Raw genomic sequence first — 144,179 nt, 5'->3', positions numbered from 1 at the left:
CGAAGCTAATCGCTGGTTATGTTCCAAAAAATGAGCAGTAATACAGCACATTGTCGGTCAGCCGTTGGAGAACGGTATGCGTTAGAGAGGCATCGTCACAGTGGTATGTGTACATCATCATAACTTTCACACTGAAAATGGCAGCCATCTTTCTTTTCGAGAATAGTACCTATCTAATCCATGCAGCCGGGGTGTTACGAACTGAATTAGCCTGTAATTCTAGATGAAGCCCCCAAAACGAGCAGATGGGTCGTCTACGATGGAAGAGTTAAGTGAAGTGGGGTATCCCATTCTCCTTCACTGGAGAGTACCGAAGGACCACTGCTGTCTAAAATAAAACACTCCACTCTTATTTAGTAATAAATATAACAGTACAAAAGTTTATATAATAACATAGAAGATTTCTGCTCCGATTTGTCTGTCAGGTGTTCCGCCAATGGTAGGCTTCTTGTATGATCTTTGTAATGCTCGCCTCCCTATGTCTTTGTTTACTGTGTGCAAGGCGGCGTCCATCTTTGTACCCTTCTATAGTATTACACCATATTTAGTAACTCTGAGGAAGAACTATTATGTCCAAATATACCGGAACTGTTACATCAGGTGTTCCTGCGGGATGGGAAGCACTTAACACTATCATGTAAGCCGGCCGCGGTGGTCTAGCGGTTCTAGGCGCTCAGTCCGGAACTGCGCGACCGCTACGGTCGCAGGTTCGAATCCTGCCTCGGGCATGGATGTGTGTGATGTCCTTAGGTTAGTTAGGTTTAAGTAGTTCTAAGTTCTAGGGGACTTATGACCACAGATGTTGAGTCCCATAGTGCTCAGAGCCATTTGAGCCACTATCATGTCTCTCCGCCCAGCTCATGAATCGTTTGGCGTCAGTGAGCTCAGTATCGCGGTTAAGGCTGGACATTTCTTCTTCACTGACACGGAGAGGATATCTGTCACATTTTGAAGACCCTCCTTGAAACCCGTTATCGACCTTGCCACTGTTTTGTCAGGAATGCAGATTGTCTTCAAGCCTCTTGAAGACTTTGGCGACATTATCATGCTGTACATCCTGCGGCACACTCAGTTTTTATCCAACTTCGTTATTCTTGCTTCGAAAATATCGTAAGTAAGAAACCAAGAAACTTGTTTACTGTTGAGCTACAGTTTCCTTCCTATGCTTTCAAGACAAGTTCATCGAAAATACTTTCAGTCAACTGTGAAGATAATTTTCCCCCCGCACAACTCTCTTGTATTTCTCGGCAGTGGAGGTGCCTCGCGGACTATTCTAGAATAATAGCATTTCTCTTAGCTGAGAACGCCTCCGACTGCACTGCCGCTGCATTTCATTCTCATGTTAATGAGGATATCTACATCAGCGTTCTCTTCCCACGTGTTTTCCACACCGTGGGTGCAACAGCATCTGATACAAAAACAAAGGCTACCAAGAACGAAATGTTATCCGGCACCTACGTTCGCTGACTGCATCGATGTCTTTCACAACGACAGAGGATATAGCTCTTCCTTATCAGATTATCTTGTTGGCACTTGAACAGAAAAAGTACGATCTGTCATAGTCATCTAATTTCAGGGACGGAAAGAGTGCTGCTGTTTCGTATCATAGAGATTATTTCCTTTAGAAAAAAAACGATCAGTTTTAAACTAATCGTGAAATTATCGTTATTCCTTTACGTTGCTTTTCAAATCACGACTTTCAGTATATATTCCGATCACTTTCTTAAATCATACATTTGCATAATTAAACTTTAAAAGTGTCTCATTCATATCTATTGTCCCCGTATAAAAATTTTATCACCTACGTACGACCCATGCATTTACGAAAATCGTTTCTATCCTCATAGTTATTGGGATTCATGAATAAAAACGTGTTCAGTTTTTGAATTTATTATTACATAGGGTATATGATAATCGTGATCCTTGACTTTTTCCGGCGTAATGAGTGATCTCTGCGGTTTGTGATTTGCAGCCGGATGACGTCGACGTCTTGAGACGATATTTCCGCTGACAATTCATACCTCTTCAGATGAGTTTTACACTAGAGATAGTGATTCACATCGCTGGCCTTACACCGTAAACTGGCGCTATAACACAAGCACATAGGTTTTCGCTGCATGACTTCCCTCTGTCGAGTTTAGTGCCGTCTGTCGAATATTGCCCCATCTGAGCCTCGCAGACTCATGCACAATGGTGCTATTCCATGGCCCTCTATAGAATGCGGGCCAACGTAAGTAAGATGATAAAACTAACTGTTGCTGGTCGTGTCAGTAGGTGTAAAAATTTCGTCTCCCTCAGAATATAAAGGAAATTACAGTGTCCAAGCTTTATCAAGTTCAATGTTGTCATCACGATCAATAAGATCTTCCAACAACTGTGCTTGCATAGATTCTTTAGTAATTGAATCCCAGAAGGATTTCGTCATGCTCAAGACTTTCGTGATACCCCAGTGTTGTGGAGATACGATGCTCGGATATGATTCTCGTATTGCCTGTGAAAGGCGAGTGTAGCAAACATGTTCCACGGGCCTTTCATGAAATGCGCAACGAAGGCTTTTCCACATTGACATGTTGTTCTGTAGACTACTTGAGTAGGAGAGTAGTGGGCGTTACAGATAACCTTCAAATGACCTTTTCCAGGAAATCGTTAATGTCAACATCAGCATTCCTGGAATCACAAACACTGATGCTTAAATCGTTATAGGCACGGAAAGCTGGCTACAGCCGGATAGAAGCTCAGCCGAAATTTTTGCGAAGAACCTAACGGTGTTGCTATTAGAAGTAGTATAGCTTGTCGCAAAACTGAAGTAGATACTTCCTGTGAGTTAGTATGGGCAGAGGTGATTGTTGGTAACCGGTATAAAATAATGATTTGATCCATTTACCGACCTCCCAGTTCAGATGATACAGTTGCTGAAAGGTTCACAGAAAACTTGAGTTTGATTTCAAACACGTACCCGACTCATACGATAATAGTTGGTAATGACTTTAATTTATCCTCGATATGTTGCCGAAAATACATGTTTTAATTCCGGAGGTACGCATAAAATGTCATCCGAAATTGTGCTAAACGCATTCTCTGAAAATTATTTCGAGCAGTTAGTTCATGTGCCCACACGATAGTAAACGGTTGTGAAAACACACCTGACCTCTTAGCAGCAAATAATCATGAGTTAATAACCATATATATATATATATATATATATATATATATATATATATATATATATATATATATTGGTAGAGGTAGCACCTTTGCTTGGGGTTGACTCAGTACTGGTCCTCACCACCCCAGGGATGAGCTGAGGAGGTATGCAAGACCTTTGCCTCTGAGGAAGCTACGTCCAAGACCGTCCGTGCGTGGTGAAGAGCCACATCCTACACGAGGTGACCCTGTTAACGCAGAACACGGCGGATCTATAGGAGAAAACCTTGAAAAAAAAAATCTCACATTCCAAATCCTCAATGCGTCTGTACTCGAGTCGAGCGGCAGCGAGGTCAGCGTCTGTCCATCTAGAAGGTGCGGCTGCATTATATGCTCCAGGAACTGACAATCCCTGGTTCTAAACACCCAGTGGAAACACTGGACCAAAACTTACAAGCTATCATGATTCGTGAGAGTAATGACAGAATTACCCCAGGTGGTAACCAATCCACTCGTCGACAGACGACAACTGGGTTTTCGGATCCTGGGGAACCCGGGCCATCACGATCAGAGCTCTCAAGCAAACTTCGTCCCAAGGTTCCCATGTACATTGGTACCTTTAACATTCAGACCCTAATTCAACCTGGAAAATTACACAACTTAGTAACAGAGCTAGACCAACAAAAAATTAAGATCTTAGCGTTACAAGAAACTAGATTCACGGATGAAAATACAATAGACTATGGAAACTATCGCATCTTCAAGAGCAAGACTGACAAACGAATTGCCAATGGTACGCCACTCCTGGGCATGGCATTTGCGGTGCACAGAAATATATTAGGCTCAATTAGAGAGGTCTCTTCCATAAATAATCGCCTCATGACCATGCGTATCCAGTGCGCCAGCAAGAAATACACATTGATAAATGTTCATGCACCCACAAACATAGACAACAAAAAACGCCAACTACAAAGTGAAAAATTCTGGACTAAACTTGAAGATGTCATGGCCAAAATTCTCCGGGATGATATCAAAATCTTAATGGGAGATTTCAATGCACAAATTGGCAGAGAGAAAGAACACCAAAAAACTGTAGGAAAATATCCAGCACACAGATTCACCAACAGAAACGGACTGAGATTTATTGAACTATGCCAACAAAATAATCTAAAAATAATGTCTACATCTTTGAGAAAAAAACCTAGAAAACAAAAGACCTGGAGGTCCCCCATACAAGAGATTGGCGAATATCAGATTGACCACATTGCCATCTCCTATTTCGTACAGAAAGAGATCCATGATGTCCAAGTCCGCAGAGGGGCGAACATTGACTCAGACCACTACTTAACACGCATTAAAGTGAAATTCACCCCAAAAAAATTCTATCCGAAGAAAACACACATGATGAAATTTGACACACGAACAATCAAAGAAACCAATCTGAAGGAGGAGTGGGAAAAGGAACCAGCTGACTCTTGGGAAAAATTTCGAACAAAAATTACAAAGAAGGCAAAAGAACTGATCCCATTGAAAAAGAACACAAAACACCCCTGGTGGGACTCTGGATGTGAAAAAGCGCTGGAAGAAAGAAAGAAAGCCTTTCTGAAGTATAACAGTAAAAAATCCCCAGAAAATCTAGATCACTTCCACAACACCAGAAGACAAGTGGCAAAAACAATCAGACAAGTCAAGAGGAAGTACCTCAGGGAACAGTGTGAGTCTATTGAAGAAAATTTCCGTAACTATAATGTACGAGACTTCTATAAGACCTTTGCTGGGAGAATCAATGGATACGGCTCACGAAATCTATGTTTCAGAAAACCAGATGGAAAACTAGCGCTCACAAATCGGGAAAATTGTGAGGAGCTGGCGAGATACTTTTCCGGACTCCTCAATTGCCCTGAACCTTCTTCAAGATTCCCTCAAGAAACTGCTGTCTACACAAATCCAGAATCCTCACCACCTACACTAGAGGAGATCCAAAGACATATTCATAGACTGAAAAACAACAAGGCATCCGGAGAAGATAATATCACTGCAGAACTACTTAAAAATCTTGGACCAAATTCCCTCAAAGAACTCACTCAAATCGTCACAGACATTTGGCAGACAGAAAAACTACCAGAAGATTGGAAATGCGCCCTAATTCATCCACTGCATAAAAAGGGAGACATGGCAGATATAAACAACTATCGAGGTATCTCCCTTCTCCAAGTCACTTATAAAATCCTCTCAGCTTGTCTTCTTCAACGAACACAAGAACAACTCGAACACAGTATTGGTGAATACCAAGCTGGCTTTCGCCCTCACCGATCCTGTGCAGAACAAATTTTCAATTTGAAGACAACACTAAAATACAAAGCAGTCAGAAACAGTCCGATCATTTGTTCCTTTGTTGATTTCGCAAAGGCTTATGATTCAATCGATAGGCAATCTCTCTTTATTATCCTTGAGGAGCTAGGACTCGATCCGAAAACCCTAAACCTTATCAAAGAAACGCTCACAAACACAACTTCTAAGATAAAATTCCTGGGTGAAATATCAGAGCCCTTCCTGATCAAAACCGGCGTCAGACAAGGTGACGGCTTGTCTCCACTCCTCTTCAACCTTGTCCTAGACAAAGTCATCCGAGAATGGGAAAAAGAACTGAAGAATCAAAATTACTGGAAGCCTATACAACTAGGAAGATCGAAAGATGGTATTAAAATTTCATACTTGGCATTTGCAGATGACGTGGCCATTCTAGCAGAAAACGAGACCACAGCAATTAAACAGATAGACATTCTCAAAGAACGCGCCGAAAAAGTTGGGCTACAAATTTCCTTCCAAAAAACCAAATTCATCTGCTCAAAATTTGAAACTCAAAAACTGACTACAAAATATGGACAAATTGAGAGAGTTCCATTCTTTAAATACTTAGGCGAGATCCTAGAACCCACAGGGGGAGAGAAAACTGCACAAAAAGTTCGACTGCAAAAACTGAAAAGAGCATACTGGAAAACCCATAACATCTACAATAAAAAATGTCTCTCCATTCACTCAAAAATACGACACTACAATACAGTAATCAAGCCCGAAGCACTATATGCCAGCGAAACACTCACACTCCATAGAAAAGGCGACCTGGAAGGCATCCTGAAAGAGGAACGCAAAATTATCAGAAAGATTCTTGGCCCAAAAAGAACTGAAGATGGATACAGGTTACAGTCTCGGAAAACTACAGAAAAATTATCTAACCTCGCCCAGACATCCGGAAAAGAAGACTAAAACTTTACGGTCATATCCACAGACTCCCAACACCCAGACTCTCCCACAAAATTTTAATATACATTGAAAAATTGAAAACCATACCCTGGATAAAAGAAACCAAAACAGATCTAGCAAATGCACAAATAAATTCTTCAGAAGTTATAAACAGAAATGTATACAGGCAAAAAATCAATAGTTGGAAAGTACAACCCGAGAATGAAGTTTGCAAGAGACAGGGGACAAAATGGACAGAGGAAAGAAAGAGAATTCATGGAGAAAGAATGAGAGAAGTTTGAAGAATTAAAAAATTGAATCGGAAAAGATTTGCGTGAACCGTATGGGTCCAATCGCATATAATAATATATATATATATATATATATATTTGTGGTCTTCAGTCCTGAGACTGGTTTGATGCAGCTCTCCATGCTAATCTATCCTGTGCAAACTCCTTCACCTCCCAGTACCTACTGCAACCTACATCCTTCTGAATCTGCTTAGTGTATTCATCTCTTGGTCTCCCTCTACGCTTTTTACCCTCCACGCTGCCCTCCAATGCTAAATTTGTCATCCTTTGATGCCTCAGGACATGTCCTACCAATCGATCCCTTCTTCTAGTCAAGTTGTGCCACAAACTTCTCTTCTCCCCAATCCTATTCAATACCTCCTCATTAGTTACGTAATCTACCCACCTAATCTTCAACATTCTTCTGTAGCACCACATTTCGAAAGCTTCTATTCTCTTCTTGTCTAAACTATTTATTGTCCATGATTCGCTTTCTTACATGGTTACACTCCATACAAATATTCTAAGAAACGACTTCCTGACACTTAAATCTATACTCGATGTTAACAAATTTCTCTTCTTCGGAAACGCTTTCCTTGCCATTGCCAGTCTACATTTCATATCCTCTCTACTACGACTATCATCAGTTACACTCCTGGAAATTGAAATAAGAACACCGTGAATTCATTGTCCCAGGAAGGGGAAACTTTATTGACACATTCCTGGGGTCAGATACATCACATGATCACACTGACAGAACCACAGGCACATAGACACAGGCAACAGAGCATGCACAATGTCGGCACTAGTACAGTGTATATCCACCTTTCGCAGCAATGCAGGCTGCTATTCTCCCATGGAGACGATCGTAGAGATGCTGGATGTAGTCCTGTGGAGCGGCTTGCCATGCCATTTCCACCTGGCGCCTCAGTTGGACCAGCGTTCGTGCTGGACGTGCAGACCGCGTGAGACGACGCTTCATCCAGTCCCAAACATGCTCAATGGGGGACAGATCAGGAGATCTTGCTGGCCAGGGTAGTTGACTTACACCTTCTAGAGCACGTTGGGTGGCACGGGATACATGCGGACGTGCATTGTCCTGTTGGAACAGCAAGTTCCCTTGCCGGTCTAGGAATGGTAGAACGATGGGTTCGATGACGGTTTGGATGTACCGTGCACTATTCAGTGTCCCCTCGACGATCACCAGTGGTGTACGGCCAGTGTAGGAGATCGCTCCCCACACCATGATGCCGGGTGTTGGCCCTGTGTGCCTCGGTCGTATGCAGTCCTGATTGTGGCGCTCACCTGCAAGGAGCCAAACACGCATACGACCATCATTGGCACCGAGGCAGAAGCGACTCTCATCGCTGAAGACGACACGTCTCCATTCGTCCCTCCATTCACGCCTGTCGCGATACCACTGGAGGCGGGCTGCACGATGTTGGGGCGTGAGCGGAAGACGGCCTAACGGTGTGCGGGACCGTAGCCCAGCTTCATGGAGACGGTTGCGAATGGTCCTCGCCGATACCCCAGGAGCAACAGTGTCCCTAATTTGCTGGGAAGTGGCGGTGCGGTCCCCTACGGCACTGCGTAGGATCCTACGGTCTTGGCGTGCATCCGTGCGTCGCTTCGGTCCGGTCCCAGGTCGACGGGCACGTGCACCTTCCGCCGACCACTGGCGACAACATCGATGTACTGTGGAGACCTCACGCCGTACGTGTTGAGCAATTCGGCGGTACGTCCACCCGGCCTCCCGCATGCCCACTATACGCCCTCGCTCAAAGTCCGTCAACTGCACATACGGTTCACGTCCACGCTGTCGCGGCATGCTACCAGTGTTAAAGACTGCGATGGAGCTCCGTATGCCACGGCAAACTGGCTGACACTGACGGCGGCGGTGCACAAATGCTGCGCAGCTAGCGCCATTCGACGGCCAACACCGCGGTTCCTGGTGTGTCCGCTGTGCCGTGCGTGTGATCATTGCTTGTACAGCTCTCTCGCAGTGTCCGGAGCAAGTATGGTGGGTCTGACACCGGTGTCAATGTGTTCTTTTTTCCATTTCCAGGAGTGTATTTTGCTCCCCAAATCGCAAAACTCCTTTACTACTTTAAGTGACTCATTTCCTAATCTAATTCCCTCAGCATCACCCGACTTCATTAGACTATATTCCATTATCCTAGTTTTGCTTTTGTTGATGTTCATCTTATATCCTCCTTTCAAGACCCTGCCCATTCCGTTCAACTGCTCTTCCAAGTCCTTTGCTGTCTCTGACAGAATTACAATGTCATCATCGAACCTCAAAGTTTTTATTTCTTCTCCCTGGATTTTAACACCTAGTCCAAATTTTTCTTTGTTTCCTTTACTGCTTACTCAATATACAGATTGAATAACATCGGGGAGAGGCTACAACCCTGTCTCACTCCCTTCCCAACCACTGCTTCCCTTTCATACCCCTCGACTCTTATAACTGCCATCTGGTTTCTGTACAAATTGTAAATAGCCTTTCACTCTCTGTATTTTACCCCTGCCACCTTTATAATTTGAAAGAGAGTATTCCAGTCAACATTGTCAAAAGCATTCTATAAGTCTACAAACGCTAGAAACGTAGGTTTTCCTTTCCTTAATCTTTCATCTAAGATACGTCGTAGGGTCAGTATTGCCTCACGTGTTCCAACATTTCTACGGAATCCAAACTGATCTTCCCCGAGGTTGGCTTCTACCAGTTTTTCCATTCGTCTGTAAATAATTCGCGTTAGTATTTTGCAGCTGTGGCTTATTAAACTGATAGTTCGTTAATTTTCACATCTGTCAACACCTGCTTTCTTTGGGATTGGAATTATTATATTCTTCTTGAAGTCTGAGGGTATTTCGCCTGTCTCGTACATCTTGCTCACCAGATGGTAGAGTTTAGTCAGGACTGGCTCTCCCAAGGCCGTCAGTAGTTCCAATGGAATGTTGTCTAATCCCGGGGCCTTGTTTCGACTCAGGTTTTTCAGTGCTCTGTCAAACTCTTCACGCAGTATCGTATCTCCCATTTATTCTTCATCTACATCCTCTTACATTTCCATAATATTGTCCTCAAGTACATCGCCCTTGTATAGATCCACTATATACTCCTTCCGCCTTTCTGCTTTCCCCTCTTTGCTTAGAACTGGGTTTCCATCTGAGCTCTTGATATTCATACAAGTGGCTCTCTTTTCTCCAAAGGTCTCTTTAATTTTCCTGTAGGCTGTATCTATCTTACCCCTAGTGAGATAAGCCTCTACATCCTTACATTTGTCCTCTAGCCATGCCTGTTTAGCCATTTTGCGCTTCCTGTCGATCTCATTTTTGTGACGCAAAATCCCCAAGATTGGCAATCCTTTACAGAAGCTCGAAACTTAGTGCAGAGTTCAATGCGAGACGCCTATAATAGTTTCCACAACGGAACTTTGTCTCGAAACCTGGCAGAAAATCCAAAGAGATTCTGGTCCTATGTGAAGAAGGTTAGCGGCAAGAAGCTATCAATGCCTTCTCTGCGCGATAAAAATGGAGATACTATCGAAAACAGTGCTGCCAAAGCAGAAATACTAAACACAGCCTTCCGAAATGTCTTCACAAAAGAAAACGAAGTAAATATTCCAGAATTCGAATCGAGAACAGGTGCCAACATGAGTAACGTAGAAGTAAATAATAATAGTGAAGCAACTCAAATCACTTAATAAAAGCAAGACTTCTGGTCCAGAATGTATCCCAATTAGGTTCCTTTCGGAGTATGCTGATGCAGTAGCTCCATACTTAACAATCATATACAACCGTTCGGTGTACGAACAATCCGCACCCAAAGACTGGAAAGTTGCACAGGTCACACCAATATTCAAGAAAGGTAATAGGAGTAATCCACTAAATTACAGGCCCATATCGTTAACATCGATATGAAGCAGGATTTTAGAACATATATTGTGTTCAAACATTATGAATTACCTCGAAGGAAACGCTCTATTGACACACAGTCAACATGGGTTTAGAAAACATCGTTCCTCTGAACCACAACTAGCTCTTTATTCACATGAAGTGCTGAGTACTATTGACAAAAGATTTCAGATCGATTCCGTGTTCCTGGATTTCCGGAAGGCTTTTGACACTGTACCACACAAGCGGCTCGTAATAAAAGTGCGTGCTTATGGAACATCGTCTCAGTTAAGTGACTGGATTTGCGATTTGCTGTCAGAGAGGTTACAGATCGTAGTACCTGACAGAAAGTCATCGAGTAAAACAGAAGTGATTTCAGGCGTTCCCCAAGGTAGTGTTATAGGCCCTTGGCTGTTCCTTATCTATATAAACGATTTGGGAGACAATCTGAGCAGCCGTCTTCGGTTGTTTGCAGATGACGCTGTCGTTTATCGACTAATAAAATCAGCAGAAGATTAAAAAAACTGCAAAACCATTTAGAAAAAATATCTGAATGCTGCGAAAAGTGGCAGTTGACCCTAAATAACGAAAAGTGTGAGGTCATCCACATGAGTGCTAAAAGGAACTCGTTAAACTTCGGTTACACGATAAATCAGTCTAATCTAAAAGCCGTAAATTCAACTAAATACCTAGGTATTATAATTACGAACAACTTAAATTGGAAAGAACGCATAAAAAATGTTGCGGGGAAAGCTAACGAAAGACTGCGTTTTATTTGCAGGACACTTAGAAAATGTAACAGACCTACTAAGGAGACTACCTACACTACGCTTGTCCGTCCTCTTTTAGAATACAGCTGCGCGGTGTGGGATCCTTACCAGGTAGGACTGACGGAGCACATCGAAAAAGTTCAAAGAAAGGCAGCACGTTTTGTATTACCACGAAACATGGGAGAGAGTGTCACAGAAATGATACAGGATTTGGGCTGAAAATCATTAAAAGAAAGGCGTTTTTCGTTGGTTCGGAATCTTGTCGCGAAATTCCAATAACCAACATTCTCCTCCGAATGCGAAAATATTTTGTTGACACCGACCTACATAGGGCGGAACGATCACCACAATAAAATAACGGAAATCAGAGCTCGTACGGAAAGATATAGGTGTACATTCCTCTGCGCTCTATACGAGATTGGAATAATAGAGAATTGGGAAGGTGGTTCGATGAACCCTCTGCCAGGCACTTAAATGTGATTTGCAGAGTATCCATGTAGATGTATACAACGTAAGTGGACTTTTTTTTCGATGGAGTTCTTCTCCCTCTCCCCCCATTTTCCTGGAATTCCTTCCCCTCCAACCTTCTCCCACGGCAAATGGCGTCATGTATGGGCATCGACATCATCATACTCTCGGACGAACTCTGTGGGGCCTGTGGCACTGGACAATGGCGTGCAAGCTCAGGCCCCTATTCCTCGATTTTTATATTTCGACATCATGAGTGCCATCATTTGCTGTTTACACTTCATGTAGTTGAGAGAAAAAAGAAGCCCTTCTGATGTAGGACAATATGCTCCCCATTCTAGGTCGGTGCTCTGTCATGGGAGGATTTTTGTTGCCATTCAAGTTAAACAAGTTTTGTCATTTGCTATAGTGAGAAGACCAACAAAGTTAAAAAAATATTGAGGTAAGAGATTTTGACGCCATAGCCTGCAAAATAAGGGAAAATGTTTGTCGACTGGCACCAAATCTGGAAACTGGCATATTTGTAGTAAGTTGGGAGTACTGGGTGTACAACTGGCAAACTGGTAGGAAGCCAAATCCAGAAATTGGTAAAACTGGCAGTCAGATAAGATGCCAAATCCAGAAATTGGTAAAATTAATAGAATAAGCTAAATTGAAGATATACCAGCTGGAAAGAATTTAACACTTTATGAGGATGTGCTTCTACCTGCTTCATAAATGGGTCCATTCTTGCAGGAAAATATGCATGCAATGCAGATGAGAATTTATATTAACTCAGTGCTGTGATCTATACTATGCATTAATGATTACTACAGACCAACTGAACTACTGGAATCCACTTATTATAGTATGATTTTGTAAGGCATTTGTTTGTTATAATATGAAATACATGACAGTCAGTTAGCAGCATACCTGAACTCACATTTTTACAAGTCTCAGCCAGTCCTCAACACATGCACTTCGACTAAGTCAGTGACTGCTAGAAGTATTGACTTACTGACTAAGTGCATTTGCTGGTCCCAGCTTGTCAGCACTTGTTGATATGAAATTGCAGACAAACATTCTGTCTATTGAGTGAAATGTTTGTTGTATGCAAACCACTGCCTATACCACTGCATAAGTGCCTTTTTAAAGCAGGAAGATAAAGATATTTTTTCATCACAATACCATCAGACAAGGGTATTACCGAATTATGAGTGAGTCCTACAAACAATGTTATTTCATGGGTGTTAAGGAAAAGAACCAGTGTATCTAATACAGACTATTACCTACCTGTCTGCAGTTTTAATTATTTAATGAGGAAACCCATACACTATTATGTAGGAGGTGGTACATCTTGCAGAATATGTTTGGTCATAGTACACTCTGGGTGTATATCCGCTCTCAACTCTGGTTGGTTGGTTGGTTTGGGGAAGGAGACCAGACAGCGTGGTCATCGGTCTCATCGGATTAGGGAAGGATGGGGAAGGAAGTCGGCCGTGCCCTTTCATAGGAACCATCCCGGCATTTGCCCGGAGTGATTTAGGGAAATCACGGAAAACCTAAATCAGAATGGCCAGACGCGGGATTGAACCGTCGTCCTTCCGAATGCGAGTCCAGTGTCTCAACTCTGCCTGCAATGCAAGACAACCTCCTTGTGAGCGCTTAGAATGTAGTAATTGTTCTTCCTCTGGTCCTGTGAAGTGTGGGAGGTTAATTGCCATTGTTCTAGCAGCAGAGAGTACTCTGGCCAATCTAGTTTTGATTGCAGCTGGAGATGTGTGTGTTCTTACATCCAGGGTATCTACAAAGTATGTACTTCCCACACACGGATGTCTGACTTTTTCACATACTCACAAATGTATCATCGCAACATTGCTTGGAAGCTGCAAGTGTTCTCAAGCCACCCACTGGTCCGTTTCTGAGAGATGTACTGCGAGCCAGCATTGGGCAGTTGTGTATGGCTATAAGTGTGACCCAGTAGCCCGCACACATCTGGTGCACACTGTTTCTCAGTAAACAGACACAGTTCTGCGTTCTGCTGGATGTGAGGTCTGAAATCAGCAGGTAGCTGCACACAAGGGACCTAGAATTCCGAGAATAAGTTTCACTGACATTGCGTTTCCAGGAATGCTGTTGCTGACATAAGTGATTTTCTTTCCAGAACAGGCAGTGATACCCTACTTATTACACACACAAATAAAGTTGTCACTCGGCACAGTGGCTGATGGGAGCGACCGTAAAGGCATTTCCCATTTACAGTCACTCCCAACAGCCACTGCGCCGAGTGTCAACTTTATTTGCGCAAGTAATACTCGGACTCTGCAACACACCATAGGTATCCTTCTAAATCTGGTGGACTGGGCACTCATTGTATCTGACAGAGACACCCTAACCACGGGTCACACAACTGTTCATGAAAGGTGCATGGAATATGTTGTCATAATCTGAAAGCCTAGTAAGTCAGCCATACCCAAGTGTTGCCCCTCCACAGCATTGGATATTCTATGGATTAGCCTAATCTGCCACAAAAAACTTGGTCATGATGAGACCCTTTAGAGATTCAATTATTAAGGAATCTATGGAAATACGTTTGGTGGAAGAAATTAGTGAGCATGGTGGTGGCATTCAACTCAGTAAGGCTTAGGGAATGAATGAGGTGGCACAGTGGTTAGCTCACTGCACTCACATCCAGGGCGACGACTGTTCAAACCCACAACCGGTCATCCTGATTTAGGTTTTCTGTGACTTCCCTAAATCACTTCAGGATGGTTCCTTTGAAAGGGCATGGCCGACATTCTTCCACATCCTTCCCTAATCCAATGGAACCTATGACCCTGCTGTTTGTTCCCCTCTCCTGGATCAACCAACCACCAACTAAGACTTAGGACGAGGTGATTTCTTTTATATCTTCATAAAAATAAAATTTTTGTGCCTAATGACAAGTTCAACAACAGTTAATTTTGTTATTTTGACCACTCTGAGGACCTGTTGTTCAATAGGTACCACGGAATATCACCACTGCGAATTTGCCTGTGCACCTCAGATGGAGCAATGTTCAGCAGAGAGTGGTAAACATAACAGACAGTGAAACTTCCTGGCAGATTAAAACTGTGTGCCCGACCGAGACTCGAACTCGGGACCTTTGCCTTTCGCGAGCAAGTGCTCTACCAACTGAGCTACCGATGCACGACTCACGCCCTGTACTCACAGCCTTACTTCTGCCAGTATCTCGTCTCCTACCTTCCAGACTTTACAGAAGCTCTCCTGCGAACCTTGCAGAACTAGCACTCCTGAAAGAAAGGATATAGCGGAGACATGGCTTAGCCACAGCCTGGGGGATGTTTCCAGAATGAGAGTTTGAGTCTTGGTAGGGCACACAATTTTAATCTGCCAGGAAGTTTCATATCATCTCATTCTGATAACAGACAGTAACTAATGAGGCAAAGAAAATGTACATCCTTGCATCACCCCATCAAATTCTGGTATAAAGTCAGTGGTGTGCACCAGCAACCTTCAGTGTGAAACTCACTGGAAGGTAGCTGAATGGTTTTGAGCCAAAATATCATGGTGGCATGCCAATGTCATCTGGCTGCAAGTCCAAAACCACATGGAATATATGATAATTAATAGCAAAAACTGACAAGGATGTGAAAGTATTCAATAACGGAAGCAAACTTATTGCAGTAAACATGGGTCTGCAAATGAATGGTTTACAAGATAATTGTGACTGTGTGGCTATAATCTGCGTCTGAGATAGCGACATAAATAATACAGTACTGTATTTGAAACGAAAATGTTTCTATTAAGTCCCAGCTAATTTGACCCAAATTCTATCCACAGCCATTGGTTGGGGAATGTGGTACAAGTATGAAGGGGTACAAGACATCAGAAGCCAAGTAGTAAATAGGGAAAAAATAGGGAAAAGACAAGATGGCAGTCAGGAAGAGTATGCAGAATCGCCCAAGACAAGGTTAGGTAATAACATCGATTTCATAAATACAATGGTGCAATTAAATTTTCACTGGAAGAAAAGAAATTGGCATATAAAATCAAATAAATGAAATGAAAGAAATAAAATTGTCAAACAAAATAAAACCAAATGATACAAAAGAAATAAAATTCTCAAATAATAGTGATATAAAAGAAATAAAATTCTCAAATAATATGCTAGAAAGTTGCATAGAAGAAATGTAAGTGTGCAATGAAAGGCAAGAGATAAAAAACTGAAGAATTAAAAATAGAGGCGAAATCGGAACTTCAAGACATGAAGGATAGTCAGGAAAAACAAAGGCTGCGCTGTAAGGAAATATACAAAACCTCGAAAATAGGAATAGATGAGGAAATAAAATTGATAAAAAGAAGAATAATAGAAAACTAACAACAAAATAATGTCAAAGTTAGTGAAATGGGAAATGTAAACACAGAAAATCAGAGTTAAACAAGAAAGACAACATGAAACAATATTGAAGAGGGTAGACAATGTCAAACCACAAACAGAGGTAAATATGCATAAGCAAGACGAAGTCACATTATGCATAGTGCAGGTAAAACAAAAAGTAGACACTGTCAGTTAAGTGGTACAAGAAATACAACAGATAGTAGAAAGACATGTAAAGAATATTATAAATCGTTTATTATGTCTGGAAGGCGGATTGGTTGGCAGACATCTGGCAATAACTGATGAAAATGATGCTCAGGTGAGATTTTCGGAATATTCGTTCAATTTTGAAATGTGGCAAGAAAGAATGGACTGTAAATATTTTCTTGGGAAATGGTACAAAATAGACAACAATTTGGAGAATCAGTCTCATGGCCAGCTATGCTGTGAGATTTGTTTCGCTGAATGTGAAAGGGAATTATAATTATCTTCCATCTCTTATCCCAGAATGAATTCAAAAAACTCTACATGTCATTATTTATCACCATTTCGAGGAACTTGTAGCAACTGAAATCTGTATGGTGTGAAATGCAAATGTCATGCTTAGAAGGACCCTTTTGGTTCTCACAGTACCGCTCAGGAGGACCTCCAACAACACATCAATGCGAAGCCAAATAACTGCTTACAGAAGGAACAGAGGTGGACCAACGCGTTACTGACTTCTCAATTTGGGAAGCGCTTTCTCTTGAATAAACCATCCAATTTCTCTGAAACTGTAACCATTTCTGCGCCTGTACATGTACATAACATCTACCAATTTTCGTCCCTTGCCGATAATTCCTTCATAGTGAACTTTTTTTTGTCTTAGAGTGGAACAAGGAAACTGAACAATTGCCCAATGCATACCAGAGTTCATATTCCAGGTAAGTAAGTATTTCATATAAGCCACATAAATAGAGTCTGATGGTATGTTAAGCTGTTGCCTGTTAGGCAGATGAGAGCAGCGGCGTCTTTGGTCAAAAGCAAGTTGTTTCCTTCTTATACTGCCAGGAGGTACCTTCGCTCTCCATTCACTATGATTGGTCATTTTAAAGCTATTACGCACTGGATCGCTGGCTACATGGCGTCTCTGTGTAGTGTGTGTCTGTTGGCGAATGAGCAGAAATTGTTGAATTAGAAGCAGATGTCCTGAATATAGAAGATTCCACAGGACAGCGATGACCAACATTGAGCATGTTATAGTATTAAGGTAACGTCTTGTGTGTGCCACTCTTTTTAATTGTTTAGTGTATATATATTTTTGGGCAGCAGTCTTCACTAATTATGTCATTTATCAGAACTAACAAGTCATTGCGCCAATGATGGAATATGTTACTGGTCGTTCCAACGTCTCTCGTCATCCCACTTTATCGTCAGTTTTCATCCGTCTAGTAAACTTTATTAGATATCAACTTGGCACTTAGAAGAAACAACTCTGCATAGGTTCCCAGCTGTCATATACTTCTTATTCAGAAAACTTGGGGTGCATTCAGGACTAGACTTTTAAGTACAACTCTCAGTACTGCCAGCTATGATACCTACTCGCTAAAAGCAGTTTTAACAGGATAAGCAATTAACCAGACTGTCCTGAAATCTAGGGCGTCATGTCAATCAGCAGGTACTTTATCAAGAATGCAATATTGGTTTACGAAAATTTTATGTTCGCCTACTTCTAGAGCAGTATTTTGAAACGTGAGAACATTAACAGCTGTTATAAGAGGATGAAATGTTTTTTACCTGTCTTTGGATCCAGAAATGAGTGGGCATTGAAAAAGGAACTTCGGAGGGCATTGATTTTGTCGTTGCTTTCATGAACGATTTATCTATATACGCACATATATTCTGCAAACTGCAGTGGGATGTATGGAAGAGAGTAGTTCCCACTGTACTATGTATTATGATTAACACCTGTTCCATTTACATATGGAGTACAGTGATAATGACTGCTTAAATATCTCTGTGCACTTGCTAAATGGTCTAATCATATCATATACGGTATGCACAAGGCAGTAGCGTATATCTGCACTCCACACTGACTACTGGCTCTTGAAACTTTGTATGTTTTCATGGGATAGTTGGAGTCTATCTTCAAGTGGCAGCAAGTTCAGCTTTTCAGGATCTTTGTGACCTCTCCCATGAGTCAAACAACACCTGGGGCCATTTGTGTATAAATTTTGTATAAATTCGTTATCCCTTTTTAGGTTTGTTTGGTAAGGGTCCCAAACACTTAAGCAATGCCTAAGATGGGCCACGTGAGTTTTTGGTAAGGAATCTCCTTTGAAGACTTTTTTCAGATACTGTTTCATTAAACTTACTACTGTTGCTATTGTCTACCATGTCGTTAATACACAATATGAACAGCAAGGGTTCCAAAACACTTCCCTTGGGCAAGCCTCAAGCTACTTTAATTACTTCTGTTAATGATTCTCCATCCAATACAACATGCTGCGTCCTCTCTAACAAGAAATCATCAGTCTAGCCACAAATTTCAGTTGATACACCGGAAGTCTATATTTTCGTTAATATGTGTTGTTGTAGTTGGTGTCAAATATTTTTGGGGGGTAAAGAAATACAGTATTTACCTACTTTCTTTGATCCATGGGCTGTCACGTGAAAGAAGTGTGAGGCGGGTTTTACATGTTCGATTTTTTTGGAAGAAAGAAGGAAAGAAGATTAGAGTTTAACGACCTGTCAAATGTGCGGTCATTGGAGATGGAGCACAACTTTGGACTGCAAAAGGATGGGAAAGGAAATTGAAAGGGCCTTTTTCGAAGGAACCATCCTGGCATTTGCCTGGAGCGATTTAGGAGTGTCATGGAAAACCGAACTCTAGATGTCCAGATGGGGATTTGAAGTGTCTCCTTTCAAACATGAATCCAGTGTCTCCTTTCAAACATGAATCCAGTGTGCTAACAACTGCGCCATCTCGCTTGATCCTATTTTATCGGAAATCAAGCTAGATGCCATGGCAGAGGTCATTCTCTTCAAGATACCTCATTGTGTTTGAGCGAAGGATATGGACTTCAGTTCTAAAACAGATGGGTGCTAATGATTTTGGATAGTAGTTTTGTGGAACACTTTTGCACCCACTTAGAGAAGTATGCCCTTTGCTTTCTACTGGACACAGTCTTTTGTCTGAGAGGTATGTGGTGTATTATAGTTAAAAGAATCGCTAATGGCTGCTATGCCAAAAACAGGTCTGCCACAACAAGGAAAATTTGGCAGGAAATCTCACCATAATGTACGCTAACTCCATCGCAGCGTCTCTCACAAAAGTTGGATTGGCGTCTGTGTTGTTTTCATATTTACTAACCAAGCATCTGATGAAGCACACTGCTTTACTTTGGATGTTTCCTGTCTCCTCTAATAATTCCACCTGGCTACAGTCACAATCTCATAAGCAATATTTAAGAGGGTTTTGTAAGCTAATATTATGAAAATGCCATATAATGGAGATGTTGAGTCGCAGAGAAGCAGAACAAAAAGATTGGCTTTCTAAAGTAGACAACACATACACACACATTCACGCAAGCACAACTCACACACACATGACCACTGTCTCTGGCCACTGAGGGTTTAATATAAAACAGTCTTTTTGTTGTGCCTGTCTCTGACTCATCATCTTCCCTATATGGAGTGTAGCAATCCATCCCTTTCATAATACTGTCATTATTCCATTCTGGATTTTCCATTAGTTGGTTTTGTAAGCTACCTCTTTACAGAGTTTCCTTGTGCCTCTTCCAATGAATCTCAATCTTGCACAAGATTTTTAAACAATGTTTTCAAGTAATCATTTATAATTCAAAAATTACAAATAATTGATTATTTAATACTGGCTTAGTGTTATTGCCAATAATATTAGCACTGATTAATTGCCACAATGCTGAGATACAAACTTGGTAGTGGGTAAATGTAAGTATAAGCTAAATTTTTTAAAAATATTATTTATTGTCAGAAATGGTACAAAGCTGTATCACTTTTCCACATAATCTCCCCCACGCTCAATGCAAGTCCTCCAGCGCTTACAAAGTCCATAAATTCCTTTAGAAGAAAATTCTTTTGGTAGTCCGTGCAACCACTCATCCACCATGTGGCGTACCTCTTCATCAGAACGGAACTTCTTTCCTCCCATTGCGTCTTTGAGTGGTCCAAACATCTGGAAATCATTTGGGGCAAGGTCTGGTGAGTATGGTGGATGAGGGAGACACTCAAGATGCATGTCTGTGATTGTTGCAACTGTTGTATGGGCAGTGTGGGGCCTTGCATTGTCATGTTGCAAAAGGACACCTGCTGACAGCAATCCATGTCACTTTGATTTGATTGCAGGCCGTAGATGATTTTTGAGGAGATCTGTGTATGATCCACTGGTGACAGTGGTCCCTTTAGGCATGTAATGCTCCAAAATGAGGCCTTTTTCGTCCCAAAATAGTCAGCATAGCCTTCCCTGCTGATGGTTCTGTTCGAAACTTCTTTGGTTTTGGTGATGAGGAATGGCGCCATTCCTTGCTCGCTCTCTTCATTTCTGGTTGGTGGTGCTGAACCCAGGTTTCATCCCCAGTAACGATTCTTGCAAGGAAGCCATCACCTTCTCATTTAAAGCGCCGAAGGAGTTCTTCACAAGCATGAACAAGCCGTTCTCTCATTTCAGGAGTCCGTTAGGTTAGTGTTAGGTTAGTGTTTTTTAATGTCCCGTCGACAACGAGGTCATTAGAGACGGAGCACAAGCTCGGATTAGGGAAGGATGGGGAAGGAAATCGGCCGTGCCCTTTCAAAGGAACCATCCCGGAATTTGCCTGAAACGATTTAGGGAAATCACGGGAAACCTAAATCAGGATGGCTGGAGACAGGATTGAACCGTCGTCCTCCCGAATGCGACTCCAGTGTGCTAACCACTGCACCACCTCGCTCGGTTTCTGGAGTCAGCTGCCGTGGCACCCATCTTGCAGACACTTTGTGAAACTGGAGCACATCATACACAACGTGGTGTGCTGACCCATGACTAATCTGTAAACATGCTGCAATGTCATTCAGTATCACTCGGCAGTTTTCCTTCACTATGGTTTCAACTGCTGCAATGTTCTGTGGAGTCACAGCTCGTGCCTGACCTGGACAAGGAGCATCTTCCACTGACGTCACACCATTTGCGAACTTCCTAGTCCATTCGTAGACTTGCTGCTGTGACAAACATGCATAACCGTACTGAACCTTCATTCGTCGACGAATTTCAATAGGTTTCACACCTTCACTACAGGAAAACCGAATAACAGAATGCTGTTCTTTCCTGGGTCAATCGCAAGTGAGGTGGCCATCTTTATACCGATACTGCGACGTAGTGGTGGGCAGGAAATCGCGTATCCGTTAGAAATCACAGTGATTGAGAAGTCACAGATATCACAATAACAACTTTACAGAGTGTAACTGCGATTTCAGTCACAGTTAGCAGTCGCAAGTAGCATTTCAATGCCGTGAGCCATCTGTTGGCCGAATTTCGTACTGCTTTCTGCGATTTCAGTGACAAGTCGCGGCTAGAAGTCGCAAATAGCAACTAAAAAGCGCAGTTAACAGTGCCATCTGTTGGCCAACGTTCGTACTACGCTCCTTGCTTGCGATTCGCTATCGAGACCAGCTGCGATTTCTGTGACAAGTCGCAACTAAGAGTCGCAAGTTGCAACTAAAAAGCGCAGTTAACAGTGCCATCTGTTGACCGACGTACGTACTTCGTTATGAGAGCCTTTTGCCTCACGAGATCGATGTGCTGTGTGTGCATATTGGGAGGTACCCACATGCCTTGCTCATACTGTGGCATCAAGCAGTCAGGCCTGCAAGATGAGAGGTCTGCCAAGCGAGTGGATTCATTCTTATTTATCGAGTAACATGAACTCTCACACTCTCAATTAAGTTACAAATTATCCTCCTGTATGAATAATACGCAACGGAAACGCACATCTGACTATCAGTGATTTACAGAACTCAGACTGTTCACTACGCACTGGCAATACCACATTTTCTTTATGTCTTTTATTTAACGGCTTTTATCAACACGTGGCCACCGCACTGAATATGAATGGCGCACACATTATAATTTCGGGACATCATGACAACATACAATTCGAAGGGAAAGTCCACCAATCTTTTTCTTTTCACTATCTTATTTATTCCGATAAATTCTATAACCTAAACACACAAATTCTATAACCTAATACAATAACACATGAGAAATTCCGCCCAGTGGGCATGGCTTTACATTGGTGAATCTCTATATTATGGTCTCGTAATTATTTAACGCTACAGTGCACTTTCTGGATAGGATGGTGGATCTTTTATTATTTCTCACATTTCGACTCTCACAATCATCATCACGAAACTTTCCTCCAGACCGAGCGGTACAGAAGGAACAAGCATAACCCACTAATCTTTTGAAACTACCTCGCTACTCTCCCATCCAAACCACACATACCCAAATTACATGACATACACCACACTACAATATGAAATACTACACAGGTAATAGTCACAGCATTATCACTTTCAGCTTTCCCACTTCAATTAATATTTATCCCAGTTTCACACGACACTGCCCCACTTCGTAATTCTACTTTCCTACTATGAACTCTGGAGATATATGCACGTCTTCCTGTGCAATGCAAGTCAAGTGGCGTTGCTGGATAGACGGCCGACTCACCTTGCTTCTCTCTCAGAGTTTGAATCTAGCGTCACACGGAATCATATCATGCAAAGTAATATTAAGAACGTATTCATCACGCACGCGAGTCCTCAACTGATACCATGGACGAGTACTTCTCTTTATCCTTTGTCTCATACACAGTTTGAGACTCACACAGTACTCACCATGTGGAAGTATTCGTCTCTAATTTCAAGTCCTGCATACGCCATTTCTTCAATATTTCAACTTATGGTACACACACTATTTCTTAAATATTTCAACTTATCGTACACACGCTAGTAATTCAGCTTAACTTAAGCACACGGAAGTATTTCAACTTATTGCTACACGTGGTTTCATTGTGACAGTTGGTCACTTCCGAAGATTACTACAATCCCATTAATATTACCTGCCTGACATTTAATTCTCCCCACAAAAGTTCCTGAAATAGAGAAATTATTATTTCAAACTACTCTTAAATATTCCACATGCATACCATGTCTCCACTCTTTCGTCATTACGGAGCACAACTAAAACAGGTCATAACAGCACAAGATCCAGCGGCAGAGTGCTGAAACATGGCTGTTCTCGAGGTCCTCTCGCACCTCTGCTGAAGTGGGGGAGCACCTTGCTACCGTATTGGTCAGCCACATTTCAGGCGCTCAAAGCTCAGGTAAGTTTCATCTCTTTGGTCCCACCAAAGGATCGTCTCAAAGATGATCATATATTCACATTCACTATCTGCGGTTAGCAGACTGTAATGGTCGCCTGGTCGTAGATATTGCTAATTGCTATAATCACACTATTTCACTCCCATTTACGGAGCTTGTTAGCACTTAATGTTAGGTTGGCGCCATTAAAATGCATTGTGTTGTAGTAATCGCTGCTACTTGCTGGATCGCTGCTGTCTCTCGATGCTGATGCTGGCTCTACATCTGGTTGTCTAGGGTTAAAAACATGAGGTCCCGTGTTTTTTATGTGCTTTTGATGATAAAGAACGAGCGAAACCAACAAATATGTAAACTTCAAATATTTATTACTCTGGTGGCCATCTTAATTCCACTGTCCACCAAAGACCATGACTCAACACAAAGTAGTACTTCCGTTACATGTTCTTTGCATTGTTTATCCCCCTCAAACAATAACACACAAACACACTTTACCAAAGTGACATTCCGACTGCCTCCCGACCGTTCTTGCTGCTTGTATTTATAACATTGTCAAAGAACTACTAAAAAGAGATATAGTTTACAAGTCACATGTACATCTGTTATCATAATTTGTGCAGAAAAGTTATTAACTTGCATCGAGTGACATAATTTAACATGTTATTAAAATGACAGACAGATTTGTTGACTTGACAGAATAATTCTTTGTTACAAAAAGGCCGTTTTTTAGAAGTTTGTCAATTGACTTCTCTAATTTGCATAATTAAGTAAATAACATGAATTATTAAGAATTACATTGGTTTTCGCCTAAAATAGGATTGCTTACGTGAATACTGAGTGAAAACGCTCCTAGTGAACAAATAGGTTTCACTGGGTGATTTTTATTTAAGGAGATCCAAAATTCCTAAGTTGTCCACTATTTTTCGTACTTCATATTAATTATTTAATATGAACTCAGTGTTTTTACATGATGACATTTGCTGTATCAGTGATCAAGTGATATTAACTTTTGTGTGGGTCAGTTACTCAGTATAATTTAATGGGTTGACTGTTTATGGAGACATGTTATGCAATCATTGTTAACATACACAATACCTTTGCTATAATCATAAATACTCATTAAACTGGTTGAATTTGGAGGGTATCGCATACTTCGGTACAGTAAAGCCTTTAATATGTTCCGTTACAAGACGACCATACATTCATTCATTTCACAGATCTCACCAAACTGGATGTAGGGATTTACTTTGTGGGAGTGCACATGTGATCAATTAAATAAATAAATTGTCATTCTTTCCCACACTGGTATCCGGCTTCGCTGTATTAATTGAAATTGAGTTATTTTACAAAAAAATGTGTTGTTCTGACAAAAATAATGAAGTATGTTGTACCTATTTTCAATGTCAGGGGGGGGGGGGTACTGTACCCTTTCAATATGAAGGGCTTATTGCTTATTTCAATTGTGGTACAAGTCCATTTTTATTCATTTTGAGATACAGAGTAGTAAAGTTAAATGAGCACTGAAAAATCTGAAGTTGAGATACCAGCGATATTCAGTCATATGGCTTCTTGCTAGAGATGAACCTTTCTTTGTTTGGATAATTAATTTCAGAAGCATTATAGACAGAAAAGTGGAGGTAATGGACTTGTACCACTATTGAAATAAGCCCTTCATATTATATGAAGACATGTGCATTCAGCACCAGTTATGGTTGGTAAAACACAGCTGTGACTCTGAATGTATTATGTTAATAAGAAGAAACATTGCCTTTTTCTCCTGAAAATATCAAGTAACCTAAAAAAATGTGTTTCATTCTGCTTCCAATATGACAGTTTTGGTTAATACTCCACATGCCTACAGGACTTTGCAACGTGAACACAGCAGAACTCAAGACATCTGTATAAGTGTAATGAAATGAGAACAGTAGTACTGAGTCATATGAATGCCTCACTTTTGTTCCGATACAGTTGAAGATTCTGGAGAAGTTTTACACCGGGTGTTCTACATGGCAACTGCACACACAAGAACTTTTTGACGACGCTATTAGCACCTACATAAGTAAGCTTTTCCTGTGTTACTTTCAAATAATACACTTAAACTATTCCTGATTTAACTGGAAGATCTGTACTTCCCACTTTCATATCAACAGCCTCAAAATGCATATTCTAGACCTCGGGATATGTTGTAGGTCTGGGTCACACTAAGATTATGGAGAAAGGGGGGGGAGGGGGCGGCATGTCACTCTCCAACAAGTGCTTATGAATAAATAAGTGGCGGAAAATTTACGGGTATAGGACAGTTTGACATGTGACAAATGAGATGCTCATTATTCACTCACAGTATTTAACATCTATTATTCCTTTAAAAGTCCGCCCTCGTGGTCTCGCGGTAGCGTTCTCGCTTCCCGAGCACAGGGTCCCGGGTTCGATTCCCGGCGGGGTCAGGGATTTTTCCTGCCTCGAGATGACTGAGTGTTGTTGTGTCGTCTTCATCATCATCATTCATCCCCATTACGGTCGGAGGAAGGCAACGGCAAACCACTTCCATTAGGACCTTGCCTAGTAAGGCGGTGCGGGTCTCCCGCATCGTTCCCCTACGCTCTGTAAAGAAGCATGGGACTTCATTTCCATTTCCATTCCTTTAAAATCGTATAACAACTTCAATAAAACATAGTTTAATCACTCATTCTGAACACATATTTCATCATTATGGCACTTTTAATCTGCAAATCCTCTAAGAGCTGTCTTGAATCTTCACGATTCTCTCTCAAGAGCCTTGATGCTGATAGATACGTACAGCAACCAGTAACCAGAGTCAGAACTGGGTCTGCAAAATCACAAGGATTATTAAACATTTTTGCTCTCACCAATTACAAGCAATGTAATTGACGGTGTAGTATTTCTAATGTTTGCTGTAATGAAAGCCACTCAATGGGGTATGTTTCACATTTGCAAGAACGATCTCACTTAAGTAATTAAGTTCATCGAAACACTTAGAAACTAACCTCTCGTCTGACGAAGACAGTCTAAAGACGCAGTGGCAATTTCCTCAGATCTGCTGACAATGGTATTTTGAGTTATCACTTTACTCAGTGAATGAAATGTAGTTCGGGTACCTGTGAACATAACAATATGTTAGAATTTATTTTCTAGACACAAACTATTACGGTACTGTATGGCTACTTACATATTAATTACACTATTAATATTTTCATAGTTGTTTCTTTAATATAAAATTAAAGCTAACAGAAGAACAAACGTAAAACATACTTACTAATGACAGTTTTGTTGAGATGTAATTTTCTGTGTGGACAAATTTGACTTTTTCGTATGGTGGTAAGTCGCAGACACCGCAGAAGTAGCAGAAATTGCGGAAGTCGCAGAAATCGCGGAAATAGCAGAGGTAGAGTATGGAGGGATACACGACCTGGATTCAGTAACTGCGACTCTTAACTGCGACAAATCACAGTTAAGAATAACAGATACTGAAAAGCAGAATTCACAGAATTCACTGATATCTGAAAATTGCAGTTTAGCCCATCACTACGTGCGACGGTATGTGTGCATCTGCACTATGCTGCCACCTACAGGCCATTCTGAACACTGCTTGTAGCACGCTTACCAACTTACAGGATAACGGCGCGAAATTTCGATTTGTTATTACAAATTTAAGGTTTTCATTTGACCCATCCTCATATAAAACAAAGAGTGAATAGAAGTGTCTAGTGGTTGACAGCTTCTAGGAATATGGAGGTAGCCCACAGAAATGCTGGGTTCTGTTATGACTGGCAGGTGCAGTAGAAGTATATCAGACTACTTGATGAAAACCTGAACAGATGCAACTGGCAGGTGCAGTAGAAGTATATCAGACTACTTGATGAAAACCTGAAAAAATGGTTGTAAACCATGCTACACTACTACATATCATCAAATTAAGCAAATCGTGGATGGTTGAATCATATGAACATCAATTAACTAAGAACAAAGAAACAATGAAACAATGCAGAGGTTCTTGAATGAGAAGAAAAATAATTTAGGAGCAGTAATGGACGTAAAAGATAAATACATGTTAAGCTTCCAAGTGTAGTCACTTCTTCAGAAAGACATTCTTGCAATGAAAATCAGAATCAAAGTAGATATCAAGCTGTTTTTAGAGGAATGTGATATTTTACATTTGTCAGTGCAGTTCTTCTGCATTAACAGTATCTAACACAGTAACTAAAAACGGCCTGAGTGAGCTATAATATAAAGTTCAGTGTATGTAATATTTGCAGGTATTCTTAAAAATAGGTTGTACAGTTTCTTAATTTAGATGATTTCGAAATTCACTTAATTTATAGCACTACAGTGTTTATTTTCTCTATGCAGTGAAACTGTTTACAGCAGGAACCATGGACAAAAATGCCTTGTGTCCTAAATATTGTATTGTGCCATTCTCTGTGAAATGCATTGAAATGAGAATGGTAAAGATGCCAAAAAGAAAATAGGGCTCTTATGATGTGAAACACACTGCAATCTATACAGGTATAGTTGTGGAATTCATACCTGAGATGTTTACCTGTAATACGCAGGGATAATCAAGTCAATCTCTGTTATCCTCTTACACCTTAAAACTATTTCTTAATTGTTTCCTCTTTTGCTTCTCCCCTACTTGGTGAAAGACTCTACACCACTTTAATGTCTATAAATGAAGAGCGCTCCTGGAGTGTATTTCTTTTTATGATTATCAAGAAAAAGGACTATTACCCTTGACTTCAACAACCAAGTACAATGTTGTGATGGAACATTCGGTTTCTCATGTAGTTAATAACATTTATGTAGCACTTTCACATGATACAACAAATTGTTTAATGTTGGCACTCAAGTCTTTCTTCAAATATAATTAGTTAGCCCAACAAAATTAGTTCATTACTGTAGAAATACTATTCACTTATAAATTTATGAGCCTTTTCTCTGTGGCATCATCTGTGTATGTGCTTGAACAATAACAGAACATACCTCCTTCTCTCCCTCTGTGTCCACCTCTTCCTCACTCCCTCTCTGCACCTCATCCAGCCACCTCTGTCTGGCTATCTCCTCCTCCCCATTATGTCTCTTCACCTCCTCCTCCCCCTACCTTTTTCATTTCCTCCACCCCCCTTTCTGACCATATTTTCCTCTCTCTTATCATATGTTCCTCAAACTATGACAAAGTTCAACTGGGTGTGTATATGATGTCTTCTGCCCTGTGTCAAATGTTATCTCTCTAGCTAGAAGAGCTTATGCTGTAACTGTACACAAGTAGTTTTATTACTCAGCAGATTACAAGAATGACACTTGTCACTTTTATTTCACACACATATATCCAGCAAAACTAAAATAATTTTCATACGCAATGCACAATCAGATCCAACCAGTTGCACAATGTCCAGTACATAGCAAAAAGTCTACTGTTCTGAGATTGGTTCAGCTGAGATGACTTAAACTATTATTCCTAAAACTGGTCAGACTCTAGCGATTGACAATGACTTTAAGAGTCAATAACACCACATAGCTTCCATAGTTTACATGCAAATACAAGGTACCAGTATTATCACTTTCAAACCTACACATAACTTATACATAACTGCTTCAGTTATGTAATGTGTTATCAAATCTATTGCTTTAATGGCAATTCTGTTACTTGCAAGGACTCTCAAAAACTCTTTTAATTACTATAGTAAAGCTATTCTTAATAGAAAATCACTCTAATTAATCCAAGGTTGTAACTTCACATGAGATGACATAATTTGGTTTAATTAATCCTGCAAAATTTTAAAGAATTTTTGATTTATTCTCATATACTGTTATTGATTGCATAATATATTGACACTTTTTCTGAAATAAAATAATTCAAATTAAATTGCTTTAATACTTTTTGTATGTAATTATTCCTTGAGTCTTGTTATTTATTGTAAAAATGTATCTTTTCTTTTGTTGACTCAAACATATGATAAACTTACTCACTCAGGTGGTAGTACTACATAAATAGTGTTCTTGGTCTGGAATGCTTATTACTGAAATATTAACGATAATTTTACTTAACTTTATTTTTTATCTCCACTTTATAGTTGCTTATGTTAAATATTACCTCTTTTAATTAGTTTCAAGTTTTTATATTTTTAATTACTGCAATTCCATGTGACATAACACAAAGAATAACAAATACCTTTGGTTGAAAATACTGTTATATGTCAGACACACTCACAAACAGTTTATCATATGCAAACTTCTCTTTAGTAAACCTATCTCCCTGCTCAGTACATCTCCACCCTTGAGTTAATTTTAAATTTGCATTCCCATGTACTGTGGTGTCTGTCAGTAGAGTTTTAATTGATGATGTGGAAGCATGAAATTTTCTTTGCGTCTACTGTTATACATAAGTATGAAATAGTTTTCTTCCATTAGCTCAGAGGTACTATGTAAAAAGATGATAATTTCAAATATGTACAATGGAGGGATATGTAATGTTTTTAGGTTTCTCAATAATGGGTGGCAGGATGTTCTTGGAGGAGCAGCAAACATTTTTCTAACAATTCTGTTTTGAAGTAGCAGGATTCGTGACATGTAGCTTGAATTTCCCCAAAATATTAAACCATATCTAATTATGGATTTAAAGTAACTGTGGTACACCACTTTTCTACAGCTTGTGTCTGTTATTCCAGATAGTATCTCCACTGCAAAGCAAGGCTTTTTAATTTTGTAGCTAAATAATCTAAATGTGCTTGTTAGCTTAGATTTTTGTCCAAGTTTAGTCCCAAGAATTTAATGGACTGAGGTTCATCCATAACTTGACTTTTATGTACAATACTGGCGTCACTGATTTATGATTGTTTGGTTCTACACTGTGTAAACAAGGTCTTTGAATAGTTAAGTTTAAGGCCATTTTGTTGAAATAATATATCTAGGTTGTTTAATGTGTTTATAACACAATCCAGAATTTCTCCCATATTTTGTTTTTCAAGGAGTACTGAAGTATCATCAACAAATATGACTGTTTGGGCATTGATATTAAGAGGTAAATCATTTATGTACAAGAGAAACAGTATTACTGAGATGCATAATTTATGGTGTTACATGTTATGATTATCCTTTGTTTCCTGTTTGTCAGATAAGTTCTGAGCCACTGCAGAGCATTTTGTGTAATGCCATATCTGTGTAGGTTATGAAGTGATTCATAGGATCGAATCCCTTTATAAGGTAATGTAAGATACCTACTACATTGTTGCATTTGCCTAGTGGTGAGCAGATTTTTTCAATGAATTCATTAAAATCACTCATGGTGTTTTTGCCTTTCTGGAACCCATATTGGTTTTTAAGAATGACACCATGTTTCACAATAAAATTTGTTATCTGGACTGCAGCTATTTTTTCAAATACTTTGGATAGCACTGGGAGGATAGAGATGAGGTGATAATTTCCCATATCCTCTCTTGATCCTTTTTTGTGTAGTGCATACTTAAGCACACCAGGAAAGATTGACTGATTGATTATTAAGGATAGAGGGTGTGCTATTTTATCACATACAAATTTAATTACTTTGGTGGGTATTTGGTCCTGCCCTGCAGCGTTTTTGTTTTGTAAGGGCTAAATAACATTTTTTTGTATCTTTCGCAGAGACTTTACTAAATGTCACAAGGGGGTCACTATTCTGGTCCAGGCCAAAGAAATTCACACTGTTTTGATAAGTATTCACATTTACATCGATATTGTTTCATTTACGAGAAACTTATTAAAACATTGGGCTATTTGAGCAGGTGTTGAAATAGTTTTATTGTTTTGTTTTATTTTTGAAATTTTCTGGTATTATCTGTTGTAACTATTTCTGATTTAATAACAGACCATACTGCTGTAGACTTATTCTTATGTTCCTTTTAGGACTTCTCATTTGATATTCATCTGGTGGCTTTAACAGCACTTTTAAATACAACTTCATAACATCTCACATAGTTAACAAATTCAGGGTTTTTATTGCGTTTCATTTCTTTATCTAGCTCTTGTTTTCGAGCACTAGATATTTTTAAGCCTGGAGTAATCTAGTTTATTTTACTTTTAACTTTTTGAATACCTCTAAAACTTCTTAGAAAATTGTCAGAGATCTCAGTGCCTGACACGCTATTATTTATGGGCCATTTCACTGCATCCATCTTGTCATGGAATAGGTTCAAGTTACTTCTACTAAAGTCTCTTTTCATAAAACCTTTCTGAACATTTGGTTTACTTTTTTCTGACAGCTGAAGAACCAATGCAGAATGGTCAGAAATTCCTAAGTCTAAACAATACTTGTTTTCATTGTCACTCACATAATTTGTTAAGATGTTGTCTATACAAGTAGCTGAATTGGCATTTTTCTCTAGTGGATTCACAAAAATTTAGTTTAATGTCAACAAACTGTTTTGAGTCACTGTCTTGACTTTTACATTTACATGAAAATCAGCTATGATGATATTTTTGCTCTTTTCTTTCTTAAGTTTATCAAGAACACACTGGAGTTTGGACAAGACTGTTTTAGTTACTGCCCTTCCCAGAATTCTGTAAATTGATATGACTATTGTGTTCATGTCTTTTAGTTCAACACAACTACTTTCAAAGGAGCACTTCACATTTAAATAATCAAAAACTGTCTTCATTTCATATGTTATGCAGGTATCGAAAAGTATGCACGAACCCCCATGGGATCTTCCTTTTCTGCAAAACCTGCTTGGTACATTGAAATGTTTCAGTTTATTTCAAATTTTTGTAGAGACACTATTTAACCAGTGCTCATTTAAACAAAAATTTTTGATATTTTGGCTTTGATTGAGAGTAATCTGCAGTTCTTCAATTTTGATACTACCTGCCTTCAGACCATTTATATTCCAATGCATTAATAGTTTTTTTTTTTTACTTTTCTTTATCTGTCGAAATACAGATTTTCATAGCTTTCTTATCTCAGTGTTTTCTTCACATCACTTACTAATAAAGAATCCTTCAGATGGGCTGGTGGTGAGACTCTTCTCTTGTTAAGGAGACAGGTGTCTCCTGTTGCTTCTGCTGTTGTTGATGTGTTTCTGTTATTGGTGTTGCTTTTCTTCTTTGGCTCACTTCATTAGACACTACAACTGGTGCTGTTACTTCCTCACTTATTTCCACAGGAGAGGCTGGAACTGCTGCTGCTGTTTTCAGGGTGCTAGAATAACTTTTCCTCTGAAATATTCCTTGTGTGGTATTTGATGTTGACACTGTATATGTACTGTCAATCTCTGAGAGATCTTTCTTTTGTTCCGCTTCTAAGGTTTGGGATATGTCACTGGACTTTGTATGAAACCGCTTAGCATCTTGTGAAACTGTTATAATTTTCTGAGATAGAGGAATGGCAGTTCAACTAGATGTGTGGTGAATTGTCTCCATAATTGCCACGATTTTATTACAGATGGGTTTTTCCAATGGCCATGTCTGGTGAAGAGATCATGATGCATATCCCCTGTGTGGAGAAAGAATGTGTTCTGAAAGGTTTTGCTAATTTTATTGCACAGTCTGTTGACTTTCTCTATCTCTTTGTTTACACAGGAGAAATTTGGAGCGTCATATCTGTGCAGAATACCTACCACTATCGTTGTTTGCTTTTCCAGTAACATTAGTGTGTTTTAGGTATCTCGTAGCTCCCTTAAGATCATTTTTATAAATATCGTTTGCGCCTGCTATTAGAACTGGGCAACGTTTATTATTGGAGCAGTTCTTGACGATTTCACACATCGGAGCTCCTGATTTAACGAAACTAGTGGTATTTATTTGTTGATCAAATTTTAAGATGTTTGCGATTCCTCTGCCATGACTGTCGGAATATAAACAGATTTCACAGTTATTCGTCAGGTCTTCCCATAGTGTTGGATTGTCACTACTAATTGCTTTCGTCTTGTTTACTGCGTGTGGCATGAATAAAGGTTTATTTGCTGCATCTAGTGACGGGAGTGATTGTTCTGTGTTGCTCTTGCGTTTATTATTTACCTCCAATACTAATTTTCCGTTCTGAATAAACCTTGAATTAGTTATATTTGGTGTCAAACGATCGTATTTGTTAATTGGCACCACATGACGGTTCATCCATTTAGCAAGGTACATGAACTTTTTTTTTTACTCACTGATCTGAGACACATCATTTGTTGACTTCACAGGAGTTTGAGTAATATCCCTTAGCGAATCTTCAAGCATCTTTTTGTTGTATGTTTTCAGTGTTTTTCCTATTGTCAGCTCATCCCATTGCACATGTCTGGTACTTGGCGTTCGAAAAATCTACTGGTAAAACAACGATCTGAAAGGTGTATTTAATTGGGAGATGTCTTCGTAGTCTTCTTGCGAAAGGTCAAATGAGGAACTGAAACTGAGAATTATATTCCATTTTTTCGATTTTCGAGCTTTATGAAGCGCAGTTGTTTTGGTATTCTACAAGGATAAAGAACACATGTAAATCAAAAGCTTATGCTCTACAATTACAATTATAATAAAAATAAATTTTGTGAATTACTTGCAGCAAGACCACTCTCGAGGCCGCCCACCAGACTTGCTTACAAGGCAGTTACCTGCCGGCAACGATCATAGACAGGCGACGGTTTCGTCCATGGAGGTACCTCCATGGTTTCGTCTTTCGTGTATGAACTTTGGCAATGTTGTGGTGAAAGAATTGTTTACAAACCGGTATTATGTAATTGGTTAAATGTTAGAATATGCCAAATAAATGTGTTCGAAAAATAAAACATGGGAAGGTGAGGTTCTCATTTAGTTGTCCTTCTTTTCTATACGTAAATCTGTTCACATTTATTTTCCCATATCTAATGAAGAGGAATGATTATCATTGTTTTTGTGCTAAAACTCCCTGCATTTAAAGCAGTGTACGTAGTACTTGGATTAGAATGAACTACTACCTGTTTCATTTCACATATGAAAATAAATAAGTAAGCATTTAACTGACGACGAGTTTTATTTTCCCTTCTTCCTTGTTTTGTATAACTTCATAAATATGTCAAGTTAAATGGCGTTAAATATAGTACTCCCACATCGATACGACGTATTGTGTAAATGGATATAAACATGGACTTTACTGACATTATTATTTGTATGATTTTTCAGGAACTAGGAATAGAGAACAATCATTTGTACTCTGATTTTTGTTTCAGACATAAGCTGTGGAGAGCACATGCCAAAAAGATGAGAAGAAAACGAATACGGCAAAGAATAGCACAGGAGAGGGATGCTTTGCTACAGAAAGGTTTATAACCGGATGTTTTAAATTTTTGTTCTGCTGTTAGGTTCACAATTATGTTGTTTCTCTGATGTATTTGTCACTTGACACGAGTGTTAAAGTGAGCACCTGTTCTAAAGATTTCAGATATTCTCTTCAAATATTTTCCACCCCTTGAACAAATCAGCTTTCAAATTTCTGCTTTTCCACATGCTATATAACAGAATTAACACTTACAACTTTCGCAAAAGTTAGATTTTTATCTCTGTGCTCTTTTTATTTGGGCCTATATATATTTTTTATGTGTAGCCACAGCTGGTGAAAACTGTTATTTATTTCATAATTTCTTCTGTCCAACGTTTTTTCCCAGTTAATTGGCACTGGATGCTTCTCATCATCCTTATCATCATCATCTTTTTGACCTGCCCTGGTCCTAGTAAAATTGTTACAATCTTAATTCGAAGTTTTCCTTTCAACTCATCATGGGATGTTCCAAAATGCTTCTGCTGCAGGACTAGCTGTAATTCACAACTGTGTTTGGGATTCTTCAGTAAGGTATCAAGTTGACATATTGTAGCCTTTTTTTACTGATGTATGTGTACTACAATATTGTTTGAATTTAAAGTTCTTTTAAGCTTCCATTACTTTTTGTGTCCAGTTTTGTGTAGGTTGCAGTGCAGTACATAAACTTCTTATTGGTCATTATTCTGTTCTCCTTCCTTGCTATCATAACAAAGCATAGCTTTTGACAAAGTGTTTGTTTGCAAAATTTTGTTTCATTACCTTCTTATTTATGTAAACATGATTAATTGTGTAAGTGCCAGATTACAAACCCAGAGCCCCAGTGTTTGAATCCCAGTCACTCCAAGGCATCTACAGTAATACTTTCTTAATGTGGAAAATGCCAAGTGCCATTGTGTTTTGATTGATGGCCTCACTGTTTGGTCCCCTCCTCCAGATCAACCAACCAACCATTGTGCGTTAGAGTACACCAACAACTGGATGAGTAAGTCAGTTCAGTTCTCAGTAGTTACAAAGAGAGAGAGACAGAGAGAGGATACAACTTGCAGGCTACCTAAGCAGTCAACATAAAATATTCAGCTCTTCCAATCAAGATGTAGTGCACAAATAGGTTAAACTTAAAACCATTATACAATGTGCTTTAGAGATGTATTATCTGAGCAAGATTGTGAGTTAAGGGAAAGACCATCTATGGTTTAATAGATGTATTAGAAATTTGCTACAAAGCAAAGAGAGCTTAATCTCCTATTTAAGTGAGGCCAAAGCCTACTTGACTAACATAAGCTGAATAAAGCCACTTTGAGTGGAAAGAGAACAATGTGAGAATCATTTGTTGAATTTGAAAGTAAAATTCTGCCAAAAGATCTGACAAAAACCTTATAAAAGTTTTGGTTGTATGTAAAGTTGGTAACTGTAATGAAATTGTGTAGTCACTCACTCGGTACCGTGCTGACACTGAAACACATTGTGAAGGAGAGGCCGAAATACTAAATAAGGACTTTCAAAATTATTTCATTGTGGAAGATCATAATATAGTTCTGCTTTTCAATCATTGTGGGAGTGGCGAAATGGTAGATATTGCGGAAAGCAATCATCGAATAGAAAATCAGCTAAAATTGCTTATCAGTGGAAAGGAGGGGATGAGATACATGTGATGTCAGGAGATACAGAACAACTTGCACCTTTTCTAGCAATATTTTCTAGTAGATTGCTGGACAAACAAAGGTTACCTAATGATTGACAGAAAGCACATGTCATTGCCATGTTCAAAAATGATTGCTGAATTGAGGCACATAATTATAGGCCTATACTCCTGACTTCAGTCTGTCGTAGAATTATGAAACATGTTTTATACTCTTGCATCATCATGTTTTTGCAGAACGAAAATCTCGTACCTTACTCCATTCATCTGTGAAATGCCGAGTAACATAGACAAAGGCTCCCAGGTTCGTGTTCTGTGACTTCCGGAAGGCATTCAGTGCAGCAGACAAGACAAATGTTCATTAACAGTTGTCGGCTTTGACCAGTGTCATAATGTTAATGGCTGCTGTAACATCACCTTTTGATGACTATTTACGCAGTTTGGTTGTTAGTTGGTGAAGCCAATGATTGTAGAACAAACAACCTGGTTGTGGTGACAGACTGCTAAGTAGCTTAGCCCACTGTCTAGGTTAGTTGGGAGGGTGACAGTTTGTTTGAGAGTTGGTGAAGCTAACAAATGTGTAAAAAAGTGGGATTAAGCAAAAAAGCTGGTTGTTGTGGCACGCTGATCTGTAGCCTAGCCAGTTTCAAAAAACTCCCCACTGATATCACCTTATAGATGCCATATTGTTTATAATGTTTGATGCATGTTTCCATGATCAGTGGTTAAAGCTGATGACTAGCACTGAATGTTCCTCGTTGTCCTGATACAGTTCCACACTACCTTATAATGAATAAAATATTAACTTACTGAATATCGGACCAGATTTGTGATTGTATTCATGACTTCTTTGTAGAAAGAACTCAACGTGTTGTTCTTAATGGAGGAAAAATCATCAGCTGTAAAATTGATTTCTGGAGTACCACAAGGGAATGGGCTTTAGAGGACTGTTACTGTTTACACTTTATTTTAATGATCAGGTGGATAGCTGTGGAGTCTACATTAGGCTACATACAGATGATGATGATGTTTTTCGGAAAGCTGCAATGCCAGAAAATAGAAGCAAAGTAAAGGAAGATGGGCAGATGATCACCATGTTTGCAGAAAATTGAAGCAAAGTAAAGGAAAGATGGGCAGACTGTGTGAGTACTGTTATTTGTGACGACTGGAAATAATAACTGTCGCAGAATTCCTAGGAATAACTATCTGGAGTGTCCTAAAGTGAAATAACCACATAAAAATAATAGTAACGAAAGCAGATGCCAGGTCGAGATTCATTCAGATAACCTTAAATAAAAGTAATTCATTCACAAAAGAAGTGGTTTACAAATCACTTGTTCTGTGGATTCTTCGTTATAGCTCACAATTCAACCTAAGTTGAATTAATCAGAGAGATAGAGAAAATCCAATGAAGAGTGGCACATTGAATCACACGATCATTTAGTCTCTATGAGAACATTACCAGGAAGGGGAAGTGAGAAAAGATAGTCATACCAGAAATACCCTCCGCTTGCAGTTGCAGATGTAGAGGAAGACAAGGACACTGTAACTACAATAGCATCACTTTTAGTAAAGCACTGCTATGTTCAAACCAACTTTCTGATTGAGGAAAGCTTCGTTTAAACTCCTTAAACATTAAAAAATTTTACTGTCATATCTACAGCTTCCAGAAATGGTAATTTAAAACCAAGATTTAAGTTCTTTCACCCTTTTCAAGATGATATTTATACTGATTTTGCTTTTTGTGGAGTCTTTGCAACGTATCAAAATTTTTCATAATTCCCATGGAATATTTATCTGAAATATTTTTAAGATTATGGCTAGATCTTTATAAAAGGACTTCTCTTGTTGCTACTAATGTTAAAAACTCTTAAAAAAATCGGTCCTCCTAAATGTAAATTTTACGAATGTAGGCTTGTTTTTTGACTTCAAATCTCTTGACACTGTGTTCATATATATGTTGTAAAGAAGGAGAATAGACCACATCCCATATGTGATCTTGCATCAGTATTGTCAGCTACTTGTTGTAGTTCATTATGTCAAAGGCACTGTGTATTTCCCATCAAGATTTTCATTGCAAAGTGAATGCATGATACAGCATGATGTTCCCTTCTGAAACCATTTTGTTCTTTACTCAAAATGTTGCAAGTGCTGCCCATTGCTCACTAAACAACCCTGTTGGGTAGTAGAATGAAAACTGCTCCAGAGTAATGTCAAGCGCCAGCACGACGGCCAAGAACAGACGAGCAGAGAGGGCTGTGAGATGACATCAGCCAATAGTACACTGATATGCCCCTCTTTTGGCGACACTGAGACAGGAGCGGCCTCTGCATGAAGAGAATATAAGCACCGTGCTGCCTGACCGTGGCCCAAGTTGAAGTCGAGCTGACCTATGAATGCTACAGCATTGACTTAGAAACTGTATTGATATACTGAAGAGCTTGCTTATGTTTGTCTGTCACCCCTTGCTTGTGACGCATCTATATCTCACAAAGTTAAGTGTTGTAATAATTTCCTATTAATATGATTTGCTTGAATTGTTATCAAGAGATCCGAGAAAGCAGCTTTCTTAGGCACCCTATATTAGATGAGTGGGCAGAACACAACAAAAACTAATTAATTTTTGATGTTTTGAAGCAATATAGAATTGATTTAATGTTTTGGAACAGATGTGGATAGCAAATTACACTAAGCTTAATCTTCCAAAATACTGTTTATTATAGGTTCTGTACGTGTCAATAAAGTCTTAATTATTCTTGAAATGAAGATTTGTATTTTGTATTACTCTCCGGTTTATGTTTACACTCTTCTTGTCTTTTGTTGGTTTGTTTTTGTTATGACTTCAGGTATTCACATCCTTGTTGCTCTTTCATGGGGTTTTTTATTATTTCATATATACATCTTCAATTGGGTCACCCTTTCTGGCATGTTCATAAGTTTTACAACCCAACAAAGAACCCCCTACGTCCAAGTACCACCAGTTGTCTGTCTGTGCTTCCCAGTTCCATTTCGTTTTCATGAGATCTGTAATTACATCTGCCATCTCAGTTTATTATGATAAATTTGTTTATTTCTTGTCTCTCCTTGTATTTCCCAGCATATCCTTCTCACTGCTTGCTGAGCAACCCCAAGTATGCTTAATGAGTGATTCTTACTGTTACCAGTTGGAATTATACCTTGACAACTTTATTTGTAGTATTCAGTTTCATTCTCTTATGAGAAATCAGTAAAAGGTTTCAATACTTCCTAACATTACATTTTACTCATGAATTTGTATTTGAAATTTGCAGTTGTTTGATAACCTCTCAAGATGCGCCATCACATTACTTGAAATTAAGTTTATGTTGTTCTATTTATTTAATCTTATAAATATTTTTTATGTCACACTCCTTTGCTCACGTATTTCATGTATTTTTTTTATCCATAACGGTTATGCAAACAGTGCATATAATTTTCAGCTTCTCTTTCATTCGTAAACCTCACCATAAGAATTGATCTGTTTGTTCAATGTGTTCTATTGACACTATTGCGAAGGAAATTATTAAGAGCTGTGGAGTGCAGTAAGAGAAAGAAATGTCAAAAACTAAGACTGTTTTTTGGTTAACATTAACAATTACTACTCTACTACATTCTACTGATAAATATCCAGGACAGAAGCATGACAATACATTAACCTTCACAAATTTGAATATTAATATCTGCTGCACTATAGACTTTTTGCAGCCTCTACCATAGGAATCATAGCTGTTGTGCAAGTTTGTGGAAGTGTCCCACATTCAGTTTTTGAGCATACAGACTGACATTATTCAGTTTCGTTCATACTTACAGTATTTGCAGCTCAGTGCCTGGATATCAAAATCTTCTAAAGCAGTGTTATGAACTTCTAAAAAAAACTCACAATACTAATTTTATAATGATTTTTGAATGCTGGCACATTGAAATCATGATTAACAAATATTGCATCCCTTTTTTTAATAAAAATATCTTTCTGTTTTTAATTACTATTCTCATAAAAATAGAAGTACTCACAATAAATTAAAGTTTGGTATAAAAATGAAAAACATAAAATCTGCACTAATAACAAAACTGTGAAACCATCGTGTCTCGTCTGTCTGAACACGCTAATCTCCATAACTACAAAATGAATTTTTGTGGGGTTCCACATGTAACTTGGCGGTAGCTTGGGGAGCAACAAATAGACTTTATTTACCCAAAACTAGAAAAAAGGTTATTGTAATTTCAAGTTTTATTTTTATGGGACTATGGAATGAAGAGGGGGCAAGCTAGGGTAGTCTGTGCAGTTATGCAAAGCCACTGTGCTAGGATTGCATGGTACTAGCGCATCTGCCTAGTAGTGAGCAGAAGACCTGGGCTCAAATCCTGGTTGTGGTACAAATTTTCATTTGTCACTTCAGTCTACATGTATACAACATAGTTGTTTGAGATTTTAAAAGATCTCTGGCATAATGTAGTTTCATTTGATTAAAGCACATATTCCTTGGTTTCAGGAAGTATCCCTGTTTCGGTCAGTGATGATATGATATTTCAATATAGTTGGAGAGCTTCTGCAGTGTTGTTCGAGTTCAGGGGGAATAGAAAGTGGACTGAGGCATAAATGGGAATTTGGGATGAGGAGGAGGTATGCTAGGGTAGTTCGTGCAAAGCCGTTGTGTCAGGATGGCATAGTGGTTATCACATCTGCCTTGTGAGCAGGAGACCTGGATTTGAATCCCGTTCTTGGTACAGATTTTCATGTATCGCTTCAGTTTGCATATATACATTATATATGTTTGAGACTTGAAAGCGTCTCTGGAACAACATAGTTTTATTTGATTATCCAAAACTGTCTGTTCACCTTTGTAGTTTGGATGTTTAAGCATAAGAAAGTAAACCATACAACCAGTAGATGGCACTGTTAGTTTTGTACTAACCCAAAGAACCAATAGGTGGTGCCATTAGTCTTTTCAGCTCAGTGAAAAATGTATTTTTTGAAGTTTATGTCACTGACAGAGTTAAGCCCTGCAGTCTTATCTTTACGAATACAAACCAACAAGCAAAATTGCTTGGGTAGGATATACAGATTTACTGATTTCACTTTGTGTATGTTATTTGCTGGAAAAGTCAATTTTCTAAGTTTTCTTTGTGATTTGTGTACCTACTCATTACATTCTGATTTCATTTTGTTCACGAATAAAAATGCCTTGAAAACAGTTGAGACTTTATGAATACACCAGAACTCCTGAAAGACTGAAAACTGTGTGGTCTTAAGAATCCAGTGAATGTCATGACGGGAGACTAGCTACAGATCGAGAACGTCAGGCTTTAAGTTGCTCTTTGAAAACTCCTCTCAGAGAGGTGCTATATAACTCTGATTGAGTGTCATGCATTACCTCTTTTCTAATTTCTCAGAACCTATCACTCATAGAGGCTTAAATTTTCTTCTCTCCAATGTAACACCACAGAAGAGAAAATTTTTGACAGGAAGTGGTAGAGGTGAGCGAATTTTTATACCCTAAATCTTGATTAATCCTAACAGTTTACCATTTTAACATGTACAGTTCCAGGTGAGCTTATGTTATGCCACAACAATAAGCAAACTAAAGACCAGACACTGCAAACTGTACATGACTCACCTGTATTAATAAAGCAAACGAGCCCTTCCTTCCTGTCCCCAATCATACTACTTCAAATATTGTATACAAAGAAGCTTCATAAGTCAAAAATAAATTCCAGACATACAGTCTCAAACACAGCTTTAAGTAAATAGTTGTGCTATGCCAGGTTTCTTACCTCGTAGGCAGTAAGTACTTTTTTTATTTCCAGAGATTGAACAACATTTTTGTACCAAATTTTAATTTGTAGTGAATACTCAGATTTGTGAGAGTACACACCACTGACAGAAAAAAATCAGAACTTCAGATTTTGAGAGGCGGTATGATGAATATTTTTCTTTACCAGCACAAATGCTGTATTCTCACTTTTTAAATGTGCAGGCAGATCAAACACTATGACTACGAAGTTTTTCGCGACGGAGCCCTTGCATAAAAAGTTCTCGGTTTACACGCCATGTCAAATTTGGATAAAATCCCAAGCATTTGATGACTATCTCCGTCATCTTCATCAGTTTTACCCCTGATGAAGATAGTCATCGAAAGCTTGGGATTTTATCCAAATTTGACACGGCACATAAACCGAGAACTTTTTATGCAAGATCAAACACTACTTTTACTTATTTCAGGTTATTGCTTGGCTACACATTCCCATACTGGATTGCAACGTTATGCACATATCTTTTTCAGCTCGTTTATGATCTTTAGAGGAGGTCGTGTCATAAGGTTGTCTCCTTTGAGAGTTCCCTGGTGTGTACGAGGGATATTTGGAAAGTAAGTTCTGATTGGTCAAGAAATGGAAACCACTGTGAAAATCTAATAAAGTTTTGCACATAATGTGTTCCACAGTGCCTCTAGTATGCCTGTCAATTACATCACTTCGCTCTTTTCAATCTGAGCTCATGGTGAGCACATAAAGATGCATAGAAAATAGTGTCTCCCGCCAAATATGAGGTCCTTGTGAGAGATTTCGCCTGATGTTATGCAGCCCACATTACAGAACTGTCATACGGTTTCTACTTCATGACAATTCTCGGTCGGGGCAATGAAAATGCTCCTGTAGTGTTTTTGGTGGGAAGTGTTTGATCACCCACACTACAGCCCATAATTGGCTCGCTCTGTGTTTCATCTCTGCTCACATTAACTACTGGTTGTGAAGACAACACTTTCACACTGACAATGAGCTACAGATGAGTGTAGAGAATTGGTGGGAAGCACAGGTGGCTGACTACTATGACGAGGGTATTGGAAAGTTGGTACAATGCTACAACAGATGTCTATGTCGGAATGGTGGCTATGTAGAGCAGTGGCTGGAAGCAGTAGCTAACTGTATCAGATAAAATATTTCTGATTTTTGATGTGGTTTCCATGTCACGATCAATTGGAACTTACTTTCTGAATAGCCCTAGTATGACCTGTGATGCTTAATAGCCCTAGTATGACCTGTGATGCTATACTGGGGAGGGAAGGGGGGCCTGAGAGAGAGAAATTAGCTGTTTTGTGATTCACAAAGGGACAAACCATTACATGGAACTTTGCCACATTTGTGGAATGAAACTAGAACAAAATGAAGATGGAAAAGCAGAACATAAGAAAATAAAGTAACTGTGGAAAATGACAACAGCAACAAATCAAAGTGTCATAGATTGTAGGATAGCAAGATACAGAGCTAAAATTTTATAACGTTGGATTTAAGAAAAGCTTCACTAGAGAGCAGGAGACCTATGATTCTACTAATCAAACAAGGCTTATATGTTGGATGAGACTTACATGTGCAAAATAATAGTTCACCATTCTATTAGACTTCATCTGCTTAAATAGCTGACTCATATTCGTGCGATCAATAGTCAAATTCCTGTCCAGCCATCCAGATTTAGATTTTCTGTGATTTTCCTTAACAAATCCCAACATGGTTCCTTTGAAAAGGTATGTGGACAGTTTAAAATCCAGGATTTAATGTAATTATGAGAAGGAAAGTTGCTACTTACCATACAGCACAAATGCTGAGTGGCAGATAGGTACAACAAAAAGACTCTCACAATTAAAGCTTTCGGCCATTGGACTTCGTCAACAATACTCTCTCTGAAACTTCCTGGCAGATTAAAACTGTGTGCCCGACCGAGACTCGAGCTCGGGACCTTTGCCTTTCGCGGGCAAGTGCTCTACCATCTGAGCTACCGAAGCACGACTCACGCCCGGTACTCACAGCTTTACTTTTGCCAGTACCTCGTCTCCTACCTTCCAAACTTTACAGAAGCTCTCCTGCGCAGGAGAGCTTCTGTAATTATTGTGAGAGGCTTTTTGTTGTGCCTATCGATGACTCAGCATCTCCACTACATGGTGAGTAGCAACTTTCCTTCTCATAATATTGTTATATGGACAGTTTCCTTCCCAAGTTTGAGCTTGTGCTCGATCTGCAATGACCTCATTGTTGATGGGGTGTTAAACCCTAATATTCCTTCTTTTATGTGCTGATTATCATATTTCATCCTGCAAAATCCGTGAAATTGCTGGATCTGTAGTTATCTGACATAGAGCACATAAAACATGTTTAGTCTTGCATATGACCAAAGCATGATATTGTACAACACATGACCTAAAATTTGCTGTTAGGGTACTGCCAACATTTCATGGCAGAAATTGTATGCTCGTGTTTAGCTTTCTGATAAGAGAACTTAATTGATTAACTTAATTATATAGTCTTTATACAACTGAAATCAAACAAAAAGAGAATTTAGTGATATTTGTGTAAAGAGTGAAAAATGCTGTAGTGGTGATAATTGCTTCAGTGAGTGTGCTTTGCATTGAAATAGCCTTAAATTTCATTGTATTGACATAACCAACCCATCAATCAATTTCAGAGCAAGAAGAAAGGGAGAAATCCCCCAGATATCAGACATGGAAAGCATCTCAGGAAGAACTAGAAAAATTCCAGGAAGAGGAAGAAGCCCGTTTGCACCAAGAAAGGCACAAAACGTGGGAAGAAGATGAAGCAATGGCCCAAAAATTGTGGCAGGAAAGACAGGAACACCTTGCAAGAGTTAAAAAAGAGAAAGAACAGCAAGAGGTAATGTGATCTGCCAGCAAATATGTTAATTTATAGTTTATGTGGGATGAAAGATGGGTTTTGTGCTCCCCCTCATCTCTCCTCTCTTCTCCTCTCCCAGGTCCCCTCTCACACTCATCTCCATTACAGCAGTAAAGTAGTTCAACAAAAGCTTGAAAGCTTGTACAATTTTCACATGCTTAAGTGTACCCTTGTGTGCCACTCACTATTCACCTACAATAATGTCATCCTCATTTTTCTTGTTATCCAGGAATTTCTCCTATTGAAATAAACTGTGTAATATTTTGAAGAAATGAATGCATTGCATTTACCAATTTGCGTGACATAGTGTTTAAGGTTTTATGCATTAAGCATATGATCTGACCTAAATTTGTATTTGTTTGTAATGGGTGACTGCAGAAGGAAGGAAATATTTTAAACCTTTTTAGTTTTTTTGTATTTGCATCCCTGATTGGAGTAGAAGCTATTGCACATTGTAACACACACTTGAAATATTTCATAACAAGAATGATGACAATGTTGTTCTTTTTTGACAATTCACAGTTTTCACTTAACTCATAATGTCAGAAGCAATATTAGGCTACGGTTATGTGTACAGGACAGTCACGGAACCAGTAAACTGTGAATAACAGTAAAAACACTCAATAACCATTCAAATTATCATAAAAATTATAACACTTATGACACTTAGTGCAGGGAGCACCAGTTAACCTTCTGCATAAATAAATGTAACACATTTTACAAAAACAGGCAGAAGGACTCATTATTGTTCAGTTGCATGATTGGTGAACAGCCATTGGAAGCAGCAATAACCATGGAATATCTAGGGAGTGTGCATCTAGTGTGTCCTAAAGCAAAACATTTATGTAACATTAGTTACATGAAACTCAGTTGACAAAATGACATTCAGTGAATTAATCCTAGAGGAATGAAAGTTTTGGCTTACAAAACCTTTTTTAACCTATTCTTGGGTATTGTTTGTGAGATGAGGAACTAGAGGTGATAGAGAAGGTACAAAGAAGACCACATTTTGTCGTGTTTGCTTAGTAAACGTAAAAGCATCGTGGAGATGCCCATCAAAATCCAATGGCACACACTAAGGGAGAGGTGCTAGTGCATCATGAAGAGATTTACTGCGAAAGACTGAGAATGTAGATTCAAGGAAGAGTCATGAAGTATTGTTTCATACAATATTAATATTTCATACATATGAGTTTGTTGAGTTTGTAACTCACTTTTCCACTCCTAGTCCCATCTAGTGACATCATGCAAACTGGACACATCAGTTTGTCCAGTATAACCTGCTGCCTGTCGAAAAATGTTATAAATTTCAGTGTTCCCAGCTGGACCTTCCAGGGCCTTTGTGCAAGCAGGTACTGCTGAGCGGCCATTGAGAATGGATGCGTCAAGTAGCATGGAGACTCTGCAGCTAGCATTTGTTTGTATTGGCCAGCCCAGGGCCGCAGCTCGCGAACATATTTCACAGTTTGTAATATTATGGAATAAACATATTTTTATATAACAGGTTGTTTTCTGTTTTATCATTGGAGTGGGAATGAGTAGGGAACAATGAGTCCTTGTGCACTATGTGCTCAAACTCAAATATACCAATGCAGGACCAGAGGCCTATAAGTGAATTGCATTCAAGATGAAATAGACGTATATGCTTCTTTAATGCATAAGATTAAAAGATAAAAGTGGACTTGATAGTCAAAATTAAACAATGGAAAATCCAGTTTGGAATAGCAAAAATATGAATTAGGGTAGTTTGCTAGTAATGACATAGAGGAGGCATCGTGTAGTAAACAATACATTTAAAAGTAGACTTTTGGATATGAATCAGTTAGTCTTTATGTTATAATCATAGTATATATAATCAGCTTATCATAAAACAAGAACAACTTCAAACTTATTAAAAGCTTTTTTTTTTTTTTAGCTCCTTATTCGGCAGGAGTGGGAAGAGCAGCAAAGAAAAGAACGTGAAGCTGAAGAGGCTGAAAGAAAACTTAAGGAAGAAAAACAGCGTAAACAGGTAAATTAGATTTCCATCAGTAGAAGTAAATATTTCAGTTTTGAAATATTCATATATATTCTGATCTTGCTATAACCATAAATACCTATTTACCAGGCTATAAGACAGCCTCCTTTCTTTGGAGAGGTTTTGTTAGAAATTTTTATTTTTAATGTATTTTAACAAATCAAAATTACAAATTGGTCTGCTATTATAAAGCATGTTAAGATCTGCCAAAAAAAAGTTAACACCATCTATAGTTAACAGTAGTGGTGTTTTCTTATATTGATTATATGAAGCAGATAGTTTTTTGTTGAATGTCACAGGTAGCTGCTAAGATAATGTTGTTCTGGATCTTAACATAAGTGCCATCCACTTCACAACTGTAATCCACCACCTTGTACTTTCTGTAAATTCTGTGATGCAAGCAGTTGGAAAATTACCCTTTATCTCTATTGTCTTCATTCAGATAATTTCTCAAGCAAACAAGAAGTTTTCACTGTGTGTGCCTTGCATGGGCTGCACAATCTGCTGCTCCAGTTTATGAAACCTGCCATGATTTGGGGTGCTGAAAGTTTGACATCTAGAACTAGTGATCTTAACCTGTTTTTCGTCTAACACCATCTATGAACATTCATTTCTATGATACCAAATTTTCTTCCTACTGCATAGTCTTTTGTGATCTCTGCTTCATGAACCACCATTAACTGAAAATTAGTGTCATATTGCCTGCATGGACCAACTGTGAATTGCAAAATCATAGATCCATATTTTTCAAAAGAGCCGCAGTTGTGATTTGCATCCATTATGATATATATATTAGAATTAATTTGCTTCTTGTTGAAATGTATAGTATTGTTAAGTATTTTTGTCCATTTACAAAGTCTGCTCAATCTCAAACACATCTGAATTCAGGAAAACTGCAGTTTAAACGTGATACATGTTCATAAAAAAAGTATGGTATGATAGATGCATTCATGACAAAATTGGCTGCCAGCTCAATACAACCCTCCCCACATTTAGCCAGAAGGATAACACTGCACCCAGTCCCACACTTATGAAATTGTCAAATAACATCTGCATGTTACCTCAACTATCAAAGCTTCCTGTACAGATGCAAGACATCCCTTACATTAAACTATTACATAACATAAAAACATTCAGTGAATGTAAGAAAACCTTGTGTTTTACAGATGACAAATTGGCGCAAAACTCTTGTCTTGTAGTTGGTTTAAACATAGTGTTCACGGTAAAGCAACTGTGTTTCTATTAATGATGAGCCATGCATTACTCTCCTACTCAACCCCTAATTCACTATACTTTCTGCAAAACCTTGTTAGGTCGTAGTTTGGTGTGTTATGTTCTTTCCTAGTATATGCTCTGTGTGAAAGCCGAAAAATATGACCAGGTATGTATAAATTCAAGATATATGTACAAGATACAAAGAACATACAAATTTAAGTGAAAGCAGCCTCTCCACATTTAGTGCGCATCTTCACGAAAATCAACACACTTCATCTTCATTTTCTTGTGCTTTAGTTCCGCTTTGGCACAGGGTCAGGATGGCTATTAGTGGACGTAGCATGGTTAGTTTAATGGTTCATTGGATCCCCTCCCTGTCACCGCCCTATTATGCCCTCTCCCCTCAGGGCAGAATGTGTATACGCCATCTGTCTTCATACAGTGTTATTCATCTAAAAGTTAGCAAAAGCGTTCTAAATGTTTGAAAATTGTGTAACTGAGGTGTGACTTGGGTACTGACCTGGTCCTAGTGGGATGGGAGAAACCACCTAAAAACGACATGCAGGCTGACAGGCACACTGACCCTTGTTGTTAACCTGCTGGATGGATTCAATCCAGGGCTGGCGCACCTCCCCATAGTGGATGCTCCACCTTAACACACACTACTATCTGGGTGGGTTGACATTCTACAAGAGACATCTACGCTAGTCCTCCAACTGTCACAGAGCTGAAAAAAGAAGGTACATGAACATCTTAGAGGAAATCGAAATCAACACTTGTTTGGCAAAAAATCCATATAACATTTTGAACAAAAAAAACAGAACTTAGAAATAAAAAGTTATTATTGAGAACTTTTGACAAAATTTTTGTCAGTGAGAGGTAATTCAGAACAGAAAACAATCCTAATTCTACATATGATTTCCATCAAAGGTGTAAATTAAATGATAAACAATATCTCTATTACGTAAATTGATATTGCAACAGTCATGCACAAATATTACAAAAAAAGTAGGTCATAATTGAAGAATAACATATAAGGTCTTATAACACAAGTAAAAATTATACATACAACCAAATAATACTGATAATAGCTCAATTGTATGTAGGTACCGTTTGGGAATGATCCATCAATCAAAACTGGCAGTGGGAAATAAATACAACCGTATACATTCCATACATTTTTTTTAGGCTGCGAACAGCATACACAAGAAATATTCACCAAATGTGGAAGTTTTAAAACTCCATCTGAGTGGTGGGGAACATTCAGGAAGGCAACTTGGTGTGCAAAAGAGCCTTGGATATCTTATATAGGAAGAAATGTATAATCATTAGGATATCCATAGTCTCTAAACAGATTCTGATCAGGGATCCTCCTTGCGGAAATAGGGTGCACCACTATTGCGATCAACCACAGTGATTACTTGGCAGATGGTCTCCACTTTCAAGCCTAACTGCAAGGATTTCATGCCTGAAATTCAGTATGACCCTTAGCGTATTTCCTAATCCTTGGAAACTTCCTAGAACCATTCATGTGGTTCTGTCTTCCTTCTTTTATTTGTTTCCAAAAATTAATGACCCTAACACCACATTTCAGCTTGCTTAATCAACAATCATCGCCACCTAATTATCCACAGCTTAAATCAAACATAAATGTTAACAACCACTTCTTTCATGGCTTGTCTACAATTTTTATCCCATTATTACCTTGAGTTTTATCCGTTGACAGTGCCACGTCCCTATGCATCAATATCTGCCATACTGATTGCAGTGCTAAAACTGTCTTCTCCCTTCATTTTGATAATTCCAAACGTGCCATCTCATTATTTATAAATACAACACACCATATCATCCCTCACACCTACAGCTTTGCATAAATGATATACAAACAGATCTGTGGTATGTTCATAGGCACTTGCTTAGTACCCACATATGCAAATTTGTTTATGGACTCCCTAGAAAGGTCTATCTTAGCCACTCAAAAGCAAAAACCCATAGTCTTCTTCATTTTTAGGGTTCCTTACCTCAGTTGGTAAAAATGAAATCCTCATCAGACCACTTTGTTCTCCTTCTGCCTTTCTGTCTGTATATCTCACTTTTAAAAAACCTTTTTCTCAGGAACAGTTAGGTGTATCAAGCTGAAATTTATGTCACTTACTAAGGTGTATGGTCCCTTGTCGGTGTAATAAATCTTAGCTTCGATGTTAGTGCTCAAGGGATGTGGCCATTTATATCACATTTTTTGATACAAAGTCACTCATCAAAACCTATTATGTACTTCCTGTTGGTCTAAAGTCACAAAATTTGACAAGAAGAAAGATTCCACTGTACAAGTAAAGGGAAACATCCAAAAGTGTTAATTTATAATTATGTTGTTGTTGTTGTTGTGGTCTTCAGTCCTGAGACTGGTTTGATGCAGCTCTCCGTGCTACTCTATCCTGTGCAAGCTTCTTCATCTCCCAGTACCTACTGCAGCCTACATCCTTCTGGATCTGCTTAGTGTATTCATCTCTTGGTCTCCCTCTACGATTTTTAACCTCCACGCTGCTCTCCAATACTAAATTGGTGATCCCTCGATGTCTCAGAACATGTCCTACCAACCGACCCCTTCTTCTAGTCAAGTTGTGCTACAAGCTCCTCTTTTCCCCAATTCTATTCAACACCTCCTCATTAGTTATGTGATCTACCCATCTAATCTTCAGCATTCTTCTGTAGCACCACATTTCGAAAGCTTCTATTTTCTTCTTGTCTAAACTATTTATCGTCCACATTTCACTTCCATACATGGTTACACTCCATACAAATACTTTCAGCAACGACTTCCTGACACTTAAATCTACACTCAATGTTAACAAATTTTTCTTCTTCAGAAATGCTTTCCTTGCCATTGCCAGTCTACATTTTATATCCTCTCTACTTCGAACATCATCAGTTATTTTGCTCCCCAACTAGCAAAACTCCTTTACTACTTTAAGTGTCTCATTTCCTAATCTAATTCCCTCAGCATCACCCGACTTAATTCGACTACATTCCATTATCCTAGTTTTGCTTTTGTTGATGTTCATCTTATATCCTCCCTTCAAGACACCATCCATTCCGTTCAACTGCTCTTCCAAGTCCTTTGCTGTCTCTGACAGAATTACAATATCATCGGCGAACCTCAATGTTTTTATTTCTTCTCCATGGATTTTAATACCTACTCAGAACTTTTCTTTTTTTTTCCTTTATTGCTTGCTCAATATACAGATTGAATAACATCGGGGATAGGCTACACCCCTGTCTCACTCCCTTCCCAACCACTGCTTCCCTTTCATGCCCCTCGACTCTTATAACTGCCATCTGGTTTCTGTACAAATTGTAAATAGCCTTTCACTCCCTGTATTTTACCCCTACCACCTTCACAATTTGAAAGAGAGTATTCCAATCAACATTGTCAAAAGCTTTCTCTAAGTTTACAAATGCTAGAAATGTAGGTTTGCCTTTCCTTAATCTTTCATCTAAGATAAGTCATAGGGTCAGTATTGCCTCACGTGTTGCAACATTTCTGCGGAATCCAAACTGATCTTCCCCGAGGTCGGCTTCTACCAGTTTTTCCATTCGTCTGTAAAGAATTCTCGTTAGTATTTTGCAGCTGTGACTTATTAAACTGATAGTTCAGTAATTTTCACATCTGTCAACACCTGCTTTCTTTGGGATTGGAATTATTATATTCTTCTTGAAGTCTGAGGGTATTTCGCCTGTCTCATACATCTTGCTCACCAGATGGTAGAGTTTTGTCAGGACTGGCTCTCCCAAGGCTGTCAGTAGTTCTAATGGAATGTTGTCTACTCCCGGGGCCTTGTTTCGACTCAGGTCTTTCAATGCTCTGTCAAACTTGTAACGCTGTATCATATGTCCCATTTCATCTTCATCTACACCCTCTTCCATTTCCATAACATTGTCCTCAAGTACATCGCCCTTGTATAGACCCACTATATACTTCTTCTACCTTTCTGCTTTCCCTTCTTTGCTTAGAACTGGGTTTCCATCAAAGCTCTTGATACTCATGCAAGTGGTTCTCCTTTCTCCAAAGGTCTCTCTAATTTTCCAGTAGGCTGTATCTATCTTACCCCTAGTGAGATAAGCCTCTACATCCTTACATTTGTCGTCTAGCCATGCCTGTTTAGCAATTTTGCACTTCCTGTCGATCTCATTTTTGAGACGTTTGTATTCCTTTTTGCATGATTCATTTACTGCATTTTTATATTTTCTCCTTTCATCAATTAAATTCAATATTTCTTGTGTTACCGAAGGGGTTCTACTAGCCCTCGTCTTTTTACCTATTTGATCCTCTGCTGCCTTCACTATTTCATCCCTCAAAGTTACCCATTCTTCTTCTACTGTACTTCTTTCCCCCATTCCTGTCAGTTGTTCCCTTATGGTCTCCCTGAAACTCTGTACAACCTCTGGTTCTTTCAGTTTATCCAGGTCCCATCTCCTTAAATTTCCTCCTTTTTGCAGTTTCTTCAGTTTTAATCTACAGTTCATAACCAATAAATTGTGGTCAGAGTCCACATCTGCACCTGGAAATGTCTTACAATTTAAAAACTGGTTCCTAAATCTCTGTCTTACCATTATATAATCTATCTGATACCTTTTAGTATCTACAGGGTTCTTCCATGTATACAACCTTCTTTCATGATTCTTAAACCAAGTGTTAGCTATGATTAAGTTATGCTCTGCACAAAATTCTACCAGCCGGCTTCCTCTTTCATTTCTTAGCCCCAATCCATATTCACCTACTATGTTTCCTTCTCTCCCTTTTCCTTCGCTTGAATTCCAGTCACCCATGACTATTAAATTTTCATCTCCCTTCACTATCTGAATAACGTCTTTTATCTCCTCATACATTTCATCAATTTCTTCATCATCTGCAGTGCTAGTTGGCATATAAACTTGTACTACTGTAGTAGGCATGGGCTTCGTGTCTATCTTGGCCACAATAATGCATTCACTATGCTGTTTGTAGTAGCTTATCCGCATTCCTATTTTTTTTATTCATTATTAAACCTACTCCTGCATTACCCCTATTTGATTTTGTATTTATAACCCTGTATTCACCTGACCAACAGTCTTTTTCCTCCTGCCACCGAACTTCACTAATTCCCACTATATCTAACTTTAACCTATCCATTTCCCTTTTTAAATTTTCTAACCTGCCTGATTAAGGGATCTGACATTCCACGCTCCAACCTGTAGAACGCCAGTTTTGTTTCTCCTGATAACGCCGTCCTCTTGAGTAATCTCCACCCGGAATCTGAATGGGGGACTATTTTACCTCCAGAATATTTTACCCAAGAGGACGCCATCATCATTTAATCATACAGTAAAGCTGCATGCCCTCGGGAAAAATTACGGCTGTAGTTTCCCCTTGCTTTCAGCCATTCGCAGTACCAGAACAGCAAGGCTATTTTGGTTAGTGTTACAAGGCCAGATCAGTCAATCATCCAGACTGTTGCCCCTGCAACTACTGAAAAGGCTGCTGCCCCTCTTCAGGAACCACACGTTTGTCTGGCCTCTCAACAGATACCCCTCCGTTGTGGTTGCACCTACGGTACGGCTATCTGTATCGTTGAGGCACGAAAGTGTCCCCACCAACGCCAAGGTCCGTGGTTCATGGGAGGGGGGGGGGGGGGGAGGTTATAATTATATTACACGAAAATAAATTGTGATATGGTAACCGACTGCTAGTCTGTCCTTCCATCAGCAAGACCCCTTTTTCTCAGAAATTAATGGATGTATCAACTTGATATTTGTGTCATATATGGAGGTCTATGGTTCTTTGGTGGTGTAAAAAAAGTTAAGCTTCTAAGTCAATGAACTCAAAAGGCATGGTCATTTAAGTCATGTATTTTGGTACCCAGAAACTCACTCATTAAAACCTACATGGTACTTCCCGTTGACTTAGAAAAATGTAATTTGGCAAAGAGCAAGGTTTCAGAATAAAAGTTAAGAAAAAAAATCTGAAAATTGTTAATTTACACTGATACCACAGGAGAAAAATATTCATTTGTCATCTATTATCTGATTTCAAACTTGAAATTAAAACATTTTCGCAAGCCTTGAAATCCCTGGGATCACTGGGATCAATATTCTGCAAGTATCAATATTGATAACAGGCAAAAATTGTTGAGATCCTCAATTCCTAGAATGGATGAGCTGCCTATATACACAATTAATTCTCTACAGGACCCTCAGTGTGTGAGTTGTACTCGCACCTGGCCCTTTTTTAAATACCAGGGGCAAAACAAATAATGCAGGTGTGCACATTGTGCATTTTGGTTTCACAGCCTTTCAGTTATTCCAGCCAGTCAGTGAAAATTGCGACTGGTTACATAGAGTAGTTCATGTGTCTGCTTATCATAAATTTACTCAACAAATATGACTCTCTTCAGCTCCTCCTACAAATAAAAGACAAAGGGATTTATTTACGATGGACAGGGCCATACAGGAGGGTTCATCACCCTAGCCATTTTTCGAGGGGCATGTTATTGAAAGTAGCATATGTATACTCCACCATCATACACATGACTGTGCTTTAGGGACCAGGTATAGCCCTTGCTTTACATCAAGAAGGTGTTTGTCAATAGAAGATTCATTGGGCTGTTTACTGCCAAGCCTGCTGCAGCCACCACAGCACCTTGGGGAGCAAGCCACACTGATGTGTGGTGCACAGGACATGGTAAACAGCACCGTCAATCTTCCATTGAGAAAGAATCTCCTAAGGTAAACCAGGATCCATACCTGGTCTGCAAGAGACATTCGTGAGTATGGTGGCCAAATATGCAGGGTCCCAACCTGCATGTACTACAGAATTGTTGGTGAACAGTAGTATAGAAATTACCTCAGCCTCCATTGTATGTAAGCCAAAAGATCTGTCAGTTTGCAAATGATATTTTCTGAAGCACTAAAGGTATGGAATTTAGCAGGAGTTTGAGTTAAGTTTGCCCAAGAAGGACCAAGTGAATGGTCACTGACAATACCATCTGAGACATTCTCATCAGTGACAGTTAATGTGACAGTTCAGACATTAGTAAGGTGTCGTCCAGTACCAGATGGCAATCGCATGAATTGATTATACCATTTCTACCAAAGGTCACTTCATTAGTAAATAGGACTGCTTGACAAAAAGTCAAGAATGGTTGTGGCTTGTTGCAGAAAATATTGACAAGATGTCTTTCTGAAGGAGAAAAATATACTTCAGAGGTTGAAAATTGTGGTAAGTCACTGGATGTGATGTTGCTCATCAAATGCTGCAGGACATGTGGCACGTTTTCTCTCCGTATAGTCCTGGAGTTCTGGTCACCCCACACTCAAATTGATGGTGATCTGGGTCACAGTAGACCATCAGTCATCACATATGACTGTCAGTGCAATGTGTTGTTTGTTGGTCAGATACTTGTCATTGTGGTCTGTGATGGGTTACTCATGTAGGCACAGTTCCTCAGTGGTATAGGAGATCCACAATTGACACTGTTGATCTCAGTAACATGAATACATGTATAATTTCTGCTGTTATATCACCATGCATTTTGCACCAGTTATCACCCACATTCAAAGTCAGTTGACTCATGACGTACTAGCATGTTCATTACATGTCTGTCTATAACAGATTGTGTAAGATAACATGTCTACACTCACACCATACCTTGCATCTAGCTGCAGCATTCATACTTCATACATTGCACATTTTCTAATTGGACATCCATTCCTGAGATTTTTTGCCATTCATTATTTTTATTATTATTATTATTATTTATTTTATGGCCTTCATTGGACCACTCTAGTCAAAAATACAAAGTTGTAAACAAGTGTTACACAGGGATACAATTTGGCTCAACAAATAACTTAATATGATATTTAGGTAATATAATTATTAGAGTCTATTCTTATATGAAAGGTATTTTGCTCTTCTGTCTGCCCAATATTTCTTCATTCTTTCAGATATTTTCTTTCTTTCTTCATCTGAGACCACTCTTCCTGTACTCCTTTTATTGATTTTCATTTGTAGTCTGGTTTGCGGGTCTTGCAGTACTCTGGTTTTCTCTGTCTTGTTTGTTAGGTCATCTACTGTAATTTGGAGTTCTTATATATATATTCCTTAATTTCTGTGATCCATTTAATGTCACTCTTGCTATTCCACAATTTTTTGTATTTTTTTTTTTTTTTTTTTTTTTTACTAATTCTGTTTTCTGGAGTTCTCATCAGATGTCCAAAGAATGAGATGCGTTTCTTCCTGATCGTGCTCATGACTGGTTCCATTTTCTTATATACTGTTTCATTTGATGCTATTCTCCAATGTCCATTTATTATATACTGGTTATTTATACATGTCCTAATTATTCTTCTTTCTATTTTTAGTATTCTGTCAATTTCTGCTGTATTAGTTGTTTTGAAGATAGTTTCAGCTGCATACGTTATTTCTGGTTGTGTAACTGTTTTATAGTGTTTTAATTTTGCATCTATAGGTGGGCTTTTTTGTTGTATGTAGTTTTGGTAATGTAATTTGCGTAGTTCAGTTTTTTTATTCTATTCTGCCATGATGGCTTCTCATTTAGATTGTATGTTGTTATTTAGCCTAAATATTTAAATTTATCTACAGTTTTGATTTCCTGTTCTCCTATTGTAATTTTGTTTGCAAGTGGTGGATCAGTTAGTTTTTTCAAATGATATTCTAAGGCCTACTTTCTCTGCTATTTCTTGTAGTGATTTCACTTGTTGCCTGGCTTCTTGAACGGTGTTGGCTAGGAGAGCAAGATCATCAGCGAATCCCAAGCAGTTTAAGCTAATATCATCTTTTGCACTTCCAATTCTTATCGTCTTTGGATTGTCCTTGTACCATTCTCTCATTATGTATTCAGTGACAGTTGAACAGTAATGGTGATAGGCAGTCACCTTGTCTTAAGCCTGTTTTTATGAGGAATGGTTCCGAAATTTCTCCTCTAAACTTCACTTTTGATTTGGCGTTGGTTAGAGTGAATTGTATTATTTTAATTATTTTTGGATGGAGCCCTAGATTTCTTGAAATTTTTAATACTGAAGGTCTGTGGAGACAGTTATATGCCTTCTTAAAACCTACGAATGTTATTGCCAGAGGTTTGTTCCGTTTCTTGTAGTGTGCCATAATCAATTTTAAACTAAGTATCTGCTCTGCGCAGCTTCTCCATGGTCTGAACCCTCCCTGATATTCTGCTAACTCCTGTTCTCATTGCTCCTTGATTCTTTTACACTCCTGGAAATTGAAATAAGAACACCGTGAATTCATTGTCCCAGGAAGGGGAAACTTTATTGACACATTCCTGGGGTCAGATACATCACATGATCACACTGACAGAACCACAGGCACATAGACACAGGCAACAGAGCATGCACAATGTCGGCACTAGTACAGTGTATATCCACCTTTCGCAGCAATGCAGGCTGCTATTCTCCCATGGAGACGATCGTAGAGATGCTGGATGTAGTCCTGTGGAACGGCTTGCCATGCCATTTCCACCTGGCGCCTCAGTTGGACCAGCGTTCGTGCTGGACGTGCAGACCGCGTGAGACGACGCTTCATCCAGTCCCAAACATGCTCAATGGGGGACAGATTCGGAGATCTTGCTGGCCAGGGTAGTTGACTTACACCTTCTAGAGCACGTTGGGTGGCACGGGATACATGCGGACGTGCATTGTCCTGTTGGAACAGCAAGTTCCCTTGCCGGTCTAGGAATGGTAGAACGATGGGTTCGATGACGGTTTGGATGTACCGTGCACTATTCAGTGTCCCCTCGACGATCACCAGTGGTGTACGGCCAGTGTAGGAGATCGCTCCCCACACCATGATGCCGGGTGTTGGCCCTGTGTGCCTCGGTCGTATGCAGTCCTGATTTTGGCGCTCACCTGCAGGGCGCCAAACACGCATACGACCATCATTGGCACCAAGGCAGAAGCGACTCTCATCGCTGAAGACGACACGTCTCCATTCGTCCCTCAATTCACGCCTGTCGCGACACCACTGGAGGCGGGCTGCACGATGTTGGGGCGTGAGCGGAAGACGGCCTAACGGTGTGCGGGACTGTAGCCCAGCTTCATGGAGACGGTTGCGAATGGTCCTCGCCAATACCCCAGGAGCAACAGTGTCCCTAATTTGCTGGGAAGTGGCGGTGCGGTCCCGTACGGCACTGCGTAGGATCCTACGGTCTTGGCGTGCATCCGTGCGTCGCTGCGGTCCGGTCCCAGGTCGACGGGCACGTGCACCTTCCGCCGACCACTGGCGACAACATCGATGTACTGTGGAGACCTCACGCCCCACGTGTTGAGCAATTCGGCGGTACGTCCACCCGGCCTCCCGCATGCCCACTATACGCCCTCGCTCAAAGTCCGTCAACTGCACATACGGTTCACGTCCACGCTGTCGCGGCATGCTACCAGTGTTAAAGACTGCGATGGAGCTCCGTATGACACGGCAAACTGGCTGACACTGACGGCGGCGGTGCACAAATGCTGCGCAGCTAGCGCCATTCGACGGCCAACACCGCGGTTCCTGGTGTGTCCGCTGTGCCGTGCGTGTGATCATTGCTTGTACAGCCCTCTCGCAGTTTCCGGAGCAAGTATGGTGGGTCTGACACACTGGTGTCAATGTGTTCTTTTTTCCATTTCCAGGAGTGTATATAGGATCTTGGATAGAATTTTGTATGTGCAATCTAGGAGAGAGATTCCTCTGTAGTTGTCTGGGTTGCTCTTATCTCCCTTTTTGTGTAGTGGGTGGATGATAGCTGTGGTCCAATGTTCGGGGAATCGTTCTGTTGCCCAAATTTTTGTTAGAGCCATGTGTAAGGAGGTCTTGACTGTGTCACTTGCATATTTCCACATTTCAACAAAAACCTGATCTTCTCCACATGACTTATAATATTTTTGTTCTTTAAGAATTTTTCTACTTCATGGAAAGCTGGAGGGTCTAGTTTCTTAGGTTTGGTTTTTATTGGGGTATTTATGTTGACTTGTAAGGGTACTTTGGGTTCCTTGCAATTCAGAAGTTTGTTAAATGCTTTTGCCATGATTTCTGCATTTTCCTTGTTACTGTGTGTCATTCTTCCTCTTCCTCTTTAAGTATTAGTGTAGGGGACTCATATTGTTGTAGCTGTTTCCCAAAAATTTTATAGTAGTTCCTGGAGTTGGTTTTATGATAATTACCTTCTATAGAATGTAATAGAGGGAAACATTCCATGTGGGAAAAATATATCTAAAAACAAAGATGATGTAACTTACCAAACGAAAGCGCTGGCATGTTGATAGACACACAAACAAACACAAACATACACACAAAATTCAAGCTTTCACAACCAACGGTTGCTTCATCAGGAAAGAGGGAAGGAGAGGGAAAGACGAAAGGATGTAGGTTTTAAGGGAGAGGGTAAGGAGTCATTTCAATCCCAGGAGCGGAAAGACTTACCTTAGGGGGAAAAAAAGGACACTCGCACACACACACACATATCCATCCGCACATACACGTGCGGATGGATGTGTGTGTGTGTGTGTGTGTGTGTGTGTGTGTGTGTGTGTGTGTATACCTGTCCTTTTTTCCCCCTAAGGTAAGTCTTTCCGCACAAACACGTGCGGATGGATATATGTGTGTGTGTGTGTGTGTGTGTGTGTGTGCGTGCGCGCGAGTGTATACCTGTCCTTTTTTTTCCCCCTAAGGTAAGTCTTTCCGCTCCCGGGATTGGAATGACTCCTTACCCTCTCCCTTAAAACCCACATCCTTTCATCTTTCCCTCTCCTTCCCTCTTTCCTGATGAAGCAATCGTTGGTTGCGAAAGCTTGAATTTTGTGTGTATGTTTGCGTTTGTTTGTGTGTGTGTATCAACATGCCAGTGCTTTCGTTTGGCAAGTTACATATCTTTGTTTTTAGATGTATTTTACCTTCTATAGAGTTTATAATATCTTTATGGAATCCTCTCTTGATTCTTCTAATATTTTGTGTGAATTTTTTTCTTTCATTTTTTAGGTTGATGGCATTTTCTTCAGTCTTTTGTGTTTGAAACTTTAACCATGCTTGGTGTCTATCTTCATGGAATTTGTCACATTCTGATGTCCACCATGCATGTTTACTTCGTGGGTTCAAGGGAGCTAGATTCTCTGCTTCTTTTTTAAGATTAGGCACTAGTTGTTCTAGATCATCTGTTAATTTGATGGTTTGTGTAATTTGTTGGTATTTATTATTTTTAATTAGCTGATGTGGGTCAAACCTCCTTTTTATTTTATTAGTTTTTCTGGTCCTCTTCTTTAACAGAGTGAAATTGATTTTAATTTTAACTATATAATGGTCTGAGCCTGTGTCTACTCCTCTCAGTACTTTAACATTGTGGATCTTCTTATGAAAATTTTTGTCCATACAGACATGGTCTAGCTACCACTCCCCCTTCCTCCAGTCTGGATGTTTCCGTGTTTTAAGTTTACTTGGCTTCCTCTTAAAGTATTTTGATTTAGATATAAGGTTGTGTTCTCTACAGAGTTCTACAAGTCTTTGACCGTTTTTGTTCGTAAATTTATGTGGACTCCATTTTCCAATTATATCTTTATATTTCCTTTCTCTTCCCAACTGAGCATTGAAATCTCCCAATAAGGTTTTTACATTCTTTTTATTTACTCTGTTCACAGTTTGCTCTAGAAGGTCCCAAAATTTATCTACCTCTTCCTTTGTTTTTGTTAGACAATTTTTTTCATTTGTTGGGGCATTAGCATTTATTATTGTATAGGTTTTATTCATTGTTTTAAAGCTTAGAGTCGCAATTCTTGGTGATACTGCTTGGAAATCCGTTACTGAATCTATTATTTTTAAGTTTACTAAAAGCGCTGTTCCAAACTGGGGACATTGTTTCATTGCCCCCGGTCCTGGTTTCCCATTATAAATTCTGTACCCTTGTGATTCGAATGAGTCCTCTGTGGTGTTTATCATTTCTTGGATCCCTGTTATTAAAATTTTTTGTTTATTTAGTTCATCTGTGAGCTCCTTGAGTTTTCCGGTCTGAAGTAGTGAGTGTATGTTGGGTGTTGCTATATAATTTATTTGCTCATGTTTAATCTTCTTTTTGTGTTTTAGTGTGCATTTTGATGGTTGCAAACGCTCCGATTCATTGCTGGCTTCTAGTTGACTACCCACCGAATCTGATGTAGCCTTCCCTTCATCTTTGAGCAGGACGGTGGAATTTTTTTCCTAAAAGACCTTTCCATTTTTGACTTTCGAAGGTTGTCAACCTTAGTTGGAACAAGCTCCGATTTACAACTATGGTTGTTAACCGCAGAGGGTGTGTTTGATCCGCGAGAGCTATTTTATTTCACTCAAGTCCGCCAGTAAACTGGTGAGGACTTCCCTATCCGCCACATGGGACGCGCAACGTAGGAGTATCACCTCTCCTCCTACTATGACAGCATAGTAGGTTCGTGGTTTTTGCCATTCATTTAACATTTGCAACAATTTTTGCACATGTCACAAATGACAGGGATAGCAGTGGTTTTCACGTAAAATACATAACCAGGGTCTGGACATGCATCTTGGTGGTAGATCAGTTCCCTAAACTTGTTACTGGATTGTGCTATATGCCTTCTGCAAGCTGTCATTCCATTTACGATGTACTAGTTTGAAATGGAAATAATTTCACAGAAATTATGATAAAAGTATAGAAGTTATTAACTTTGAGTGATGCTCTCTGTGGGTGTATTGTGCTTAGAAATTCTGTATTGTGTCCTAATATTTCCAGTTCACTTCACCATCCCATATTGTTTCAAATATCAATAGCCCTGCATGTAGTTCATGCAGCAGACATTGCACAACAAAAATTAGGCATAAGAGAAATATCAGAATGTCATATACCAAGCAAAATATGTGTTTCTAGGTTAATATAAATCAACTTGTTTTTTATGTGAGTGTTCAGTCACAGCCACTTACAATTATTATAAACTTGTTGACTTTGTGTATTACTTTATAATTGTTGTTGGACGCTTTTCGGAGCAGTGGTAGTTCAACTGAATAACGTCCAATATCACATGCCTTTCTTTTTCTGTGATAAAAGTCTTGTGTGGAAAGAAGAGAAAGTTACATAGTAGTTTCAGTGTTGCAATTTTGTTCAATTACTTTTTCACTATAATTAATGTACAGCACTTGTTTCATTTACATATAATAGTTGATAGTGAACACAAAAAGTAATCACTTAAGAATTCATTTATTTAAGACATGGTCACTCGATATGTAATAAAAAAGATCAGAGAGGTGATTGCTGACACACTGCATGTGTTTTATTTCATTTTCATATATTCTTCCAGAGAAAGAAAGAAATTTTTTGTGCTCAGTGTGTTACATTGTTGTAAAAGTAACCTCAAGTTTTATTCATAATTAGTTGTGGAAGGTAAATTAATTTTTATTTCTCATTCTTATGTTTCAGGATGAATTGCTAAAGCAGATTGATGACTTCATAAATAAGGTGAGATGCGCTCCTTGTTTTTGTTGTTATACCAGTAACTTAAATAGTGTAATATTGCCTCCTCCTTTATGTTAGACCACTGAAAAAGTAGATGTCACCTCTCAGCACAATTTAATACATAAAAAAATAGAAGATATTGAATTAATACATGTATGCAAAAACCAAAGATTTACAAGCTTTCTGAACCTTGAATTTCTTCACCTGCAGCAAAGGACTAGAGAAAGGTACACATACAGCAACTGTTGTTATTGCCATATGCGTGTTGATACCTAGCTTGTCCTGCCCTGATAGCTGTTAGTTGATGTATGATCCAAAAGCGTCTCTGAATGAGCTTTTAAATTTTTAATATTTTAACATTCTCTGTTTCTCCAATAACGCAGATTATATGAAGCACAAATTATTTATTGGTAAATCTCAGAAAGTAATAGTTCCTGAGTCCTCTGGAAATACACAAAATAACAGATTTTGTAGTTGGATACCTCGTGGACAACACAGAACTCTGGGAATGTGTTGAAAAACTGTGCATTAGTGCAGGAGAATACTGTTTATAGATTCAACTGGGCAGGCATTCAATTGGTTACCATGTGCTTGTGCACCCACATGCCTTTGGTTTGTTCACAGATAACACAACTATCAGTTGAATTGTGAGCAAAGCCAGTACTTAATTAAGTAGGCACTCAGGTAGTATGCCAGCCAAATGTTGACAGTAGGTAACAACAAAGTCCAAATTGCAGTCCAGGAGAAAACCATGTAAGGCAGGCACATTATCAATAGGTACACTGGAGAGCTTGCTGTAAAAATTGGCTGAATGCGACAAGTAAGACCATGATGGTATGTACCAGCCCTTGAATCAGCTGGAAGTGTGTTGCCATTTGACCTGGCACCAGCAGATGTGGCCTTCCGCACTGTGCATTGCAGCCTCACTGGATTTGTATATAATAATATTGACTGATCCATTGATATGTCTGGTGGGATTACCAGACTTTCCTCCTCCTTTTTATTAGTGAAAGGATTCTGGTTTTGAGAGCTTGAAGTAATGATTTGAATTAGAATTTGTAATTAATTATCTGAAATCCATTTTCTTTTCAGGGAGGAGATATGCCACAAGCTATAAATGTGTCTACAGAAACCAATCCAGACAAACCTCTATGTCCATTCTTTACTAAAACTGGTGCCTGCAGATTTGGTGACAGATGTTCCCGGTATGTGACTTCTCTCTCTCTCTCTCTGTGTGTGTGTGTGTGTGTGTGTGTGTGTGTGTGTGTGTGTGTGTGTGTGTGCACGCGCGCGCATGCATGCTCATATGCTGGCAGATGTATGTGCAAGCATATTCATGGAAGCTCTCACATCAAATGTTTCTCAAGACCTGGATTTATCATAGCAAATCTTTACATGTTTCTCTGGGTTCATAATCCATATTGATGTGTTGTTCACTCCACTGTTTTGACGTATTTGTCATATTTCATATCTGTTGTACATTTTATATGTTGAAATTTGTTTGCAACTATTTGTTACTATTCTGTACTATTTGATACAGTAGCTGAAGCTGACAGGCCAGGCTTTTCCTCTGAGTCCAACTTATTTTTGGCGCATTTTTTTAGATGTTGTATATAAATTTTTTTATTGATAAGCACTTGGGTTGTCAGTTTTTGCAGGTTAGACATGGTATCCTTTACGACTTATTCAAAATTTTACCTCACCGTTTATAAGAAAAAAAAGAGATGTTTGAGATATCACCTATATGCAGTGTATTATGAATCATTTATTGTTTTAATGTTGAAGAAATGTTGTAACTTTATTGTGTTATTATTATCAATGTTATATTTAGTGTGTGACCAATTACTGCTTCCTTAAGACATAAAGTCAATATTTGTATTCTGAATTCTCCATTCGTGAATAAGAGCCCAGAGTTACCGTATTTACTCGAATCTAAGCCGCACTTTTTTTCCGGTTTTTGTAATCCAAAAAACTGCCTGCGGCTTAGAATCGAGTGCAAAGTACACAGAAGTTCTGAAAAATGTTCGTAGGTGCCGCCACAACTAACTTCTGCCATTGAATATATGTAGCGCTACAACAGGCATGTTTTGCAGGCACAAAGATAAATACTGGCGCCAAAACCTCTTCGTCAGTAAATAAATTTTAAAAAAAGGTGGAAAACGAGCTTTTTTCTCCGCCCCGAGTTTCGACAACTGCACTTTCATACATTATCCAACGAAGTAAATAGAAATTTCGTATTGTTCATCTTCTAGCAGCATTTCAATGTACTACGAAAATCCGACTGGCAAGACTGTTTGGGATGTTTGTCAATATGGGAAACTCTACGTCCTGAATTTTTTCCTACCTGTGAGAAGAGATGGTTGCTACTAGGAACTTTTATGAATTGTGAATCACATGCAGTATTCTCTTCACAATAAGAATAATACGAATATAAATATTTTGCCATGTATTCTTTCGTGTTTGCTGCTGTCTCATTTAAATCCTGTCTGCCTAATAAACTACGAAACTACAGCGAGACAACAGCAAATGCGGAAGAATACACATATCATGTCATGTTCGTCATATTCGTATTATTCTTATGCCTAATAGTGATACATTCAGAAATGAAGCACGGCAATTGACTAGATTTTTAAATCTAAGATGATTCTAATTTCTGTGCAGAATATAATGTACTAAAGAGGCGTCTGCAAAGATTTTCAAATGGTGAAAAATGTTCGCTAAACTCTCGTTCAGAACATCTTCCATCATATGCAGTCTATTATTTGGTTCTTGTTGATCATTATCAAATAAAGCAGCAGTGTAAGTAACCTCGCACAAGAGCAAGCCACGCCGCGAGCGGCGACAGGCCGTAAACACTCATTATCAGAATGCGACAAACAATGCAAGACACAGTACAGTAATGCATTTTCAGCTTAGAGTGACGTAAACACATAACGGCACTTATCAGATCAAAGAAAAATAAGCAATCAATTCAAACCAGACGAAGCACGTGAAAAAGGAAGGGTACCCGTATAAATACGGACGGAGCGCCTGATGCATAGCAATGGCTACCTGGTAAAGCTTAAATGCTAAACTTACGACTCGAACCAAACTACTGTAGCTGTATCGTCATTCATTCGACCTAAATTGTGTCTCGTATTAGAATGGACCAACATTGTTTCGATTTGGAGGTGCGGCCTAAAACTTTTATCTCCCCTTGAATTTCGAGTCTCAAATTTCGGGTGCGGCTTAGATTCGGGAAATTTTTTTTTTCCTTTATTTCGAGTCTCATTTTTAAGGTGCGGCTTAGATTCGAGTGCGGCTTAGATTCGAGTAAATACGGTAGCTTTAAAATGATTGTCAATAGAAATCAGTTGTCAGTTGTTAATTATCTTTACCTCCAAAAATATATAAATAACTTAATTAAAAATAAACTGAAAAGTGAATTTAGTGAATTTGTCACTTTCTTCATTGTCTTGCGGTTTACATCTGCCTTAAGTAATCTACTGCATTTGTCATGTAACATCACCCTCTTGCATATATCAGTAACAGAAAATGCTGTACTGCATAGAATATCTACATGTGCAGCTGTGCATCCTCTGCATAACTGGAAGTGATACCATATTCATGTGCTTATATTATCCAGTGTGCAGGCTGTTGCAAAACACTGTAAACATAGCATGTTGCATTTCATTATTTCATAAATAATGAGTCTGCCATTTCTTTTGTCATAAAATTCAAATGACTAGACAATTTTTTGGTATACATCAGATCCTGCAGTTCAGAAACAGGCAAGTGTAGTGGGCCATTGCCAGATTGTGCTTGACACTTGACATCATGTGTGAATCCAAAGGCACCACAAAGTGTTTTAAGGTAACTAATGAAGTAAACAGATCTGGTCAGATATTAAACGGAGAAATTGGTGACTGCACCTCACGCACATCGTGTGTCACAGCATAGATCATGTGAAATTTCTTTGTAACGTATATTTTTCTGTGGTAGCTGCAAAATAATGTATCTACATACTTTAACAATGTTTGTAATTTTTGCTGGCCCTTGATCCACATTATCATCTGTTATGTTGCTAAACATGATTCATTTTAGTTATTTTCAGTGCTGCATCAATTGCATCATAAGATTTCCCAGGTCTTGTTGAAGAGATTCTGCCACATCTTTGTATACTTCATGTGTTGCAGATTGTCTTACACAATTCAGAATTTCTTATTGTGTCAGTATTGCATATTATATCTACTTTTACTTTATTTTTATAGTCCATTTCCATGGCAATGAAACAACTATTACTGTAAGTGGAGCTCTTACTACCATTATTAAATTTATTTCAATCAGTCTGCACCATTACTCTTTTTAAAATTTGATCAAATAGTTTTTCACTTTCTAAATACACCGAAGAGCCAAAGAAACTGGTACACCTGCCTAATATTGTATAGGGCCCCCATGAGCGCACACAAGTGCCACAACACGACATGGCATGGACTTGACTAATGTCTGAAGTAGTGGTGGAGGGAACTGAAACCATGAATCCTGCAGGGCTGTCCATACATCAGTAAGAGTATGACGGTTTGGAGGTCTCTTCTGAACAGCATGTTGCAAGGCATTCCAGACATGCTTAGCAGTGTTCATGTCTGGAGAGTTTGACGTGTGAGGTGTCACATTGCCCGGCTGGAATTGCCCAAGTCCGTTGGAATGCACAGTGTACATAAATGGATGCAGATGATCAGACAGTATGCTTTCATACATGTCACCTGTCACAGTCATGTCTAGACATATCAGGGGCCCCGTATCACTCCAACTGCACATGCTCCACACCATTACAGAGCCTCCACCAGCTTGAACAGTTCCGTGCTGACGTGCAGGACCCATGGATTCATGAGGTTGTCTCCATACCTATACATCCATCTGCTTGATACAATTTGAAACAAGACTCATCTGACCAGGCAACATGTTTCCAGTCCTCAACAGTCCAGTATCGGTGTTGACGGGCCCAGGCAAGGCATAAAGCTTTGTGTCATGCAGCCATCAAGGATACATGAATGAGCCTTAGGCTCCGAAAGCCCATACTGACGATGTTCCGTTGAATGCTTCACATGCTGACACTTGTTGATGGCCCAGCATTGATATCTGCAGCATTTTGTGAAAGGGTTGCACTTCTGTCACATTGACCAATTCTCTTTAGTTGCTGTTGGTCCCATTCTTGCAGGATCTTTTTCCAGTCACAGCAGTGTCGGAAATTTGATGTTTTACCAGATTCCTGATATTCGCTGTACACTTGTGAAATGGTCATATGTGAAAATTCCCATTTCATCGCTACCTTGGAGATGCTGTGTCCCATCGCTCGTGCGCCAAACTTACTTAAACTTACTTAAATCTTGATAACCTGCGATTGTAGCTGCAGTAACCAATCTAACAGTTGCGCCAGACATTTATTGTCTTATTTAGGCATAGCCGACCGCTGTGCCCTTTTCTACTTGTTTACATATCTCTGTATTTGAATATGCATGCCTATACCAGCTTTTTTGGCACTTCAGTGTAGTTTGTTACAAATCCAATTACTCATAAACAATTTCACTTTCTTCCACATATGCTCCATTGCAGCTATATTGGCAACAGAAAGAATTCCACGATGAGAAATGCTTCTGATGCCAACATATTTGCATGGCAAAATTCTGTTGTATAAATAATAGCATTTTAATTGTTGTGTTATTGTCTTCCTGGTTGAAGGGTACGTATGCCCGATTTGAGACCAGATTGTCATCACTAAGATGGAATTTCTCAACATGACAATCAGTATCGTCCTAGTTCCTTTGATTTTCTGTGAGTGTGATACAATACTTTTGAAGTATTGGAATTCAGATTCAGTTTCTGTTGTAGTTGGCTGGATGGTACTTGCACGCTTTAGTGTATGTTTCTTCCAACTTTTGGCCTCACAGTTCTTCACTCGTACCGATTTTCATCTTCAGTAGCATCTTCCAACTGAACAGAAAGTGGCGATGTGTTCCAAGAATGCTGCACCACTCATCCTTTCGTTATATTATGCAGACAGTATTTTTAATTTTTTGCCACATTGTCTCATGGTTAAAAATCACCTTCATATCCATTGTTGCTGCCCAGTACTATCCATGCCAGCAGAGGACACACTGAGATTGTGGCTCCATTTTTGTCTGTTTCTGCCAGCATATCTATTTGTTTCTTTTCTTCTGATTCTGTAAGATATTACAAAGGACTGTTGCCCAATAGTTAGTGCATCAATCTTCTTGGTGGGTTTATTGTTGTAATGCAAGCTTTGCCTAGTGAATGGGAAGAAACTGTAGTTTCACCTTCCTTTTCCAACATTATACCATTGTTTACAAATGTAATTAAGAACTGATTTTTTATTTTTGTCTTTGGCCTCTTTTGCTACAGGATTGTGAAGGTCATAATCATTTTCCATCTCCATTGTACACGTTGGATGCTTATGGATTTATTTGTCCAGTGGACATGTTTTGATAACAATTTTTAAAAGCCTCAGTGTGACTCTAGTATCCACCTGGATAACTGAGCACATTAAAGCACCCACTTCAGGAACACAGGGAGGTGCACTGGCACTGGATTGAATCCTCTCAATGGACAGACAATGAGGGCAGTGTGCTGGCCAGCCTGTACGTGGTTTAGTAGGTGGTTTCCACTTCGACTGAGATTAATAATGGATTGGTTCTCATTTTCTGCCTCAAATACACTATTCATGAACTCTTTGAAACACAGTGTCACATTTGATTGTGCAGTTCATTAGATATAAACAGAAGACATACACGGATTCCTCCACAGTGGGGGAGCTGGCAGTAGCTTTAGAATGCTTTTGGGAGTGATGAACCCATTGTAATAATACTTTATACAAAATTATGGTTGATTCTCTGTGAAACTGGTGAATTAGCTTATCAGTCCCAAACCAGTAATGGCTGTATAAAGGGCAGTGGAAAGGAAGTAAGTGTGCCTCTGAACATATGCCTCTACACACAATGTATGCGGTTATTTGGGACTGTATACTGACAGCTTCACTCTTTGGCATCATTCATGTACCTCTTAAGAACTGTTATAATTTGTTTACGTGTTCTCCCTCCCTTTGCAAGAATCATGTCATCTGCATATACCACCATATCTTTTATTCTTGTATTATTTTGCATTTTTATGAGGAGTGGATATGATGTCAAATCCCACAACACTGGGTCACATGTGGTTCCTCGTTAATAGCCCATGGAGGACCTTTTGGTACACATTTATCTGGATAATCCTTAAATAAGTTTCCTCAGTGACCTCCACCTTGTGCTAGTTTTGCACAAATTGCAAATTAAACTTTCTGTTTTATCAACAAGAGCAGGTCATTAAATGTATTAACCTATAACAAATTCACATAACCCTTGTAAAAGGTCATAATTTGGTCCCAAGTACAAATATCATATTTACAACATGAGAAGTCCATATCTTATAACTGAAGCAAAGGTGGAAAACAAAAGATTACAGAAGTTGTAACTCTTCAGGGTTTCCCGGCGAGATCTTGACATGTGGAATAATCGGGTCTACTGCCAGATGTTTGTGTCGCTCTGGCACAATATTTTGTCTACGTAATTCGTTGCCTTCTTCAGGTGCTACCTGAGACTGCCATATTAGAGGATCTTGTCCAGTATTTATACCCAGAGGGCGCCGAGCATGGACGACTGTCGAAGCACCAGGGAAGTGCCAACACTTCAGGAGCAGTACCAGGCGGGCATGGACCATGAACGGAGTGCTCAATGCGGGACAGGCCTCAGAGAGCTGCCACGACCACAGATGATGACCGAATCGGGCGCGGATGTCCGACGGAGCACCAGAGAAGAGACAACACCTTACAAGCAGCACCAGGCGGGCGCGGACCTTGAACAGAGCGCCCAACATGAGACGGGCCTTAGACAGCTGCCACAACTGCAGATGGTGGATGAGGCGGGCGCGGACATCCGTCGGAGCACCAGGGAAGTGCCAACACCACAGGAACAGTGCCAAGTGGGCGCGGACCACGAACAGAACGCCAAACGCGGGTCCGGCCCCAGACAGCTGCCATGACCACAGATTGTGGACGAGCTGGGTGCGGACGTCCATGGGAGCACCAGGGAAGGTTAAAAACCTCAGGAATAGCACCAGGCGAGTGCAGACCGCGAACGGAGCGCCTGACACAGGACAGGCCTCAGAGAGCTGCCGGCCAAGTCGGGCGCGGACGTCCGAGGGAGCACTGGGGAAGACACAACACCTTACAAGCAGCGCCAGGCGGGTGCGGATGGCAAACAGAGCACCCAGCACCCTCTGGGCATAAATACTGGACAAGTTCCTCCAATATGGCAGTCTCAGGTAGCACCTGAAGAAGGCAACGAGTAACATGGCCGAAATATTGTGTCAGAGCGACACAAAAATCCGGCAGTAGACCCGATTACAGAAGTTGTTTGGAAAGACACACCAGAAATCCTACTGCAAATCAGAAATTTTATTGTATAGCTTTCTCAATAGTTGCACACACAAATTTACATGAGAATTTAAATTCCTGGAAATCTCGGTGGAAAAAATATTATCATGATATGCTCACCATAAATTATGTTCTTATTTATAAACTGGTAGCTGTACTATTTTAAGTTGAATAAGTGCTGCTTACTAATTCCAAATATCATTTATTTTGAAAATGTTTTTTAAGACCTAGAAAGTTCTGCAATAGTTGAAGCATAACAATTTCTATCATATTTCAGACTGACAGGCCTTACAGCATTTCTCTTCTTGGTGTATTTTGGCATTAAAAGAGTGAGCAACATTAGTTTGACTCCAGTGCTGACCTTATGTCTCCAAAGGAGGAGAGTGCTTGATATATGAAAGTGTATCCATTTTGTGGATTATCGTTTCAGAATGGAAGATATATCCTTTACCAAATAAAATAAAAACATTTCTACTATCAGAATCAGTTATTTCGATTAGGTATAACTGTGTGAAAGAAGCATGAGAAATATTTGGATTCTTATAATTAAAGTTTTGAGCGATACAGGAAAATAGATGTATCAAAGTTTTTTCCTTGATGTTTCCCAGATTCAACCAAATTTGCATGTTAGCTCTTCTTGAACGTGGATCTCAAGGCAGGTGGAAGACTTGTACAATTTACTTTTATTACCATGACAGTTAATCTTATCTTATGTGTGCTATTATTAACTGCTTTTCCTTAGAAATCATCCAAGGCCAGGAATAAGCAAAGTTCTGTTGATTCCAAACTTTTATTCACATTTTGGAATGGATCAGTCAATGGCAGATGAATATGATACAGATGTTCTTTTGGAATATGAGGACAGTGAAACTTACCAGCACTTCAAGTAAGTGTTTATCAGGTTTGCTGAAACCTATGTGGATTTTTTCATTTTAAGCACATATTTACTAACACTTTATTTAACACAAATTATTATATTAATTCTGATATTTCAGAGATTTTTACGAAGATGTTCTGCCTGAATTTGAAACTTTTGGGCCAGTGGTGCAATTTAAAGTATGTTGCAACTTTGAGTCACACCTCAGAGGAAATGTTTACATAGAATATGCAAATATCAGACATGCTGTTGCAGCATTTCAGAAATTTCATGGTCGATGGTATGGTGGAAGACAGCTTAATGTGGAATTTACTTGTGTATCCTCTTGGAAATCAGCTCTTTGTGGTAAGCTTTATAAATGATACTTGAACCAGTTAAAATATATTGTATACTATTTAATATTTCTTCTTAGAGAAATTGTGGTAACTATGTAAATAGTTTCTGCATGTAAATTATTCAAGTTCTCATCTATCAGTAATAAGTGATTTCATATCCAGAAGATTAAGATTATTTTGATTTGTAATTTTTTGAAACAAACACACACACACACACACACACACACACACACACACACACACACACACACACACACACAGAGAGAGAGAGAGAGAGAGAGAGAGAGAGAGAGAGAGAGAGAGTGTTGCTTCAGCTTCTGTATCCTCTTACGTCTTCTCTTAAAGGTGCAGTAATACTGAATTTAACTGCTTCATTCTTTCTTGTTCATACCTCATTCTGTTGCTGCACACATTTCTAATTGTTCAACAAAAGTGACTGTATTGACTGCATAGCAATACTTACTTTGAAAATGCACTATTTTCACTTTAACCACATACATTGGGTGGTTGGATCATAGTTTTTTGCAGCTCATCCTTTCAGACTTTGTATGTTTTTCATTAGTGTAATAACTTGTAAAATATTCCAAAACCACTAGGGGTAAAATAGTACTGCCTACAGGAAAATTAGAGAGACCTGTGAAGAAAATAGAGCCACTTGTGTGAAGATCAAAAGCTCAGATGAAAAACCACTTCTAAGCAAAGAAGGGAAGGCAGAAAGGTGGAAGGAGTAGATAGAAGGTCTATACAATGGCAGTTAACTTGAGGGCAATATTATGGAAATGGAAGAGGACATAGATCAAGATAAAATGGGAGATATGATACTGCTGAATAATTTGACAGAGCACTGAAAGACCTAAGTCAAAACAGAGCCCCGGGAGTAGACAACATTCCATTAGAACTACTGATAGCCTTGGGAGAGCCAGCCCTGACAAAACTCTTCCATCTAGTGAGCATGATGTATGAGAAAGGTGAAATACCTTCAGATTTCAAGAAGAAGATGATAATCCAATACCAAAGAAGGCAGGTGTTGACAGGTATGAAAATTACCGAACTATCAGTTTAATAAGTCACCGCTGCAAGATACTAACACGAACTCTTTCAGATGGATGGTAAAACTGATAGAAGCCAACCTTGGAGAAGATTAGTGTGGATTCCTTAGAAATGTTGGAACACATAAGGCAATAGGGTCCCTACAAATTATCTTAGAAGATAGATTAAGGAAAGGCAAACCTACGATTCTAGCATTTGTAGACTTAGAGAAAGCTTTTGACAATGTTGACTGGAATACTCTCTTCAAATTCTGAAGGTGGTAGGGGTCAAATACAGGGAGCAAAAGGCTATTTACAGTTTGTACAGAAACCAGAGGTCAGTTACAAGAGTCGAGGGGCATGAAAGGGAACAGTGGTTGGGAAGAGAGTGAAACAGGGTTGTAGCCTATCCCTGATGTTGTTCAATCTGTATATTTAGTAAGCAGTAAAGGAAACAAAAGAAAAATTTGGATTAGGAATTAAAATCAATGGAGAAGAAATAAAAACTTTGAGGTTTGCCGAAGATGTTATCATTCTGTCAGAGACAGCAAAGAATCTGGAAGAGCAGTTGAACGGAATGCACACTGTCTTGAAAGGAGGATATAAGATGAACATCAACAAAAGCAAATCGAGGATAATGGACTGTCCCATTGTCACCAAATCAGGTGATACTGAGGGAATTAGATTAGGAATGAGACACCTAAAGTAGTAAATGAGTTTTGCTATTTGCGAAGCAAAATAACTGATGATGGCCAAAGTAGAGAGGATATACAGGGTTATTACAAATGATTGAAGCGATTTCACAGCTCTACAGTAACTTTTATATTTGAGATATTTTCACAATGCTTTGCACACACATACAAAAACTCAAAAAGTTTTTTTAGGCATTCACAAATGTTCGATATGTGCCCCTTTAGTGATTCTGCAGACATCAAGCCGATAATCAAGTTCCTCCCACACTCGGCGCAGCATGTCCCCATCAATGAGTTCGAAAGCATCGTTGATGCAAGCTCGCAGTTCTGGCACGTTTCTTGGTAGAGGAGGTTTAAACAGTGAATCTGGAGAGCGTGGAGGCCATGACATGAATTGCTGATCGTGATCTCCACCACGACCGATCCATCGGTTTTCCAATCTCCTGTTTAAGAAATGCCTTTTTCGTAAGATTTTCCAAACCGTTGGCTGTGGTACGTTTAGCTCCCTGCTTGCTTTATTCGTCGACTTCCGCGGGCTACGCATGAATCTTGCCCGCACGCGTTCAACCGTTTCTTCGCTCACTGCAGGCTGACCCATTGATTTCCCCTTACAGAGGCATCCAGAAGCTTTAAACTGTGCATACCATCGCCGAATGGAGTTAGCAGTTGGTGGATCTTTGTTGAACTTCGTCCTGAAGTGTCGTTGCACTGTTATGACTGACTGATGTGAGTGCTTTTCAAGCGCGACATACGCTTTCTCGGCTCCTGTCGCCATTTTGTCTCACTGCGCTCTCGAGTGCTCTGGCGGCAGAAACCTGAAGTGCGGCTTCAGCCGAACAAAACTTTATGAGTTTTTCTACGTATCTGTAGTGTGTCGTGGCCATATGTCAATTAATGGAGCTACAGTGAATTTATGAAATCGCTTCAATCATTTGTAATAGCCCTGTAAAATGTAGACTGGCAATGGCAAGGAAAATGTTTCCGAAGAAGAGAAATTTGTTAACGTCAAGTATAGACTTAAATGTCAGGAAGTCTTTTCTTTTAAGTATTTGTATGGAGTGTAGCCATGTATGGAAGTGAAACATGGATGATAAATAGTTCACACAAGAAGAGAATAGAAACTTGCAAAATGTGGTGCTACCGAAGAATGTTGAAGATTAGATTGGTAGATCACGTAACTAATGAGGAGGTACTGAACAGAATTCGGGAGAAGAGAAATTTGTGGCATAACTTGACTAGAAGAAGGGATCGGTTGATAGAACATATTCTGCGGGATCACCAATTTAGTATTGGAGGGTAGTGTGGAGGGTAAAAATCGTAAAGGGAGACCAAGAGATGAATACACTAAGCAGATTCAGAAGGATGTACATTGCAGTAGTTATTTGGAGATGAAGAAGCTTACACAGGATATAGTGGCATGGAGTGCTGCATTAAACCAGTCTCTGGAATGAAGAGCACAACAACAACAGTAAAATACTTTCACATTTGAAACTTTGATACATTTATGTTTGATTTCGTGAAATTCACATTTCTATTGACCATATTCCCTAAAGTTTCACAACTTATTTTTGTGAAGAAAAGAGATGTGTACTTAACTTAAATATCATCTTAATTTTTTCATTTATCTTTTTATTATGATCAGAATTTAAAATTATTTATTAAGTAATAATATCACAGAAGATTTAATTGTGACAAAATACGACAAAAAACTGTATTGAATCTAAGTAAAATTGTCATTAGCTTCAAGTTTGATTTGAATCTAATGCTTCATGAATCATAATAGAGAAGACACACCATTATCATGCTGGAATATTGTAACCAGTTTATGTAGGCATTTGCAGGAAAGAATCCGTTTTATTCTGAATTTCTGCTTGTGAGGTAACTTATTATTTTTCGTGTTGACGGAGCTTTATGAAATTCAAATTATTCAGATCAGTTCATATATTTGCTGTTATCTATTTCTGAGACCTTCATAATGAATTCATAATATCTTAGACAGGGGAATGCCCAGTCCCACACCTTCAGATCTGTCCTCCAGGGAGTAAGACCTGTTGATGTTTCCCATTGTCACCATTGGAGGGAGGATGAGGAAAACAATGAGAGGGGTTATCTTGAGATAATTCCTAGTGATAATGTGTTGGCCCCTGCACAATGTGTATCCATTACTCTGCCAGTTTTGACAAGCGTAGTGATGGATTGACGTTGGATTCTCAATCATAAACAACTAAAAATGGGGACGGGAGATTAGGGTTTAACATTCCTTCGACACTGAGGTCATTGGAAATATTGCACAAGCTAAGATGGGAAGGAAATCAGCCATGTGTCCTCCTGGTGTCATCCCAGTGTTTGCCTTAAGAAATCCAGGGAAAGCACAGAAAACTTAAATCTGGATAGCCAAATGGAGATATGAACTACTGCCTCAGATGCAAGTCCAAATCTTGCCAATATTATATCTCATTCAGTTCCATTATACACATCAGTTCAGACTTCTACGAGTTAAGAATTTAATCATTTTTGTCGGTGCCACGTTTGACTATAAACTGAATCATGAAATTGTGGAAAAGGAAACTACTTTAGCTCCTAAAACTCTTCTGTATTATTCCTTAACAGCAATTGAAAAATGTGTTAGTAGTTGCAGTACCTTTCTTCACCATGAATTCCTGCTTCAGTATATGAATGGCTCCAGCATCAACTCAAATTAGTTTTTAGTTCACAGATCTGTAAACTATTTTCTGTGATAGAAAGCCCATTGTCAGAGATACATTGTTGGGCAAGCAGTTGCATACAACCAATACTTAATAGTTTCTGGATACTGGAGCATTCTTGCTGAATGAAATTACCTTTTAATGTTTGCTTCCAGTCTCTGGAAATACACTCAAACAACATAGCTATTCAAACATCACTAAATGTCATAACAGTGATGCTAAACAAGTTTAAAAATGCATCATGATGCAGAGCATCCAGTGTGATAAGTGTTAACTGCCGCTTGTATCTCTGTGTTACACTGAGCTACTTATACTATTATTTGTGGAGGCATTTTATAGTGTGTGTGTGTGTGTGTGTGTGTGTGTGTGTGTGAACACACATACATGCATGCACTGTAGCATCATCAGTCACATCTATACTCCAAAAATCACCATTTTGATTTGAAATTTTATGAGGATGTGCTATATAAATTAAACAGTGTAGAAAAATTGTGTCAACATGTTTTTTAACCCAAGGCGAAGAGCCAAAGTCCAACTTGACTTAAGTAATCTGTAGCCTTTTGCATTGTAGGAATGAAGCTTGATTTAACACTCTCATCTACTATAAGCAGAGTTTGTAGATGTCTTTTTATGTTACCAGATGTATTAATGTGTGTTACAATATTAGAATATTGCTCGTTAATTGTATTTATTCACATTTTAGAACCGTACATATATTTGTATGTTATGTTTCGTTTGTGTATCCAGTTATTTCTGTTCCATGTTCTGTATTACATGTCTCTTTATAATGTGACATATGATCGAAGGATGAAAAATAAATAAATATGGGATTAAATCCCTGTCTAGAATCACTATTTACATTTTTATTGTTTTTATATATCTTTGTAGAAGAATGTTATGATAGTTCCGCGAATAGGTTATATTTGTTGTGTCTAGACAAGACAGTCTAGACACAGGGTGAGGTTACCGAAAGGGCACGCGTCAACTCACACCGACTGGCGTGAAGTCTGGAACAGGATACGTAATTAATGTTATAAAGAAAAGTACGTATAGTCTGTTTACTTAACTTTAATGCATCCTTGTGGTACATCGCTATTGACGATACAAGTGAGACTTTCTCCAGATATGGTTAATGGCGCCTTGCTAGGTCGTAGTCATGGACTTAGCTGAAGGCTATTCTAACTGTCTCTCGGCAAATGAGAGAAAGGCTTCGTCAGTGTAGTCGCTAGCAAAGTCGTCGTACAACTAGGGCGAGTGCTAGTCCGTCTTTCTAGACCTGCCATGTGGTGGCGCTAGGTCTGCAAGTACTGACAGTGGCGACACGCGGGTCCGACATGTACTAATGGACCGCGGCCGATTTAAAGCTACCACCTAGCAAGTGTGGTGTCTGGCGGTGACACCACAATATTCTTCTCAGATCCTGCTGCAGCTGAGTTAGTGCTTCAGTTTGATGACCACCATATGTTGACAAGACATTTGACACTAACCTTCCTTGCAGTGTTAATCACTTGACCTATTTCAGATACGATTGTATCTTCTCAGTGCTCTTTGATACTATCTAGATATAATTTACTTCTCAAATGTATTAAAGACTTCTGTCAGTATTGTCCCATAGTTTCCATTTTATGTGCTTGTCTGGAATCTTACCTTGTGATTCAACAGTTCATGTGTCATTGTTACTTTTCAGTGTCCTTTTTAAATACAGACCAAGCAATGTGGTGCAATAATGAGGCATTGGATTCATTTTTGGGATTTCCATCCAGATTTAGGTTTTCATGATTTTGTTAACTTCCCTATGGCAAATGCTGGGATGACTCTTTCGAAAGGGCTCAGCTGATTTCCTTCTCACTTCAAGCATGTGCTTTGTCTCTGATGACCTTATCATTAACAGGCTTTAAATTCTAATCTCCTCTCCTTTTTTAAAGACACGATATTTTTAGCAGGCTTAAAGATCCTGTTCTGTATATGTTAATTGTTGATGTCATTTCCTCTGCTTTACTCATTACATGCCATGCTTTTAAAATACGTTCTCATTATTTGAGGAAAATGAGAGGTGTAAATCTCTGACTTCCAGTTGACGGCTTTATTGTGTAAGTTGTGTCCACTTCTCTTAGCCGTCTTATGTAGTCGTGAATCAGCCTCTCTGATCTGCAACCATGACCACATTTTAAGGTGCCAGTAAGCCACCTAAATCCCTAATATCGTCTGCTTATCCCAAACAAAACTACCTTATTACTAGTGGTTGCCCGGTTTGAAAGTCACTGCTATTTATATTATGTGCTATTGAGAATTCAGCAGTATTGTGCATGTGTAAAACTACCCTCATGAAAATTCTGACATATTTGTATGTTCAATTTTTCTATGTACCTTACCACACTCTAAAGTATTATTTTGTACTGACAGTCACTTTATTTCTTCTGGTGTACGAAATATAGGTATTAGTAAATACAAGGTATGTCCACAAAGTAAGTTTCGTTTGGTTATATAAAACAAATGTGTACAGATACAGAAAAAATATTTATTGTTAAAAAATCTACAACTGTTAAACAACATTTCTAGATAGCTTCCCAAATTTTGTAGGCAGTTGTCATAGCATGGCACAAGTTTTTGTATGCCTTCCTCATAGAAGGTTGCCACCTGTGTATTCCACCAGGTGGTTAAATCTTCTTTCAGCTCGTCATCATTGTTGAAGTGTTGACCACCAAGGACAGATTTTAGGTGTAAGAAGGGATGAAAGTTACTAGGAACGAGCTCCGGGCTGTACAGAGGATGATCAAAACGTGTCCCTGTGAAATTCCTGTAAGAGTTATTTGGTCACATTAATCGTGTGAGGTCGAGCATTATCGTGGAAAAACAACACCTTTTGACAGTAATCCTTGGCGCTTGTTCTGTATTGCAGGGCTCAATTTCTTAATGGTGTCGCAGTAACCATGTGCATTGGTTGTTTGGCCTCGTGGTAAGAAATCAATCAGCAAAATGCCTTTTCTGTCCCAAAAAACGGTGCACATGACTTTTCAAGGTGTCAAGATTTGCTTAGGCTTAACCTTCGTTTTCGAAATTCCAATTTTTCAGTAACAATTTCATGAATTAGTGCTCATGAGATTTGCAGAACTTCCATAGCAAGGGCACCAAGTGTAAACTTACGGTTGTGCTTAATCTTCTCTTCAGTTGTTGGAACCAGTTCATCAGTAACCACAGACGGGTGTTCACTTCATTCTTCATCGTACACTTGATCACATCCTTCATTGAACAGTCTGACCCATCTTCTAACCATTGAATCACTTATAGCATTTTGTCCATAAACCTCGCAGATTTGCCAATGAATTTCCTTTGGTTTAACTTTCTTCGCATTTAGAAAACGAATCACAGATCTGATTTCACACAAGCGGCATTTTCAATTACAGCTGACATTATAAAGAAGCACTACAAATCATACATAAGCAGCAGTGATCTCAAAATGGTGTACATATCTTCTCCTTGAGTCAGAGTAACTGTTGTGCATGCTCGGAACTGCGATCGTATGCTGTTGCGGATAGAAATAGAAATGGAACTTACTTTGTGGACTATCCTCATATTTCCAATTTCATGTAACTAATACATCTGTGATTTGGCACTGAAGGAATGTAACCATTTATTCTCATTGTAGGTTTATTCTTCAAAGGAAAGTGCCCAAAGGGTAGAAGTTGCAACTTCCTTCATGTATTTCGTAATCCTTCAAATCAGTTTGCATGGGCTGATAGAGACTTCCAACATTATAGGCAGAGGAAAAGACATCGCTCCAGATCAAGATCTCCATCAAGCTCTTTCAGTCCAAAGCACAATGGTCAAAGGTAATTAAATTAGTTTCCTTTTTTTCCATATTTTTGTAGGTGTGTGATCAAGATAACTCTTATACACCTGTGATTTGACTTTTTTGTTCTTACTGCCAAATATTCATTTGTTTGATGTAGCCTCTAAAACCATTTTTGAAGTCCTTGATTTTCTGTTATTTTGCATGAACCGCATGAAATCACCTGAGAATTGATATTTTCCATCAAACTTGTTACGTTGTTCATTCAGTGCAAGTTTTCACAGCCAATATTTGTGTCCTTGCCTTTTTTTTTTCTTTTTTTTAAATGGGCAACAGATGCAGACATAAATTTTCATAACTGTAAACTATCTAATGAATGAAGATTTGTCCGTACATTACATAACATGGATTTTTTAAATTGAGTTATAAAAGTTAGGCTATACTTTTGTTACAAGTTTCATGCAAGAGGCTAAGCATGCATTCTGGGGCATTCCAAAAGGATATAAGAAGTTAGAAAGTACCACTTTTGAAAAGAGAGAAAATAAATAATAATTATTTGCCTGTTGATTAAGGCATGCTAATCCTGTGTTTTCTTGCTGAATACTTTTATGAAACCTACCATAAATCTCTGCCAATTACAGTTCAGTAGTAAAAAACATCCTACCTTCAATCTGATTTTGTGAATGTCATTTACATGTTTGAGAGTTTGGCAGTTGACAGTCATGAGAGTGAACATACTGATCTGAAATTGTGTTTCTTGTCAGGCAGCAGAACTATTATAATGTCTCAAAAGTTTCTAGGAAGGAAGTTAGGGCACAGACAAAATTTACAAAATTGCTTTCCCAATTTAAAAGTAGTCAAATACTGCCCCCAGAATGCATACCGAGTAGCTTTTATTATGGAAAATTTTGATCATGTTTGACATTGACACAACAGTAGATGAATTAGTGGAACTCATAAGAAACTTTTACAAATTTTTTTGAAGTTTCAGTTTTCATAAATTATGATGGACATTTTGAAGCTTAAAGACATTACTGTGGATTCCTTACAAATGTGCTTTGTAATGCAAAGAGGTGCAACCATTGAATGTTTGCTGTGAGTTGAAGGAATAGACAGAAATGAATACAGAATTTTTGACTATGTCATCATAGGTGATAGATTTTGGCCTTGTGGCAATTGCTGAGAAATTAAGCTGTCATCTGGTCAAAACTACAGGAACGAAGATGGAGTGGATCCAGTCTGTGGTAAATCAAGTTGATGTTCTTGTTCCTGTAAAAAGCTAACAAATATGTGGCTCATATTCATGGCTTTGTGTTCAGTAGTACTATAATTAATCAACATTACTTCTGTCTGTCTTAATGGTTGCATAAGTGCAAGTCAATGAAAAGAAAATACCTACATTGTGTCAAATTATGGCAGTGGCTCCACCACCCATACAGTGTTCTTTATGTGCATGCAGCATTGATTTCATATAATGTTTGGCACAGTGTGAAAGTATCAAAGTGGTTTCTTGGGAACACAAGGTTACACCTTAGCCACATAAGTTGTTTCTGTCTTATAATGAAGAGATCAAGAAAGAAATATTTTAGAAAGAGGCATTTTCATAATATGAAAATTGTTGGAGCAAATTTACTGGTGGCAGTAAACATCATCGCTGTGGATAAATTTAAAAACTCTTTCCAGTGTTGGGTGAAATGTTACAATTGATGCATTGTTTGAGGGACATACTTCAAAGATGTTTTGAGTTCTGAGATACAGTCACAAATAGTGCTTAAGCAAATTATTATTTTCACTTTTGTGCATCATTTTTTATCTAAAACATTTTTTTGCCATAAAATGTAGTATAGGCAATTAGCGATAAACTTAACATTAAAGTTGGTGACCACAATGTAGATGAAATTCAGCAATTCTGGTAGCTTGGAAACAGAATAACACAAGATGGATGAAACAAGGAGAACTAAAAGAGTAATCTAGTACAAGCAAAGAAGGCATTCCTGGCCAAGAGAAGTCTGCTAGTATCAAATATTGGCCTTAATTTGAGGAAGCAATATCTGAGAATTTATGCAAGGAGCACAGAATTATATTGTAGTGAATCATAGAACTGTAGAAAAATCAGGAAAGAATAGAATTGAAGTGCTGGAGTAGAAGGATGTTGAAAGTTTGATGTATGTATAAGATGATGATTTGAAGTAGTTCTCCACAAAGTCATTGAAATGGGAATATTTGAAAACCACAGGCATGAAGAAGGGACAGGTAGATAGAATATGTGTTACGATGCCAGGGTATAATTTCTGTGGTACTAGAAGGATCTGTAGAGGGTAACAACAAATAATCAGCGAAGTATGGTACAAGTGCTACTCTGATATGAATAGGTTGCCACAGAGAGAAATTTTATCAGTCAGAAGAATGGTGATTTTAAAAACTGTGGCATTATAATACTTTAAGTAGCAGACACGTATGCTGATTAACATATGAAAAGTTAAAAGTACTGCTATTAACTTTCATAAATGTGAACAAGTGCTAACAGGTTCCCCAAATATTATTATTTATTTTCATGGCATGTAAATGCAAAGTGGCATAGTTCCTCTTAAGTTAAACACTTAACATGCAGTTACACTGTGCTCACAGACCTGTACTCAAGTAGTGACAAACTATAAAAGATCTAAACTGGCTCGTTGCTCCCCCTTATGTAGTTATACATCAGTTTGGGCTCCAAAATAATTGCTAAATGTTAATGGAATGATTTGCCTTTTGAATTTAGTGTAAATGATGTAAAAGAAACATCCAGCATTCCCCAAGAGAAAGTTACAGGTCCATTACATTTCACAGTACATGATGATGACCTAGGGGATAATATTTTAACTTTCATGAAACTTTTCATGGATTCAGAGAAATTGAAACACTAGAAAATTGTGGCTAAATGCAAGATGACCTGCAGAGGATCATTGCTTGGTGCTGGGATTGGCAATTGACCCTCAGCATAAGCAAGTATAAACTATTGAGCATAAACAGGCAGAAAGGCCCATTATTAAATGATTACATGATTTCAGAACAATTACTGGAAGCAGTCACATCCATAAAGCATCTAGGAGTATGCCTACTGAATGATTTAAAGTCAAATGACCACATAAAACTAATCACAGGTAAGGCAGATTCCTGACTGAAATTCATTGAAAGAATCCTCAGGAGTATAGTCCTCTCATAAGTGAGGTAACTTATAAAAACCTTGTTCGACCTATACTTGAATATTGCTCATCACTCTGGGATCTGTACCATATAGATTTAAGGAGGAAATAGGGAAGATCCAAAGAAGAGCAGCAGATTTTATTAAATGTTCATTTACCAAGTGCAAAAGCATCATGGAGGTGTTCAGCCGACTCCAGTGACAGACGCTGCAAGAAAGACATTCGAAATCACAGTGTGGTTTACTGTTAAAATTCTCAGAATATACACTCCTGGAAATTGAAATAAGAACACCGTGAATTCATTGTCCCAGGAAGGGGAAACTTTATTGACACATTCCTGGGGTCAGATACATCACATGATCACACTGACAGAACCACAGGCACATAGACACAGGCCACAGAGCATGCCCAATGTCGGCACTAGTACAGTGTATATCCACCTTTCGCAGCAATGCAGGCTGCTATTCTCCCATGGAGACGATCGTAGAGATGCTGGATGTAGTCCTGTGGAACGGCTTGCCATGCCATTTCCACCTGGCGCCTCAGTTGGACCAGCGTTCGTGCTGGACGTGCAGACCGCGTGAGACGACGCTTCATCCAGTCCCAAACATGCTCAATGGGGACAGATCCGGAGATCTTGCTGGCCAGGGTAGTTGACTTACACCTTCTAGAGCACGTTGGGTGGCATGGGATACATGCGGACGTGCATTGTCCTGTTGGAACAGCAAGTTCCCTTGCCGGTCTAGGAATGGTAGAACGATGGGTTCGATGACGGTTTGGATGTACCGTGCACTATTCAGTGTCCCCTCGACGATCACCAGTGGGTTTACGGCCAGTGTAGGAGATCGCTCCCCACACCATGATGCCGGGTGTTGGCCCTGTGTGCCTCGGTCGTATGCAGTCCTGATTTTGGCGCTCACCTGCATGGCGCCAAACACGCATACGACCATCATTGGCACCAAGGCAGAAGCGACTCTCATCGCTGAAGACGACACGTCTCCATTCGTCCCTCCATTCACGCCTGTCGCGACACCACTGGAGGCGGGCTGCACGATGTTGGGGCGTGAGCGGAAGACGGCCTAACGGTGTGCAGGACCGTAGCCCAGCTTCATGGAGACGGTTGCGAATGGTCCTCGCCGATACCCCAGGAGCAACAGTGTCCCTAATTTGCTGGGAAGTGGCGGTGCGGTCCCCTACGGCACTGCGTAGGATCCTACGGTCTTGGCGTGCATCCGTGCGTCGCTGCGGTCCGGTCCCAGGTCGACGGGCACGTGCACCTTCCGCCGACCACTGGCGACAACATCGATGTACTGTGGAGACCTCACGCCCCACGTGTTGAGCAATTCGGCGGTACGTCCACCCGGCCTCCCGCATGCCCACTATACGCCCTTGCTCAAAGTCGGTCAACTGCACATACGGTTCACGTCCACGCTGTCGCGGCATGCTACCAGTGTTAAAGACTGCGATGGAGCTCCGTATGCCACGGCAAACTGGCTGACACTGACGGCGGCGGTGCACAAATGCTGCGCAGCTAGCGCCATTCGACGGCCAACACCGCGGTTCCTGGTGTGTCCGCTGTGCCGTGCGTGTGATCATTGCTTGTACAGCCCTCTCGCAGTGTCCGGAGCAAGTATGGTGGGTCTGACACACCGGTGTCAATGTGTTCTTTTTTCCATTTCCAGGAGTGTATATTCGTGGAAGAGTCAGCTAATAGATTGCTTCCGTATACATGTATCTCACAAAAAGACCATGAAAGAAAAATTAGAGAGATTTGTGCTTGCATGGAGGTTTACCAACAATTGTTCTTGTTTGTGACTGGAACAGGAAAACGGGGGACAGTGGTACGTGAAGTACCCACCACCACACACTTGCAGAGTGGGGTTGTAGATATAGAAGTTAGGTTCAAAGTTAATTATTATGTTAGAGAGGCACCTCTCTTTGCTGTTCATTTCCAAAGATTCATCCTGTGTCCTAGATCACTAATAAGACTGGTGACAATGGATTTTTTTTCATAAAGGTAAAGGGTTTTGCTTGCGTATTTTTGGATGCTTATTTCAGGTAAAACACTTATAATGTTCAGTCACAGATAGGCACAACAACAAAACTATCACAAATAATAGCTTTCAGCCAGTAAGGCCTTCCTCAGAATTAGATGGCAAACACACACTCCCACAAACACAACTCACACACACACACACACACACACACACACACACACACGACTGCAGTCTCAGGTAGTTGAGGCCACATTCCAAGCAGCAGCACTGATGCAAGATGGGAGTGGCGACTGGGTGGGAGTAAGGAGGAGGCTGGCGCAGGGAGGGGGAGGAATAGTAGGGTAGGTGTGGTGGACAGTGACGTGTGTGACAGTGTGGAGGGACGAGGTGGAAAGAGGGTAGCGCAGCTATGTGCAGTCGGGAGATTAGGTAGAGGGAGCGGAGAGGTGGGAGGGAGGGGGGGGGGGGTTGATAGTGGGAAAGGTGAGAAGTAAACAGACTTTGTGCGATGATGGAGGAACAAGGGCTGTGTAGTGTTGGAATGGAAACAGAGAAGGGTCTGGATGGGAGAGGACAATGACTAACAAAGGTTGAAGCCAGGAGGGTTACGGGAATGTAGGATATATTGCAGGGAAGGGTCCCACCTGCACTGGTCAGAAAAGCTGGTGTTGGTGGGGAGGATCTATATGGCACAGGCTGTGAAGCGGTCATTGAAATGAAGGATGTCATGTTTGCAAGTGTGCTCAGCAGCAGGATGGTCCACTTGTTTCTTGGCCACAGTTTATCAGTGGCTGTTCATGCAGACAGACAGCTTGTTGGTTGTCATGCTCACATAGAATGCAGCACAGTGGTTACAGCTTAGCTTGTAAATCACATGACTGGTTTCACAGGTAGCCCTACCTTTGATGGGATAGATGATGTTTGTGACCGGACTGCAGTAGGTGGTGGTGGGAGGACGTATAGGACAGGTCTTGCATCTAGGTCTGTTACAGGGGTATGAGCCATGAGGTAAGGGGTTGGGAGCAGGCGTTGTGTAGGGATAGGCGAGCATATTGTGTAGGTTTGGTGGATGGTGGAATACCACTATGGGAGGGGTGGGAAGGGTAGTGGGCAGGAAATTTCTCATTTCGGGGCATGACGAGAGGTAGTCGAAACCCTAGCGGAGAATGTAATTCAGTTGCTCGAATCCTGGGTGGTACTGTGTAATTCAGTTGCTCGGATCCTGGGTGGTGCTGTATTACGGGAGAATGTCCCTCTGTGGCTGGACGGTGAGACCTTGTGAGATGGTGGGAGACTGGAAAGATATGGCACAGGAAATTTGTTTTTGTACAAGGTTGGGAGGAGAATTAACTGCAAAGACCTAAATTATGAGAATATACCGTAGTAAGAAACATGCTGCCTAACTTGAAAGTACTTGCATCAGGTGTTGTGAGTGAGGAACAGGGAGAAAGATTCCTTCAAGACATTAAACAAATGGAACAGAAGTACAATGACCATTCGGATGTCAACATGACAGTTGACTGCCACTGTATGCTGCACAGGGAGTGTCCTCAGACAGCACTCAGTAGAAAATGCAGTGAAGATTTGACAAGGTAAAGAAAGCCTTTGTTTCAGTCCTGAAATACATAATCCTTCATTTTAATGATAGGAGGGCAATGTTTTATTATGTTTTTTAATAAAGTTTTATATATATATATATATATATATATATATATATGAATATAATAGAGGGAAACGTTCCACGTGGGAAAAATATATTTAAAAAGAAAGATGATGAGACTTACCGAACAAAAGCGCTGGCAGGTCGATAGACACACAGACAAACACAAACATACACACAAAATCTAGCTTTCGCAACCAATGGTTGCCTCGTCAGGAAAGAGGGAAGGAGAGGGAAAGACACAAGGATTTGGGTTTTAAGGGAGAGGGTAAGGAGTCATTCCAATCCCGGGAGCGGAAAGACTTACCTTAGGGGGAAAAAAGGAGGGAAAAAAGGACAGGTATACACTCGCACACACACACATATCCATCCTCATATACACAGACACAAGCAGACATTTGTAAAGGCAAAGAGTTTGGGCAGAGATGTCAGTCGGGGCGGATGTACAAAGGCAAAGATGATGTTGAAAGACAGGTGAGGTACGAGCGGCGGCAAATTGAAATTAGAAATTAGCGGAGATTGAGGCCTGGCGGATAGCGAGAAGAGAGGATATGCTGAAGGGCAAGTTCCCATCTCCGGAGTTCTGACAGGTTGGTGTTAGTGGGAAGTATCCAGATAACCCGGACGGTGTAACACTGTGCCAAGATGTGCTGGCCGTGCACCAAGGCATGTTTAGCCACAGGGTGATCCTCATTACCAACAAACACTGTCTGCCTGTGTCCATTCATGCGAATGGACAGTTTGTTGCTGGTCATTCCCACATAGAACGCTTCACAGTGTAGGCAGGTCAGTTGGTAAATCACGTGGGTGCTTTCACACGTGGCTCTGCCTTTGATCGTGTACACCTTCCGGGTTACAGGACTGGAGTAGGTGGTGGTGGGAGGGTGCATGGGACAGGTTTTACACCGGGGGCGGTTACAGGGGTAGGAGCCAGAGGGTAGGGAAGGTGGTCTGGGGATTTCATAGGGATGAACTAAAAGGTTGCGAAGGTTAGGTGGACGGCGGAAAGACACTCTTGGTGGAGTGGGGAGGATTTCATGAAGGATGGATCTCATTTCAGGGCAGGATTTGAGGAAGTCGTATCCCTGCTGGAGAGCCACATTCAGAATCTGATCCAGTCCCGGAAAGTATCCTGTCACAAGTGGGGCACTTTTGGGGTTCTTCTGTGGAAGGTTCCGGGTTTGAGGAGATGAGGAAGTGGCTCTGGTTATTTGCTTGTGTACCAGGTCGGGAGGGTAGTTACGGGATGCAAAAGCTGTTTTCAGGTTGTTGGTGTAGTGGTTCAAGGATTCCGGACTGGAGCAGATTCGTTTGCCACGAAGACCTAGGCTGTAGGGAAGGGACCGTTTGATGTGGAACGGGTGGCAGCTGTCATAATGGAGGTACTGTTGCTTGTTGGTGGGTTTGATGTGGACGGACGTGTGAAGCTGGCCATTGGACAGGTGGAGGTCAACGTCAAGGAAAGTGGCATGGGATTTGGAGTGGGACCAGGTGAATCTGATGGAACCAAAGGAGTTGAGGTTGGTGAGGAAATTCTGGAGTTCTTCTTCACTGTGAGTCCAGATCATGAAAATGTCATCAATAAATCTGTACCAAACTTCGGGTTGGCAGGCCTGGGTAACCAAGAAGGCTTCCTCTAAGCGACCCATGAATAGGTTGGCATACGAGGGGGCCATCCTGGTACCCATGGCTGTTCCCTTTAATTGTTGGTATGTCTGGCCTTCAAAAGTGAAGAAGTTGTGGGTCAGGATGAAGCTGGCTAAGGTAATGAGGAAAGAGGTTTTAGGTAGGGCGGCAGGTGATCGGCGTGAAAGGAAGTGCTCCATCGCAGCGAGGCCCTGGACGTGCGGAATATTTGTGTATAAGGAAGTGGCATCAATGGTTACAAGGATGGTTTCCGGGGGTAACAGACTGGGTAGGGATTCCAGGCGTTCGAGAAAGTGGTTGGTGTCTTTGATGAAGGATGGGAGACTGCAGGTAATGGGTTGAAGGTGTTGATCTACGTAGGCAGAGATGCGTTCGGTGGGGGCTTGGTAACCAGCTACAATGGGACGGCCGGGATGATTGGGTTTGTGAATTTTGGGAAGAAGGTAGAAGGTAGGGGTGCGGGGTGTTGGTGGGGTCAGGAGGTTGATGGAGTCGGGTGAAAGGTTTTGTAGGGGGCCTAAGGTTCTGAGGATTCCTTGAAGCTCCGCCTGGACATCAGGAATGGGATTGCCTTGGCAAACTTTGTAAGTAGTGTTGTCTGAAAGCTGACGCAGTCCCTCAGTCACATACTCCCGACGATCAAGTACCACAGTTGTGGAACCCTTGTCAGCCGGAAGAATGACGATGGATCGGTCAGCCTTCAGATCACGGATAGCCTGGGCTTCAGCAGTGGTGATGTTGGGAGTAGGATTAAGGTTTTTTAAGAAGGATTGAGAGGCAAGGCTGGAAGTCAGAAATTCCTGGAAGGTTAGGAGAGGGTGATTTTGAGGAAGAGGAGGTGGGTCCCGCTGTGACGGAGGACGGAACTGTTCCAGGCATGGTTCAATTTGGATAGTGTCTTGGGGAGTTGGATCATTAGGAGTAGGATTAGGATCATTTTTCTTCGTGGCAAAGTGATATTTCCAGCAGAGAGTACGGGTGTAGGACAGTAAATCTTTGACGAGGGCTGTTTGGTTAAATCTGGGAGTGGGGCTGAAGGTGAGGCCTTTGGATAGGACAGAGGTTTCGGATTGGGAGAGAGGTTTGGAGGAAAGGTTAACTACTGAATTGGGGTGTTGTGGTTCCAGATTGCGTTGATTGGAATTTTGAGGTTTTGGAGGGAGTGGAGCTGGAAGTGGGAGATTGAGTAGATGGGAGAGACTGGGTTTGTGTGCAATGAGAGGAGGTTGAGGTTTGCTGGAAAGGTTGTGAAGGGTGAGTGAGTTGCCTTTCCGGAGGTGGGAAACCAGGAGATTGGATAGTTTTTTAAGGTGGAGGGTGGCATGCTTTTCTAATTTGCGGTTGGCCTGTAGGAGGATGCTCTGAACAACCGGTGTGGATGTGGGTGAGGAAAGATTGAGGACTTTTATTAGGGACAGGAGTTGATGGGTGTGTTGATTGGCTGAGTGGATGTGCAGGTGAAGGATTAGGTGGGTGAGGGCAATGGATTGTTCAGTTTGGAACTGGTATAGGGACTGATGGAAAGAAGGGTTGCAGCCAGAGATGGGAACTTTAAGTGTGAGGCCTTTGGGGGTGATGCCAAATGTCAGACAAGCCTGAGAAAATAAAATATGGGAGTGTAATCTGGCTAGGGCGAAGGCATGTTTGCGGAGGGAATGTAAATAAAACTTAATGGGGTCGTTGTGGAGGTGTTGTGAGGGTGACATGGTCCTAGAAGGTGGAAAGTGGAACACGAGGCTGAAATGAAAATGAAAATAAATATAAAAATCTGGTGTGAAAAAAGGCGAAAAAGGGTTGGTTAGAGCTGGGCTGTTGATCCTGTGGTGAACTTGTGTAGGTAGAAAATGATGTGCATGAAGGTTAGGTGGTTGTGTTGCCGCCAAAACACGTTAAAGGGTGAAGAAATGCGGGAGAATTTCGAAAAAACTACGTGAGGATGTATTAAAAGGGTGGTTTGGTGGTGACAGATTATGGAAATGAAGCTAACAATTGTCTGATGAAGAAATAATGACGTTAAAACCTGTGGGAAGCGGCTAGAAATGATCGATGATGTGAGAAAAACGGAAATGGAAATAAAGCAAAAGATATTAAAACTAGCCGAAAAGGTTGTTAAATAGCTGAAAGGAACTGTTTGTGAAATGGAAACGGTGGATTTTATAGCAGCGGTGGTGTTGAAAGCGGAAAAAAAAAAAATTTTTTGTTTGGAAGTGGAACTGATGGAAAGAAGGGTTGCAGCCAGAGATGGGAACTTTAAGTGTGAGGCCTTTGGGGGTGATGCCAAATGTCAGACAAGCCTGAGAAAATAAAATATGGGAGTGTAATCTGGCTAGGGCGAAGGCATGTTTGCGGAGGGAATGTAAATAAAACTTAATGGGGTCGTTGTGGAGGTGTTGTGAGGGTGACATGGTCCTAGAAGGTGGAAAGTGGAAAGTGGAACACCTTCGCAACCTTTTAGTTCATCCCTATGAAATCCCCAGACCACCTTCCCTACCCTCTGGCTCCTACCCCTGTAACCGCCCCCGGTGTAAAACCTGTCCCATGCACCCTCCCACCACCACCTACTCCAGTCCTGTAACCCGGAAGGTGTACACGATCAAAGGCAGAGCCACGTGTGAAAGCACCCACGTGATTTACCAACTGACCTGCCTACACTGTGAAGCGTTCTATGTGGGAATGACCAGCAACAAACTGTCCATTCGCATGAATGGACACAGGCAGACAGTGTTTGTTGGTAATGAGGATCACCCTGTGGCTAAACATGCCTTGGTGCACGGCCAGCACATCTTGGCACAGTGTTACACCGTCCGGGTTATCTGGATACTTCCCACTAACACCAACCTGTCAGAACTCCGGAGATGGGAACTTGCCCTTCAGCATATCCTCTCTTCTCGCTATCCGCCAGGCCTCAATCTCCGCTAATTTCTAATTTCAATTTGCCGCCGCTCGTACCTCACCTGTCTTTCAACATCATCTTTGCCTTTGTACATCCGCCCCGACTGACATCTCTGCCCAAACTCTTTGCCTTTACAAATGTCTGCTTGTGTCTGTGTATATGAGGATGGATATGTGTGTGTGTGCGAGTGTATACCTGTCCTTTTTTCCCTCCTTTTTTCCCCCTAAGGTAAGTCTTTCCGCTCCCGGGATTGGAATGACTCCTTACCCTCTCCCTTAAAACCCAAATCCTTGTGTCTTTCCCTCTCCTTCCCTCTTTCCTGACGAGGCAACCATTGGTTGCGAAAGCTAGATTTTGTGTGTATGTTTGTGTTTGTCTGTGTGTCTATCGACCTGCCAGCGCTTTTGTTCGGTAAGTCTCATCATCTTTCTTTTTAAATATATATATATATATATATATATATATATATATATATATATATATATGGATTTTGTATCAGTTTTCAGGATCATCACCTTTACTTTGTGAATAAACCTTATGTAATAGAGGGGAAATCCTTTGCATTTCTGAACTTAGCATATCAGAAACATTAGAACCATCTAAAATGATTAAGGAAATAATTGCAAATTATAAATTTGTAGGCCTTTGTATTTATGAAAATACATTGTCAGTTTAGACAATAGAAACATCATTAAATTTTTAGTTAATCTGCTTACTTGAACTCTTTTTAGTGGTGGTGATTTCAAAATTTACAATGATTGCAACATATTCAAAATGTGTGCCAAAACGAATATTTGCTTTAGTAACTACCAAAAATCTCTTCTGTCAGACATCTGATACATTTGAAGAAATGAATTGGTTAAGATTGCTTTCATGCAATTTCTGTGGAGGAGTCTTAAGTTCTGAGACATTTTCATAATTAGATACATCTGAAATTACTGTAATATTAATTGTATTTGAGATCATTTGAGGTTGTCGGTGGTAACAACTGACATCTTCACATGCTGTACACTGTTAATTTTTACGAATATTTTGTGTAAATATTGACTTATACAAATGGTTCTTATTTTCTTAATTTTTGTGGTCCAGTTATCCCCAAAGTGGTAGTGAACCTATCATACTGAGTATCATTTTCCTGTATCTTGAATTTCTGTATATTTATTGCGGGATGTGGGACTTGGTTTCTGTACTGTCAACAAAGATCATTTAAATCTTATATTCACATTTATGTCATGCATCTGAGTCTGTGGAAATATACAGTGCATTTGCCAGAAACTGGAATGCCTACTTTTCTCTTTTACATGGTGGGCATGAAAATCAAGACCACCACCATCACGTGCCATGCTTTTTCACATGGTGGCCAGGAAAATACAGACACCATGGTCATGTGCTGTGCTAGACTGTTGCTCCCATTGCTGTCTTGCTTGCCTGTTCTGTACACAATTGGTTACAGCCACACCCCTACATTTACTATTCTTGGTCCATGTTGTGCAGACCAGCCAGTGTAATTGAACTTCTGACAGAACTGTCTCAGGCAGTCTGTGTGCACTGTAGGGCAAGGTTATTTCAGCTGTGACATTACTTAATATTAAAATGCCATTTAATCTGCCTTACCTGTTTAACATTGCTTACTTCGTGTATTATATGAGTGTTACCTATCTCAGCCCTCTAGTTACAGTTACAATGTACAGAATTCCTTAACATATTTGTGTATGAGTATGTACTGTATGAGTGAATCCCTAACATGTTTCATCTACTGTCTTGCAGAAACCGAGAAGAAAGGAATAACTGGCGTTGGTCTGAATCCCCAGAGCCCATTGACAGATCAGAAAAGAGAAATGCTACCAAAGAGAAACAAGATAAAGCATCATCGCACCATAATAGTAAAAAGAAGAGGAGCAAAGCATCTCATAGACACAGCAGCTCAGCCAGCAGCAGCAGCAGCAGAAATGATCACAGGAGCAGAGACCACAAACGAAAGAGACACAAACGTTCAAGATCTCTATCTAGATCACGATCGAGGTCATAATGTGAGAGATGTCTGACCTTGTGAATTTGCTCATGCTCTCATTCATATTAATGGTAAGGCAATTTGATATCCAGCTCCATATTTATTTTGATTGAAACATGTAGTTAATTTATCAGATTGTTTATCAGTAACCCTAATATCACTGTTGAACTAGGACAGCTGTATTAACATGAGTTGTAATATTATCATGATACCAACAAGTAGAAAATGTAGGAACAGTTCTGTTGATAAGACTAGGATCTATTCTTTCCAACATCTTCATACAACTTCTTTTGTACTTGATCACTAAAAAGTGTCTAAGAGCAGCAAGGTTTTATTTACTACTCCTAAAATGAATATTTGTTTCTGAAGACTGTTATTAAAGTTAGAACACATTGTCAGTTTGGAAAAGGGTAGGGGGAGGGACTGGTCTGGCTTTGCCAGGTGAACTACTCAACGATTTTCTGAAATGCTGAAGTGAAACATTTTATGACTTGTCTGATCTGACTTCTCCTGAATATGAATCTTCAGTTTTGTTCTATCATTCTCTGCCTCATTTCTTTTATAATTAGTATTTAACTGTAGGAAAATAAAGGAAAGTCTTGATAAATTGAGTGGGTCTTCTGTTATTGCCAAACTTTATGAGCATCAGCAGTCAGTGAAAGAATTATCATTGTGGACTTTAGGTGTGGTTGAAAAATGTGTCCACCCATCACAGTCCAGATCTTATTTCTTTGAAATAAACTTTAATTTTATATCACTTCGTTATAGCCATCAGTTGTTGTTGTTGTTGTTGTTGTTGTTATGGTCTTTAGTCCAGAGGCTGGTTTGATGCAGCTCTCCTTGCTACTCTATCCTGTGCAAGCTTCTTCATCTCCCAGTACCTACTGCAACCTACATCCTTCTGAATCTGCTTAGTGTATTCATCTCTTGGTCTCCCTCTACAATTTTTACCCTCTATGCTGCCCTCCAATACTAAATTGGTGATCTCTTCATGCCTCAGAACATGTCCTACCTACCGATCCCGTCTTCTAGTTAAGTTATGCTACAAATTTCTTGTCTCCCCAATTTTATTCAATACTTTCTCATTAGTTATGTGATCTACCCATCTAATCTTCAGCATTCTTCTGTAGCACCACATTTCGAAAGCTTCTATTCTCTTCTTGTCCAAACTATTTATCGTCCATGTTTCACTCCCATACAAGGATACACTCCATACAAATACTTTCAGAAATGATTTCCTGACGCTTAAATCTATGCTCGATGTTAACAAATTTCTCTTCTTCAGAAACACTTTCCTTGCCATTGCCAGTCTACATTTTATATCTTCTCTACTTTGACCATTGTTAGTTATTTTGCTGCCTAAATAGCAAAACTCATCTACTATGATAAGTGTCTCATTTCCTAATCTAATTCCCTCAGCACCATCCGAGTTAACTCGACTACATTCCATTATCCTCATTTTGCATTTGTTGATGTTCATCTTACACTCCTGGAAATTGAAATAAGAACACCGTGAATTCATTGTCCCAGGAAGGGGAAACTTTATTGACAGATTCCTGGGGTCAGATACATCACATGATCACACTGACAGAACCACAGGCACATAGACACAGGCAACAGAGCATGCACAATGTCGGCACTAGTACAGTGTATATCCACCTTTCGCAGCAATGCAGGCTGCTATTCTCCCATGGAGACGATCGTAGAGGTGCTGGATGTAGTCCTGTGGAACGGCTTGCCGTGCCATTTCCACCTGGCGCCTCAGTTGGACCAGCGTTCGTGCTGGACGTGCAGACCGCGTGAGACGACACTTCATCCAGTCCCAAACATGCTCAATGGGGGACAGATCCGGAGATCTTGCTGGCCAGGGTAGTTGACTTACACCTTCTAGAGCACGTTGGGTGGCACGGGATACATGTGGACGTGCATTGTCCTGTTGGAACAGCAAGTTCCCTTGCCGGTCTAGGATGGTAGAACGATGGGTTCGATGACGGTTTGGATGTACCGTGCACTATTCAGTGTCCCCTCGACGATCACCAGTGGTGTACGGCCAGTGTAGGATATCGCTCCCCACACCATGATGCCAGGTGTTGGCCCTGTGTGCCTCGGTCGTATGCAGTCCTGATTGTGGCGCTCACCTGCACGGCGCCAAACACGCATACGACCATCATTGGCACCAAGGCAGAAGCGACTCTCATCGCTGAAGACGACACGTCTCCATTCGTCCCTCCATTCACGCCTGTCGCGACACCACTGGAGGCGGCCTGCACGATGTTGGGGCGTGAGCGGAAGACGGCCTAACAGTGTGCGGGACCGTAGCCCAGCTTCATGGAGACGGTTGCGAATGGTCCTCGCTGATACCCCAGGAGCAACAGTGTCCCTAATTTGCTGGGAAGTGGCGGTGCGGTCCCCTACGGCACTGCGTAGGATCCTACGGTCTTGGCGTGCATCCGTGCGTCGCTGCGGTCCGGTCCCAGGTCGACGGGCACGTGCACCTTCCGCCGACCACTGGCGACAACATCGATGTACTGTGGAGACCTCACGCCCCACGTGTTGAGCAATTCGGCGGTACGTCCACCCGGCCTCCCGCATGCCCACTATACGCCCTCTCTCAAAGTCCGTCAACTGCACATACGGTTCACGTCCACGCTGTCGCGGCATGCTACCAGTGTTAAAGACTGCGGTGGAGCTCCGTATGCCACGGCAAACTGGCTGACACTGACGGCGGCGGTGCACAAATGCTGCGCAGCTAGCGCCATTCGACGGCCAACACCGCGGTTCCTGGTGTGTCCGCTGTGCCGTGCGTGTGATCATTGCTTGTACAGCCCTCTCGCAGTGTCCGGAGCAAGTATGGTGGGTCTGACACGCCGGTGTCAATGTGTTCTTTTTTCCATTTCCAGGAGTGTATATCCTTCTTTCAAGACACTGTATATTTCATTCAACTGCTCTTCCAGGTCCTTTGCTGTGTCTGACAGATTTACAATGTCATCGGTGAACCTCAAAGTTTTTATTTCTTCTCTATGGATTTTAATACCTACTCGGAACTTTTCTTTTTTTTTTCCTTTATTGGTTGCTCAATATACATGTTGAATAACATCGGTGATAGGCTATACCCCTGTCTCACTCCCTTCCCAACCACTGCTTCCCTTTCATGCCCCTCGACTCTTATAACTGCCATCTGCTTTCTGTACAAATTGTAAATAGCCTTTCGCTCCCTGTATTTTACCCCTGCCACCTTCAGAATTTGAAAGAGAGTATTCCAATAAACATTGTCATAAGCTTTCTCTGTTGTTGTTTGTTGTTGTGGTCTTCAGTCCTCAGACTGGTTTGATGCAGCTCTCCATACTACTCTATCCTGTGCAAGCTTCTTCATCTCCCAGTACCTACTGCATCCTACATCCTTCTGAATCTGCTTAGTGTATTCATCTCTTGGTCTCCCCCTACGATTTTTACCCTCCACGCTACCCTCCAATACTAAATTGGTGATCCCTTGATGCCTCAGAACATGTCCTACCAACCGATCTCTTCTTCTGGTCAAGTTGTGCCACAAACTTCTCTTCTCCCCAATCCTATTCAATACTTCCTCATTAGTTACGTGATCTACCCATCTAATCTTAAGCATTCTTCTGTAGCACCACATTTCGAAAGCTTCTATTCTCTTCTTGTCCAAACTATTTATCGTCCATGTTTCGCTTCCATACATGGCTACACTCCATACAAATACTTTCAGAAATGACTTCCTGACACTCAAATCTATACTCGATGTTAACAAATTTCTCTTCTTCAGAAATGCTTTCCTTGCCATTGCCAGTCTACATTTTATATCCTCTCTACTTCAACCATCATCAGTTATTTTGCTCCCCAAATAGCAAAACTCCTTTACTACTTTAAGTGTCTCATTTCCTAATCTAATACCCTCAACATCACCCGACTTAATTCGACTACATTCCATTATCCTCGTTTTGCTTTTGTTGATGTTCATCTTATGTCCTCCTTTCAAGACACTGTCCATTCCGTTCAACTGCTCTTCCAAGTCCTTTGCTGTCTCTGACAGAGTTACAATGTCATCGGCGAACCTCAAAGATTTTATTTCTTCTCCATGGATTTTAATACCTACTCCGAAATTTTCTTTTTTTTCCTTTACTGCTTGCTCAATATACAGATTGAATAACATCGGGGAGAGGCTACAACCCTGTCTTACTCCCTTCCCAACCACTGCTTCCCTTTCATGTCCCTCGACTCTTATAACTGCCATCTGGTTTCTGTACAAATTGTAAATAACCTTTCGCTCCCTGTATTTTACCCCTGCCACCTTTAGAATTTGAAAGAGAGTATTCCAGTCAACATTGTCAAAAGCTTTCTCTAAGTCTACAAATGCTAGAAACGTAGGTTTGCCTTTCCTTAATCTTTCTTCTAAGATAAGTCGTAAGGTCAGTATTGCCTCACGTGTTCCAGTATTTCTACGGAATCCAAACTGATCTTCCCCGAGGTCGGCTTCTACTAGTTTTTCCATTCGTCTGTAAAGAATTCGTGTTAGTATTTTGCAGCTGTGGCTTCTTAAACTGATTGTTCGGTAATTTTCACATCTGTCAACACCTGCTTTCTTTGGGATTGGAATTATTATATTCTTCTTGAAGTCTGAGGGTATTTCGCCTGTTTCATACATCTTGCTCACCAGATGGTAGAGTTTTGTCAGGACTGGCTCTCCCAAGGCCGTCAGTAGTTCCAACGGAATGTTGTCTACTCCAGGGGCCTTGTTTCGACTCACGGCTTTCAGTGCTCTGTCAAACTCTTCACGCAGTATCGTATCTCCCATTTCATCTTCATCTACATCCTCTTCCATTTCCATAATATTGTCCTCAAGTACATCGCCCTTGTATAGACCCTCTATATACTCCTTCCACCTTTCTGCCTTCCCTTCTTTGCTTAGAACTGGGTTTCCATCTGAGCTCTTGATGTTCATACAAGTGGTTCTCCTATCTCCAAAGGTCTCTTTAATTTTCCTGTAGGCAGTATCTATCTTACCCCTATTGAGATAAGCCTCTACATCCTTGCATTTGTCCTCTAGCCATCCCTGCTTAGCCGTTTTGCACTTCCTGTCGATCTCATTTTTGAGACGTTTGTATTCCTTTTTACCTGCTTCATTTACTGCATTTTTATATTTTCTCCTTTCATCAATTAAGTTCAATATTTCTTCTGTTACCCAAGGATTTCTACTAGCCCTCGTCTTTTTACCTACTTGATCCTCTGCTGCCTTCACTACTTCATCCCTCAAAGCTACCCATTCTTCTTCTACTGTATTTCTTTCCCCCATGCCTGTCAATTGTTCCCTTATGCTCTCCCTGAAACTCTGTACAACCTCTGGTTCTTTCAGTTTATCCAGATCCCATCTCCTTAAATTCCCACCTTTTTGCAGTTTCTTCAGTTTTAATCTACAGGTCATAACCAATAGATTGTGGTCAGAGTCCACATCTGCCCCTGGAAATGTCTTACAATTTAAAACCTGGTTCCTAAATCTCTGTCTTACCATTATATAATCTATCTGATACCTTTTAGTATCTCCAGGGTTCTTCCATGTATACAACCTTCTATCGTGATTCTTAAACCAAGTGTTAGCTATGATTAAGTTGTGCTCTGTGCAAAATTCTACCAGGCGGCTGCCTCTTTCATTTCTTAGCCCCAATCCATATTCACCTACTACGTTTCCTTCTCTCCCTTTTCCTACACTCGAATTCCAGTCACCCATGACTATTAAATTTTCGTCTCCCTTCACTATCTGAATAATTCCTTTTATTTCATCATACATTTCTTCAATTTCTTCGTCATCTGCAGAGCTAGTTGACATATAAACTTGTACTGCTGTAGTAGGTGTGGGCTGCGTATCTATCTTGGCCACAATTATGCGTTCACTATGCTGTTTGTAGTAGCTTACCCGCATTCCTATTTTCCTATTCATTATTAAACCTACTCCTGCATTACCCCTATTTGACTTTGTGTTTATAAACCTGTAGTCACCTGACCAGAAGTCTTGTTCCTCCTGCCACCGAACTTCACTAATTCCCACTATATCTAACTTTAACCTATCCATTTCCCTTTTTAAATTTTCTAACCTGCCTGCCCGATTAAGTGATCTGACATTCCACGCTCCGATCCGTAGAATGCCAGTTTTCTTTCTCCTGATAACGACGTCCTCTTGAGTAGTCCCCGCCCGGAGGTCCGAATGGGGGACTATTTTACCTCCGGAATATTTTACCCAAGAGGACGCCATCATCATTTAATCATACAGTAAAGCTGCATGCCCTCGGGAAAAATTACGGCCGTAGTTTCCCCTTGCTTTCAGCCGTTTGCAGTACCAGCACAGCAAGGCCGTTTTGGTTATTGTTACAAGGCCAGATCAGTAATCATCCAGACTGTTGCCCTTGCAACTACTGAAAAGGCTGCTGCCCCTCTTCAGGAACCACACGTTTGTCTGGCCTCTCAACAGATACCCCTCCGTTGTGGTTGTACCTACGGTACGGCTATCTGTATCACTGAGGCACGCAAGCCTCCCCACCAACGGCAAGGTCCATGGTTCATGGGGGGGAAGCTTTCTCTAAGTCTACAAATGCTAGAAATGTAGGTTTGCCTTTCCTTAATCTTTCATCTAAGATAAGTCGTAAGGTCAGTATTGCCTCACGTGTTCCAACATTTCTACGGAATCCAAACTGATCTTCCCCGAGGTCGGCTTCTACCAGTTTTTCCATCCGTCTGTAAAGAATTCTCGTTAGTATTTTGCAGCTGTGACTTATTAAACTGATAGTTCAGTAATTTTCACATCTGTCAACACCTGCTTTCTTTGGGATTGGAATTATTATATTCTTCTTGAAGTCTGAGGGTATTTCCCCTGTCTCATACATCTTGCTCACCAGATGGTAGAGTTTAGTCAGGACTGGCTCTCCCAAGGCTGTCAGTAGTTCTAATGGAATGGTTGTCTACTCCCGGGGCCTTGTTTCGACTCAGGTCTTTCAGTGCTCTGTCAGACTCTTCACGCAGTATCATATGTCCCATTTCATCTTCATCTACATCCTCTTCCATTTCCATAATATTGTCCTCAAGTACATCGCCCTTGTATAGACCCACTATATACTCCTTCCACCTTTCTGCTTTTCGTTCTTTGCTTAGAACTGGGTTTCCATCAAAGCTCTTAATATTCATACAAGTGGTTCTCTTTTCTCCAAAGGTCTGTTTAATTTTCCTGTAGGCAATATCTATCTTACCCCTAGTGATATATGCCTCTACATCCTTTCATTTGTCCTCTAGCCATCCCTGCTTAGCCATTTTGCACTTCCTGTTGATCTGATTTTTCAGATGTTTCTATACCTTTTTGTCTGCTCCATTTGCTGCGTTTTTATATTTTCTCCTTTCATCAATTAAATTCAATATATCTTCTGTTACCCAAGGATTTCTACTAGCCCTCGACTTTTTGCCTACTTGATCCTCTGCTGCCTTCACTATTTTGTCTCTCAAAGCTACCCATTCTTCTTCTACTGTATTTCTTGCCGCCATTCTTGTCAATCGTTCCCTAATGCTCTCTCTGAAACTCTCTACAACCTCTTGTTCTGTCAGTTTATTCAGGCCCCATCTCCTTAAATTCCCACCTTTTTGTAGTTTTAATCTGCAGTTCATGACCAATAGATTGTGGTCAGAGTCCACATCTGCACCTGGAGTCCACATCTCCAGGCCTCTTCCATGTATGCAACCTTCTTTCATGATTCCTGAACCAGGTGTTAGCTGTGATTAAGTTATGCTCTTTGCAAAAATTCTATCAAGCCACTTCCTCTTTCATTCCTTACCCCCATTCCATATTCACCTACTATGTTTCCTTCTCTCCCTTTCGTACAACCGAATTCCAGTCACCCATGACTATTAAATTTTCGTCTCCCTTCACTATCTGAATAACTTCTTTTATCTCATCATACATTTCATCAATCTCTTTGTCATCTGCTGAGCTAGTTGGCATATATACTTGTACTACTGTAGTAGGCGTGGGCTTCGTGTCTATCTTGGCCACAATAATGTGTTCACTATGCTGTTTGTGGTAGCTTATCTGCATTCCTATTTTTTTATTCAGTATTAAGCCTACTCCCTATTACCCCTATTTGATTTTGTATTTATAACCCTGTATTCACCCGACCAGATGTCTTGTTCCTCATGCCACCAAACTTCACTAATTCCCACTATATCTATCTTTAACCTATCCATTTCCCTTTTTAAATTTTCTAACCTGCCTGCCCGATTAAGGGATCTGACATTCCACGCTCCGACTCGTAGAACGCCCGTTTTGTTTCTCCTGATAACGCCATCCTCTTGAGTAATCTCCACCCGGAATCTGAATGGGGGACTATTTTACCCAAGAGGACGCCATCATCATTTAACCATACAGTAATGCTGCATGCCCTCGGGAAAAATTAAGGCTGTAGTTTCCCCTTGCTTTCAGCCGTTCGCAGTACCAGCACAGCAAGGCCATTTTGGTTAGTGTTACAAGGCCAGATCAGTCAATCATCCAGACTGTTGCCCCTGCAACTACTGAAAAGGCTGCTGCCCTTCTTCAGGAACCACACGTTTGTCTGGCCTCTCAACAGATACCCCTCCATTGTGGTTGCATCTACGGTACAGCTATCTGTATCGCTGAGGCACCCAAGCCTCCCTACCAATGGCAAGGTCCACAGTTCATTGGAGCCATTGGTATATTTTATGAAAAGATAGCGTAAAATTAATTCACTGAATTGTGAACTTCTCCGTAAAACTGTGTGTTTCCTCTTCTTGTTTTACAACAGCAAGTGACTTTCAGCATTGTACTTGGGTGTTGGTAAATCCTCACTGTGAGACATTAATAAGTAAAATAAAGTTGTATACCATTGTTGAATAGAAGTTGCTGCATAATTGCAAACATGATTGTAGTTTATGCTTGTTCTGTAATCGTTTTACTTGAGTTACATATGTCATCCTATTGATCTACAATACATCTGACTTTTTTTTTTGTCATAACGGAAAATACAGCATTTAATGTAACAGTTTATGAAAAGGATAGTTGCTACTCAACCATATAGCAGAGATGCTGAGTTGCAGATAGGCACAATTGAAAGACTGTTGCAAAGTGAGCTTTCGGCCAACAATATCTTTGTTGAAAAGCGTGTGCGCACACACACACACACACACACACACACACACACACACACACACACAGTCTCTGGCTCCAGCTGCCAGAGAATGTGGGTGCCTATCTGCGACTTAATATCTCCGCTGTATGGTGAGTAGCAACTAATCCTTTTCATAATATTGTTTTTTTTTCTATCTTTACCTTTATTGGGCTGAACAAATCTTGTTCAATTTTGTGCTGTTTATTGGTGTCTACATTTGTTTAATATAAATATGTGCAGTATATTAGAGCATACTCTCTGTTTTCTCTCTGTCACAATTTTGTTCATTTTCATTAAAGATTATACTGAAGTCCATTCTTAGACATCTTGTGAATTACCTCAATTTTTTGACTTTCCAAAATTTTTTAATCATTTTGGTTGCTAACATATATATTCACATCTGTTATCTCCAAACCCCTGGCTGTTACATTATTGAAGATACATGTTGTCAATATTTCTAACTTTGATTTCTTTCCCAGTCCCAAGTGCAAAAAGTAAACAATACACATATAAGGTTATAATTTCTCTTTATCTTATTGTTATACATTTATAACTTTAGGCACATCTGTTCATAACACTGATAAAGTGAATGTCTATGTTGTCAGTATAAATACCTTTTCCATTTGCTAAGAGACATCTGTCAGTTTAATTTAGTATGTGATATCATTCCACAATAATTTAGATTTTCTTCTGTTTATGTAACCTGGAAGGAGCTTTTGAACTATTTGCACCTATTTCTTTTACAGCTAACAAACTGTATTTTCTAGTCCACCGCAGCCATGAAGTCATTTGTGGATGTCTCCTTTGCCTACTAAGATACAACTTTCTGGAAACTGTATTGAGTGTAATACTAGTTATAAAGAACAAGGTTCTGTCTTTTTCTTACTGTGATAAAATGTTCCTGTTGTGTAATAAAATTATTTCTACTGAACATTGAGTCCAGTTATTTTTCTCATTGTGTGTTCAAATAACAATAATTACTATGTGAGATCTCATAACTAAATTGAAGAAAAAATCAAAATTCCAGCAGTTACTGGAAGTAAGTGATGTTGGTAAAGGAGTTGCTGTAATGAACACCTGAGGATACCCCAATATTCTAAAACATGTTGGAGCCTTATAAGCTCTGGTTATCTGATACATGCCATCTGCTTACAAGTAAAATGTTGTGTGCATCAAGAGCTCTGATCCCCAAGCTGCTCCTTTCCAAATAAAACTCTTCTCTTCAAAGTGCTTACCAGTACATTGGCCATACACTCAGTAGAGACTGACAAATAAATTCAGACAAGACAACACTCTTTGAGGATATTAGAAACTACCACCTTTTAGTTTCTGGATCTTCCTGATGAAAACTTCAACTTTTGAGACAAGTAAAAGATTCTCATGAGGGTCACTATATGAGTAGGAAAATATAGTGTTTTCCAGTTACATAATATTCTGAGTCCCTTCTGCTTGCAGGGAAAATAAGGCAGTGGTCGTCTGATAATATGTTAGCTTGACTAATCTGGGGAACACAGTTTAAAACCCTGCATTGTTTTACATAATGCTGTAAAAAAACTTTTGTACAAACTTTGTTTTTCTTGTGTGCTGTATATTGGGTGAAACAACAAGGCAACTGTAAGTCCATTTGACTTGCGTAGGTCAACAACATATCCACATGGTTAATTCAGGTATGTAAAACAGACCTAATGCATGAATGCTCTCTCCCAGGGGACTCACATGAGGCACACAGCCTTTGCATTACTATTTTGCTTTCTGTGCTGCAAAGCTAACTTCTGACTGTACTTAAGGTGTGAGCCAGTAGTGGCTTAGTACAGACATAACAAATTTGGGGTCTGTAAACTGGTGGCCAACCAGCACCAGCAGTCCTCAATTCTCATAACATTTGGCATGTCTCAACAGCCATCATGAGGTGTGACAAGGGAACATTGTGTGTCACAGAGAATTGGATTCTTACAAGGAGAGGAGTAAAAAAAATAAGGCAAGCAGTGGGATTCAAAACAACACATGCAGAAGTTGACTGGTATCTCAAAGCTGGCCTCAAACCACTTGGCAGCTGCTTCAGATAGCATGGGGTTTTTCTTCCTCAAGTATGTCTACAAGGTATCAAAATCACTATATCTTTCGTTTATGTGGAACTATTAGTGTGTGAGCCTGGTGTTTAGAAATAACTTTTGTTTTTTAATATTATAAAATCCCACCTCTTACTAAACTGATTCTGTGCTAAGACCTTTTACATCCTTATTTTTGAAACGAAGTATAGTCACCTAAACCTTTCACAGGAGTGAGCTACTTTTCAAGTAGTCTGAAAGCTCATCGTAATCGGTGGGTTGCGGGGCTCCAAACATGCCCCCCCCCCCCCTCATCCGGAGCCAGTTAATTTAATTGCTGTTTTACAAAGATATGACAAACCTCTATAAGAAACCTCAGCCTAAAGGTGCACTGTGTCGTTAATGAATAATGTTGGGGCACTTGTTACACCCCAGCTTATCCACACATGCAAGCTGTATCTGGATTAACTGCTAATTTTGAAGCTGCTCAGAGGCTGTCTTTGGAACTCATCAACATAACTAAAACAGTGCCACATGGGTAGGATTAACTGCCAGGCTGCAACAGCACACCACTCAGGGAATTTGAGGAGACAGACCTTCCTCGGTTGTAATAGTAGTAGACCAAACATAGTGTTAAAGGTTTTAGTTGTTCCTATTTCAAGAAGTGTAGGCACTGTCATAAGCTGTGCCCATTCTGCACACACATACTCTGGAAGAAATAGTAGCCCCACGTAAATCAATAAAAGAATTGAGGACGGACACACTAATAATTGAAGCAGCCAATGCTCTCCAAGTAATGAAGCATTTAATGGCAAAGCACCCAAAGAAGTATACCAAACACTTAAGAGCCGCATATGATTTAAGTAAATAGTTTCATGAACTGCAAAAGCATTGTGGACATTGACACTGCAGACCTATAGTAGGAGTGGGAGGTTGGTGGAGAAACTAATAACAGGAACACAAGGAAATGAATGAACGGCAAAACTGAAAAGGCAAAATCCTCCATGTTTACTTTTAGCTTACTTAATGTACGGGACACATTACAACATACTATATGTGTTTGAAGGTCAGCACATGTAGCCCCAAGTCCTCAGGAATGTAACTACTTTCTACAATGGCCAGCGTTCAGTAATTATGGATGCTCTGCACACAAAATACACATTATATGCACTGCTTCACCAATTTGTATACACTACTTGCCATGTACCCACTGTTTACCGAAAGAGATCGGCAGCCTCTCGAACATTGAAGCATCATGGATATGTATAAGTACAAGGCTTTGCATCCAAGGACTGCGTCGATCACAACAAGGATGACAGACGGCAGGACAAGTGCCACCAGAGATTCTCCATATCAGGGACCTATTTCCTCTACCGTGTCATGTGTGCGGAACTGGATTGGCACAAATTCCTCTGCACCTCGGTTGTATAGGGTGGCGCAAGGCAACATGCCAGCAGTTTGTTCCACCGGAGTTCTGGGCCAATTTGTGTGTCAGCTCTTAGCAGTCCATCAGTCACAGGCTAGTCAGAAGCCACCAGCGGGACCTACACTTTCCAGTGATATCCAGAGACGTCAACCAACTACCCCGAAGCCATCCGCTCAACCTCCGTCGTCAGGGATTATCAGTGGCATAGTCTTCGCATACCACTACATTTATTCACTGTGTGTTCCTAAGTAAAGTGATGCATCCAACATTCGATCACATATAAGACCCACTCCCTGCAGCCTCCAAAAGTAAACTTTCAGCTCTGAGTCACTCCATAAATAAACTGACTTTGAATATTGCCGAAAGGAACCTAGGAAAGCAAACTCATCAACCAGAGGTTGAAAGAGCTTTTGGCAACAAGATACCAATTAGTGCAATATTGCTCCCAACCTAATATGTAAAAATGAAATGGTTGTATTGCATTTGGGTCACAAAACTAAATTGCTCTTAAAATAATGTTACTATATACGTAACTATTTTGTAATACTGATTATATAAGTTAGTGCGTAAGTTGTTATTAACGCGCAGTACAATACAGTTGCGGTTGCACCTCGTGAAATGAATGTATGAACAACACCTACCTCATATAGTCCACCCACCATACACATACTTTGTAATTTGCACCATGCCTGTAGACAATCAAACAGACACACGTTACATATGCTTAAATATCTCATGAAAATTACTTCTCCAAGTTCTAGTATTTCTGACAACGGCGAAGATGTAGCTTCATTATTCATTTCACAACTGATACATGAACTAATTGACAGCACAATGCAACAGTAACAAAGTAATGGCTACTACATCACTGTAGGGCCTAACAATATTTTCATTATTGTAGTTATTATTATTGTCATCATCATCACTGAAGACAATGGTTAGACACAAAGCACTGGCGGCCTGAGTCTTTAAATTTCTGCCAATTCAGAAGTCAGTAGTCCAGCAATCAAGTGATTTACAAACAGTAAGTATAGTACATGCTTCTTAACTTGGTTGATTTTAAATGTCAGTGCACGGTGTGAGTGAAGCATGTGTCACTAGGGAGAGTCGTGGTGCAGAGGAAGAATATTTTGTAACAAGTGCCTACCCTCATTGTGGATAATTAGCTTTCTTTTCTAAGAAGGAGATGTAGGTAGCACTTAGGATGCACTGAGAATTGCTTCATCTTTCTTTAAATAACAGTTGTTAGAAATAAGTAGAAAAAGACCTGCTTGGATAGACACGGATGTGAAAGTGCTGCTTTGTGCACAGAGAGGTATGCTGATCCTGAATCAAATCCATCTGTTGTATAAATGACAAGGGTCAGTGTACTGGACAGCCTGAATGTAGTTTTTAGGCGATTTCCCACATCCGACTATGTGAAGACCAGGCTGGTACCTGAGAACCACCTCACACGATTCACAAACATTTAGAAAACTTTTACATATTTTCATATAAATAACACTACACTCAGACAGTTGGGGTACATACATTCTGTCCTGGGAGGTAATGGGGGGTGGTGACAGGAACGGCATGGTAACTTCATTAATTATCCATGCCAAATCCATTACTAAACTTACCGACCCTTTGCAGATGCAAGACAAAGGCACAAGAAAGGAAGACAAAACTAAATATAATTTATCTTTTGCCATTTCAAAAATAAACGTGTTCAGAGGAAATTATTTTTAATCCAAAGTTTGTTTAGATGCTAATGTTATTGATAGTTGGGAGACGGGAGTGTACTAGTTAGCTCTCAGGAGTAATGATCTTAGAAAGGTTAGGAATAGGACAAAAGAAAAAAACCTTAGTAAGAGCCAAAATTGTTTCAAGAGAGAAAAGGTGAGCAGGGGCAGGGGGAGGACACCACAAGATGAACCTCGATTCAGTGTCTTTTTCTGCCCTGGATCCAACTCCACCAGTATGTGAAAATATAAATCCCAGCATTATCAAGTTGGAATCCCGATAGCTTTCGGAACACAGTAGTGACTGTGTTAATAAAAAACCACTGTTACTGATCAGTAAAAATAAATATATTTATATGTAAGGTAATTTTGAACAGTAGATACAAGTTGCAAGAGATGATTTGTGAGAGTATAATATCCAAGGGTATGTCTCCAGAAATACACAGTTTTTGTACTAGGGGACATTTTATTCATATTGTACAGTACCCCAATCAGTACATTCCACTGTGTCTGACCTTCCCTGTCAAAGAGTGAACATTTAGCAGCCATACAACTCTTCGTACAGCAAAAGGCCATTCTGCTGAGGAAGTCTGCATGTCCCTCAGAAAGTACAGGTACTCCACCTGTGATGTCTTCTGGCATGATGACAATTTCTAAGAGAATGAGGAACAAGTGAGGTCTAATCAGCAGTATGTTCTTGATGTGTTGGAATAGTACTGCCCTGTGGCAGGAAACAAAAGTGCTCCATCCATTGGTATTTATTGTACACAATGCTGCACTGTATGAATAAAATGACTCGCAACATGAGTACTTTGCATATCATGATGTTTGTCTAAAATTAATTGTTCCTCATCCTCTTATATCAGGGTGTATACGACCCGGGACAACCGGGAAATCCGGGAAAAACCCGGGAATTTTTCGGAATTCCGGGAATTTTTCATTGTTTTAGCTGTCAGTTAAATTTTTGTAATTTTGACTGCAGAATTGATTCTCTAGCAAAGAATGTTATTGTATCCTGCTACTGGAGAATGATACTGCAGCAATAAAATATAAACGAGAGGGAAAAAATAAAACTTTAGTGGCAAAGGAAATGTGCAATTTACAACAAAACACCGTGCACGCACAAGCGTCTGCAGATAGCAAAAGTATGTCAAAGGCCGTAGGGCGCAGACTGTAATTCTTCGTAACAATAAACTGCTTGCTATGAGCATGACGTCACAACTGTTCACATTAGGTTCGTTTGACCAGTTGCTAGCGGTCTGTTGTGCATGCGCATTTGACTCGCGTATAAGCAGTACCTTCTCCCGCTTCCCGCTACGGCGCTACTTGTAGTTTGGCTGTTAGCTGTATCGGTAGTAGCTGCAAGCAGCCAGATGCAAACGAGAAAAAATTTTCCCGCGCGCCCTAGATGCCAGATTCGCGCTTGCACAGAGTTGTCTGAGTTGTAGTGGGGAGGGGTTAGTCTCCACGTGACCCGTGTTTACGTGATTTCGCTGCTTCTCTTCGTGTACAGCTCCCACGTCAAATGAAAACAAAACGGATTTCTGTGGCCAGGAGCTATCAAGTGAATTAAAATACATTCACATAGTTACGGAGGGCAAAAATATATTATTAATTTCAGTTTTCTGATTTTATTTTCCTTCCGAGTTAGTAGCAGTCAAGCATATTAATCGCCTTGCAGAAGAATGAAATTATTATTGCAAGTTTGCTAAAGAAATTCCGCTGAGGCAATCATTTTATTTGAAACGAAGTGCTTCATTCTATAGTATTGGCTAGTTCCAACTGTTTGGTGAATTTCAAGTGCACGTTATCATCTTCTGCCATGTATGGCATTATGCCACGATAAAGAACCAAACATGAGATCGTAGAGCACTGGTACTCCAAGAAAATTTACATCCCAAAAACCACACTGAAAAGCTTAATATCAGATGGAACCTACTTCATTGTGAATCTGGAAAAAGCCAATTTGCACTTCAAGGCGAATTATGCATTTTAGTATAGTTTAGGGAATTTCGATGCTCTTTGGAGTATCCTCTGATGCCCTGTTTCTTTTTTGGTGTAATGTAAGCTCTCTTAGTGCTTTATACACACGAACATGCGGGCTTCCTACACCACTGCAGTTGCACACACACAATAATGCGTTTTCTGGCGCTCTCTGGCAACTGGTAAATCGAACCTATTTCTAACAATATTGCGAACGGTCGTTAGAAAAGCGTTACTTTCAAAGTAAATTTCTTTTTACGCAAGATGAATTATGTTACGTGTGAGAAAGTGGGATGGATATCTAAATCACAGAGCGTTCGAAACTGAACAGTTTGAGGACCAGCCACTTACAAGAATTTCGAGCCGAGGCATTTATGTCATAATTTTTAATTTACTGGCACATTTGTGTGATGTATCTTAAAGTATAACACACGCAAAAAAAATATCAATATTACATGTGAAAGCGTAGCTTCTATTGTAGCGTGTTAATCTTAGAGACCAATATTACATGTGAAAGCTTAGCTTTTCTTGTAGATATACGGTACTGTGTATATTAATGTAAACCGTTAACTTTTCCGCTTGTGTGTTCGCGCTATGTAACCAGTGATCTTGCTATTGGCTGACTATAATACGTGTCCTATGCTCCGAATAGCTGCTGTCATCGGCTGGCGAGATCTCGTGGCTTGAGATATGACTCACTTACAAAAGGACATCGCAACCTCGGTTGCAACGCTCCGGAAACTAACGCGCTGTGTTTGGTGCAATTCGAATTTATACTTTCGTAATACGAAATTATGCAGCGTATATGTTGCTGCAAATCAAAGGTCTTTCCAAAACTTCTCTCCTTTTTTTTATTAAAAGTCTCTCCAAAACTTCTCTGCCCGTCTTTTTTTTTCTTTTTTTTTTTTTTTTTCGGGAAGTTCTACGCGATTATATAAGACGTTAACCATTCAATGGATTGATAAGTTTTACAGTTCCGAGGGAAAATCTACGGAAAACCTACTGTCACTTAGCACAGAGAAAGTGTATTTTCGCCCGGGAAAAAGCATATTTTTTAAACGGGATATCCGGGAATAATCCGGGAATTTTTTTTCCTTGTCCCCGTATACACCCTGTATATAATATGTGCACAGATTACAAATTAATATTGTTAATGTTCATCTGTCCCTGGATCCTGCAGCGTCTTCTAAGATTGAACATTATGCCTTTTCTGAAGGAAAATAAGCTTGTCTTAAAGATTCAGTGTGACTTGTGTGAAGCACAATTTCATTTATCCACATATAATGTTTTGCTAATAGCAGAAATGAGTGAAAAGAAAGATTCCAGTCTAGATTTCCAAAAGGTGTCTGACACTACCACATTATCCTCAAATAACCAAGAAGCCAAAATTAGCAGAAGTAGAAACACTGAAAAAATTCAAATGTAAAATTCTGTCTACAGACTTGACAGAACATCCTAAGAAGTTTTGGTCTTACGTTATATCAGTAAATGGATTGAAGCCATCTGTCCAGGCAGTCTGTGACCGTAATGGCACTGAAACTGAGGAAGTCGCAAAGAAAGGCCAAAATACTTAACATCTTTCTCCAAAACGGTTGCACTGAGGAAAACCACATAGTACTACCTCCTATCTACCTACCTACCTACCTATCTACATCTATACTCCGCGAGCCACCTTACGGTGTGTGGCGGAGGGTACTTATTGTACCACTATCTGATCCCCCCTTCCCTGTTCCATTCACGAATTGTGCGTGGGAAGAACGACTGCTTGTAAGTCTCCGTATTTGCTCTAATTTCTCGGATCTTTTCGTTGTGATCATTACGCGAGATATATGTGGGCGGTAGTAATATGTTGCCCATCTCTTCCCGGAATGTGCTCTCTCGTAATTTCGATAATAAACCTCTCCGTATTGCGTAACGCCTTTCTTGAAGTGTCCGCCACTGGAGCTTGTTCAGCATCTCCGTAACGCTCTCGCGCTGACTAAATGTCCCCATGACGAATCGCGCTGCTTTTCGCTGGATCATGTCTATCTCTTCTATTAATCCAACCTGGTAAGGGTCCCATACTGATGAGCAATACTCAAGAATCGGACGAACAAGCGTTTTGTAAGCTACTTCTTTCGTCGATGAGTCACATTTTCTTATAATTCTTCCTATGAATCTCAACCTGGCGCCTGCTTTTCCCACTATTTGTTTTATGTGATCATTCCACTTCAGATCGCTCCGGATAGTAACTCCTAAGTATTTTACGGTCGTTACCGCTTCCAATGATTTACCACCTATGGCATAATCGTACTGGAATGGATTTCTGCCCCTATGTATGCGCATTATATTACATTTATCTACGTTTAGGGAAAGCTGCCAGCTGTCGCACCATGCATTAATCCTCTGCAGGTCTTCCTGGAGTACGTACGAGTCTTCTGATGTTGCTACTTTCTTGTAGACAACCGTGTCATCTGCAAATAGCCTCACGGAGCTACCGATGTTGTCAACTAAGTCATTTATGTATATTGTAAACAATAAAGGTCCTATCACGCTTCCTTGCGGTACTCCCGAAATTACCTCTACATCTGCAGATTTTGAACCGTTAAGAATGACATGTTGAGTTCTTTCTTCTAGGAAATCCTGAATCCAATCACAAACCTGGTCCGATATTCCGTAAGCTCGTATTTTTTTCATTAAACGTAAGTGCGGAACCGTATCAAATGCCTTCCTGAAGTCCAGGAATACGGCATCAATCTGCTCGCCAGTGTCTACGGCACTGTGAATTTCTTGGGCAAATAGGGCGAGCTGAGTTTCACATGATCTCAGTTTGCGGAATCCATGTTGGTTATGATGAAGGAGATTTGTATTATCTAAGAACGTCATAATACGAGAACACAAAACATGTTCCATTATTCTACAACAGATTGACGTAAGCGAAATAGGCCTATAATTATTCGCATCTGATTTATGACCCTTCTTGAAAATGGGAACGACCTGCGCTTTCTTCCAGTCGCTAGGTACTTTACGTTCTTCCAGCGATCTACGATAAATTGCTGATAGAAAGGGGGCAAGTTCTTTAGCATAATCACTGTAGAATCTTAAGGGTATCTCGTCTGGTCCGGATGCTTTTCCGCTACTAAGTGATAGCAGTTGTTTTTCAATTCCGATATCGTTTATTTCAATATTTTCCATTTTGGCGTCCGTGCGACGGCTGAAGTCAGGGACCGTGTTACGATTTTCCGCAGTGAAACAGTTTCGGAACACTGAATTCAGTATTTCTGCCTTTCTTCGGTCGTCCTCTGTTTCGGTGCCATCGTGGTCAACGAGTGACTGAATAGGGGATTTAGATCCGCTTACCGATTTTACATATGACCAAAACTTTTTAGGGTTCTTGTTTAGATTGTTTGCCAATGTTTTATGTTCGAATTCATTGAATGCTTCTCTCATTGCTCTCTTTACGCTCTTTTTCGCTTCGTTCAGCTTTTCCTTATCAGCTATGATTCGACTACTCTTAAACCTATGATGAAGCTTTCTTTGTTTCCGTAGTACCTTTCGTACATGATTGTTATACCACGGTGGATCTTTCCCCTCGCTTTGGACCTTAGTCGGTACGAACTTATCTAAGGCGTACTGGACGATGTTTCCGAATTTTTTCCATTTTTGTTCCACATCCTCTTCCTCAGAAATGAACGTTTGATGGTGGTCACTCAGATATTCTGCGATTTGTGCCCTATCACTCTTGTTAAGCAAATATATTTTCCTTCCTTTCTTGGCATTTCTTATTACACTTGTAGTCATTGATGCAACCACTGACTTATGATCACTGATACCCTCTTCTACATTCACGGAGTCGAAAAGTTCCGGTCTATTTGTTGCTATGAGGTCTAAAACGTTAGCTTCACGAGTTGGTTCTCTAACTATCTGCTCGAAGTAATTCTCGGACAAGGCAGTCAGGATAATGTCACAAGAGTCTCTGTCCCTGGCTCCAGTTCTGATTGTGTGACTATCCCATTCTATACCTGGTAGATTGAAGTCTCCCCCTATTACAATAGTATGATCACGAAACTTCTTCATGACGTTCTGCAGGTTCTCTCTGAGGCGCTCAACTACTACGGTTGCTGATGCAGGTGGTCTATAGAAGCATCCGACTATCATATCTGACCCACCTTTGATACTTAGCTTAACCCAGATTATTTCACATTCGCATTCGCTAATAACTTCACTGGATATTATTGAATTCTTTACTGCTATAAATACTCCTCCACCATTGGCGTTTATCCTATCCTTGCGGTATATATTCCATTCTGTGTCTAGGATTTCGTTACTGTTCACTTCCGGTTTTAACCAACTTTCCGTTCCTAATACTATATGCGCACTATTTCCTTCAATAAGAGATACTAATTCAGGAACCTTGCCCTGGATACTCCTGCAGTTTACAAATAATCAAATGAATGACAGAATGGCTGATGCTGAAATAAGTGAGGATGGGATAGAAAATCAATGGAAATCACCCATCAGAGGGAAATCCACTGGACCTAATGGAATACCAATATGATTCTACATAGGGTATGTGAAAGAACTTGTCCCTCTTCTAGCATCATTATACCGTACATCTTTGGAAAAGCAAGGTGTTCCTGATGATCGGAAAAAAGCACAGGTCATTCCCATTTTCAAGAAGAGTCGTTGAAAAGATGCACAAAACAATAGGCCTACATCTCTGCTGATGTCAATGTATTATAGAATTTTGGAACATGTTTTATGCTCGCATATTATGATGTTATGGGCTGAAAATCTCTGAAGGGGTTAACATGGGTTCCAAAAACAATGATTAAGTGAAACCCAGCTCTCTGTGTTCATTTGTGAGACCCAGAAAGCAGTAGATAGGGGTGACCCGATGTCCAGATATATGCTATGCTGCAAGACTTCCAGAAGGTATTTGATACAGTTCTGTGCTGCTGCCTAATGAACAAAATATGAATGTACAGAATATCAAACCATCTGTGTAATTGGACTGAACAGTTTCTAGCAAACAGAACAATGCATGTCATTCTAAACAGAGATAAGTCTTCAGATGTGAAACTAACTTGGGACGTGCCCCAGGTGAGTGTTATACGACTATCACTTTTCATAACATATATAAGTGACCTTGTAGATAATGTCAGAAATTCCATGAGGTTATTGTAGATGATATTGTTTCACACAGATAAGTCGTGATGCTAGAAAATTGTCACAAAATGCAGGAAGACCTGCAGAGGACCAATCCCTGTTAGAGGAAGTGGCAGTTGACCCTCAGTATAAACAAATGTAATGTATTGCAAATATGTAGACAGAAAGACCCTTTATTCTATTACTGCACAATTGTAGAACAATCACTAGAGCAGTTACTTCCACAAAAATCTAGAAGTATATGTAAAGAGCAATATGAGGTTGAATGATCACATAAAATTTGTCTTGAGTAAGGCATATGCCAGACTGAGATTCATTGGGAGTATCCTCAAGAAATGTAGTACATCAACAAAGGAACTAGTGTATAAACATTTATTCAACCAATACTTGAATACTGCTCACCAATATGGGATCTGTACTAGATAGGACTGATATAGGAACTAGAGAAGATCCAAAGAAGAGCAGCATGTTTCGCTGCAAGTTCAATTACTTAGCATGAAAGCATAATAGAGAAGATCGATCAACTCCAGTGACATATCTGCATGAGAGGCATTCTACATCATGGTGTGCTTTGTTGTTAATGTTTTGGAAGTGCATATTCCTAGAAGAGTCTAACATACTGCCACATGGTGGCTTGTGGAGTATAAATGTAGATGCTAATACAGTTGTACAGAGTAACTACAAACATATGCAACTGGTTTTCTGAATTTTTGGCTAATAAAAGACCAATGTGTTACACTGTGTGGTCAGTCTTCAGTACTGTAGTAATGAAAGTAACCTCAGATTTACTCCAAGGAAAATTTCAGTAGGATCAATAATGGTCACATTAAACATAAATGACTTGTCAGTTAGAATAAGTAGCACTATTACATTATTTGCCCTGATGATACTGTTGTCTACAAGGCAGTACTGTCTCTAAAACTTGTTGTTTGTATGTGTTTAGCATACATTTCTTGCAACTAACACCATATTAGAGAGGTGGTACATGTGCTAACTAAAAGAAATTTGTATAAATATGTACATCCACATGGTATGTGATAGCAGATGTTAACAACAACTGGCAGACAAATACAAAGTTTTTAGATTAATGAGGGAAGGTGGGAGTTAAAGAGTAGTACAAACATGCCGATTTGTTCCAAAAGTGATATCTTCTTATAACACGATGGCTTTCATAAGGTCAAGATTAAGAAATTTATAGATATGGCAGTATTGTCTGATGGACAGTTCGTGGTACTGAACAGAAGCTCTCTATGAGAACAGAAATTCTGTTATAAGTGTAAATTCCAATCTCTTCAAAAGCTCATATTACTTCTACAATCAGTTGCATTTTATGATGCAAGGATAATGGTGATGTTAGCGAGGTGTTCTACTTTGCTTAGTCTCTTGGGTACAGTTAACTGTTGCTAGCCATACCGTTCATACACACAAAAATATTGTCTGTTCTACTCATGGACAGGTAGAAACAAAATTCTTGATCTGTTGCACATACAGTCATGCAGAGACCAGTGGAAGAAACAGGCAGTTCCATGTGGTCTCTAATTACAATGTTTATGTACTGAACATCCAACCAGAAGTGAAGCCTAGACACATTAAATGATGTTATAAAGTGAAATAATCTGTCCAGTGAGTAATCCAGATCAGGGACAGTAAACAGGGGAGATCAAAATCTATCATTGCCTTTGATAACTACGACTCTGTAGACTACGAGAGTAAATGCAGTTTTGCTGCTGCAGTGTTTAAATGGTGGTATCATGCTTTGCCCACCTCACATTTCGGTTGTGCCCAAGGAGGTTAGCATATAGGAAGACATAATTACTTGTGTGGAGAGTAGCAATCGTTTAAAGCCAGGGGACATAGTTGTGTGTTATCTTGGGGAGACCAAGATGTGGGTTTCTCCATTAGAGTACTTTGAGAAATTTGTCCCCTCAGCTTAAAGTCACTGAAGTGTCAGTCACATCTGAGTATGTATTTAGATATGATGTACTTTCATGGAGGAACACTAATCAGACAGTGGGCAACCTGATTTGTTGTTGAAGTGGAAAGTGTGGACTGCATTGTGGAAAAAAAAAAAAAAAAATAATTGTATTCCTATTTTCATTGAAGTTAAGCTGTTAGCTGTAGTAGTTCACAGTAGAATTGCACAAGATCCTTCTGATCATTTCACTGCAAAATTGTGCAATTTTCAGAATCTCCACACCAAAGTGGTGCTCCCTAGTCACAGAACATGACAACAAGGTATAAAAATTGTTAGTTGAGCTTCTGTGCATTTAAGCATTCCTCCTAAAATGAAAAATAGACAATTAATGACAGGTAAAGCCTTTCTTTATGTGTCTCATATTTTTTCTCTGCTAAAACTGCTAAGGTGATTCTACACAATACCAATTTCATTTTATAATTTTGCATGATGAAAGAGAATTTCAGTCATGGTTACTAGTGCACTACACTGAGCTGTGAAGTCATTAAAGGAATTTTAACAACAGAGGGGCTGTACATTTTAATAATAACTTTATTTTCAGCATAAACAGTACTCCCATGCTTCATCAGACGTTTATTTCATGTTCACAAACAAAACAAACTTGCAGTTTATAACTGATTACAAACCATGTTTATTGTCCTTAAAAATAATTTAGCTTAGTGTATTTGGTTCTAGTCTGGTCTGTGGGTAAAGTTATTCATCATTCTCACTGCATGAGCTGTAGTAGACTATAAATACAAGGTGTTTCAAAAAGATTGCCCTTATTTCAAAACCTCACAATTTATTGATAAAAACATTACAAACCCAGAATGCATTTCAAAACACTCACAGAATCTTGAAGTTTTAGCTGTGCTATTACAAATGCTCTGTGTGTCCACGGCAGTAGCATGAACATCTAGGTGACAGCTAAATTCATCAAAAACTTCACACAATGCATTTGCTTCCACAGAAGTTATGGTGGCTGTTATTCTGTTCTTCACTCTTTATTTCACATATTACCCCAAGAAAAAAATCACATGAGGTCATATCTGGCAATCTTGCAAGCCAAAAATATAGGGCAGTGTCTCAGGGTCCTGTTTGCCCCTCTGGGATTGAGACAGAGTGTCATTGAAAAATTGATGTATGTTGTTGTGCCAATGTGGAGCTCCATTCTGTTGGAAAAGGATGTCATCAGAGTCCTCCTGAAGTTGTGGAAAAAGCCAGTTCCTCAGCATTTGAAGACACTTTGATGCTGTACAGAGTGCATGTGACCCCGAGACACTGTCTTGCATTCTTGGCTTCCAAGATCACCAGACATGATGCAATGCGATTTTTTTCTTGTGGGGGCATGTGAATGAAAGCGTGTTCCTGACATAGAAGGAGTGAAGAACAGAATAACAGCCACCATAACACATGTAAAAGCATCTACATCTACACTCTGTAAACCACTGTGAAGTGCATGGCAGAGGGTACATCCCATTGTACCAGTTATTAGGGTTTCTTTCTGTCCCATTTATGTATGGGGCATAGGAAGAATGGTTGTTCAAATGCCTCTGTACATTCTGTAATTATTCTAATCTTATCTTCATGATCCCTGTGTAAGTGATACATATGGGGTCGGAGTGTGTCCATAGTCATCATTTAAAGGCAGTACTTGAAACTTTGTTAGTAGACTATCTTGGGATAGTTTATGTCTATATTCAAGAGTGTGCCAGTTCAGTTTCTTCAGTATCTCTGTGACACTCTCCCATGGATCAAACAAATCTGTGAACGTTCTTGCTGCCCTTCTTAGTACACATTCAGTATCCCCTGTTGGTCCTATTTGGTACAGATCCCATACACTTGAGTGATTTGCGAACAGTCTTCTTTATAGACTGATTGCACTTCTCCAGTATTCTACCAGTAAACTGAAGTCTGACGCCTGCTTTACCCACGACTGAGCCTATGTGATCATTCAATTTCATATCTCTATAAAGTCTTGCACCCAGGTATTTGTATGAGTTGGCCAATTCCAACAGTGATTCATTGATGTTATAGTCATAGGATACTACATTCTTTTTTCATTTTGTGAAGTGCACAATTTTTTATTTTTGAAAATTTGAAGCAATCTTTGCACCTCTTTGAAACCTTATCAAGATCTGACTGGAACTTGTTTCAGACAGTACTTCATTACTGACAACTGCATCATCTGCAAAAAGTCTGAGATTACTACTAATATTGTCTGCAAGGTCATTAATATACAAAATGAACAGCAAGGGTTCCAACACACTTACCTGGGTCACACCTGAAGTTACTTCTACATGGTGACTCTCCATGAAGGTAACATGATTTGTCCTCCATAACAAAATGTCCTCAATCTAGTTACAAAATCCAGTTGATGCCCCAAAAGATTGTACTTTTAACAATAAGCATAACAGATACAGTGTGTGATGTTTATGTTGACATTAGCTATCATCTAGATGTTGTACGTGCTGCTGCTGGTGGACACACAGAGAATTTGTAACAACATAGCTAAAACTTTAAGATTTTGCAAGTATTTTGTAATCTGTAACATGTTAGTAGTATGTTTTTGTCAATAAATATGGAGTTTTGAAATCAGGGAATCCGTTTTCAAACACCTTGTAGTGTTTCATAACAGCTTTTATCAATAGCACCAGGCGATTATCAACTGGAAGTTGATGTCTCATGTGGACACTCAAGTTCAGAAATGAAGTCTCACTTATGCACATACTGATAACTACATTATTGTTTGAATCAGTCGTGTTGTGTGGATAGACACATTGCTTTACTAGTGAGACCAAGTGCTCCATCCACACTTTGAAACCACTTACTTATTCTTCTTGGGAAGGCAAACAAGTATCAAACATAGCCCTCACATAATCACATGCCCTTGTAGAATAAAAGTTAAGAGTTGTCCCAAGCGACCTCAAAGTTGAACCAAACAGAACCTGTGGTCTTTGAAAACTGTCACCAACTCTTCATTTGTACCTGACACATATTTAATCAATGAAACTCTATCCACCTCATTGTAGATATTCTGCAAAGCATTTATCATATCACTAAAAGTACTATTTTGCTGCTTGAGGTGACAGTTTGACTGCTGAAGAAGCTTGATTTTCTTCCTGCTTTGCATGTTTGTCTCATACACGGTGTTCAACATTCTCTTGTTATGAAAAACAAGGTCATGAATTGGTGTACCTATATTGAAAAGAACATCTTTGGCAACACTAGAAAAGAAATAAATGAATAAAATTATAAAAATTGCCCTTCATGAACTTACATGTTGTAAACATAGAAGTTTGAAACCAGAGGACGAAAAAATTGAAATGAACAGTCCACATTAAAATGAAAAGTATTAGTTCAGCTAGAGTATTTAGTTGTAGAAAGTAGCAGCTGACTTTCCACTTATGTTTGTGCATCCTTTGGCAAAACAAGTGGCCATTTTAATCATATTTATCTTTTTTATGATGGATAATACTACAAAACACACTCCACTCTCAATTTTTTGATCTCTCTAACATGCTGGAGTGCAGAAATTGCTTGATTTTTGATTACAGTAATAGGACATCTCCACAGATTCTAAACTCCTTTGTTGTGCCCTCCACAGGACCAAGGGACAATTTGCCAGCTGGACAGTATGAATATCTCTGACTGGGCATTAATATTGATACTCAGGCTGTGCAGGAAATCTGAATTGCTACCAGATCCTGAACCACTTCCCCCTTTAATTGACACATAGGGCTGAAATTAACCACATTTGTACTTGTCTACCAAGAAAAGGGAGAGAGAGATGCTGGAATTCTCATCAAAGAAATGCGTGACATGTCTACATTGGCTAATTCAGGTTTTAGTCCTGGTGGTGTGGGAAGTACACTTGTTGATGTTACACCTATGGACTGCAGCTTATGTCTGCCAGTAGGAGAGTTGGTGCTAGCAGTGGTTTGTAGGACAGCAGCAGTTCCTCCTCGACAGGCATCTCACTGCATGTATGTTTGATCTCTCTGTCTTTTCTTGTTTGTGCAGTGTTTATTTATTTATTAGATTCCATGAGACTTTGCAAGCCAAAGCTACTTTATCATGGGATGATGCAGTATATAGTTTACAGAATGCTGATTAGAAACTTTAGTGGAAAAGAATTAAAGAATTGATAAAACACAAAAGTAACAGAGAGTATATCAATAAATAACATATTACAGATAAAAATTCTCATCTACTTTGAGGAACCCCTGTAAAGAATAGAAAATGTGTGCCGCAAGCAGACCTTTCAGCTTTGATGTCAATACTTGGGGTGTATCACTCAATTTTTTCTGTTCTACTAGAAGCGTATTGAAAATTAAACTGGCTAAATAGTACACACCTTTTATACAGTGCTGAAGAAAGTGTTATCCAAGTATATAAAGTATAGTTTTCCCATCTAGTGTTTGCTGAATTAATATGGTAGTTTTTTCTCAATCAGCAGATATTGCCAACAACAGATCCCATGTTGGAATATGGTATATACAGATACAGCAGAGCTAGAATTCCAAGACACCTGAACAAAGGCTACACAAAGTTCATGAATGGACACATTAGATCAGTCAGATCACGTGCTTTTGAGCTAAGAATATTCTGGCTGAGTGCACAGATTTCCCACAGAATACACCACCATACAAAATAATAGACTGAAAGCAAGCAAAGTGAACAAGACTTCATGCTTCAGTGTCAGAGACAGTGATGATTCGTACAGTGAAGATGGCAGCATTCATTTTCTGGTTTGATCTAGGAAATAGCCAAAGTTGTGAAATTCAGTTCTTTTTATTTAACTGACAACTAGTTTCAGATATTGGAACCCATTCTCAAGTCATCCACACAAAAAACAGTGTATTATGTGATAGCATGCAAATTATGTACATAATTTTGTCTACGTCAAGTTTTGCAGTGACCATTGGCAGAACAAACATAAAAATCGAGCATGCTGGAAATCCACTCATTTTCTGTACAAGGCCTTGAATGTGGTACTTCCAAGAAAGCCTTCCAACTACTCTCTGTTATAAGAATATAAAATGGTGCATTTCATAAACTGTTTGACCAACTTTGGACAGTAAAATTTTCTCTTTACGAAACTGTATGCACTGCATTTTGATACAGTTAAGTGTTAATCTGCTCACTGAAAGCCATTTGCCAATTTTGCAGACTACACTATTAGGGGCGTCATTTATTTTTCATTCAATGTCTTTCGAAATAATAATTGTGTCATCTGCAAAGCAAACAATTTTTGTCTCATCTGTCATGTTATGAGGCAGATGATTGATATATATCAAGAAGGGAATGGGGCCAGAACACAATCTTGTGACATCAGTCACATTCAAACCTCTTTGCTATTTGTTGACATTGAAGGATAACCTTCTGCTTCCTACTTTCCGGATATGAAGTGAACCATCTGAGTTTTCTCCCTAATCACATAACATTTGAACTTATACAAAAGTATTGTATGTTCTGCACAATCAAATAATTATGTTGAATGAAAGAAAATGTCCATGGTTCTCAGCCTATTGTTTAAATCTGCTAATGCTTCACACACAAGATACTTCTAGTAACTTAAGCTTAAACAATGCATTAGTGTCTAGTGGGCTAACCGCAGTGAAGCACTTCACAACTGTAGGTGCGCTTTTGTATAATAATTAAAAAAAAATTAAAAAAAATTAAATGTCTAACAGTGTTCCACCAGAACATTCATTGTATCAAAAACAAAGTGCCGCAGCTTGAAGTCAAGTTGCAAACCCTAAATAGCTCTGTTATATGCTTCACTGAGCACTGGTGCAAGGAAAGTGAAATTGCCTATGTAACCTTGCCCTCATATATACTAGCATCTTCTTAATGCATAGTTTGCTTTAAAGGGGAAGGGTCATGTATTTATATTAAGAATGAACTCCAGTATAAGGTAAGATGTCATCTCAAAATGTTTCCAAAAAACTTGTCATATTGTGTGTAAATCATTCTTCTAGTGGTGATTTTGACATATTATTCTGTGCAAAACTAATACAGAGTCTAGAACAGACATTCTGCTATGTGGAGATCCTAACATAAACACAGCACAAAAAATGATGTTACTAATGCTTTTCTTAGCATTTTATGTAGCTTTGGAATGATATAACTAGTCAGCTGTGCAACAAGGATAACGACACACTTAGCCCGTACTATTGATCATATAGCCACTGATATTGGCACAGGAAACTGTGACTTAGTACTCAAAAATCTGGGACTTCCAGGTCATCTTTGTCAAATTGCACAAATAAATGTACCTATGAGAAAAGCAACCAAGCTACATGCATACAAAAGAATCTACTCCAAATCAGCCATTCAAAATTTTACTGCACGGTTAAGCTGCAAAACCTGTGGCGATATATATGCACAAACAGATGCCAACAATAAGTTCTGTGATTTCATGTCATTGTTTAAGCTCAAATTTGAATAATTGTTTCCCAAGCTCAAATTTGAATAATTGTTTCCCAAGCTCAAATTTGAAGAATTGTTTCCCAAAGTCCTGCTTCCTGTTGGAGCACAGAGCAAAACGAAATGGTTTACCAGTGGGATTACAAAATATGCCCAAACCCCAACCCAACCCAACAACTCTGCTCTATAAAGAATACATGCAGTGACCCTGGTTTTGTAAGCTATTACAAAAACTACAAAAAAATCCACAGAACGGTACTTCTGGCAGCTAAAAAGTTAGCTAACAACAAACTGATAAAAAATGCAAATAACAAAAGAAAAGCTGCTTGGACTTTACTTAAACGTAAGACTGGAAATAAAAAAAAGAGGCATTCAAACAATAAAATCAAGACTCAGGCAATACAATCAGTGATCAAAAAGAGCTGGCTAACTTCATAAACTCATACTTCACCAGTATTGCAAAAGACTTGCAGAGTAAATTTCCAAAAAGATCCAATATTCCAGTGCAAAATTACATAAAAATTCAATGGTTCTGCTCCCCACTACTGAGATAGAGGTAAGCAGTACCATAAAACAATTAAAAAACAAATATGCAACAGGGCTGGACAAAGTCCCAGCTTGTGTGTTAGAAGAGTGCATAGACAGCATTAAAGCCCATTTAACTGACATCATTAACCAGTCCTTTAAGACTGGCTGCTTCCCAGACTACCTGAAATTAGTTAAAATCATACCTCTTCACAAAAAAGGTGATGCTGAAAACATAGAAAATTACAGGCCAATTGCTTTACTTCCAGTATTTTCCAAAAGAGAGGAGACATTAATGAAAAATAGACTTATGATAGAGGGAAACATTCCCATTCCACGTGGGAAAAATATATCTAAAAACAAAGAAGATGTGACTAACCAAACGAAAGCACTGGCAGGTTGATAGACACACAAACAAACACAAACATACACACAAAATTCAAGCTTTCGCAACGAACGGTTGCTTCATCAGGAAAGAGAGAAGGAGAGGGAAAGACGAAAGGATGTGGGTTTTAAGGGAGAGGGTAAGGAGTCATTCCAATCCCGGGAGCGGATTGGTGTATGTGCGGATGGATATGTGTGTGTATGCGAGTGTATACCTGTCCTTTTTTCCCCCTAAGGTAAGTCTTTCCGCTCCTGGGATTGGAATGACTCCTTACCCTCTCCCTTAAAACTCACATCCTTTCGTCTTTCCCTCTCCTTCCCTCTTTCCTGATGAAGCAACCGTTGGCTGCGAAAGCTTGAATTGTGTGTGTATGTTTGTGTGTCTATCAACATGCCAGTGCTTTCGTTTAGTAAGTCACATCATCTTTCTTTTTAGATATATTTTTCCCACGTGGAATGTTTCCCTCTATTATATATATATATTTTCTGCTCTGCAAGAAACAGCATGGCTTCAGACCGGGCAGAAGTACTGAAACCACAATAGCTCAGTTTACAAAAATTGTTCTTGAATCACTAGACAAGGACAGTTATGTAACTGGAATTTTCCTAGATCTATCGAAGGCCTTTGATATTATTGGCATGACATTCTTCTACACAAGTTGGGGTCTGGGAATCAGGGGAGTGGTAAATAAATGGTTCCAATTATACCTAAATAATAGAGTGTATAGATTTCACATAACATCCAAATATGTGGTAAATCACTTATCTGACCCACAGTATGTTAATATAAGAGCTCCACAAGGAAGTGTCTGGGCCCAATATTGTTCTTAGTTTGTATTAATGATTTCCCACAATGTACTTTTTGCTGATGACAGTAATATAGTGATTACCAGCAAGACGCCTGACCTGCTATTGGAAAAAGCCAATGAAGCACTAGCAGGTGTTTACAAAAGGTCTACAGAGAACAGAGTAACTCCCAATATTAAGAAAGCAAACAGCATGTACTTTAGAATAAACAAGAAGCACAAATCCATAAATTTAAAACTACACAACACTAAATTTCTAGGACTGCACATAGATAGCCAACTAAAATGGAATGAACATGTCGTGATTATCTCAAAGAGCGACTCCACAGCATGCTACGCACTTAGAGTTCTTGCATCAGTATGCAGTGACATCTGTGTAAGGTCAGCTTACTTTGAGTATGTGCATGCCATCCTTATCTACAGAATAATCTTTAGGGGAAATAGTATCCAGAATCTACAAACAGTTTTCAGATTACAAAAGAGAGCTGTAAGAATAATGACAAAATGCAATAAATGGGCACTGCAAAGAATTATTCAAAATATGTCAGGCATATCTTATGCTAGGTATATCAGAAAAAGTCTTGACAATTATATCTTGAATAACATTATTCATGATAATAACACAAGGCTGAGTCATTGCCTCCATGTAGATAGAAAAAATAAGCTAAAAGCTCAGATCAGTCTTGATTATCAAGGCGTGATAATCTGAAATAAGCTGCCACAGAATATAAAAGACATTAGCAGTATGTATTCTTTTTAAAAAACTGTAAAACTGTTTTTGCAAGAGCATTGTTTCTACACTTTGGATGAATATCTTAAATGAAAACCAAGGAATTGTTAGGAATACCTAGCATAAGTTATACCTGACATCATATTTTTGTTTTCATTCTTGTATTATGTATTTATGCCTATGTATTTATGTCTGCTAGTTCCATATCAAGACACATAGTATATTTATTTAAACAATATAAATTATCTTTTTTCCATTTATGTAATACGTATGCAGGTCTTTGTATTTATGTACATTAGTTCTACATCAAAATATCTATGCTTATTAAACAATGTAAAAGGCATTTGTTAAGAAAATATTTACACTTCATACCATAATTTGTACATTCACTGACGACATCCAAACAATGTATATTGTCTAAGGATGGATAAATAAGTAAATAGATAAATAAACAAAAGAATTAATACAATTTCTGTGCATACTCTGTGTGTGAGTCTGACAGTTAATTATATAAGCTGAGATGTGCCACTGCTTTCCTATACTCTGCCTTCTCAAAACCCTTTTACAACACTGATAGCATAGATATTGACTATTAATTATAATCTCCTTCACCACTGGGTATAAAATGCTTTCACTAATGAAATTTTCAATCTGTCAGAAACTGACCACACCTGGAAGACACATTAAACGAGTAACCGAGTAGAAAACTAACATGCAGTATACTGATCTTCATGATCATACTTGAAATTTCATCGTGCCCATGGGATTCTTTTCTCTTTAGTGGTATGATAATTAACTCTACTTCACCTTTGTTTGTTTCCTGTAGCTGCAAGTGATGTAGGTGTCTTGAAATACGAGCTCTTAAAAGTTATACATATTTATCTTTACCAGTGTAATTCTGATTTAAATTGCTGACTATCGACAAGAAGTGATTATTAAATATTTTGCACAATTCTGGTGGATCAGTAACATTTTCATTCACACACAAAAGATATGTAATTTGCCTAATACCCACATTCTGCCAGACACATCTTTCATAATTGGTAGTTTTAATCTTTTTCTGAGAACTTTCGATCCTCTTGGTGTAATACTTTGCTTTAGTCCTCTGATGACATTACTCAGCATTTTGCAGTACTTTTTACAGTAAAATTATGTAACTGTGTTTGGATTGTCCTTCATACTATGGTACAACTGCTGTTTCCTCCTATACGATATTCTAAAACCATTTTTTATTCAAATCAATTGCTTATTTTTACTGCTATGTGCCTGCAGATGACAACGAAATTGAAGAAATGTATGATGAAATAAAAGAAATTATTCAGACAGTGAAGGGAGACGAAAATTTAATAGTCATTGGTGACTGGAATTCGAGTGTAGGAAAAGGGAGAGAAGGAAACGTAGTAGGTGAATATGGATTGGGGCTAAGAAATGAAAGAGGAAGCTGCCTGGTAGAATTTTGCACAGAGGACAACTTAATCATAGCTAACACTTGGTTTAAGAATCATGATAGAAGGTTGTATACATGGAAGAACCCTGGAGACACTAAAAGGTATCAGATAGATTATATAATGGTAAGACAGAGATTTAGGAACCAGGTTTTAAATTGTAAGACATTTCCAGGGGCAGATGTGGACTCTGACCACAATCTATTGGTTATGACCTGTAGATTTAAACTGAAGAAACTGCAAAAAGGTGGGAACTTAAGGAGATGGGACCTGGATAAACTGAAAGAACCAGAGGTTGTACAGAGTTTCAGGGAGAGCATAAGGGAACAATTGACAGGAATGGGGGAAAGAAATACAGTAGAAGAAGAATGGGTAGCTTTGAGGGATGTAGTAGTGAAGGCAGCAGAGGATCAAGTAGGTAAAAAGACGAGGGCTAGTAGAAATCCTTGGGTAACAGAAGAAATATTGAATTTAATTGATGAAAGGAGAAAATATAAAAATGCAGTAAATGAAGCAGGCAAAAAGGAATACAAACGTCTCAAAAATGAGATCGACAGGAAGTGCAAAATGGCTAAGCAGGGATGGCTAGAGGACAAATGTAAGGATGTAGAGGCGTATCTCACTAGGGGTAAGATAGATACTGCCTACAGGAAAATTAAAGAGACTTTTGGAGATAAGAGAACCACTTGTATGAACATCAAGAGCTCAGATGGAAACCCAGTTCTAAGCAAAGAAGGGAAAGCAGAAAGGTGGAAGGAGTATATAGAGGGTCTATACAAGGGCGATGGACTTGAGGACAATATTATGGAAATGGAAGAGGATGTAGATGATGATGAAATGGGAGATACGATACTGCGTGAAGAGTTTGACAGAGCACTGAAAGCCGTGAGTCGAAACAAGGCCCCCGGAGTAGACAACATTCCATTGGAACTACTGACGGCCTTGGGAGAGCCAATCCTGACAAAACTCTACCATCTGGTGAGCAAGATGTATGAGACAGGCGAAATACCCTCAGACTTCAAGAAGAATATAATAATTCCAATCCCAAAGAAAGCTGGTGTTGACAGATGTGAAAATTACCGAACAATCAGTTTAATAAGCCACAGCTGCAAAATACTAACACGAATTCTTTACAGACGAATGGAAAAACTAGTAGAAGCCGACCTTGGGGAAGATCAGTTTGGATTCCGTAGAAATACTGGAACACGTGAGGCAATACTGACCTTACGACTTATCTTAGAAGAAAGATTAAGGAAAGGCAAACCTACGTTTCTAGCATTTGTAGACTTAGAGAAAGCTTTTGACAATGTTGACTGGAATACTCTCTTTCAAATTCTAAAGGTGGCAGGGGCAAATTACAGGGAGTGAAAGGCTATTTACAATTTGTACAGAAACCAGATGGCAGTTATAAGAGTCGAGGGACATGAAAGGGAAGCAGTGGTTGGGAAGGGAGTAAGACAGGGTTGTAGCCTCTCCCCGATGTTATTCTATCTGTATATTGAGCAAGCAGTAAAGGAAACAATAGAAAAATTCGGAGTAGGTATTAAAATCCATGGAGAAGAAATAAAATCTTTGAGGTTCGCCGATGACATTGTAATTCTGTCAGAGACAGCAAAGGACTTGGAAGAGCAGTTGAACGGAATGGACAGTGTCTTGAAATGAGGATATAAGATGAACATCAACAAAAGCAAAACGAGGATAATGGAATGTAGTCGAATTAAGTCGGGTGATGTTGAGGGTATTAGATTAGGAAATGAGACACTTAAAGTAGTAAAGGAGTTTTGCTATTTGGGGAGCAAAATAACTGATGATGGTCGAAGTAGAGAGGATATAAAATGTAGACTGGCAATGGCAAGGAAAGCGTTTCTGAAGAAGAGAAATTTGTTAACATCGAGTATAGATTTAAGTGTCAGGAAGTCGTTTCTGAAAGTATTTGTATGGAGTGTAGCCATGTATGGAAGTGAAACATGGACGATAAATAGTTTGGACAAGAAGAGAATAGAAGCTTTCGAAATGTGGTGCTACAGAAGAATGCTGAAGATTAGATGGGTAGATCACATAACTAATGAGGAAGTATTGAATAGGATTGGGGAGAAGAGAAGTTTGTGGCACAACTTGACCAGAAGAAGGGATCGGTTGGTTGGACATGTTCTGAGGCATCAAGGGATCACCAATTTAGTATTGGAAGGCAGCGTGGAGGGTAAAAATCGTAGGGGGAGACCAAGAGATGAATACACTAAGCAGATTCAGAAGGATGTAGGTTGCAGTAGGTACTGGGAGATGAAGAAGCTTGCACAGGATAGAGTAGCATGGAGAGCTGCATCAAACCAGTCTCAGGACTGAAGACCACAACAACAACATGTGCCTGTACTTTTTTTTTTTTTAGTGGGAAAGAGTTATTAAAGAAAGAAGTAAAGATTTGAAGAAATGTTATACATTTGTTGCCCAAGTTGTCTATATTGTAGACTTCTTGGCAAGTTAGCCCTTGGATATTGGCTGTAAATACTGCATTGCAAGTGGACTGATATCTATAAATCATTTGTTTCCTGTTTTGGGAAATAACTGTGCACTGATTTCTTTCAGTAATACTACCTGTAGATCATATTGTGACAGGCTTTTACTAATTTTTCTCACACTGTGCCGATCAACTACAGAACAATCTATGAAGATATTGTCTATGATCATGCTGCTGTTTCCCTTAACTCTAGTTGGAAAGTCTACTGCTTTAACCAGGTTGTGAAATTCAAGTACATTCATTAACATTCTTTTCTCTGGAGCATTAGTCAGAAAGTTTATACTGAAAACTCTACATGCTTAAGAACTGAGCCTAGCACAGCGTCAAGGCTCAGAGGCAGGAGCAGCATTTGCAACTGTCATTGCTCATTGTCAAGCAGCATTTGTTGTTGAAGGCAAAGGATGAGGTCAAATGATGGTGGTCAGCAGGGCAGTGGGGGATAAGCTCATCTTTCTTGTGGCTGTGACTGTAGAGGGGAGCCAGTTCCAGAAGAGGTGTTGAGGGTTGCTGTAGCTGGGCCTCATTCCAATGCTGGATCAATTGCTTGTGACCAGTCATGACTTCAAATATTTGAGACATTTACTGCTAACAATGGCACCTAGGATCCACCCAGGGTTCAGGCTGAAAGTGTGATGCCATACATGGGAATCTGAATGTATGGACAGTGGACTCATTGGATCAGATGCAGCAGGCGGAAAAGAGTATGTCGTCTTCAGCCATGCAATACTTCAGCCTGAATATGCCCATTTACTACATTTTATAAGGAAACTAGTGAGTACTTCCATAGAAGCACCTGTTGTCAACTTGAGGATTCAAGATCTGGGTGAAATGTAGCAACGGTCAGATGCTCCATCTTGTCACATTTTCATACCTCTTGGGATGCAGATGCCATTAATTGAGGGCAATTATTGTAAATTATCACATTAGGTGCTCCATCTACTTCAAATATGGTGGGCATTGCATGGATGTTGTCATAATGGATGTCCACACAACATATAGAAAGTTAAGAGAGAACATTGACAACTGGCAGCCACATTACTCCCTATAGTAGTCTAGAAAAATGGACATGCAGTCTTTGCCAGGGATCTAAGGGTGCAACCAGGGATTAAAATGCTGCACAGAGGTTGGCAGTGAAAACATACCTGACCACTCTGACCCATATGTGAGATGGCAAAGTCTGAACCAAGCCAGTAAGTGTGATATCATGCTAGTATCTTCATTTGACACATGACCTAATGTGCTTTTTGCAACAGCATGAGTATGCAGAGGTGGAGCATAGGTGGAAACATAAGTCAGCATTCAGATCATCTTTAGATTGTAAGAGGATATTGCCTGTTACATAAAGTTGGTGTTGCAATAAAAAAAAAATTCCATCATGTCAGGTATCTGGCACAACAGAAATCATCCTGCAAGGTAGTGGGCAGCGACCAGTTCCAGTCACTACTTCACTAACAACCAAATTACTGCCCGGAATGGTCTGGTGAAATCTACGTGCACTATTTGCCAGGGGTGTTAAGGGTGGAGCTGGGGCAATATGACTAAGAATTTATCAAGGATAGGTCCTTTTTGGTGTCCAAGGTGAACACCACAGCATCTTGTGCCTACCGAACTCCATGTCTGGCTTGTAAGGTAGGCAGGAAAGAGCATCTGTGTTTGCATGTTGCATGGTGGGCCTATAGTGGATTTTATAACTGTAGTTACAGTGAAATCCCTATTTTATGTTTTTGTGTAGTCCAGGTTTAAAAAACACAAAACTAAGGAAAATGCAGAATTTAAAAAAAAAATGTTAAAATCTACCAAAATACAAGCAAAAATATTAAAAAAATCACAAATGTGTTATAGTAAGTAAAAACTCATCAAAAAATTAAAACTGGTACCTGGGAACAAGGAAATCGAGCTATTTTCCGATGTGCTATGACCCCAAATTATACATTCAAAACATGCATTTTTGAGACATCATCCTTTGTGCTCACACAGAAAAAAGCAAAAGTTGATGAACACTTTGAATTAATCCAAAAACATCACAGCAGCTAAGTGGTTAAGCTATAAACATAAATGTGAACATCTGCTTAATGACAGACTTTGTCACCATTCCTGTTATTGTTCAATGCTTTTCTTATGAGCCACACTTGATATGCTCACCCCCATTAAACTGTTATTTTAAGCCTGATGAGAGAAACAGATGTGAAATAATGAGTTACTTCCCCAATTGACATCACAAGCTTATTAGACATCAGTTCAGTGAATTTCTGTACACTGTGTAAAATGTAAATTTGTAAGAAAGATCAGGTGCTACAGTTTTGCTTCATGTTCTCTATCACTGCTGACAATCTTTACAATGTACTTAAATTATGGAAGAAAACAGGTATGTGCCTTGGTAATTGGTACTTCAAATTGTGTGTGTTGTGAGCTGCCCAGTGGAACTTCCCAGTAAGATGGCAGTGATCCCTACGAGGAGTTTCCTTTTTCCAATCTAATGGCAACCTACAAATATGACAGACAACCATGCTTGTGTACAAATCTCCATTCTCCTTCAGTTTGGTAATGGGAATGTAGGTGCTGTAAAGCTTATCAACTTCCCATGAAAGTTTTTCGAGCCAAACAACAGAATTATCCCCAACATAAGATTTGTAGAGGTTAAGACTCAAATCATGGGATGAAACAACTTGGTATCCAACCACATATCGTACATGTTTTTCTGTGAAGGTAGTATGTGAGGTTGTGTGGTCACCTTCACAGTGGACCACAGGAGTGAGGAGGCATTCAGAGTCAGTGTACACCACAAACGGGTGTAGCTCCTGATGGTGAGCATTTTTAAAATGTATGTATTTGTTTTCCTCAGAAGGCATAATAACACATATTGGGTTATTGGAAGGGTAATCTACTAGATGTGCTGCTAATAATTTGTCTGAGCAAAAATAATTCAGGAACCTTAAGCAAATATGTTTTTACACTTATAGTTACTCAATATAGAGACTAGGAGTCAAGATATGCCTTTGATCCTAAAGTAATGATAATTGCCTTTCTCTTTATTTTTCTCAGTGGAGAACAGCAACATGCTGACATACAGCTTACGCTCACTGGCAAATTTTGAGAAATGGAGGGTACCAACAGCTGTATGTTTATCCTGCTCATTCTGCTCATCTGAATTGTATTTCTCCAGGCCTTAAATATGAGCTGATATACTGGTATTCTGAGCCTCTGGATCTCGATGGGGAACTTGATACTGTCAAAATTGTACCCTCCGGGGTTAGTATTTTTACTCACATGGTATCTACAAGAACACTGCATATATTTTATGTAATTTCTCTCAAAAGCCAGAATTGACCATGCAAGACAAGCCTGATCCTTTTCATTTTTGACATTCATACATGCCTGCTTGGCTGCTATATCTTTAGGTTGTTCTATATAGCTAGACTCTCCATTTACTTGATAATAGACATGTATATGGATGTCCAGGTGTAGTATTTGGCTGGCTGCTTTATCTGACCCCTAACTTTCATCTTAGAAAACCAGTCCATTATAGCATGAAACTACTTGACTACTTGGTGATTGATACGCTCTGCAACATCACACCATCCCCCCCCCCCTCCCCAAAGATACTGAAGGCTCTTTTCCTCAACACTGCCTTGCTGTTTACAGCAGAGAACAGCAGTGCATTTAATGGCAGGATGCCATGAATCACTAAGGACTCTGAGAAGTTCTGTTTCTGACACAGGAAGTCACTCCTCCAGAAACCTGGCTGGGTCTCGATGCCCTCCTGCTGGATTTTCAGTTCTGCTGAAGGAGATTTGTCGCTTAAAGTCTTTAGCAACCAACAAGTATTTTATCGCTGACATGATGCCACTGATCTGATGTGCTTCACTAAAAGGGCAGGAGAAGGAACTGCCACTAGCCACAGGATGATCACTATTACTAACACTACTAATAGGAGATGACTACATCCACCACATTGGCGATGGCACTGGGCAGGAGCAAAGCAGTTTGCACTGAGACACACATACTTGCGAGGTTGTCAGTTCTCATGAGGATGAGATGACAGGAGGAGAAGGAGGAGGAGGCGGTGCTACTGGATCAGGCCAGTGGGAGCAGCTTGAGTGTGATGACAACTCTTGATGTTGCTGTTATCGTAGGTCTGACCTGGTAGCTTGAGGGGTGGGAGCACATTGCTCCTCCTGATGTCTGATCTATGGATGCCAGAACAATGCTGAGGAGACAGTAAGAGCTTTGAGTCATTCCATGTCAAATCAACACACTTCAAATAAAAATTTTACCTCACCCACTTAGATTTTGCTGAAAGTTGGTATACTTATAGTGGGTGCTGAAACTAAGAAAAATACGAAATTTCAATTTTTCACCTCAAACCATTTCTGAAATACGGTCATGTAAACTTTTCAAAAACTGGCCAAAAATGTGTAAATGGATTTTTTTTAAATTGTCCTAGGAGCTGCCCTAATTGAGCTAGAGAACTGGGAAAGGTGTCATTTTGTAGCATTTTGCATGCTCTTTCCAGTGATAGACAAAAAACATAGCTTCTAGTTAATAACCTTTTTCAAAATGGTAATTTATAATTTGATTTGATTTTTTTACAAAAAGTACATAATTGAAAATTTTCAAAATATTTCCATAACTACTTCATACTGTTGTAAATCACATGGCAAAATATAAATGTGGGGTGATGATGGGTTCATTGTTTAAAAAAAATTATTCCGGGCCCTTGTTTTTCCACTAACGGCCGTAGTTTGACCAAACTGACCTTTAAGGTAGTATGCCAATAGAGGACCATATACATAGGGCTTTATGTCTGTACAATAATTCAGAGACTGGAGCCATTGTTGAGATGATGTAGTCTGCATTGTTACCTTCTAAGGCTTTGTGTGCCTACAGCATTATTGTGTACTGTGGTTTTAGTGCAAATCAATTGTTACCTCTGTGTTGACCAGTCTGCATCTATTATATTTAATAGTTCATTTTCAAGTAAATCTATACATTGAAGGACAGTTTATAAGTGGTTTTTGTATAAATATGGAACCAAGTAAAAAGTGCAGTGCTATAAGAGTGCAGTGTTGTAATCCATTGAAGAAGTCAAATCATTTTATTAGAGACAGAAAAAAACTGAGAAATGCCACTACATGGATGCCCAAATTATTTCCTCAAATTCCAAGTGGTGCCAAGATTTGTGATAAATGTAGGAAAGATGTAACCAAATTGAAAAATACACCAGAGCCCATCAGTGATGAAAGTGTTGAAGAAGAATCTTCTGGATCAGAGATAATCATCCGAGACCAAGACCCTGACTTCACTCCAACTTCAGTAGCTGTTAAAACATTTAACGCAACACTTCAAGAACTAGGTGAGTCCCCAATTGACAAGAGAAAACTAACATCTAGGCATTACGCCAAATCAAAAGTGAAGAAAATCTCATGAATGACACGTAAACTTTTTGTTGCTACTGAAACTACTTCATCTGGTACTTACACTGATGAACCTGTTCTTGAAAATCTTAAAAGAAACTTTACAAATTCTATAAGTAGAGCAAAAAAACTAATGATTCTTACAAGTTTACCTGAAAAGTGGAGTGTCAGGAAAATAATGAGGGAATTTAATGCTCCTAATTGCATTGTTCGGCAGTCCAAAAAGATTTTGAAAGAGAGAGGATTCATGGAAGGTCCAAACCCAAAACCAGGGAAGTGTTTACCAACAGAAACTGTCAAAACTGTACATTCATTTTATGAAAATGATGAAGTTAGCAGGGCAATGCCAGGTATTAAAGATTGTGTGACAGTTACAGAAACAAGTGGTAATAAAACAAAAATATCAAAAAGACTTGTTTTGTGTAACCTTAAAGAAGCTTACAAACATTTTAAAGACAAGTTTCCTAAAATAAAAATAGGTTTCTCTAAATTTGCTGAATTGAGACCAAAACATTGTGTACTAGCTGGCCAGAGTGGCACACACACTGTCTGCATGTGCACAACTCACCAAAACATGAAATTAATGATAGAAAATGCCAAACTAAATACAGTAACAAACAGCAGCTTAAACAATTATAAGCAGTGCATTGCAAAAATGCTTTGCAACACATCATCAGTTGATTGCAACATGGGAAACTGTGAATACTGCCCAGGAGAAATTGAACAAGTTCAGTTCCGACATTGGATGTCAGTTGATCGATGTAATCTGGAAATTGTTCAGAAAACTTCTGAATAATTCATAGATTTATTTTGTAGTAAGATGTCGACTTTGATTCGGCATGACTTCATTGCCAAGCAACAACGGACATTCCTTAACTCCACAAGAGAAAACCTTATGGAATCTGAATTTGTTGTCATATGTGGTTTTTCAGAAAATTATAGTATAGTTGTACAGGATGAAGCTCAGAGTTTCCACTGGACAAGACAACAGATTACCATTCATCATTTTGTTATATATTACAAACAGGAAGACGAAATTGAGCATATGAGCTTTGTCATTGTTTTTGATTGCCTGGAGCACAATACAACTGCAGTTTACACCTTTCAAAAGAAGCTAATTTCATATCTAACACATAAATTTCAAAAGATTCCAAAAAAGATATACTATTATTCTGACGGTTCTGCCACTCAGTACAAAAATAAGAAAAACTTCCTGAACCTTTGCCTTCATGAGGAAGACTTCAACATAAAAGCTGAGTGGTACTTTTCAGCCACAGCACATGGGAAAGGGCCTTGTGATGGAGTAGGGGGTTCAGTAAAGAGACTGGCAGCTCGTGCAAGTTTGCAAAGGCCATACCAAAATCAGATCCAAACCACTCGAGATCTATATGAGTGGGCAGTAGATAATATCACAAATGTTGATTTTGCATATTCCACTCAAGAAGACTACGCTGCTTCAGAAATATTCTTAAAAAGCCGACTTGAAGAGTCATTGACAATCAAAGGAACACAGCAATTTCATGTTTTCATTCCCAAAACTACATCAAAATTAATACTCAAATATTTCTCAGGTGATATGCAGAGTTGGGAGAGGGAAGTAACTACATCGCCAGACAAACTGAAGTTACAAGATGTTTCAGGCAGAAACTTGTGGCTTGGGTTTATTTTAGAAAAAAAACAAAGAACTTGATGAAGTGAAAATAACTTTTCTTCATCCATGTGGACCAGCTAAGTCATTCTCTTATCCTGCACATGCAGATGTCCTGTGGGTGTCAGTTGTAGATGTTCTCACAAAAGTGAATCAATTTACTCCAACAGGGAGAACATGAAAGTGATGTAAACCAAACCCAGTCAGCTTTACTAAAATGTAATATGTGAAGTTCCAAGACAATTTATTGGGAAACTGCTTTCAACTCAAAACTTAATTTTTGTCTCAGGTTAGTGTTAATGTATATTTTATAGAAAGTTGTTTCAAAATTATTGTTAGTGAGGAGGAGGATATTAGTGTTTAACGTCCCATTGACAACGAGGTCATTAGAGACGGAGCGCAAGCTCAGGTGAGGGAAGGATGGGAAAGGAAATCGGCCGTGCCCTTTCAAAGGAACCATCCCGGCATTTGCCTGAAGCAATTTAGGGAAATCACGGAAAACCTAAATCAGGATGGCCGGAGACGGGATTGAACCGTCGTCCTCCCGAATGCGAGTCCAGTGTGCTAACCACTGCGCCACCTCGCTCGGTGCTATTGTTAGTACCTATTGTGTTAAATTTATCTATGTACAGATACCTGTTACTCAAAAACAAGCATTACGTATTTAATTTGTTTAATAGTTCCATTTCAAACACCATGGACTAGAACTATTATGTAAATACTTGTACTTATTCATACTTTATTTCAGTTTGTAGTTAAATGCTCAATTTCTTGTTTTTGTTATATCGGTTATTATACTGTTAGTGAAGTTGTATGAAATTAAAAATAAGCAATCAACTTAATTATAAAATATGCTGATTAGTTTTGGTTTAATAAGGTGATGTTTTGATATTTCTAATACGTTTTTACTTACCTTTCAGTATATTTTAAAGAAATTCCTGTTTGTTAAAGGTCAATTTGGTCAAACTAGCGCCGTTAGTGAAAAACAAGAGACCGGAATAATTTTTTTTAACAATGAACCCATCATCATCCCAGATTTATATTTTGCCATGTGATTTACAATAGTATGAAGTAGTTTTGGAAATATTTTGAAAATTTTCGATTATGTACTTTTGGTAAAAAAATTAAATCAAAATATTAATTACCATTTTGAAAAACGTTATTAATTAGAAGCTATGTTTTGTTGTATATTCCTGGAAAGAGCATGCAAAATGCTGCAAAATGATGCCTTTCCCAGTTCTCTAGCTTAATTAGGGCAGCTCCTAGGACAATTTAAAAAAAGTCCGTTCACACATTTTTGGCTGGTTTTTGAAAAGTTTACATAGCCATATTTAAGGAATGGTTTGAGATAAAAAATTGAAATTTGGTATTTTTCTTAGTCTCAGTGCCCACTATAAGTATACCAACTTTCAGCAAAATCTAAGAGGATGAGGTAAAATAGGTGTGTTGATTTGACACGGAATGACTCCTTTCTGAGCAGCGGCTGTGGCAGCTATCCACACCTGTACTAAAGGGTACCTGCAATGTGAGGCATGTTTTGTTGAGCCAAGCTTCATGCAGGGACAACACCACTGTAGAAAAATGAGCAATGAAAAAATTACAGTACAAAAAGTTGCCTTTTTTGCTATGCATGCATGACATAAGCATTTCATCTACACACACACACACACACACACACACACACACACACACACACACACACACACACACACACCCCTCCAGTATCACCTTCGCCACCAGATCAGCCTGCATTTCTGCCATGTAAGCTATGACAAGACCACGCATGAAATAAGAAATTTTGAACGTCAAACCATCGCTATTACACAAGAACAAATTACACTACTACACTGATTTTTAAATTTTTTGTATACTCACAAGGCAATTCTGGCTGTGGGAGAGTTCACCATGGTCCACCCTCCTTCTCTCACAGTCTTGTCTCACAGCCCAGAATGAAATCTTGGAGCTGTGCTGTAAAAAGAGAGAGAGAGAAAAAAAATGAAATTACTTAGAAGAAATTCATTTTAGGATTTGACGTTTGAAATTTTCCCAATTTCAACACCACAACCACAGATCTAGGGAAAGCAAATTACTTACTTGCATGATAGTTCATCTTCTACAACTCTACAGTCGTTGCTGGAAAAGTTAGAGCTGGTGCTGCTTCATTTCATTTTTAAAACCATACACTGACAGACACAGACCTATAAACTCCACAGCAGGTAGGAGGAAAGTGAGGATTAGGGGGTGCATGGGTGGCTTTTATAGATCACCGCATTTCACGGGCAGCCAGTCAGAGGGCTTCACTTTGCATGAGCACCCAGTCGGAAAGGGCAATTGATGGAACATTCCTGAAATCCCTTGTCGCACTGTAAGGTGACATGATTCGTGATGTCACACTTCTTCAACAGGGCTGGGAAATGTATCCAGTAGGTCTTTGTACTGGACGCAATGGGGTGATTCATGATGTCACAACAGCCAGGCACCCTAACTTCCAGCTGGGTCTTATTCAGTAGCTATCAGTGGCAGTGAGTGGACCACCCTGCAGATCCTGTTTCATCCAAAAAAGCAAGCATGCATGGCAGCGGTGGGACACAGTGATAATTATTAATACAGTGGGTGTTTTTCTTCAAAGTATAACAGTGTGTCATGGTGGTAATTATACACATGGATTTCTCACCTGTAGACAGTGCTTTGAATTCCAGCATCTATTGACACAATGTGTTTTCTGTGTCACATCTTGAAAATTTGAAAGCATGTCACCTGAAGAGCAAACTACAGCTCTCTTTGTGCAGCATTTTGTAGGCAACATTTTATATCTCTATAAAAATCTTTTTACTGGGTAGAAGTGGTCTAGAGTTCATTTGCAGTACGCGAAAGTGTCTTTAGCTGACTTACAGCATGTATTTTTGAGTGTAGGATTGTCTTTAGACATATTTCGACTTGTAGGTGAAGTGACCACACACAATTGTATGTGAATATGAATCCTGTCAAGCGGAGGTATACTGATGAGAGGAGTAGGTGGCAGACAACCAACATCTATATGCTTACTGTAGGTGTAGGAGACATTCAGATTTGTAAGAAAGCTTATCTAGCATTCTTTGGTATAAAAAATGGATGCCTAAACACATGTGAATCAACAGAAGAAAACATCTGGAGCTCCTGAAGTTAGTTTCTGTGTTTCATTAGGCAACAAAACATTGGTTGTACATTCAAATTTACAGATTATGTGTAATGTGACATTAAAAGCTAAATATTTTATTTAAGAAGGGTAAGGGGGGGGGGGGGACACACACACACACGTAACAATCGCCCAAATGAATGCTGCGAGGAGACCAGGAATCTTCATGGAGGGGGGGGGGGGGGACATAACAATCGCCCAAATGAATGCTGCGAGGAGACCAGGAATCTTCATGGGTTCATGCACTACTCGTACATGAGCCCGTGCAAATTCCTGGTCCTACGCACCCAAGTCACTGCTCCAGGAAAAAGAATCACAACATGGTTATCTGTCTGCACATCGAAACATTAAGAAGATGAACATTCTTTATCAAGATAAGTGCAAAGACAGCAACAAGGAATCTCTTAGCCTTGGCACATATTGTAAAATAACTTATAATTTTTTCAATATTGGCTTTGCAAAACCTGTCAAGATTGTTATCACTTTAAGATGCAAATTTCGTGTGAGAAAAACGCTCAGAAAAAGAACAAAATAGATGCAAAACTTAACTTCCATGTTAAACAGGTTAGTACTACCTATGAAAATCTGAAAACGAACTCAGGATATTCAGAAACTTATAATTTTGTTATGGTCATTGCTTTCATCATTATTTTGGGACATCAGACTCTGAAAGTGGCCATTGACTCGATCTACTTGAGCCATACGTGATGTGTTATCACCAATTTCCTCTTTTACAGTATTTTTACTACAGTTAAGGGTAATTTGTTGTAGTGAATGTTTGATAATGTACAAAACAAAGCCTCACATATTCTTCTTCTTCTTTATTAATTATTATTTTTCATGTTACGTTCAAATATAAAGGATATGACAGATCATAAACAATAACTGGTCCATACTGTATGGATTTCCGTTAAACAAATAAGAATAAAATAACTTGATATATTTTTCCAGCCTCATTTACACAACCCCATTTTTCTTCATTTCTAAATACTGTGGGTTGGCCCGTTTTCCCGCTCAGGTCTTCAATTAAAGATATAGTAGTACTAGCGACAAAATGCAAATTTCATTTCGAATTCGTGGAGGCTTGACTCTACGTGCTTCCGTTCTATCTATCTACCTGCAGCTATTTTGCAATGTCAACATCCAAAAGACGCAGGTCATCTTAAATAGGATTTCTTTTGGCAGAGTAGCGACTCAGAAAACAAATATTCTGGTACTAATACTTTCATCTGCAAACCCATTACTACACAGAAAATGGCTCTTTCTTTGTTTGCTCAGTGTAGCTTTAATAACATTCAGCTTCATTTTTAGCTTACATCTAATTCCTCGTCCAGTTAGACATCTTCATTTTCCCCCACGCGCTATTCAAGAATGGGATTACATTTCAATTAGAATATCACTTAAAGTTATCATAAGTTATCGAAGCAATTTCATAGATTTGCTGTGGCTATATTATTTGACATATTGTCACAGGGGTTTGCACACATATAGAAAAACTGAAAAGATTTTTTGTGACATTTCATGTGCACCACATGTGTCTCCTACTGATTCTCCGGATAGCAAATCGATAATCGAGCTCTTCTCATGTTCGGTACAACATGCCCCTCTCAATCTGCTCAAAAGCACTATTGATGCAAACTCGCAGTTCTGGTAGTTTGTTGGTAGAGGAGGTGTAAACACTGAATCGATCACATAACCTCACAAGAAAAAAAGTCGCAGGGGGTGAAGTCGAGAGAGCGTGGAGACCACGACATGAACTGCTGATCATCAATCCCAACACGACTGATCTGTTGGTTTCTCAGTTTCCTGTTTAAGAATTCATGAACCTTATGATGGAATTGTGTTAGAGCACAATTCTGTTGGTAGATGGAATCCATACTATCGATCTGCAGTTGTGGTAAACACCACCATGACCTCATCGCCTTGGTGGGGGAGGGGGATCATAGCGAGCGGCTGGGTGAATAGTGATGGTGCAGGTTCAATGGGCCAGTAAGACTCAGTGGCCTGGTTTTATCATCGGAGGGCCATGTCGGCGGGCAGTGAGACAGCAGCATAAACGCATGATTGTCCTTGCGATCAGTGAAAGATCGATACATAGGAAGCTGTGGTATATTCGTAGATTCCTCACTTAATACTGGTACTTCAAACATTGTAAGTAGTCTTTCGAAATACCGGTATGCAAGGCACGTTCAGTAAGAAATGCAGCACTTTCTTTCTCAGCCAATTTCGGTTGAAAAACTGTAGAATTTATTGTGTGGCATCGTGAAATATTCCCACGTCAGCCCCCACAATTTCATGAAGTTCTCATAGGAGGCGGTACTATACATAGCCTTCAAAATGGCGTCTGTAATGGAGGTGCTTTCCAAGCAGAGAGCTTTCATTGAGTCTGTTTTGGCGAAAACCAGAACACTGCATATATTCGGAGGTGCTTGCAGAATGTCTACGGAGACCTGGTAGTGAATAAAAACATGGTGAGTCGTTGGCCGAGGTGTCTGTCATCATAGCAACAAGGTTGCATATAAACCTGGTGGACCTTCATATTGCCAGCCAGCCACACACTACTATAATGCCTACAGTATTGGAAAATGCAGACACTCTCATTTGAAGTGTTCATAATCAAACACCGCGCTGTACAACTGGACAACTCTGTTGCTAATGCCGACACACTCATTCACCAGTTTGGATACTGAAAGGTGTGTGCCCACTGCGCTTCTCGCTGCCTAACAGAAGGCCATAAAGAGCAATGAAGCACAATCTGGTGGAATTTTTTGTCGAACATCATCACAGGAAATGAAACATGGGTTCATCTCTTTGAACCGGAAACAAAATGCCAATCCATGGAGCGGCACCACACCATGTCTTCTCTGAACAAAAAGTTCAGAGCCGCACCCTCAGCCAGTAAAGTCATGGCTATAGTCTTCTGGGACTCTGAAAGGGTTATTCTGTGTGACATCCTCTCTGATGGTGCAACGATCAACTCTGAAGTGTATTGTGATATCGTCAGGAAACTGAAGAAACGACGCCAGTTTGTTAGTCGTCACAAAAAATGCAAACAAGGAAGGCCTCTCACAAGTTTGCACACCCGAGAGGAGTTCACAAAACTTCAGCGGACTGTTCTTCCTCATCCACCCTAAAGCCCTGATCACGCACCTTCCGACTTCCATATGTTTCGGCCAGTGAGGGATGCACTCCACACGGAGCAGTACATGGATGATGGGGAGGTTACTGATGCAGCAAGAGGCCCTACCAGGAAGTTGGTGTAAGACCGTCACAGTGAACAGAGATTATGTTGAAAAACATGGTTTTGTAGACGAAGGAATGGGGAATAATATTATGTATTGGAATCCTGAATGAAACAAACCTGCTTTCAAAAAAGTGTTGCATTATTTATTGAACGCCTCATACCATCGAGACTTTTACATTAGATTAGATTAGTACTTGTTCCATAGATCATGAACACGACACTTCGTAATGATGTGGAACGTGTCAGGTTAATAAAAGG

The 144,179-nt window shown here is 39.6% G+C and overlaps 1 protein-coding gene across 1 annotated transcript; it reads left to right on the top strand.

The window, feature by feature from the left end:
- The first annotated feature begins 34,161 nt into the window (after nucleotides 1-34,161).
- Nucleotides 34,162-104,240, top strand: LOC126187556 (U2 small nuclear ribonucleoprotein auxiliary factor 35 kDa subunit-related protein 2). Its single transcript, XM_049928710.1, has 11 exons — nucleotides 34,162-34,297; nucleotides 34,709-34,800; nucleotides 44,907-45,112; nucleotides 47,049-47,144; nucleotides 62,825-62,863; nucleotides 63,953-64,065; nucleotides 72,067-72,210; nucleotides 72,320-72,546; nucleotides 80,608-80,791; nucleotides 93,901-94,215; nucleotides 104,070-104,240. The coding sequence occupies exons 1-10, from the start codon at nucleotides 34,290-34,292 to the stop codon at nucleotides 94,160-94,162; spliced, it is 1,371 nt and encodes a 456-aa protein (XP_049784667.1). The 5' UTR covers nucleotides 34,162-34,289; the 3' UTR covers nucleotides 94,163-94,215; nucleotides 104,070-104,240.
- Nucleotides 104,241-144,179: the final 39,939 nt, after the last annotated feature.

The sequence above is a fragment of the Schistocerca cancellata genome, chromosome 5 (genome assembly GCF_023864275.1).
Source record: "Schistocerca cancellata isolate TAMUIC-IGC-003103 chromosome 5, iqSchCanc2.1, whole genome shotgun sequence".
In the NCBI taxonomy this organism is placed as follows: domain Eukaryota; kingdom Metazoa; phylum Arthropoda; class Insecta; order Orthoptera; family Acrididae; genus Schistocerca; species Schistocerca cancellata.
This window is presented reverse-complemented; position numbering and strand designations above follow the sequence as displayed.

Bases quoted from the DNA above. Each gene is read 5' to 3' on its own strand.
- LOC126187556 (XM_049928710.1), top strand. The intron at 45,113-47,048 runs GTAATGTGATCT...TTTTTTTTTTAG, and splicing joins AAGAGAAAGAACAGCAAGAG to CTCCTTATTCGGCAGGAGTG. The intron at 62,864-63,952 runs GTGAGATGCGCT...TTTTCTTTTCAG, and splicing joins TTGATGACTTCATAAATAAG to GGAGGAGATATGCCACAAGC.